The sequence below is a fragment of the Pseudopipra pipra genome, chromosome 5 (assembly GCF_036250125.1).
Source record: "Pseudopipra pipra isolate bDixPip1 chromosome 5, bDixPip1.hap1, whole genome shotgun sequence".
Taxonomy (NCBI): Eukaryota; Metazoa; Chordata; class Aves; order Passeriformes; family Pipridae; genus Pseudopipra; species Pseudopipra pipra.
The window spans coordinates 2421113-2543008 of record NC_087553.1 but is presented as its reverse complement, the minus strand read 5'-3'; the positions used below and the strand labels follow the sequence as shown (position 1 = coordinate 2543008).

General features: G+C 41.9%; 1 protein-coding gene across 3 annotated transcripts; it reads left to right on the top strand.

Moving 5' to 3' along the window:
• The first annotated feature begins 3213 nt into the window (after nucleotides 1–3213).
• MPPED1 (metallophosphoesterase domain containing 1) lies at nucleotides 3214–61248 on the top strand. Of its 3 annotated transcripts, none has more exons than XM_064654098.1 (7): nucleotides 3214–3289; nucleotides 17408–17670; nucleotides 22751–22936; nucleotides 35400–35621; nucleotides 51573–51688; nucleotides 56129–56242; nucleotides 59647–61248. In XM_064654098.1, the coding sequence occupies exons 2-7, from the start codon at nucleotides 17519–17521 to the stop codon at nucleotides 59763–59765; spliced, it is 909 nt and encodes a 302-aa protein (XP_064510168.1). In that variant the 5' UTR covers nucleotides 3214–3289; nucleotides 17408–17518; the 3' UTR covers nucleotides 59766–61248. The 3 variants fall into 3 exon arrangements, with proteins under 3 accessions (XP_064510168.1, XP_064510167.1, XP_064510169.1); XM_064654097.1 differs by lacking the exon at nucleotides 3214–3289 and adding an exon at nucleotides 3682–3772; XM_064654099.1 differs by lacking the exon at nucleotides 3214–3289 and adding an exon at nucleotides 3827–4163.
• The last annotated feature ends 60648 nt before the right edge of the window (nucleotides 61249–121896 follow it).

The window sequence follows — 121896 nt, the reverse complement described above, 5'->3', positions numbered from 1 at the left end:
AAGTCCTGAGTTTAGTGCCCAGACAAGCTCTGCAGTGCATGTGCAGGAAGTCTGACATGTCAGAGAAGCAGAGGATGGGGAATGGATAATGTAAGAGAGGATGGATTGCAGATTTCAGAGCTCTAGGCTGTCACTCAGCACTGGTCTGCTGCTCCTCTTCTGCGGTGACACTGTGCTGACAGGAGTCTCAAAACTCAAGAAACATAAAAACCCCAAAAGTAGACTAGATCTGTTCACTTAACGGGTGGTTTTGAAGCACAGATTTAAATCAAACTACACATAAATAATTGCCAACCACCAGAAAGCCAAAAATTCAGCAGAAATGAAGTGATACGCTGACACACAGGATTATATTTATTATACAGTTCTGCCTTCCCCAGTGATCTCCTGAACTTCATTTGCACACCTACCTTTCACCTTAGATAAGGGGATCATTTCCTCTCCTATCACTTGAAATTAATTTTTGCCAGTTGCTACATAAGTGAAGATTCACATAGATTACTTACTGTCTTCAAAACTAATCATTAAAAAAAATAAGATATATAAGCTCTTCCACCTCGAGGTAATAATCTCTTTGTACAACCCAGGGTAACTATTTAGGGGTTCCTTGCTTCATTGTGCCATGCTCTGATGAAAATCCCCACGAGCACCGTCCTAGCTGGACAACATTATTGCATAATACCACCCCTCAAAATTCATTGTTTAAAACAAAAACAAAACAAACATTGATGGTTAATTCTATAAAATTCCATAAAACTGGAATTTTATCTGCATCTCTTCAATTTACACTTGATGTTACAGCTTTACACTGGCTCTGGTGTACTGAGACAGTCAATCAAAAAGACCTTTGCTGCTCAAGTTTTGAAGGTGATGCCACTGGACTGACTGAAGTCCCTGGCTAAGCAGATGGAACAGGATGGAACCGATGCAGGGAAGCAATTTTTGAGAGCTGCAGTTTCTTCTGAATATCCTCTTTGTTTCAATCCATTCAAGTAGCTCAGTTAAGAAGTATTAAAGCTGAAAAATCAACCTAAGAGTAGGAAAAAAAAGGAAGATTACCTATTTTCCTCTGTCAATCTACAGCTAAACCTGAGCATGAGAGGATAAGATCTGCTTTCTCCAAGATTGTGAAAGCTGTGGCTACTAGAAGCTTCCAGTTTAATTCCCATTCTGCAGGCCATGATTTCAGTTGTTTCATAAAATATTTTAAAATGCAAACATACTTTTGAAATGCATCGAGCATATTTAAGGTGGTCCTAATGAACAATTTAACATGATCTCATGTAAATTTTAATTGAATGTCAGTTCTCGTACAAACAGAACTTGATGCAAATCATAAATAACCAATAATTTAAAGTGCTATTCACTATTTTGTAACAACAAAGGGTGAGAAATTAATATTCTGAATAAGATATTTTAAAGCTAAACCAGATTAATTCAATGTGTATATGTACAATGTCATCTCTCTGTTGTAAAATCAAAATAGCCAGATTTGTAAATACCGATCAGTTGCAAATTTATGCACGTTCATCAAAAAAAGGAAACTCGATTTCTCTTAAGAAAGACAACAGGGATTTAAAAAGTGAAAAGAAAATCTAAACTCCCAACATCAAATCTTTCTGTTTGTTTTTTTAAAGAATAGTTAAAATTAGGGATTTGCATCCAACCCTCCTTACCTTACCTGCAACATTTAATCAACAATTTTAATATTAAAGATAAAAATAAAGAAGGACAATGCTTAGCACGTTTGCCTTTTTTTTTTTTTTTTTTTTTTGGTAGGAATTTATTACTCATATTTCCCACGGGGAAACCACACAGCCTCAAGATTTTCCAAAAAAAAGGTGCCTGTAATTACTTTTCTAAGCTTCTATTCATGCATCTGAATAAGTGAATTGATTGTGAATATGTTCTGCAGTTTCTAACAGGTCCTAACCATTAGGCTGATCAAAAATTTTTCGAGCACATTTATATTGTTGTAAAAACGCTGACATGTCAAAACGCAAACTTTCAAGATAAATATGTGTTTTGCCAATAAAGGGAACCTTGTGGGAAGGTTCTCAGGGCCAATTTGGGGTTTCTGATGCCCAGCCCAGCCTCTGCCCACAGCACAAAGGAGTGCTCAGCGGGTGGTTGAGGTGTCCCCTCCCTGTGTGTGTGAGTTTGGCCTCTGCTTTGGCAACACACAGACCTTTATTTCCTCCGAAAAAATTTCCTAATGTCATCTATTCCATTCATTTTTCATAGGAGAAATGCCCAAGTTGCAATTTGCTTTCACAGAGCGGGTGTTTTCCAGCTCGGGATTTTTTTAAACGAGTGTTTGATCAGCACTAAGTCACCGTGTGCGTACTAAAAGCAGAAGTAACTCCCTTAATTGTTGCTGGATATCCAGCACTGCTCCCTTTGCCCCGCAGGTGACACGGGAAGAAGCGTGCGGGAATCACATTTGTTCCTGGGAGGATTTTAAAACCATTCCACTTCAGAACCGCTCGGCGTTGGTGCAGCAAAGCCCTTTCTACGTGTAATCTGCCTCTCCTCCATGTACGCACTCAACTCTCCTGCTCTCCACTCATAATATCATCGAGAGTGTAATGTTATATATTTATGACTCTACGATGGCCTGATTTCGAGGCAGAGAGAAGCTGTGCGTGCTCGGAGCCTCTGAGGCGCTGGAAGGGGCTTTCCCAGACCCCCCCCGTGTCCCCCGGTGCCCCAGCAGCCCCGGACCTCCGGAGCCCCCCAGCCACCGCCGAAGGGATGCGCGGCGGCTCCCCGGGAATTTGGAGCCCCGCTGCCAAACTTCCCTGCTGAGGGAAGAAGGGGATGACCGGGACACCCCTCACCCCCCCCAAACGGCGCGGAATTCCTGCCTCCCAAGCTCACACACACACCCGCTCCCCAAGGATGCCGCCTCAGCCCTGCCCCGGGCCGGGGGGAGCCGCGTCCCCTCCCGCCGGGGGCGGCCCCGCAACGCCCCCGCTGACCCGCACCCGCGGCGGGAGGGGACAGCCCGCGCTCCGCCGCAGCATCCCGGCCGCGGGCCAGGGAGCGACCGGGCCATGGAGCACCGGGGCCGGGGAGCATCGCAGCGCCCGCACATCCCCGCGCCCGCCCCGCACCCGGCCGGGCGGGGAGGAGGGAGGGCCGGCGGTGGGGGATTCTTGGCCCCCCAAAGGAGGTGGGGGAGGCGGGGGAGGGGAGGCGGGGGGGAGGGGAAGGCTGAGCTCCCGGAGAAGGAGACGATCGCTCGCACAAAATCCCGCGTCCTCCGAGCGAGCCCCCGGCGGGCAGGGTATGTACATTTTTTTGGCGGGGGGGTCGGGGCAGGGATGCGGCGCGGCTGCCCCGGGCGGGTCTGGCCGCGGGAGGATCAGCGCAGGGCCCGCTCCCGGTGCGGGATCGGGGGATGGCAGCGAGCTCGGAGCCTCGGCGCTGCCTCCCCCGGCTGGGGACCGCGGAGACGGGGGGATGGGTCTGCCTCTGTGTTGCCGTGCGAGGGTCTGAACCCCCCTTCCAGCCGCACCCCCCCCCACACACACACCTACCCACCCCCGAGCACGTCAGGGCTTTGCCTCTCCCAACCAACCTTCCCCTTGGCTTCTTAAAAAAAAATATATATGTAATATATATGCCCCAAAGCCGGAGAGAGTGAGGCGGGCGGGGGTGGCGGAGGGGAAGGGCTTTTCTGAGGCTCGGGGGAGAGGCGGCGGGAGCCTCGCAGCATCATCCCGTGCCCCGGCTCCGCGGCGCTGCCGCCGCCGGGGTGCGGAGCAAGGTAAGGGCTGTCACGGCGCTCCGGGGACCCTGCCACCCCCTCCCTCCGGCCGTGCTCCCTCCGGCTCGCTGGCGAGGGGCAGAGCAGCCCCTGCCCCGCCGTTCCCCGCCGGGAAGTTACTTTGTTCGCAGAGTTCCCTTGGATGCTGCGCTGGGACCCCCGGGCTCCCGGTGCCCCCCGCATCCCCCCCGCCCTGCTCAGGTGTCACCGGAGCCTTCCCGGCAAGGAAAGGAAGCCCCCCGTGGAAAATCCGGGTGCGCCTTCCCCGGTAGCTTCCCCTCGCGTAGCCGGGGGAAGGGGTGATGGAAGAGGAAGAACTTCCCTTTGTCGTAGGAGAGGATTGAGTGACCTCCAAAGTTTTGTTCCGGGAGGAAACCGCTGGATAAGTTTGGTAGGATTCACGCCGGTTTTCGTGTCATTTATCGCGCTGTTATCTGGTGTCCGGCACGCTCAGAGCAGCGGAGCAGTCAAAAAAGATCGGGGATGTTTAGGTAGGGATTTCATGGCTCTTAATGCATTGCTTTCTTAGGACCAGCGTCCTATGTTTTGCACTTGCAGATGGGGAGGGTGGAATACGTTTATAAATGAATACTTGTCCGTGGGTAACACAGAGGATGAGGATGGGAAACATGCAGGAACTAGACAGATTTTAAACGTTCCATTCTCTTTGGCAGAAGATCGGTAGCTGAAGGTTTCTGCTCACACAGTCTATACCTTGACAGTATCATAATTAAGAGATCTGCTGATAATGTATGGTATTGATCGCCATTTCAACCTCAGTTTGTTTAATTTCTTAGTTAATCTAGGCTAGTACAAAGGATCTTTGGATACTCTGGATAAATTGATAACTAGGCAAGATTATTGAACTTTGTGATTGGCTCGTGAGGAAGTGAGCTCTCAGTTTTTCTGAAGTAGAGGTTTAAAATATAAGACTGCATTTTTGAAGTGCACATCTGAAATCTGACTACCAAAAAAGCGTGCATCTTTTGAGAAGACCAGTTAAGGAGACATTGTAAATGCTAATTGTGTTGCACCCATTCGTAATAAAGTTTCATGATGCCAGGCACTGTAAATTTTGTGGTAGGGTACCAAAAAAACAGGGGTGGCTAATTTCTATTTTGTATATGGATTTCTTCGAAATTATTAAATGTAATAATTATCCCATGTATGATACACACATGAACATTAGTTATTGTCTATGAAATTTTAATGGTGTGTTTAACCAGTTTTTAGCCTGGCACTTGTGGTTTGTTTCATTGTCTCGAGCTATCTGAGACAGAAGAATGTTCAAATTTCTTGCTTGTTATCCCATCTATCTCTTCTCTTATCTCCTTTGGTCTAAATCAAAACAGTAACTGTATATGTTCACATGAAGTAAAATTCCCATTTTAAAGATACAGATCTTCTTGGTGGACAAGAGCCATCACCTCCTGCCCTGTGTGAAAACCTGCTGGGCTGGTATTAATAAGATACTTGTTTTAGTGTCAGTTTGTGATGCCAAACAACAAACATTAGAGAATGCAGAGATAAAGCTGGTGCTCTGATCTTTGTTTAAACAGGTCATGGTTTTTATTTAATGCTGCATGCTCATTATGAGAACTGTCAGCAGGAATGTAAAGCGGGCTGGAGTTCTGGTTTGGCAGGCAGGGATGATTCTGGTGTTGATGTTGCTGCTTCTTGAGTTAATGGCTCGTAGAATGTAGTGTTGTTTGTGATCATATTTATTTAGTTGAATGTGTTATATGAAATTAGGAAGAGATCTCCAGATTCTGCCCTTCCAGGAATCAAATGTGATCAGATCTGCTGCCTCAGGTGCAGTCCTCCTGACCTGCAGGGTTACACAGGAGTGGGCTCTTCTATTTAGGAGAATGTGCAGAAGTGTAGAGAAAGGTCACTATTATTTAAGTCAGCTGGAGTTCTGCCACTAAATTATAAGGAAGGAGACTCAAATCCCCTGAAACCAGGTAACTGCTTAATCAATCACCCAGGCAGTTTCTTTTTTTCAGACATATGAAAACAATATCAAATAGTAATTAGAAAGTGCATTTGCAGTTGAGAATTTTAATATTTTTTTGTCCATGAAAACAGTTTTCACTGTGGTTAATAGACATAGTGAAAATATGCAGTCCCTTTGGTTCTTGCTGAATCTTGCTTTGAAGAATTCAGAGGGGATGTGCAAGGTAAACTGAAGGAAGAACCTTTTCACATGTTCTGTTACCTTAAGATATATTAGAATATTGCAAGGTACAGTCTGAACTTTCAAAATAAGACTCAGTGTAGTGCTGGAAACTTTAATTTGGGTGTTCTGGATCATACACCAGTTGAGGTTCTGTGGTCATTGTCCGTGGGTAAATTCGGTCTGCGTGAGAGTGCCTGAGAACAAAGTGGTCTCTAATTGTTATTTCCAACTTAAAATAAATGCTTCATTTAAAATCCTGGGTATTCTAGGTTATGTTTTGAAATACAAGCAAAGTTAGTAATGTGAGAGAGTCCTTTAAGGTCACTGGATTGGTACCCTTTGACTTCTTCTCGGAAAAGCATTGTTTTAGTCAATGTTATTCCAAATAAAATAGCAGTAAGAGCGTGATGCGTGGGCAAGGCTGCAGATGACAGTCCAAGATCTATTGCAAAAAGGGGCAGAGCTGTCATGGGACTGGTTATTCCCCTGCTTCTGCAGTGACCACCCCTGGAGGGTGAAGCAGCTCGTTCTTTGGGGCTGCTTGACCTCATTGTTGACATGTCAACAAGTGAGACACTTCTGGTGGGATTTGATATGACAGTGGAAATTGTATGAGGATTAACAATTAACCAGTGTGGTATATGGGTAGTAACTTGCAGTCATAACTGATTTGGGATTCATAACACCAACCCAAATACAAAATGCTTGATGTTTTCTTTTCGGTCACAATTTAAGATGCTTTTATTTACCATGGGAGTAAGATTGAGTTCGTAATACCATTTAAATATGCTGTATTCTGTATGGCTATGGAGAGCCATACTAATATTACTGTAGTAGGGACTCATCTTCACTCAGATTGAGTATAATACATTTCAATTGCAAATATTAGCCCTTACTTGTTACGTATTTGTAATTCAGACTTTTCTGCTGAAAACAAGATTGCTCTATTTAGTGTACATCACTTTTTTGAGAGCTATTTTTTCGTGTGGCATGTCCTCTTAACCTTTTCCCTTCAGCTCCTCTGCCGTGCAGTCAGCCCGTCTTCCCTGATGGCAGGTGAGGGGCTTGTCACTTGCCCAAAGGCTGAAGCCAGCAGAGCAGCTGTACAAGTAGCATACGAAGGAGGTTGATGGTGACTGATATTTTTGATTGGGTTTTTTTCCCCCCTGCTTTTCCTAACTGGGTGTTTTGCACGAGCTCCCTTTCCCTGCTGGCTCCCGATCGCGTCACACACCCTGCACGCCACTTCATTTCTTACCACCTTTCTCCTGCTCTCGCCGGCTCTGTCATATCCCATCTTCTTGCTGCTTTTGCCTTTTGTGATGCTAATCTTGCTTATTTTTCTTTTTTTTCCCTTCTCCCTAAAAGAAAATGGAAGGAACACCCTGTGCTGCCGCCGCACCGATCGTTCCTCTGCGTTGCTGGGTTGTTTTTCTCCCATGTCCTTTGTTGAGTTTCTGGAGACTCTAAACTGTTTGAGGCAGAGACTCTCTGTTCCTGTAGGGCTGTCCAGTGTCCAGCATCCTTTGCTGTTGGATTTCATAATAAATAGCAATACTAGAATTATTTTGACTTGGTGGGACGGCCTTTCTTCTGGTTCTTTGGGAGAAAAGCAAAAAAATTTCTTGCTCAGAGCTTTCCTACACTGTGTTGCTGTTCTGAGGTAGATCTCAGTTTTGCCCCTCAACCCTTTGTCCCTAAAATGAGTAGCTTCTGGTAAAAGTTCAAGATACATTGCCTAATGTAGTGGGGATGGGGTGGATTAAAACTTAGCTACTGCCAGAGGTAAACAGTCTTGTAACTTGGTCAAGAATGACAATAAAATGTTGACTTCAACATGTTTTAGTGGAAACTTCAGATTTGTCAACTCTGAAAAAATGTTCAGATTTCACCATGTTGATCAAATAAGACAAAAGGGAAAAGAAAATCCAAAAATGTGTAGTGAGTTTGTTCCAGTACTTGGCTTTTTCCGTCCTAAATAGTTTTTCATTTTGATTTCCATTTCCTTTTCACCCCTAAACTGTATAGGCTTTATGTCATAAAGAGGGGTTCTTTGTGGGCATGACTTTACAGGAAGGACAAGTGAGTGGTTCAAACAACTGTTGACTGTTTTTTCTGTACACCAAGGAATACCTGGAAAAATAAAGGTAACAAACCCAGTGACTCCCTCCCAGAGCATTTGTCAGATGACATGAAGGATCTCAATGGGGTGGCTGCAGCTAAAGGAGGGAAAAGTGGAGACAACAAAATTAATATGGCAGTATACTTCGTTTCCAAAGTTTTGTCTCTAAGAGAAAAAAATGAAGCTGGTAAGGATTTGCTTGATAAAGTTTATAATTTAACTCCAGGCACTAATAGAAAAAGTTACACTGATCTTGGAAGTAGTATCATTCTAAATATATTTATATGTAAACTGTGTTCTACTTTCCACCTCTGACATATATTTGTGTGCATGTAGCATTCCATTAATCTTGAACTGTGGGAATATACTGGCCACTTTTGTTTTGTGGATGGGGCCAAAAGAGTGAAGAAAAAGCACTTTCTTCAGTTAAAAAATAAACCAAGCTCTTTCTTAAATAAGTCATGTTTCAGTACTTACGCAGTCTTCATCTCAGTAAATAATATTTGGAGAGATTCAGGAGTTGAATCAGCTGACATGCCCAAATTGCAAAGTGAAATGTAGAATCAAATCCCCACATCCCTAATTTATTCCTGTTGGAATGCCCGTTTTTTATAATTTCCCCACATAACCTGTATTTTTAGCTATTTGCCTTTAGAATGAGTAGCATGACTTTGGGGCTTCTGATTTGTCCTTTATGAATGTATATACACACATGGTTTTCAGGAATTCAGGTAGTAGATTTTGTTTTACTGCCAGACACGAAGGCACATTTTTTAGAATGAGGAAGGAATTTTGTGGCTCTTGGATATTTATTTAAAATTTCCTTCTCTAGAGGTAATTACTTAAATGGATTAGCTACTTCTGCAGGTATTTTTGGATAAATACAGGTAGTATGGGACCAAAATAGTATATTTTTCAGGGAAAAGATTGGGTTTTACTCAAGAAAAATGTATCCATTTAAATATTTCATGGAAATATGACAATGTTTTGTACATTCAGGCAATATCCTAAGTAGGATTACAGTAATGCATTTAGCCTTGACAAACATGAGGTCTATTTGTAAATCTTAAGAGCACTGCAGTGTTTAAAATATATTGGATATATGGTAAAGCAGAAGTTTAAGGTGAAAACAAAGCAGTACTGTTGGGTTGTGTTTCTTCTTTTAAATTGAATAAATCAGCAGTTTATTTGTATGGATGAGAATTTGATTCAGAAAATGCTACCACTAATGAGCCAAAATAAAATTAAATCTTCATAAATAGAATATTCGGTTACTGCAGTTTTGGGAACCAGGTAGGGAAATGAGAAAAGGTAATTTGAAATTATTCAAAATAAGACTAACTAAGCAGGTTTCTAAGTGGTAACTGCTTTAAATAAATACAGAATTAGATTTCTTAGGTAAACGTGCAGCTTTTGTATTTTCTGAACTCAATGTCCATCTCTTTCTGGACACCTGGTCAGAACTTTGTTGTACAGTAGGTACAGGATATTTTTGCAGGAAACTTCACAGAAGTGGATGTTAGGGCACCATTCCAAAAGGCAAATAATTCCTTTCATTTCCTACTTGCTGTGTCTATATAATCTTTCTATGACAGTTGAAGCCAACAATTATGTTGGTGTTCTTTATAAATAAAGCGATGAGGGCAACGTGTAATATTTGTGTTCGAGATCAGTGGAAGAAAACTAATTTGAAGCAAAAAAATCATTTCAGTGAAGAATTTTCTCATAGTGTGTTTGACAGGCCGTTAGGATCCAAAAAAGTAGAAACAATGATGTGTGTTTTAGCTTGGTGAGAAATATCTTGGGGCATTTTCTTGCCTTTTTTTTTTTCCTAATGAAGGTTAAGATAGTTGTAATTATAGAGAAATAAGAGGTTTTACTTAAGTCACTGATTTTTTTTTTTTTTGCATGTTACAAACCAGATTGCTCAGTGCCCTGTAGATCTGCAGTTAACAAATATGTGATATATATGAGACACATATATGTATGTATGTGTGTGTGTGTGTGTGTATGTGTATTGGTATGTGAAATAGGAGGTTCTAAACAGAAGAGGACAAAATGAGTAGGATTCTGAGGCTTACAAGTAACTCAGAATTATGTCCCCTGGTTTTGACTCTATAGGTGGGAATAGCTCTGACTTCCAGGGAAAAGATACAGTCACAAAACTGAGTATTATTTGACTGATAACAGATATCAAATTTAGATTTGCTGGCTCAGAAAACCATCTCAGACTTTTTTTTATAGAGGCAATCCAAAGAGTTCTCTTAATAAACGATAGCTTTGGTCTAACTTGGTTCAGCAGAAGCCATTGAACAGAGCAGAGACAGAAAACCAGGATGCTTCAGATCTCTTTCAATTAAAGAAACACCATAGGCAAAGGTTTTTGAAAATACCGTAGTGGGCCTTATGTGCTCAAGATGAGAGCCATGGTAAAGGGGCATTTGCAAAGGTTTTATTCCAATTTTTGACCTTAAGACAACTGTCCAGACTTACACAGCAGTGTTCTGACACACCGTGCCCTGAGGAGAAGGGGGACACAGTGCATGTTGTCCTCTCATGGTTCTCACAGAATGGATTCAATTTTTTGGCAACCAGCAAATGAAACTCACCCTCATCTGTACATTTTATTTGCTGCCTAAACTCAGGGATGTCTCAGCCTGTGTGGATACAGAGTCAGGGCAGCAGAGTCTGGAGGCACCCAGGAGGGCCAGGGAGGGGTCCCAGCCCCTCTGCCTGGGACTGGGATGGAGGGAAGGCCCCAAGACTCTCACCCTGGCACACTTCATGCCCCCTTCACTGGCATTTAGAAAAACCAGGGCCCCCAAATGCCATATTGCTTCTGTAGCTGAAGGAGGGTCAGAGTTCCAGCAGGATTTGAGGTTCATCGTGAAGGACTCTGTGAGGTTTTTTAGGGTGGCAAACACAGAACCACAGAATATCCTGAGTTGGAAGGGACCCACAAGGATCATCCAGTCCAACCCTTAGCTCTGCCCATCCCCTGTGCCCCAGAGGATCATCCAAACCCTCCTGCAGCTCTGACAGCTCTGACAACTCTGGGGCTGTGCCCACTGCCCTGGGGAGCCTGGTCAGTGCCCAGCCACCGTCTGGGAGAAAAACCTTTTCCTGAGATCCAACCTAAAGCTCCCCTGACACAACTTCAGACCTTAAAAGGCACCAGAGGTTGTGAGGTTGTAATTTGGATATCCAGGAGGAGCCTGTTCATTTTTTAATGCTGTTGTTTAGTTCTCATCGACACAAATTGCAGGTGCCTAAAGTGTTTGCTTTGGGAAAAGGGCTTAGAAGTGCATATTTCACGTCAACACGTGTTAGTTTTATTTGTTTATTTTTTTTAAATGCAAGGGGGAATGTTTCTATCTACAAGAAACCATGTTTATTTAGAAAGCCTAATGATTCCATCAGGAGAAGTGTGCATGATCAAACTTAAAATCCACAAGAGTCTCGATGACATTTGATTGTGCTGCCCTCACTTTAAAGTCCTCACTTGTCAAGTGAGCAGACCAGTCTGCCAAGGGGAGACTCAGTGGTTTTGGTTTCCCAGGACCTGTTTTCTGTTTCAGAAAATGAAGAGGAGGGAGAGGAGAGTGTATCTATCCCTTCGGAAAGGCTTTCATCTGCAGAGTGATTTGCCTGGCTCATCCTTTCCCAGAGAATAATGCCTTTTTAGGATTATTTCAGCATTCATTTCCCAGTGGCAGAACTGAAGATAGCAGACTAATTCCATTGATTGGCCTCTATCTGAGGTATCTAAAATGGGTATTTTAGACAGCAAAAACCCTTAGTATTTTCAGCCTATTTCTCATAGTGAGTGATTGCTTTACTAGTGATTGCTTTACTATTTTCAGCAGGTTCACTTAACTCATGGTCAGTCTTCTGGGGGTTAAAACAAAAATAGTAATTTGTGATGCTGAAGCCAATCACTGGTGGTTATAGAAATGTTACTATGACAATTAAGACCATTGCTGCAGAATACTCTAGTGCATTTTTTTGGGTTTAAATAAAGGCTCTATTTCCTGGTGTAAAGGATGATCTGACAGTTTATGAAGAGCACTGTAGTATAGGGAATATCTGAACCATTGTTAAAGCTCTTGGAAGGGTTTCTGGTTAACAGTGATTTGCACAAGAAGCATGTGGTCCATCAGAAACTCTCAGGCTCCTCTTTAAGGTATTTTACTGCTCTTGTCTTAGTTGCTTTCCCTGAAAAAAACCCAACAAAAAACATGGCTTTCATGTTTTATAGCTGCATGAAAATACCTTTTCTTCCACTTTTTTTTGATACTACATTTTGCTTCTTCATTGCCTCCCCAAACCCCAGCTTGTCAGATTGTGTGAGCAAAACTAGCACTGTTTCTGGAGTTACCACTTTGCCACTGATCTTGGTACTGCTGAGAGTCCCAGAGTTGTCTTCTTTCTTTGTGCTGTCTCACTGTTAGTGCAAAATCTGGCAAGTGCCCCTCTTCAGCTCTTGCTGGGATGTGCTACAGTCATGCTGTTCTTCTTGACCTCCAGATGTTTTGTAATGTACCAAAGTGCCTTTATAGTTTTCTCTCTTAACTTATGACTTTTTTTTTATTGTTATATGATCGTCATCAATATTTTATCTTGGTTTCTAATTATTATTTCAGCGACATCTGCCTGAGCAATGTTGTTTTCAAGCCCAGATTCATCCTGTGTGTTGCTGGAATTGTTTTCAAGAAGCCTCAGTGGTGTTTTTAGGCTTGAGACAAAGGGTAGATGATGAAAAGAACAGTGGGGACAATGGAATGAGATATAGTGAGAGTCAGTGGACATGGGACTGAACTGAGGGAAGAACCTAAAATAAAGCAAAATCTGTGAGTGGAGGAGAGAGATTAAAATAAAACATTGTCTTGAAATGCACAAAGCAAAAAAAGATAAATAGGATGCATAAAAAGGCTGGAAAATTCATGTAAAAGGGGGAAATATTTATGCTAGCTATACAAGAACAGTGTGAAATACAATACCAGAAATTTCAGGCTGAAAAAGTAGAAAAAAAATCTTACTACAAAGATTTACTGGAGGACCTCATGAAAGGAATTAAATATGTGTGGGTTCAAGCACCTTCCTAGTCCAGTAATTCTTCAGGAGAGGTGTTTCAATGCACATATTTTTCTGGCCTGATGTGAAGCCCCCTGAAGGCTGTGGAGCAGTGTCCATTGTACACAGTGGGCTTTGGGGCCCCTCTGAGCACGTGCTGGAGAAAGCAGCAGAAAAATAATGTATGGAGAACAGTCCTGCCATCAGTAAGAAGATGGCTTAGCTGATTTAATAGCTTTTTCTCAGTCTGTGATTCTAACAGCCAGGTTTGTGATATTTATTTTAGTATTCATGTTCTTGCAGTCCTTTTTACATTCCTCTGTTTTTCCCTGGCAGACATCCCGCAGCTCCATAAGTCTGGGGGAAGAGGATGGTTAGCATGTTGTTGCTGTGGGGATTTGAGTCTTAGCTCTCTGTGTTGGTAATGCTGGGCATATAATTTTAAAACTTGCATGCTGTAGAAGCAGATAATTATTTCCCTGCTGCATTTTATACCCTGGTTTGGGAAAGGAATAAATTTCAGAATATTAAAGGAAAGGAAAAGTTCCAGTTTGGGGGACTACTGGAAATGGAAGCAGAAAGAGGGGAGTAATGGGTGTCAGTCTGGTTATCAGTCAAGCTGCAAAGAGACAGCTTGTTCTGTCACACCAAGAGTGTCAGTAGTCAGCCAAGCACTTATGCAGGAGGAAAACCATAGACTGAAAGGTAAGGTTCAAAGACATCTGTGTGTGTTTCTGAAATGAGCTTGAATTAAGCTACTGAGTTCTGCTTACTGAGTCTGTGTGTCACATATCTGATTTCTGCTTAGCACAGCCTATTTGTGTGATTGCTACTTATTTTTATTGCAGGATCTATCCCCTTCCCTTCCCTTCCCTTCCCTTCCCTTCCCTTCCCTTCCCTTCCCTTCCCTTCCCTTCCCTTCCCTTCCCTTCCCTTCCCTTCCCTTCCCTTCCCTTCCCTTCCCTTCCCTTCCCTTCCCTTCCCTTCCCTTCCCTTCCCTTCCCTTCCCTTCCCTTCCCTTCCCTTCCCTTCCCTTCCCTTCCCTTCCCTTCCCCTTCCCTTCCCCTTCCCTTCCCCTTCCCTTCCCTTCCCTTCCCTTCCCTTCCCTTCCCTTCCCTTCCCTTCCCTTCCCTTCCCTTCCCTTCCCTTCCCTTCCCTTCCCTTCCCTTCCCTTCCCTTCCCTTCCCTTCCCTTCCCTTCCCTTCCCTTCCCTTCCCTTCCCTTCCCTTCCCTTCCCTTCCCTTCCCTTCCCTTCCCTTCCCTTCCCTTCCCTTCCCTTCCCTTCCCTTCCCTTCCCTTCCCTTCCCTTCCCTTCCCTTCCCTTCCCTTCCCTTCCCTTCCCTTCCCTTCCCTTCCCTTCCCTTCCCTTCCCTTCCCTTCCCTTCCCCTTCCCTTCCCCTTCCCTTCCCCTTCCCTTCCCCTTCCCTTCCCTTCCCCTTCCCCTTCCCTTCCCCTTCCGTTCCCCTTCCGTTCCCCTTCCCCTTCCCCTTCCCTTCCCCTTCCCCTTCCCTTCCCCTTCCCTTCCCCTTCCCTTCCCCTTCCCTTCCCTTCCCTTCCCTTCCCTTCCCTTCCCTTCCCTTCCCTTCCCTTCCCTTCCCTTCCCTTCCCTTCCCTTCCCTTCCCTTCCCAAACCTTCCCAAACCTTCCCAAACCTTCCCAAACCTTCCCAAACCTTCCCAAACCTTCCCAAACCTTCCCAAACCTTCCCAAACCTTCCCAAACCTTCCCTTCCCAAACCTTCCCTTCCCTTCCCCTTCCCCTTCCCCTTCCCCTTCCCCTTCCCCTTCCCCTTCCCCTTCCCCTTCCCCTTCCCCTTCCCCTTCCCCTTCCCCTTCCCCTTCCCCTTCCCTTCCCCTTCCCTCCCCTTCCCCTTCCCCTTCCCCTTCCCCTTCCCCTTCCCCTTCCCCTTCCCCTTCCCCTTCCCCTTCCCCTTCCCTTCCCTTCCTTTCCCCAGTCTTTAAGCTTTTTATATGTCTGGGGTTGGGTGACTGTCATCGAGTAGAAGGCTTACCAGTCCTATCACATACCTTTTTTTCTCCCTTTCCCCCCTTTTTTTCTTACCTCAGGTGGAATATGTTGTCTTCCCATTTCTTTAATGTATATAGGGTGAACTTCTGTTCAGCTCCTTTCTCAGCTGCTGTGAGCTCCTGAGAACTTCCTAAGGCCAAAGGGAGATCCCAGGTCCCTCAGGACCTTTGTAACCACAGTTCAGTCGTGTGTAAAGTGGGCATAATCCCTGAATTATAAAAGAAAGTCTGTGTTTTGCAGGTAGTTCAAACCCCTTATGTAGAGCTGTGGAATCATAAATCTTACTGGAGAATATTTCTAGAGGTCACCAGTTTCTGATAGTTTCCTTCAAACCAGAAGTAGGTTCACTTAGAACAGTTTGCCTCCCCTAAAATCTCTGACCTTGCCTATTCAAACTTCTTTGCGAGTGCATCATTTAATACAGGAAGCTCCTTGGGGAGGGTTCTTCACATCTGCTGTCATAATTTCTTATTTCCTAAATGCAGCAATTTGTACTTGAGTATTCTTACCAGGATTGTGCCTCCCTTCCCTCCCCCTTCTCTGGCACATTCCTTTGTGGTGCTTCTTGTGTTCGAAATCCCAAATCTTCCCCGTTGTTATTCCAGCGTTTCCTTACCCCTCGATTCTAGGGGAGGGCATGAAGGAATCTGCTCCTTTATTCTCAGGCTGTTTTCCTGCGGCTTGTTAGTGACAGCAAGTTGTCATCATTTTACAGCCATTCAGCCGGTAACAAAACCAGGCAGAATCTCTCATTTCAGCTCCCCGGGAACAAGATTTCCCCAAACAAAAACACGCCACCACTTCTTGGAGCACTCAGCCTCTGCAGTAGCTAAGCAGAGGACCGAAGCCCAGTTTTATAAAGATGTTTAGGTGCTTGACTGCCACTAAAACTGAATTGGACCTAAGTACCTGTAAATAGCTTTAAAACTTCGAGTGACTATGAAGGCCTCCCTCATCCATCACTCTTGGCAGTGGTCCCCTCAGAATGGAAGTGAGGCACATCAGCAAGGTCACAAAAAATACTTCCAGTCCTGCTTTCCAGAAACTGCACAGATTAAGTGAATTGCTGCATTCTAGCGTGGCTTTTTATGAAATACATCTTCTGAAGCAGATTGCTTGTATTCCCTAGAAGAAAAGAGCCCTTGCTTGCATGAAAGCAAATATTTAAGTCAGACAACTTTTAAAAAGGATGTAAAATTATACTATAAAAATACCCACCTTTATAGCTTATAATCCATTTTTTATTAAAGCTGGGAAATAAAAGTAAAATTCACATTCAAATTACTTTCTGCTGTTTCTAGGGGATACTCTTTGCATTCCAGTTGGTTTCACTTGGCTCTTTCTCTACCCATTTTCAGTGCTGCTGTTCTAGACTCGCATAACCCTCAGGGAAAAATTTATTCCCAAACATAAAACCTGTATGGATTTTACATTTTTAATATTTAGTAACATTTAACTGTGTGTTAGCCTTGGAATCACTTTGTTTTCCAGTGCACCCAGAACGCTGGGCTAGTGCTGACTGAAAAGTGTTTGAAGGGGGGAGACTTTCATATTTGTGCCAGGAGTTCCCTCAGTGACACTGTAAAACCAGGAGCAAGTGCAGAGAAGGCCATTTATTCTGTTTTTTTGGTGTAAAGAACAACCACTTGCAATGATTCCCTGCAATAAATGTCGCAGACTTTGGGAAGATTTGGTTCACAGAATCACAAAATCACAGGATATTCTGAGTTGGAAGGGATTTAAAGTCCAGCTCTTCAGTGAATGTCCCCCCCAGGGATCGAACCCACACCTTGGCAACATCAGCACTGAGCTAATCTCAGGGTTGAACTGGTTCTTGTTTAATTAACTTGCACCTTTGTTGTGCACAGTCACTTTCAGGTTCTGTGGGGGTTTTTTGAGGGAGGATGGGGAACAAAGATTCATCAGTGCAATAAATAAGGAAGTCAGTGGTCATGTTGGAGAAACACTCAATGCGCCTCTCTGAATGCCTGTCTTGTCTTTTAGGTTTGTATTAAATGTCTGAAGTATTTGAGCGAGTTCTTTAGCAAGTTTACTTTCAGTCCGTGGTCCCCAACTAAAGCATGTTCCTCCAGTTGCTGGGTTGGAAAGGTCTGTGATGAGTCCTTGGAGGAGTCTTTGTCCTTCCGTGTCTCCCCTTCACCTTGGTCGTGTTAAACAAAGCGAATCCCAGGCAGCCCAGCAGTTACTCTCCATCCCTCCCATCTGCTTTCAGGTGTTTCCAAGGGGGCTGTGCTGCTGAGGTGAGATGTCCTGGTGCTCTCCCATGGACGTAGGGAGATAGCAGACATGACCCCCTGAGGAGGCCGAGCCCCGCGCCGCAAGCATGGCCTTCGCGCAGTCGCACATCATGGCAGCCCGCAGGCACCAGCACAGCAGGCTCATCATCGAGGTGGACGAGTACAGCTCCAACCCCACGCAGGCTTTCACCTTCTACAACATCAACCAGGGACGTTTCCAGCCCCCACATGTGCAGATGTGAGTATTGCAGTTCTGTCCCTGCTCCAGCCCGGCCTCCCGGGGCGTTGTTGCCGTGTTGGACCAGTCAGGAGGAATTGGAGGAACTGCTGCCTTTCTAACAATAATTACTGTAGCGATACAAAACCAGCCCATCTGCAAGGCACTTTGTTAAAGGAGGGGAGAAAGATTGCTCCACTAGTGTAATCCATTATGCTTAGGTATTAAAAAGAGAAACGAACGGTGAGCAGTGGCAATAAAACACGAGATGCTACAAGGGTGATACTTTCTGCGATCTTAATAATGTTTGTTTGCTCTGTGCAGTTGCATATTGATGCACAGAGCTGTTGGAAATACCCCAGCCCCTGTCTGTCCAACACATACTGTTTGGTTGGTTATATTACAGCTACATACAAGGGAAAAATCATCTCAATAAATAAAATAGTGTGGGCACCCATCCGACAACTTACTCTCATTCCGATGTGCCGAAAATGCCAAGTGCTTAAAGAGTGATTAAAATACTGTGTTTGTTTCTGACTTCTTATATAATGACAACATCAGTGAAATTAACTGCTCTAGATGATTTACTTGTAACGTAAAGTGGAGAATTATAATTACAAAATGAAACCTGCCATAAAGTTTAGAGCCAGAAGGAAGAGCAAAACAGTAAAAGCTATTACAAATAAATTAAGTATAAAATTCTACTGTAAAATATTTTTATAGGGAATAAAAATGTCTGCACCATTTTATTGTGTTTGTTAAAGAGAGAAGCAGCCTTATCTTTAGATCAGAAGGCTGTTTTTTCGGTTTTTAAAGGGAACTCCTTTCCTTTAGGAAGACTGAACAAATAATCATCTTGTTCACATTTTTGGTGTTTAATATGATTTAATAATTTACAAAATAGGTTATGATTTCTGCAGCTAAAAAACTAAGCACTGAATGCTATGTGTCACTTTAGTGAATGCTTATGAACGTTATTTGGCATAAATTAGATTATGTAAAAAGAATCTGAAGACTAACGTGTGTATCAGGAAGGTGAGCAAACAGTCAGTTTTTGGGGGCAGTGTATTATGGTCTGTGATGGGGTTTTTTAGATCCCACTGAAATGCAAACAGTAAAGTGGGTTGAATGTTAGCACTGGTTAGTTATATTACAGCTACATACAAACATCTTTAGTTTATAGAGCTGGCAAATGGTAGCAAAAGTACAAGCAAACAAATGTAGGTTCAGAAATACTTTAACAAATGAAAATGCCAGATGCAGGTTGATTTGATGAGGCTTAGCTGTTTTCTGTGAATAGTCAGACAGCTCCTGGGCACTCAGAAATTTGTTTCCTGGTCTTAAAAGCCGAATGTTTTTTACTGGGCTGTAAGCAAGTTATTTATTTGTATCCACTTGGTACTCAACAATATGCTGTTTAAACTTCTAACCACTAAGAAATTATGGTACTGGAGGGCTTGGACAATCGACTACATGATAGAAATTCAGCACCTGAGCAAATAGTTGAAAATAAGCTGTCCTTAGAAAATGGTTCCTCAGAAGAGTTTAGCAGTCTCTCGTGAATGATTAATACTATTGGAGAAGCTTGTGCAAATAGGAAAACAGGCCAAATCAATTGGAACATGTACCACAATCTGACCTACTCTTCCTCCTCATACAGAAATTGTAAATAATGTTTCTTGAATACCAGCAGGATTGCCTTTGCCTCCTACCAATGAATAGAATAGTAACAAAGAAGGGAGAAGGAGACATAAAAAGGGTAACAAAAGCACCTTTTATTCCCATGATTGTCGTAGGTGAAAGCCCTGTTTCCAGGAACTCAGGTTTTGTCCTTAACTTCAGGGAGGTGAAGGCTTTGTGCATAGTTCCAAACACCTACATTAGTGATGTTGTAGGCAACCACAAAGAGATTTCACACAGACCTGTTAACATCTGAGCCCACAGTAAACTGTTTTAACCACGGGGGTCCTCCTTTTCTTCTGCATTCAGTCCTGCAGATCTTCCTTGGTCCTCTGTGAAGTTTGACATTTCTCCTTTCACGTTTTAGCTCCTTCAGGACTTTTCTAGACCTGTCATAGTCTGGCATCCCTGTGCTTATGAGATGGCTGGGTTGCCACTGATGAGAAGGGTGGTAAATTCTGCCAGTGTTTTCAAGCCCATCAGTCATTTCTGGAAAGTCCTTGTCTCGCCCCTTTGTGTAACCACTGAAATCCGGTGTACAAACCAACCTCTGGAAATGCTTTTTTCGCTCTGAGATTTTTCAGCTCAGCTTTTCAATTTCTCTCGCAAGTTTTCGTGCTGATTTAAAGAAAAAACAAAAGCATTTGCACAAAAAATAATCAGCAGATCTGTATTCCTCTGCTCACGCTGCAAGCTGTGCATTGGGTGTTGGTGTGACAGCTGCTGTGGGAACATGTTACACGAGAATATGGGGATTGAGCCTTCAGAAATTATTTCCAGTAATACAACTTAGATGTGTTTGTGAAACTTGACATATGTTTTTACCTATATACGGTTCTCAGTGTGTGCATATCACTTCAAGATGAAAAACCTGCATCTCATTTATTTGCCTTTTTTTATTTTTTTTATTTTTTTTTGCATTGATGTTGTTTTCCCATGAAAATTCTCTGGCCTATTGCACAGAATTTAAAAGTTGCAGGTAACCTCTGCTGTCCACATCTTCCCCGTACCCATCCAAACTATAGGAAAAAAGCACGTGCATTATGTGCTGCATGGGACTTCCATGGGATGTCTGTTGTTTTTAACATTCAGCTTCCATGTGAGGTGCCTGATACTCCCTAATACCCAACTTACTGCTGGGCTGAACTCTGAAAGGATTCTGAAGGAGAAGCAGTACCTGCTTTAAAGGCTGCTCTGCCATGAAAGGTCAAAAAGTAATATTTTAGACCAGTTCACGTGTTAGACCAGACCAACCCTTATGTCGTGCCAGGGTAATATGCATAATTTAGAGCTGGCTTACTAATACAACCTGTAACTCACTTTGGGAGGTCTTGGGCAGGGAGAGCAATAATTTGTGTTTGCTGAGCTGGTGTTTAATCCTTTCAGCTTGAACAGCTGCAGAGATAGGCAGAGTCAGCTCCTCATCCTTTGGCTCTTGGAGATGGTCCTGTGCAGGGACTTGGTGATTCTTGTGGGTCCTTTCCAGCTCAGCACATCCTGTGATTCTGTGGGTTTTACCCAGTTCATTTTGTGGCAGAATTGTGTGAAGTGAATGTATTACCCTTCACACAGCTCACACCTTATGGCAAAGCCTCCCCAGTCTAAACCCCACCATTCTCCACCCGTATTCCTTTGCACCCCTCTTACCTCCCCCCTCCACCCCTTGTGGCAGCTCTGTTCTTCTGTTCTTCTCCAAAACAGAGGCATTTTTACCATCAAACTCTTTTTCTTCACCTGGGCTCTGTGGTCCTCTTGCAGCACACACACTCCCTCAACCCTACAACAAGTGTTTTCAGGGTCCAAACATTCCAGACACTCTCTGTCAGCCAAGTTTTGCAGTTCCCACTAGGTCCTTGCTTACATATCTGGGTATTCATTAGGTAGGATTTGATCCCAGCTGGTTTTGCTCCTCACCTCACATTTCGTTACTTTTCTGCTCAAAAACTGGAACTTAAGAAAGACAACTACAAGGTGCTGGCACTAAAAGGCTGTTTCTCCAGTATTGTTGTAAAAAAACCTCAGCATTCCTTCTTCCTATAAAGGTATGGGTGCAAAATAATTTGTTCATGCTCTAGGTTTGTAGTTACAGCGTAGAAGATGCTAAGAGCTTTTTTTTTTTTTGTATTTAACAAGATTTGAATGTTTTAGATTTATTCCTCACTCTCTCACCAATCCCGTGTGGTTGTCAAAAACGCCTCTAAATTTCACAGAATTCTTTGACATAGGGAAAAGATGGAGTGATTAAAGATTATTGTCTTATGACTTTTAAGAAATAAAATACTTTTTAAAAATTTACTTAGGAACAGATGTAGTACTATTAATAGCAAAAATATCTTTTTTTTTTTTTCTGAGTTTGTTTATGTAAAAGTAAGCTCCTAAATTGAAGCACAACCAGCAAGGGATAGAAATGTGTATTATATACAGCAACAGTGAACAAAACTAATTTTATTTGTCCTTTCAAAATAAATGTTGCAAAAGTAAAATAGTTCACAACAACTCTGTATATCTCTCTGGTTTCTAGTGGCACAAATATAACTCTTGCACCTCTGGCTTTTGGATTTTATTCCACCAGAGTTCCCTAACTGGAATAGCAGATACAGTATAGCTGTATATGGATACATTTGCTTCTATGTAGTCCAACAAAATATGGATTGAGGTTAAAAAGATTGATTTGAAAATAAGGTGTTCTGTGCTTTCCTCTCCTAAATCATGAGTAAGTCTCATCAAACTGGGTCAGATCTTTTCGTTCCCTCAGTTTTGAATCTTGATTTTGGGCTCTGAACAATGCAGCCTCACCCCTCACAGCATTTGATTTCATTTAGTATAATTAAGCCCAGAAAGTCACCACATTTGTCCTGACAATAGTGAGGGTTTAATGTACATTTACAGCTGTTGGGAGAGTTCTCGTGTTGTTTTGCATTAACACACTCAAACATATCTCCAAAATGTGTTAATTAAATTTGCTGGAATTATGTAACTTGCAGGGGGGGAAAAAAAAGTTCTAATTAGAAAAAACACATTTAAATGTATTTATGTATCTCAAACAAATCTCTTCCCTGTGTACCGTGTAATCACGTTTAAACAATGAAATGGGATGGTGCTATTCCTTTGAAACTGGCAATGCCTTTGATTTATTTGTAGGTATTTGTGTCAGAGTTACTGCCATAGTCCAATCTCTTCTCCTTAATCTCTTGAAGTTAATCTATCTACCAAAAAACACTGAAAATGCTGTGCTGTGAACATCAAGAATTTTTACACCTCCCGTTAGTGTTAGGTTTGTTTTAATAAATCCTTCCATCAGGCAGATTCAGAGGTCTGTGTAATCTTTTGTAAAGGTAGGAAAAACAGCGTTGGAATAGCGAAGCAGACACTACAAAGTACGTAAATACTTCCTAACCTTGTTGTGATGCATTTCCTGCAGGGTTGATCCGGTGCCCCACGACGCTCCCAAACCTCCAGGATATACACGATTTGTCTGTATTTCTGATACTCACTCAAGAACTGATCCCATCCAAATGCCATATGGAGATGTGTTAATACATGCTGGTGATTTTACTGAGCTGGGACTTCCTAGTGAAGTAAAAAAATTCAACGAGTGGCTAGGTAGGTACTGCATTCTGTGAGCATCTGAAAGCACATTTGTTTACTGATTGTATCTGCCCCTTCTGCCTCCCAGTAAAAACCACCATGCACTCAGAAATCATGAATATTAATTTGACTTTTAAGTTGGAATGGCAACGAGCTGGAATCGTTGTTTTTCACAAATATTTTTGCATTTTTCCAACGGAGCAAATAGGATTTGTGAGACTATTCATCTGTTCTGCCTTCACACTCCCAAGTGTACATTAAGCAACTTCTGGGTGTTAGCAACAATTTAAGTCAGTAGGCCTTTAATGATTTACATAAAACCTCTTCCATACATTGTTATGGCTTTCCTTCTCCCCCATCCCCCCCCCCAAAAAAAAAAAAAAGTTGTTGTGACTGAAAACATTTGTCTGTTTAACCCTGGAGGCTCATAGTTGTGCTGTTTTTTTTTTAATCTGAGGCTCAGCTGCACCACAGTGATGAATTCCAAACAAAGCAAACCGTGTGCCCGTGGTTGCTGCCTTGGATGTAGCAGACCAGATGTAGATGCCTTCTGTAGGCAAGCCTTGGCATTGGGAGCTGAAATTCTGTTCCATTGGGCAAGAGAGTGGTGATTTACATGTGCTTCTGCAATGTTTTGTGTATGCTTTAAAAAAAAATGACAGTGAAAATTGGAAGGCAGGCACTGTATCCAGATAAAAACCCTGCTCGGTGCTGTTCCTGCAGCACTGCGGGTACCTTAATTTAGAATAAAAGTGGCTTCTGATACTTCATTAACAAAAAAAAACGGGTGAGAGGGAATGAAGGAGTTGGAGAGAGAAAGGACACAGTTTAAGGGGAACAGATTTCAAGTTTTCTGTGGATGTATTTGCATTTTTTCCCTGTCTCTTTTTTTTTTTTTTTTTGGTACATATTACAGCATTCCGCCCTGGGAAGGCACAAAGCAGACAGATGCATGTAGGCTGAAATGGAATATATAAAAAAAAAAAAAAAAAAGAAAAGTCAGGACTTCACAATTTAAACAAATATTTACTAGCAAATAATTATCAGCAGGGCTGATAAATATTTATTTGAGCTCAGCAACCCAATAATGTGTCCCACACGGAATAATTGCATTATTCTGCGAGTATTAAGGTAGGAACAGTGTGTGGAAGTGATATATTGATATAGTGCCATCACCTCTTGTCTCTGCACCCAAAAGGAGGAGGGTGGTTATAAAACAGAAAGCAAGTTTTGACCCTGTTGTGTAGGTCTGTACCATGTCTTATAATAATGTCCTGAAAATAGCATGTACAAGTTATACAAACCATATGGTTATCCTTCTAAATAATATCCATTTTATTCATCTGCTGGTGTGGGAAGAGAAGTGCTTGGGGATATTGCTGGCAAGGATGGGGGCTACACACAGTTTCTGTGCATGGTCTCTTCATCATTTTCATTCCCAAAAAAAAGGGCTTAATTTTCTGACTTTTCAGTCATGCTTCCAATTTCTTGGTAGCGTGCAGTTTGGGAAAAGGTGATCTTGGTGGTTTGAGCTAAATATTTGCAAGAGCATCTTTGAGATATAGAAATGTAGCAAGTTAAAGATTTTTTTAGCTCCTTGGCAATTTAAAAAAAAAAGAAAAAAGAAAAAAGGGAAGATCTAATTTGATTTTTAATAAATTTTTTTCATTTTAAATGGGCAATTTATCAACTCTTGAATATCTTGAGTGTTTGCAAAATCTATACTAAACAGCAGAATGGTTAAAAGTGTTCCTTTTGAGAAGGAATTTTAGAAGTTTTTGCTGGTTGTCCATTTTGTTGTGAAAGGGACTGGTCCCCAACAGTTTAGGTTTTTCTAGAGGGCTACTTCCAGTACCTTCCACTATTTTGCAGCTCCCTCAGCCTACCCAGCTTTCTCCTTCCTCCTTGTCTTAATATTTTACTCATTTCTAGAGAAAATAAGAGACAGATCTGGCATTGACTTTGACCTCCACTGTCGTTCTTGCTGCTGCTGCCAAACTTCCCTGTCCATTCTTTCATGTCCATGGCACAGGGCTCCCTTTCCACTTATTTTGTTCTCTGTCTTCTGCTGTCATTAGATTACAACTTGGGATAAACACCAGAATATTTTTATGGTCCAGCTTCCCTTCATCTCATCTCCCTCTCAAGCCTGAGATACATTCCCTGCTCCTGCTTTTGCTCCATGTTTTTGTGTGTAGCATTGATTCTTACCTCTTAATTTTCTGTTCTGTCATGCCCTATTAGGTCTGTGCCCCTCTGGTCTGTCTCTGTTTCATCTTTTCAGATCAACCTGCCCTTCAGCGAGTTCAGATTTTATCTTTCTGCTTTACATAAAATTCCCTGTGCCTGTCTGATGGAAAATTTATCTTACATTATAACATCATTAACTTCCATGGACCTTATGATTACACCAAGCACATGCTCAAGTGTTGTGCTAATAGAGGCACGTTGGCTTGCTGAGTCATCCCCTGAAATATGTTCTCTCCTTTTTTCTGACTCTATGTGGGCACACAGGAAGGCCTGGACCATCTCAGATGACACAGCTCATGGTCCTGGTGCTTTGTCTGCCCTTCACTCACCCACTTTCATATTTTTTGCTCTTCTGACCCTTAAATCCCTCTGCTTGATTTCCTTTCCATTCGTTCTTTTTGGTAATTAGTTGTTTCCTCTCATGTTTTGTTTCTGCTAAACCCCTCTCCCCTTCTCAGGGAGGGACTTTTACCAGGGCCAGGTTTAACCCTGTGGAAAAGATGAAATGCTGGTGATAACTGGATATGCTTATTTTCTCAGCTTTCTCTGGCAGGCACTCCAAGGGCTCCTGCAGCCACAGCATTACTTTGTATTAAATACACAGGGTTTTCATTTCTTAGTTCTTAAATTGCCTTTTGGATCTGTGCACATTTTGAGTGCAGACACAGAGTTCCACAATGTGACAGGGATGGTGGGGTGGACTGTGCTTATTTTGAACCTGCTCATTTCATTTGGTATTTCCTAATACTGGAAGAGGGAAGTGATTTTCATCTTTGTTCTGCTTAAGAATTTATAGGCTCGTCCCATATCTGCCCTTAAGATATTTTTAAGGCTGAAGACTGTTCAGAAGTCCTTAAATGCCTTTGATCACCTGTGTCACTCTTTGTACCTCTTTGTATCCTTTTAGAAATGATGAGACCAGACCTGCACGTGATCTGAGAACACCACAGATTTATTCCCCGGCAAATGAGATTTCCTAGTTCTCTTTTCCTTTCTGGTGTTGTGGATTATTCTGTTTTCATTTCTAACTGTGTGACTGAACAATGAGATGGCATTGTCATAAAATTTCCTAATATAATTCTATCAACTCTTTCCTGTATGGTAATACCTTGCTCAGAACCCATCACTGTGTCTACAGTTGGTGTGTTTTTTCCAGCACTTGAATTACTCTGCATAAATTTATGTTCAGTCTCATCTGTCCTCTTATTGCCCAGTCATGCAATATCATGAAGTGAGATTTCTATTTTGCTGAACTTTTTTAGGGTAACTTAGAAAATTAAGGGAAGAGGGGCCCAATAGTCAGTTTACAAAGCCTATGAATGTTGCCAACCCAGTCATTTCCCTCCCTTTTTTTTTTTCCTTAATTGACCTTTCTCCTCTTTTCATACTTCATATTTTCCTTTTCTTTCTTTTTTTTTTAATCTAGTTAGTTCTCTTACTGTATTTTTGAATTTGAAGATACAGTTTTGGAGAATCAGGAAAAAATGAAGTACAAAATCTGTATTATGGTAGGACTGAACAGAAGGCCACGAAGCCAGGGAAACTTGCTAATGACATTACAAGGATGACTTTGAACATATGCTAATTTTCCAGCATGCCCAGGAGATTTTAACAGATAACACTTTGAACAGCCAAAAAGGATTTGGGGGAATTGTTTCTAAATGCATTGACCTGTTAAAACTGGTCCAGAGGAGGGTCAAGAAAATGATCAGAGGGCTGGAGCATCTCTTCCAGATGACATCATAAGATATATCAGGCTCACTATGCACAGCAGCTTCTCTTTCTCCTCAGCTTTTTCATGATTTTAGTTTTGGTTATTTATTCCCTACCTGCACATAAATCAAATGTGTTGCAGGACAAACACAAAACCACGTGTCCTGCCTTAGTGCACTTATCAAATAATGACTCCAAAAATGTCTCTGCTTTTTAATCTCCAGTGTTGTTGGCACTGGAAATTGCCTGCTTGGCTGAGTTGCTCATGTAATTCCCTTTGCTCCAGCCTGGAATATCATTTCCAAGTTGTGCATGCTCCAGGACCCACTTTCACTTGGAGCATGTGGGTTACTTTCCTGGAAATTTAACTAAATAGCTGATCTGTGGTGTAAGTTGCAACACATAATTCCATACTTTCTCTGAGAAGTCTCTTCTGTGCATAGATTGGAAAGATTACTTAAACTAACACATTTTACAATATATATTATTTCAGTGTGTTTCCTTGAGATTTTCCAGTGTCAAAGACAGACTTCCTGTTTGAAATTCAAGTTCAAGCTAAATTGGGATTAAAAAAAAAAAAAACAAAAACAGAAGGTGGCTTTGAGTTGTGCTGGAAAACAATAATTAGCTCTTCAGAGTATTTTCATGAGGATGTTGTTCTTATGTGCTTATTGTACACACACACACACACACACACAAAAAAAAAAGATTACATTATTTGACATGCCCTTTAGGAATTGACCTGGGCAGATTCAGCTCAAAGGATAATATTTTTATTTCAGACTAAAAAAATACTTCAGAGTGAAGAGAGGAACTAGCACTACTAAAATTACCTCTTTCTAGTATTAGATTGTATTAGATCTAATCCTCTAGCATTAAATTCTGCAGACAGAATCAGCTAATTTTGGTCAATAAACATCATCCCTACTTTTAAGTTCTTGATAAAAGATTTTCAGAAAAGCCTGTGGTCAGTAGGCTTAGCTTTACTTCTGCTTTATTGCTCAGCTTTGCAAAATGATGGTAGTTATTTTTCTTCCTATCTTAACATTTTTATATTTTTAGTTCCAATAATAGTCACATTTAAAACAGATTAAAATCATGTTGAAGATGAAAAAAAATCAGCTTCAGAGCAGCAAAAGGAATTAAAATTTACAAATTGTAGTCATGCCATTTTGACCATCAGTAATTACACTATTTTTATGTTAATGTAGAAACCCCTTGAAAGAAGTATTTAAGCACTAATTATCTATTTACAAAAGAATGGCTTTGGAAATGCAGTGAGAAACATTGAGCTGTATAGGGATTTAGAACAGATGTCATTTTTAAAAGACTGGGCATACTAAAAAAAAATAGAAAAAGTTGGGTTTTATTGGATTTCTTCAGTGTAAGATGGCTTGGATCCATTTGTCCACCTAAGGCTCAGACAGTACAGCAGGGCACAGAAAAGTGCTCTGCAACACACCCTTCCAGTATTTCTCCAGTTTTGGGGAGTTACTCTGTCCTGAAAACTTCAGAATATTAAGTTGGTTGCTGTGAGTCTCAGGAATGTTTTAAGTTACATCCCTGTATAGGGAAGATGATCCAGACCAACTGTTTTCCACATCCTGGTGGTGAGAAGCTGTAGAAGTGGTAGGTGCTGAAGCATTTGTCCTTCATTTCCTCCTTCCAAACACAGGTTTGCTTTTGGGGGATTTCTCGCCCTTTGTACCAATCCTGAGGTGGCTTCTTTCCATGAACGGAGTGGAAAGTAGCCAAACTTCAGGATTCTGAGTCTCTGGTTTCATAAACACTGAGCTGTCTGACCCCTCCAGTGAGCACAACCCCCAGTGTTAGTCCAGACTAGCAGATAAGTCTGGCTTTAGGAAGGCAGCGTGGCCCGGGAGTGCAAAGAACAGCCATGGAAAGGTCTGGAATGTGATTCTGTGAACTGCCACTGCCTCTGGCAGAGAGGTTTGAAAGAGCCTGAGGAAGACAGGCAACCAAATTCTAGTTAGTCATCTTCAGGTTTGACAGCCTCTTTATTGTTCTTCCCCTTGTAAAATTGTGGAGATGATGCTTGATCCACCTACTATGTGGATTTGTTGGAGGATTAATTATTCCCAGTGCAGCACTTTGAACATCTCTGGTGGAGCACTGTACACAAACATTAAACCTTGTTATTAGTGCTGTGACATGACACACAGCTCTTTGTAGTCTTCCCTTCCACAAGGTGACAACTTGGGAGATGCTGAGAGCACCTTCGTGGGATCTGAAGATCTGCACAGGAATCTCTATCAGTGTGCACAAGGATCCATGTAGGAAGTGTAAAACATTTTTTAATTGCTACTTTTTAACTCAGTTCTCTGTCTCCTTTGCTTTCCTGGTCCCCAGATAGATGTTGTAATCAGAACTAGAATATTTTAAAGGCTGTGGTGGAAATTTATCTCCTCAGAAAAATATGTTATTTAAGACTGTAGCTATCCCAGAAAGTAAAAAGAAAAGAAAAAAACAACTTGTGGAAATGGACCCTGTGACTTGGTGGTTTTCAAGCCATCAAGTGCCACAACCTAAGGGGACACAGCAAAGGAAGGTTCAGTTGCAGCTGTGCAGTTTTGGAGGTGTTTGTTACTGACTGTTGTGGGACAGAAGGTACAGAGCTACTCAACCTTTTGTCTTGACTCGCTGCAACTGCTCCAATGGCCTAGTTTGCTGCTTGCATTGGGTTGGTTCTGCACAATTACAGGATAATTTAATAAGCCAGGTCGAAAGGAAGCCACTTTTCCACTAGAAGTGATTTTGGCCAGTCATTACAGGTGTGTGGGTGTGTATAAAACACAGTGTATCAACGAGCCTGGGTACGAGTATTATCAGGCATGTTTTAGTTTGATTTGCCTTTGTCTGTTTTAAGAAATCCTGTTTTCCAAATGAGAGCAGCACTGTGTGTGTTTGCTGGTTTAGTGTTTGGTGTAATTACTGGCTTCTTCAGTGCAAGAAAGGCTGGAGGTAGCAGGTTACAGATGACTTGGGGGGGGAGTGTTCATTTACAGTATTATTCCAGATTACACACTGTACAAAAAATATGTTAATGTGAATTTCCCAGACATCAGCCCCAGTGTTGAAACACAGAACTGTCAAAAAGATGCTAAAAAGCAATCTGAGACAGTTAATGCAGCCTTTCCACTATATCACTCACTGCTGCATTCTAAGAGGTTGGAATGAGAGGGAAGAAGCATTAAGTGGGCACTTACATGATTGTCAGTGCTTTTAATGAATACTAAAAATTCTGCTCAGTACCAGGAGAGAAGCAAAGCACACATCTGCCTGTACAAGTTTGCATTTATCTCAGCAGAGTTGGGAGCTGATAACAATTGCAGGCTGCAGAGGAGCTTTGCTGGTTGATAAAGATGCTGAACCTCTCAGTACAAGAGGAGCGGAGACACCACGAATTTGCTCTTGAGTTATTTGCAGCGTTGATCTCTCGTTTACTGCCTTGCTGATAGAGCAGGAGGAACCTCAAGCACTCAGAATTCTGCTGTGAACAAACCCAGACGCAGAGAAACAGCAAACAAAGGCGGGTTGTTGAGCCCTTCGCGTTGTGCAGCTCGTTGTTCAAGTTATGGCTCCCCAGCGCTTCAAGTTATTTTGGAAAAAAAAATTATGTTCGCCATAAAAAGGACCTACTGTAGTTTAGGAGTTAAAAATGGCCACAATCATTTTGTAATTGGTGCATAAACACCCAAAAATTAGATGTTCAGTTGATTTTCTTAATTAGCAATCTACGGTAATGAAAGGAATAAACAAAGATGTTACTAGCTAAACAATATATATAGAGATATATATTCTTATACATGTTATATTACCAGCACTCCTATCAGATTCTTAGACTGAGCAAATGAAGGCTAAGAAACTTTCTGAGGAGGGCTTGTAGTTAAGCTTGTAAGATGGTAATACCATCTGGCTATATATAAGGTAATTATGAGCTAAATATGATATCCCAGGCTTTTTGATAGTAAAATAACCTCAAATAATAAGGAATTCTATCAATGCAGGAAATTCAGGGCAGAATTTTTTGTGTGATGAATTGTCTTCTAAAGCATTGTACTTCTTCAAGTTGTTGTTTTTTTTTTTTCCCATAAGAAAAAGGTATCTTTTGCTAAAACTGCTAAATTAAGGGGAAGATGTGGGTCCAGTGTTTTATTGCATAAAAAGGGAGATTACAAAATGGGAAGGAGAGGGGAAAATGAGGCAGGAAAGATAAAGGACCATGTAGCAGAGAAGGAAAAGGATGGGGAAAATCCCTGATCCCATGCTGAGATAGAGGCTGAAAGAATGATGGTGTCTTGGAGCCCCATCCCAAACTGGCAGAAGGTAAAAGTTGGATGTGGCCTGAAAAAGGAACCTCTGAAACCCAGCACTGAATTTGAGCCAGTGTGTTCCTGACAGGATTTTAATTTATAAACATTTCTTTTGATTCCAAATTCCAAATAGGATGAAGTGGCTAGAAGTTGATTATGGAGGAAAATAAGTTTAGTTTCTTTCTAGTTAAACATTATGAGAGGAAAAAAAAACACAACCAAACCCTTACACTAGAATAAAAAGTGAAATTTTGCTTAGCAATGAAATTTTTATTCACCCGAAAATATTTTAAACTGACATTTTGCTTCATTTTGTTTCCTTGGTAATGTCAGAATCACTACATGAATTTCCAAATATATCCCATTCCATCCAAGTGGTATTTTAATAATTTTAATACGGAAAAATGTATAGGTAAAACTTTTCCAACCAATTCTAGTTGTAGTTTGTGTCCAGACTACAGGCATATTTTAACAGAATCTTCTCAGGCGATAAGAACAGGAGGATCCCTGGTCTTTGGGCAAAAACACTTAATCTTGTTTTGGCTGGTCAAAAGAAGAGATCAGGAAAAAAAATGCAACATACCCCCAAATTAATAATTTTTCCTTTTTTTTTTTTTTTTTTTTTTTGTTTGAAATCACATCTTTGACTCCCATAGCATATGTTCTTGCAAGTGTTTCTTGGCACTCCTGAAGGGCAGATCTGTTCCTTACGTGCTCGCTGCCTTAATTTTTCTGGGGAATTAATTTTGTCCTGGATATGTGTGCAGAATTCCTGTGACAGCCATAAATTTTCTGTAATGTCATTGTCTACACAGAGCTTCTGTATTAGCAGGTTTTGCTACCTGCCCACCAGCAAAGCCATATGTTGGCATCAAATGTTAATTGGCTATCAGTTGGGTGTTTAGTCCTACTCATCTGCTACATGAGAGTGAGGAACTTGCACCAAACTTAATGGAATGTGCTCTCCAGTCCTGGGAAAGTGCCACAGAACCACTCAGGATGGAGGGGAATTGAGTCCAGCCTCCTCTTCAAAGCAGGGCCAGTTAGAGAGGAGGCTGCTCAGAACCTTGTCCAGTTCAATTTCGAGTGTCTTCAAGGGTGGACACCTCCTAGCTGCTCTGGGCACTTCTTCTGCTCTTTCACCATCCTCATTCTTTCCTTGTACCATGTTCCCACTTGTGTTTGTCACCATTTTTGCACCTCTGAGAAGAGCTTGGCCTTCTCTTCCTCCTGAGCCCGGGCAGTTGCAGACAGGGCAGGGTCTGCCCTCCACCTTCTCCAGGCTGAGCAGACTCAGATCTCGGCCTCTCCCCATATCCCACATTCCCCAACCATCCTGACACTTCTCTGCTGGACTTGCCTCTGTTTGCAGCAGGTTTTTTTTTTCACTGAAAGACTCCCACACTCCAGAGGGGATCAAAAATCACAAAAACACACTGCAGAGTCTTCTTGGATGGAGCTACTCCATCCTAAGCACGGGTGTGGGAATAAACTGATCAACCTGGAAGTGTTTGAATAATCTAAGATCAAGATTGGCCTAAAAAAAATGGAGAAGTGGTTGTTCCAAAGGTATGGACTCGTGTACAAACACTGCCATGCAGCAGCTATTAGGCCATGTGCTCTTGGGCATGTCTTGGTTGTAACCAAGGACCAAGCCAAGGCTACAAATTGTGCAGTAGTCTGTGCCTGGGGATGGAAAAGTAGGGATTTGGGTTGGAAGGACATAATGGAATGAGAAAATACAGAGAAATTAATAATGCTTGAAAAGGAAAAGTAAGAAGTTGCAGGTCAGAAGCAGGAAGGAGTTGCTGCTTTAAGGTAGTTTTAAGGTAGGTGTTGATCAGATAGTGCTGGTGTTTGGTGGATCTTACTCCTGTGAAAGGCACTTGGAACATTCATTTCTCAGGACTGTGCTGACCTACCAGATTAGATTGTGGTGTTGGTCCCCCTGGGGACTGTGCTTTGCTGTAAAGAGATGTTCAGCACTCTGGAGTGAACATTGGTGAGTGTGGATCACACAGGAAGCAGGGAAGGTGGGAAATATGATAACTGAGGGTCTTCATCTGCAGCTGCTTTTACACATAACAGTTCATGAGAGCAGTGCCCAGCCAAGAACAAGGTTTCAAAGGTTTATACTAAGGCTGACTTTGTGCTTCAGCAGCACTCGGAGTAAAAAGCAAAGCATGTTCTAAAGTCTTCTAAGGAAAAAGGTTTGAACAAAATATCTTTTTTTTAAATAATTTTTTTATTTAAATAATATTTAAAGGGTGAAGAGGAAGAGTTGAGGAGACAAAGAGAGGGAATTAGTTTTACCACGGCCTGGTGTGGAATGAAAGAAAAAAAAACCCAGCAAACTGAGCTGCAAACTCATCAAAAACCACAGTTGTTAATTGAAAAGCTGACAGACCTGTAACTACAGCAGCACTTGTGGCCGCCACTATAATAAATGTAACTGTACATTTAGAGTAATTTGCTAATTTGCCTAAGTAACACCCACAGACAGCAACATGACATAAATACATTAGTGGAAGCAACAACTATAACCAGCTCACACAGGTTCTTGGCTGCTAGATGGATGGATCAGATGAGCTGGAAAAGACTTACAAAACAGAACAGAAATGGAATTGTTAGCAATATTGTGGGTTTCTTTCTTTTCCTGTTTCCCAAGAATTCTTTTAGGCCTGTAGATGCCCATGCATATGGCAGCACGTAAACAGCATTTTTCACTTGTGTGTATGTGTGCACACACCTGAGAAACTTGTGGGGGTAGAGGACACATCTGCAAAAGGCTGTTTCAGAAGCAAAAAGGAAAAGTCTTTCAGGTAAATGATTGAATCTTCAACATTTAAATAAATACATGAAAAGAGTTTCTGTTAAGTATTCTGAAGACACATATGTCTTGGGTCCACAGGAAAGACTGGAATCTGTACACTCAGTTTTCCTAATACAGGTGTTGCAAGTGTCTGAAACTTGTACTTAAGAATTACCCTCATCTTTTCATCTGGCAAAGTTCAACACCGTGTCTTCTGTTCCCTTGACTCTGAATCACACTGTTGCATTTTATTCTGAAGTCCTATCATATCAACTTTTGCCACTGCTAAAGATTTCTATGTTATCAGCAAGACACTTTTAGAATTAAAAAAACCCACGAGATTGCAGCTGTGCAAGGTGGGTTTGATTTTCAATAAAATACTTCTTTTCTGGTCCCAATCTCCTCTTCTGACTGTCCTCAAGTTCACAGTGCACAAACAAAGCTGGTGAATGCAGCTTTACACAGTTTCTGTCTTTGTTTCCTCTCAGATGTACTTAAAGGTTTCTGTTGAGCTTTTTGAGGCAGCTGATGCCGACTCCCAGGGGCAGAATCCAGGGAATAACCAAAGGCAGAGTCGGGTGGAAAGTTTCTGTTTCGGTGCTGCTCTCAGGAAGAACCCACGTGTGTGGGCATATGTATCCCTGCCTTCCTCAGGAGGTTGTGCTAAGGTTTTTCACTAAATACGGGTTGTAAAATATTCTCGAACATGAGTCACTTTAAATTATAGTCCGCAGATCCGAGGAAGTCACTGAGAAAATGGAGCAGGGGAAAAACACGGGATAGAGGCAGACTGTGAGATTTCTCTGTGGGATGTGGGTTTTTTTGACAGCTGAACCAAATCCCTGCCTTCCTTGAAGGCTTGATATTAATGTCAGGGCAAAGAGGGCAGCAGACCCCTCTGGCTGACCCGAGCTGTGAGGGTGTTAGAGCTCTTCAGCACGAGCTGACAAAGACCTGAGCTCTGGGAGAAGGGAGCTGACATGATTTTCCGAAGCTGATCTTCTTTGAACCCTAATTTCTGTCAAAGAGTTATCATCACTGTCACAGTAAATGATACTTGCAGCACAAATGGCAATTAACTAGAAGTAAATAGTAGAGCAGAAGTCTGCAGACTGGTTTTTAAGGTTGATGAGTTGAAAGTAATTTCAACACATTAATGCTAAGCGTGCTAAATCACAGTGTGCCGTGGAAGAGGCAGTAATGTCATTTACCTGGAATCACCAGGAATTACAATAACGTGGAGGAGGGACGTGCTCTATCGTTTCAAGTATGTGAGAATATTACAGGAATCAATAACAGTTTGTCTGTCTGTTTTCTTCCATCAGATCTTCCATCAAACAAGTAACTTGTTTGTTTTTCGCTGTTTTAGGTAGCCTGCCCTATGAATACAAGATTGTGATAGCAGGAAATCATGAATTGACCTTTGACCAGGAATTCATGGCTGACTTAATCAAGCAGGACTTTTACTATTTCCCCTCTGTTTCTAAGCTGAAGCCAGAGAGCTATGAAAATGTACAGTCTCTCCTAACAAACTGCATCTATCTTCAAGACTCTGAAGTGACGGTGAGGGGATTCAGAATATATGGCTCCCCTTGGTAAGCAGGTTTTTAAGCATACCTAAAAATACTGTTGTTGATTGCTGTCACATCAGGCCGTTTTGTGTGCATCAGCTATGTTTGGATTGCTGTGTTAGGAAGAAAAGTAACACTCAGTTTGATAAAGTTTGTGTAATTTTCTCCTAATGAATCATTCCTGTGACAAAATAATGTGCTTTACTGGGGGTATGGTTAACCAAATAATGATGGGGAAAAGACAAGTGTGCTCTTCAAACTCTCGCCAGGAGCATAGTCCATGTAGGGGGCTTTTGTGTCAGCAAGTATGTTTTCTATCCCTGGTGAGTTTATCTAATTACAGGTTAATTTTTATTGCAAGGGTACATCCTTTTAGCAATTTCTATCCTACAGATAATGTTGAATAGATAATTTGCAGGTGATAGATAATTTACAGGTAATATTTATGGTTAATTTACAGACAATATTTAAGGTTCATTAGTGTATACTAATGACTATAAGTCATTTAACTTATTTCAGCATTTGTGAAGGCCTTTTTTAAAAAAGAATCCCTCAGAATCTTTCCTTTATAGAGTAATAGATTTCTCCAGGGTATAGCTGAGTTTCTAAAGTCAAAAAATCAGTGTATTTCATGGGTTTTGCTCTACTGCACAGTGGACACTTAGAACTCCTTGACAGTATCAGACACTTGGATTTTGGCTTCCTGACTTCCACCTTGGACCTTGTATGTGCTGCTTCTGTGTCTCTTCCTGATGATACATTACTCTGTGTTATTTCTGCTAACAGGACTGTAAATTAGGTCTTTTTTGAGCATTTGGTATACGTTTAAAATAAGTCAAACTGCATTTTAAAAGGCAGGTTGTGAAGGGAATCTGTTATTCTTCCTTTTAAAATCACATCAGGCTGAAATGTAGCAAACAAGTTGTCAAACCTGATGCATGTACCCCAATGTGAAGTTTCAGTGTGAATAAACTGTGAAATCTCTTGGATATATTTTTTTTTTTTAATGAAAATTGGCGTTTTCCCATTTGGTTGCTCGAGATGGGTGTTAATTTTCTCTAAGCTTATTATTCTACATGAAATAGTTTCCCTCTTAAGTGCACCCTTCTCTCTCTCCCTCTCAGATCTCCAGATCCTTCTGGTTCTTCTTTTCAACCTCCCCACCTGCTGTGCTGTAGTTCATCTTCCTCTTGCATCTCCCGTGTATGCAGTCAGCGTGCACTTTACTTCATTTTCCAAATTATTTGGGAAGATATTAGATGGTATCAGTCCCAATATTAACTTCTGAGAAATGCCACTTGGCATCTCTTCCCATTTTGATGTTCAACTCTAAATAGTGTAATTATGCTCTGTTTACAATATGTCTGGCAACTTCATATCTTCATTGCAGTGTTCATAACCAAGGCACCATATTTCCAGTGTCAGGAATAATTTCCCAGGCACTAAAGTACCAAAAGTCTTATTAAAAGTCTAGAGAAATTAAATTAAGGCAAAACACTATCTATAAAGCAGCACTAAGTAGAGGCTAAAGGGAGCCATTTGAACTTTCTGTGTATGATTAGATCTGCAAAAATCTGTTGAGGAAACTTTTGTCCACCCACTAACCCATAAATAATGTTTCTGCAAAATCAGATCTGCCACGTTCCCTTTGTGCACAAATTCTGTCACGCTGCACAAGTTGTCTGAGCTGTCTGGCATGACCTGTTCTTCAAGGAAAAAAAAAAAGATTGCTTTCCTTTCCATCTTTTATGCAACTTCAGGTTATATCTCAACTTCCACACTACATGTTTCACAGCGTTGCTAACTCATCTCCCACCCCCTTATGGTCCTGGAAGATGAGTGTTGCAAGGTCTTTTGAAGATATTTGCTTACTCCATATGGGAGAGAAAGTCTTGATGAAAGTCTTCCAGCCAAACTGGGAGGTTTTTTTGCTTGCTGTAAGGCAGTGCTGAATGAAGTTGCCATGCCAGCTGGTGACATGTCCAGTGGAAACATCAACACTGACAATAATAGCAGTAATAAGTGGCTTGTCATTAATCCATCAGAGCAGCAGATGCAGAAGTAGCAAAGTCCCATCAGCCAACCCACCAGCCAGAAAACTTGGGGAGAGAAGCAGCTCTTTTGTGTGGGTTAAACTAGCTGTCTGCTAGATTTCAGGCTGTAGTACACGTCTGTGCCTGCTGATCACTACTGTTCTTCAGCAGCTCTTTCTGTCCCTGGGCTTCATTCACCCTAAAAAGAGAGCTTTGTCACAGCCTCTTTCTACACCCTGGTAATGTAAGCTCTAAAAAACCTCAGAAATTTGCTGAACTTTCTGTGGTGATTCTTTTTTTGCCCTCGCATCACAAAACCAGTCCTTTAGAAAGTGCTTATGGGCGTAGTGAAGACTTCAAAATTTAGAGTTCTTTAAGATCTCAGAACTCAAAGCTAAATTTCAAGCAGTTGCCTGTCTAGTATCCTACAGTAATTTTCCTGCCTTTGAAAAAATACACATCTAGCTTTTTGAGTGGTTTTGTTTAATTGAAGAACTCCAGATTACAGTTTAGGTGTGCTGTCCACACATGACATTTAGAAGGTGAGCTATCTGGAACCTAAAAGAGTGGGGGCCCAAATCCTGCCTTTCCGTTTCTGGTTACAGTGCTGACCTTCATCCTTTTTATAATTAATCAGTGTTACTTCATCCTTTTTATAAATAATTAGAAGCTTGAGATGCATAAAACAGGTTAATCAATAGTTGCAAAGGACTTTGAGAACACTGGAGTAGGGTCTGAGTGAGGGCCAGCCAGCACTAACTTACTGTCTTTTGCCTGTAGCCATCTGCATTTTTATATATAACCTACAACACAAACACACACACACATATATTTATAACCTATATACACATTAGATTGTACTAATGTACTAAAATGTTCATGTTTTAGTTGCAAATTAAACCATGAGAGCTCTACTGGTTTGCATAACATGTCAGTCTCTAAGGTCTTTTAAATATGTACCGTTTGTGTGTGGTTAAATATTTTTAATAGCACTGGGGTATTTTGTCCTCTGTTATTATCTAAAACTCAGTGGTTGTTTTTAATTGCACAGAAGAAATGGGACACTGTTTTGTCTCAGACACCAGTTCTTTGACTCTCCTGGGCTTCAAAGGCAAGATTTCAAGTGCCAGATCGAGCCTCTACTCACTCACAAAAATTTAACAGTCTTAAATGTTAATTATGCACATCTTGTCGTTGAGCAGTCATTTTGAAATGCAAGTTTGCAATGCACTAAAGCAGCTACTTAGGAATTAGTATTTGCTGCACTGGTATCTTGGACCACAAATTATCAGTATAGATGATAAGGAAAAGAAGTATAATAACTTAGAAGGTTGGAAGGGACCACAGTGGGTCATCTGGTCCAACCTTCCTGGAGGATCCTCTCCCTGACCTGCTGGGAATGCTCTTCCTAATGCATTCCCTTTTAGTGTAGCCCTGTTGGGTCTTTTCCAATCAGGACACCCTGATTTTTATATTTTTCTGTAGCAGGAAGATGCACTCTTGTTTCATCCCAGCAAAACTCAGCCCATATTCACAGACCTAGAACAAATCTTGTGTAGAAATTAGCTGTAGTTGCTGTGAATGTGAAACAGAAGACTTTAGTTCCTCAGGAGCACTTATTGTAAAATGGAAAAGCAGCTGGTTGGGAAGTACTTTTAAACACCCTTGTTTGTTCTGAACTGCTGTGAGAAAAGTCAGGCAGATAGAATAGCCAATATAATTATGTATATTAATTCAATATAGGGTTATTTTGGCTGCTGAGCCTTCCCGAAGATGAAGCCGTTTTCCAGAGGGGTTTCATTTGTTTTTCAGTAAGAGAAAAAAATGGTGACACAGAAGTACAAATAAAGCAAGCAGGAATACCAGAGAGGTGGCAGAGGATCCATCCTTTAGGTTTCTGTCCTATCTCTGTGATGTCATCATTCACAAAACCATATTAGTACATGATTAGTGAGTATTTCAGTCATAGATTTTCAGCCTTCTATTGTAGTTCATAACCCCCCAACGTGTTTTTATCTTGCAGGTAAGAGTTTTAGTGTTAGCTGCAGCTGGATTGGAGGCAGACTGCACCATCCACTTTTGTTTCTGCATTGCTAGAGATTTTAATTGCACAATTACACAGTGTTTTTGCACGAAAAACTCCTGATGCAATCAGTGCACAAGATCTGCTGTGCTTGCTGAATGAGTCAAGTGTATATTATTCCTTTTACAGCCAATGTTCAGAATTGCCATGTGAAAATAAACACCTAGAAAGATGCCTGTGCTTTTATGTATCAACATGAGAACACATCTCTGAGGTTCATACTCGGGTGTGGGATCCTGAGTGTTGCCACCTCTGCTGTAAAAGGCTCCAGTAATTCACTCTACCTTGCCATGTGTTTTTTTCCCATTGGGTTTTTTACAGCTCAGTGAGTAATTTGTCTCTCTGTTCACCTGTTTTGTGCAGTAACTAATGATAAGACCTAAACACTAATGAACTGCCCCCTGATCAATAATCAGAAGCTCTTTGTGTCTGGCAGAGCTTATAATGGCTGTTCCTCCAATGTCTGATGTTGCACCCCCGCCTCACATTTATGGAAAAGTTGTTCATTTGCTCTGATCTTGGGAAAAATGGCCAGAATTCCATGGGCATTTTCTATTAGGTGGATTGTTGTGCATTAGTGACTGGATAAGACACATTTTACTTGATAGAGCAAGAGAAATATGAGTGGCAGTAGCCACTGAATTTCCACAATCCTTCTAAGAACTGTACACAACTGCAGGAGAAACTTTGGTCCTCCTGCTTCCAAACAGCCGTACAAGGGGGCTGGAGAGCATTTTATCTTCTCCAGCACTTTTTTTCATTTTCCACCATGTGTGAAAGGAAAGGACAGTCAAAGCCCTCTTGCAAACATGTGACAATTTCATTATTCTAAATGACATATTGGCCTGGCTAGCTTAAAGAAGCCTTTTAGGATGAGATTGTCTCCAGACTCATTACCCAGATGGTGGATTTTTACTTGGCTTTGCTTATCTGGAGGGCTCTATCCCTGGGAAACAGAACCCCTCATTTTTCTTTTCGCAGAATTAGGATTTTTTTCCTAGTGTCTATGTATTCTCATTTCCTCCTTCATTCTTTTGTTAAAGGCCTTCTGGAGCTCCAGAAAGTTTCATTTCCCAGTCAGGGAAGATGGCAGAGCAAATATTAATATCAGCCCAGAGTGGCATTTGTGACCATTTTCCCTGCAGTGACAGGTGCCTGGGCTGGACTCTGGGGTTTTTGGAGCTTCTCCCCTTACTTTTGTCCCACACAGACTCCAGGCCACCCATTCCCAAGGTCTCCATTTCAGCCCTTTCCACCTCCATCTTCTCAAGAACAGCTGTAATAGCCTCTTTCATTCCTCACTGAACTCAGTTTCCATCAGTAAAATAATGTAGCAAAGATTTATAGATTCATTCCACAAGAGGGACACGCTTTGCTTTTGCCAGTGATGAATCACTTCATGTTTATTTTCCCAGACCTGGTAGAAATCTTTACACTCATTGAGGTGAACATCAATTAAAATGAAACTGTATTAAAATAAAATATCGATTTAATTTAATATAATATACCTCCCAAGTTGGGAGCAGGAGTGTTATACTTGTTCTACTGTGGGTTTCACTCCCTGTAAAATTCACAGAAAACAAGAACTTCTGCCTCAAAGGGACCACTCTGATCCTTTTTTTTCTGCCCCCTTTCAGATCTGCAAAAAAAACCCTATTCAGTGACTTGCACATGACTAAAATACATAGAGACTCAAAGTTTGTGTGACTGGACAAAACCATATTAGAAGTTTTTCTAAGTAAAATACCTGATCCTCTTATGTTCTCTTCTTTCTGCACCCTCGCCCTGTCAGAAGATAAAAACACAAATAACCAAGGTGCATTTGCTTCTGTACAGTCTTCTGAGGCAATTAAATACCCCTGTAAAATTCTTGCAAACTTCAGATACAGCAGATTTTAGGGCAGGTGACTTGTTTTGATATCTGGCTCTGTCAGTGCTACAGTTTTTTATGGACAGATGCAGAAATCCTGGATGTGGATGTATTGGAGAATGCTTGGGTTTGGTTGCTCATAAATGTGTTTTAAAAGTGGTGGGTGTTGCCTGATTGTTAAAGTTGGGAACTATTTGGAGCTTTTTTAATTAGTGGCTTTAAGGCAGGCAATAGAAGTGAGTAAATGACCACCTGAATTAGGTAGACTGAGGTGTTCCTTGAAGAAAATGAAAGTCATGAGTGGGAATAATAGACTCCTCTCGTTATTTGGAATTGAGGCATCTCGAGTTTCAGACATTTTTGAGGGAAATTTGGCATCTGAACCTGCCTGATGTGGCTGCATTACTAGGGTTAGAAAGCTGAGGGTGTTTTATTTCAGGCATTCAAAGGTAGGTGAGTTGTGACAGATGTGTAAGAAATGGCAGCATGCTTAGAAGAGAGAAAGCCAAGTTCATCATCCTGTAAAGATATATTAATTATCAGCCTGAGGCACATAGATACTGGTTTAATTGTATTTTAACAGAGTGCTGGAGTGGTGTTTTTATTTCCTCTTTCATACTTACAGGAAACCATTTTCCCTTCTGGAAGTGCTGCTTCTAAAAACACTTAAAAACCACAATGCACTGTAGTTTAGTTTGCAGCATATGGAAGATCATAAGCATGAGTTTTCCTGCAAAATGATTTTGATCTGTTAAGTTCAGCTGTTCAGGGAAAGTGGTGGGGAGAGCTGGATGATGCTGAACTCCTGAAGTGTGAAAGGTTTTCCAGTGGCAGAAAGTGAGATTTAAGGGTGCATCATTCTGGCATTTAAGGGTGCATCATTCTGGCTCTTTAACATCAGGAACAGATCACTGGATCATTTTTCTCCTTTTTTTAATTTTTTTTTTGCTAAAATTGGTGCATTTGATGTAATAAATTTGTCTGGGAAAGTGTTTTTGTTTGTTTTTTTTTTTATTGCATGACTTGGGAATACAGAAAATGTGAATCTCATTCAGCAGATATTGGGTATACAGGTGCTGTTGCTTTTGTGAGCAGTCATCCTGAATCCAGGAGAGGCCTCTTTAATGAATGTTTTCATACAAATTAAGTGACTGCAATGAATTGACAAGAGTCATTAACATTGCTTTAAAAATGTGTATGGAACAACATAAAAATATCTCAACTCCAGGTGAATTTTCTATGCCATGTTGAAAGAATATAGTTGTTATTAACTAAATAAACTAAACTGTTATTAACTATTATAAACTAAATAATTCTCCATGTGAATGGAGAATGTAGATTGAACTACACCTATTATAGTCCATAAATATCATCCCAGTCAAACCAAGGCAATAAATCCTACTTATTAGCCACTCCTGAGAAATTTGATTTTACCGTTTCCCAGGGGATTTTTTTTAAAGTCACAGCAGTTTAGAATATCCTTTTTTTTTTTTTCTTTTCCTGTTAACGAACGTTCCAGAAAATGTTTTCTCTCAGATAAAATTTCTTCCAAGCATTGCCTGGGGCTGAAGAGTCTGGAACAGCTCAGTCCTAGAGGAGTCACAATAGAGGAAAAATCAGTAAATTAGACACCTCCTGGTTACTTCTGTGTGTGAGGGATCTGGATCAGTTCTGTAACACATTTCACAGTGACCTCTTGCAGGGGGAGCTGAAGCAGTAAATGAATCCAGAAGTGCTTTGCATCCACTTTGCAGTTGTGTTCCTCCACTATGTCCTAGGAATACCTGCATAGACCACAAATTATGTTGATTTCAACGCAACATTTTTGGGCCAACCCAGTTTCTTGCAACATTCTGTGCCTTTACATTTCTGTATGTGAGTGGGGATTTGCATTTGTTTGCTTTGCAATGTTTCTCACTTTAATTCGAGAGCAGTTGAAAAATGCATTGCTTTAGTTTAATTAGCTTGCTAGGGAAAAAGTTCCTTTCTTGGGCAGTAATTATTAGTTGTGTATTATTAAAAGGAAGTAGTTCACATTCAGTTACTTAGCAGAAATAATTGAATCCTCTGATCCAGTAAACTAGCTCACTTTGGATTCGGCTGGTTTTTAATTTAAGACCTATAGAAGAGGAGACCTGTAATCTCACTACAGGGAATTGGCTTCACTTTCCTGCAGTTCATAAACCACAAGAGTGAAATTGCAATCCCCCCCAGCAGTTTTCTCTTTATTTTTCGCGTTTGCTCGAAAGTTTAATTTTATGAGACAGAGCCGATTTTAAAGTTTCAAGTGCTTTTTGTTGTTGTTGTTTTGGTGCTATTTCCCCTCCCCACCTTTTTTTTTCTTTCCCCCTTGAACAAAAGGACTCCCAGCTCTATCTGTAGTCTGGTGTGTAGTCTCAGACAGCGGCAATTTCGGGATGTTTCAAAGATGTAAACACAGTTGGGCACTTCCATGAGCCCTTTGGCCACGTTCCAAGAGAAACACAAATAGCTGGCTGGTTTGGAGCGGATCTACACCGAGCTCATTCTCAGCTGGAGTAACTTGGCAGGGCTCCACCAGCTTTTGAGCCGTTTACACCTGGTGAGAATCAGCCTCTCTGCTTCACAGCAGCTTGAATATCTGCATTTTACCCCGGGTTTTTACACAGCCACTACAGCAAGAAGGGGATGGTGGCTTTACATTGTGCTCCACTTGAAAAACTGTAAATAGAGCCACAATCACAGGAACTCACTGCAACACAGCTGCCTGAGCTCCTTCTCTTTTCCCTGACCAGATCTTAAGAGGAAAAAGTAATTTACCACTTGTTGGGAAACTGCTTAACATCAGAACACTTCCTTTGGAACTGCTGTTCATAAATTATTTTATTCGATAAATTAGCATTGTTTAAAAGGAATTAAAATGAGGATTTTCTTCACTGCTAGGAAAGTAAATTGGAGCCAATCATTGAGTTTTTTAGGTTGGAAAAGGCTTCTAAGATCCCTGTGCTCGTCTTTCAGCTCAGGGGGCTGAGGACAACTGGTCTGACTGTTTAGCACTGAGGCAAAGAAGTCATTGAGTACCTCAGCCTTTTCCAACCCTTCCTTGTTCTCACCCAGTAAAGGATGGAGATCCTCCTTGGCCATCCTTTTGTTGCTGATGTATTTATAGAAACGTTTTTTATTGTCTTTCAAAGCAGTAGTTAGAATAAGTTCTACCTGGGCTTTGGCCCTTCTAATTTTTTCCCTGCACAACCTCACAACATCCTTGTGGTCCTGAGGGGCTTCTTCCAAAGGCTGTAAACTCCCCTTTTTTCCTGAGTCCAGACAAAGCTTTCCCAATATTACAATTGTACGTGTCAAATATTTCTAATGATGTAATTTACATCAGATAAGTACATTTTTTTTAAGGTGTCTCAGATTCCTGGCTAGCTGAGGGAGGATCCAGGGTTAAACCTGTACCTTTTTGATATAGAAAGCTGTATGGAAGCAGCTGGTTTCCACCACTGTGGACTGAATTTAGGACTGCAGGAAAGCATGAATTTGGAACTTTGCTTGGATTTTGTTCACTTCAGGTAGAAGTGTCAGCGTGTGCTTTTTCAAACAAGAAGTGAGTTTGTCTGTTGCTAAATTGAAAACATTAAAAATAATACACTTCACGCATATATGCACACACGTCGTATTAATTTATTACTCTTGGAAGCATTTTCATGCTTGTTTAACTCAAAATGGCTAGGAATTTGCTAAGTAAAAAAAAAAAAAAAAAGGTAAAATAATAAAAAGGAAGGAAAATTGGAAAAGAACTGGCAGCCAGTTAGTCCATATGGCCTAATTACTCCTGGTATTTGGAGAAAAGAATGTAAACCTGCTAAGTTACTAAACTGAGAAGTGGCTACTGTGAGGGCCTTTTTTATTGATTCTCAGTGCACCTATTACATATCCTATATTTTAGTCATGTTTCATCTAGGAGAGTCCCTCCTTGTGAAAAAAAAAGACCCCACAAGTGTAGCATCTCCATTCCAAGGGATATTCCATCTCCTCAGGCAGCAAACCTCTTGTTCTTAGGGGACTCCAGGAAACACTGGAGTGGGAAGTGTGGGAGAACATTCTTTTTTCTTTAGCTGCCTGGTCACCTGACAGTGAATAACCACAAAGATGTCCTGCATAGATGGGCCTCAGATTATTTTTCCTTACAGGTTGGCCCATTCAAGGCAAGTTTTACATTTAAAATGAGACTGAAAGTCTGTACAGTTCTACATCTGTACCCTCAGCACTGAATCTTTTGACTGATTATTCCAAATTAGCTTTTACCTTTCTTTGTTTTGGTTATTTTATTATTTTTAAAAAAAAATAGATGGGATATTATGATGTGCCTTCCAGCAGAATGAGATAAACTATTTACATTTGGTGTTGGTGTGTTTTAAATTCAGTCTTTCATTAAATTTTCTCCTTACCTGGTACCTTCTTGTTTTCTTGTTACGAAGATAAAGGAGATTTCATTTCATTTTTCATTGTTTTATAACAGATTAATGTTTAGAAATATTGGTTCCTATTAGTCACAGCTCATTCTTTCTTCTTTCCAGTCAGAGATGTATGAAATCCCTTCCTAAACAAAAGAGGAATGATTTCATCAACTCAAATTGCAAAAGAAATAATTAATGACAAAAGGACCACACTCTTGATTTTTATCCTCCCTTCCTTTTGTGAAAACAATAATTTAATTTGATTCAGAGTTTCAAGAGTGACAACCTTGGATGCAAAGCAAGTAAGGCATAAACTCAGCAGACTTCCCTCCCCATGGAAGGAATGTTGCCTGTGATGGCCAGGAGAGTGATAGAGGATCTGAGTTAATGGAATGAGATGAGTTTGCATTTATTAGTTATAAGTATAAGGCCTTAGACTTCATTAAAAAAGAACTGGTTCCAATGTTATGAATGAGTGAATTTAAGTTTCTTTGTATTCTTTTTGTACACTGCTTCCATACTTGGTCTCTAAAACACACCACCCTTGTCTCTCTCACGTGGAAGTTAATCTTAGTATAAATCTCCTCATGCTCCTCAAAACCTCTGAAACCTGTTTTCCTTTAGGCCTCAGTTGTGCCCTTGGCTCAGATGCCAAGATGTTGAATAATATTTCAAAGCCCATAAGCAAACAATGCCCTCCTAATTATTCTTAGCACCTGTGACCTGAGAGCTGCTTTTGTCCCTGCCTGCTTTGGATGGTCCTCTTGTGCCAGGAAGAAAAGACAGAAAGATGAGTGTTATTTCACAACTACTTTAGATGTTGAAGTGGCCAATAACCCACTGAAAAAAAAGGAAAAAAAAAGGTTTTGTGAATCCTTACTTGGAGAGAAAGTAGAGGAGAAAAGCAACTCAGTAAACTAGTTAGTTACTTACTGAGGAAAGGCTAAAAAGGCAAATATGAGTAAATTCAGCTAAATTCACGTGATAGGGAATGTAAAATATGAACACCTGAAGAATGTGAACAGCAGGCAGATAAGGAAGGTATATATTGTATATAGTGCTGTATACCCATGTTCACAGGAGTGTAGCTAGTTATAACAGTAAGAAGAATGTAGGAAACTGTAGAAATTAGGATGTACAATGATCTGCACATTGTGGCTTAATCCTGCATTTTTTGCTACTAATCAAGGTAATGGAGAATCAAATTTCAGTCTCTCATTGCTTGTAACAGAAAAATCCATGTACGTTGATAGTTCCCCCCATCAAGTATCCTTTTTTTTGTGTGTGTGTCTTTGCTGAGCAGATTGAGGTGCTTTGAGGATGGAAAACCTTCAGTTTTCAGGTAAATGACAGGTGAGATATGTATGGTGCATCACCCTTTATGGCAGATCACATGTGAAACCAAGTTATGTCCCATTTAAATGACAAAAGAATTCTTGGACTGCGTGTTGGCTCTTTCCAGTAGTAGTTGAATAAAAGAAAAAAAAGAACCTAATAAGTAATTAAAGTGGTAATATGTTTGACCATTATTTTTTTGTGTGACTTTTTTCTGTTACAATAGTAACAGAATAGTGATCCTTTCAAAGACAACTAAAGTGCTAATGATAGCTAAGAAGGTCATTTCTAGGAGGTTAAGCTGGTTTAATTAGAATTTATGAGAAGGTTACTAGAAGAGTGCAGAGAGATGTTAAGGGGTTAACCTATAAGAGATTACATTGTAGTCAGTGTTCTGTTAAAGTTTGAATTAATTTTTCCCATGGGTTTTTCACATTCTAATTTTCAACTAAATGAGACATCTGTTTCAGAAAAGGAAAATTTGCTATGGTTGTCATAGCAACTATCATTCTGTAAGAAAATTATTCCAATGGTTACTTTAGAACAGAAAGATAGAAATTCAGTACATAAAGCAACATCCGATTGCTCCCACAAACTCGGATAATTCAGCCCTTTTTGTGTGGTAGGTTATTTTACCTGAAAAAACTTGTTCATATGTTTTTAACATAAGGTTAATTGTGCTGTAAACAGATTCACTTCTGATGTATTTCCCTCCAGAGTCTTATATGTAGACAAGCATTATTCTTATAAAAATAATAATACTATTGAATTTCAGTAGTGTGTGGAGGCACTCAGGCTGTTTGCTTTAAGAATGTAAGACCTAAATCAAAGTACATTTCTACAGGAGTGCTTCACTTCGGAGGTGAGAGACATTAATGATGTATGTCTTAAATTGCCAAATAAATTTTCTTGGTGGTTTGTTTTTCTTTTTTTTGAAAACAGCGGATTTTTCTCTTATAGAACATACATGACAGTATTTTCTTTGTTAAATGTAAAATACTATTGAAACATAAATTATGAAAATATTTTACTTTTCCTGAGTAAGCACTAAGCGGGAATGCAGAAATTCAGTGCTTGACATGAAGAATTTAACTTTGCTCTCAGGTTCCATCAGAAATGGAAATTCTAGACCAAGTTGTCTTCGTGTGATATCCAGGTCACAGACTTGTTAGTGGGTATTAGAGAAGATTGGGGTTTTTTTTTTCCCTACTCAGAAACTTTGATGGCTGTTTCGCAATAAATTTTCAGAAGAAGGGACTTGGGGATTTATAAAATCCCTGCGTGCTTATAAAGATGGTTTTGCTTTGGGGGCACTGAAGTGTGTGATTTGTCTTTCTTCTCTCAGCTGTGAAGCATGCCAGCATCCTCCGCTCAATCCTTTCTTGGACTTTGGGTGGATTTTTTTGCCAGAAATATTCCAGACATTTCTTTCCCATCTCGTGATTGTCACAAAAAGACAGCATAATGGCAAATCACACAAGTTGTAACATCTCCCCCTCACAAAAGAACAGCTCCAGCATGAATAACTTACCAGCCCCGCGCTCGGCTGCAGGCACCACAAAGGGAGCGAGGGAGGGAGGCACGGGGGAAAGTGCTGCTTGTCTTAATAAGCACATCATGCCTATTCATAAGGGGAAATGGGCTTTTCACAGAGTGGCCCTGTAGTGTGGCCCTGGTGGAGGAGGCAGAGCCTCCCCCAGCTGCGGCTGCTATTCGTGGTCCTTCGGGTTTCAGCGGGGTTGAGCTGACTCATGGGGAGACCTGTGTGACAGTCGTGGTGATTTCTCTTTAGAATGCTTCCTTGTGTTCTTCAAATAATTATTCTGTGGGGGGTTGACCTTTTCTTCTTGGGAAAAGTCTATCTTTTCCCTCGTTTTGCTTCTCGGGGCTGATTCTGCTGGGGGACGATCCTGTCACAGAGTCACAGAATATTCCAAGTTGGAAAGGGGGGGTCCAACTCTTAAGTGACTGGCCCACACAGGGATTGAACCCACCACCTTGGCATTATTAACACCCTTCTCTTACCAATTTATCTAATCTACCTAATCTAACCTATGTAATCTCTCCTAATCTAATAAATCTACCCATGCCCAGCAGCACCAGGGCGAGCAATGGGTGGGAGTAGGGCCGTGTATCCACTGACAGTGGCTTTAAAAACATAATATACTGTGCTGACACTCCTTTTGCCTCCTGTTTGCCCTTGCAAATATTTTCTGTCCGTGAGATTTTGCTCCTGGAAAACGTGCTCTGGGCCTCCAGACAATTTGCCAAACAGTGGAGTGTTTTCATCTGGGTGAGGAAAGATCCTTGGCGTGTAAGGTGTGGAATGCAATCCCAAGGCAGGAGAGGGTGGAGAGTTTAGAAAAAGCCTGACTACTGTGTATTTTTATAAAGCCTCCCACTTCTGTAACACCAAGCACCCCACAAACTTCAGTTTATTTATTCCCAGGGCGTTCCTGTGTGACAGAAATACTCCTGTCCTGCCGGTGGTGAGCTGAGTGTACAGAGGGGCTGTTCGAGCTCCACAGGCCGGGGTTTGGCTCCATGTGACAGTGTCACTGCAGAGTGAGCCAGGTGCTGGAATCCCAGGATTGTTTGGGTCGGAAAAGACCTTTAAGAGAACTGAGGCTAACACTGCTAAACCATGTCCCCAAGTGCCACATCTGCACAGCTTTTAAATAACTCCAGGGATGGTGCCTCACCCACTGCCTGTTCCAGGGCTTGACCCATCAGTGAGGAATTTTTCCCTAATACCCAACCTAAACCTCCCCTGGCACAACGTGAGGCGGTTTCCTCTTGTCCTGTCTATTGTTATGTGGGAGAAGAGGCTGATACCCACCTGGTTACAACCTCTCAGGAAATTTTAGAGGGATAAGGTCTCCCCTGAGCCTCCTGTCCAGACCACGCAGCAGCAGGAAGGTGAGAAGCCACGTCCCTGTGAGCCAGGTGCTGTTCCTCCTCTGAGGAAAGGCTGCCAGGAGTTGAACAGGTAACCAGAAAAGTGGGATTTTGTAGCCCTGATGTGTCTTTTTCTTAGGCAGGTGCCTTGGTCTGAGCAACATGACTCAGAACAAGATTTCTGCTTCATTGCTAGTGCTGTTAACATCTCTTCTTCACACACCTTCTTCACCTCCCTCCCTCCTCGCAGCTTCTGGAGGCTGGGATATATTTCTGGTCCCAGTGGCAGATGTTACAAGGTTTCACTTTTTTTTTTTCCTTGGACAGCTCTTTCTCCAGACCTTGGTTATCCAGGGCATGTGATGAAGAGCTAGATGAGCTGTGGACACAAAAAGCCTTTCAGTCATCAATAGTTGAGGCTCTTTTTGTCTGTGGAAGAAAAGCAGCCTGTTCATTGTTCTTCAAATATTGGCATGGTCAGAAGATATCTGTCAAAAGATTATAAAATCGCCAACCTAAAACTAACCCCTCAATTTTATGACCTAGAATGGGAGCCTAGTCAGCAAGACATAATTTGACATTGTGATATAATTGGTGTGAAATACAGTTTTTTTAATCAATGGCATAGCAAGATGTGGATAAATTGTGTTCTGACTGGCAGTGTTACAGTCCCGCTGCTCCACGATGAGCTGCTCCATAAATATGGTTTAAAAAATGTAAATGCCTGTCTGATAAGAAATCCTGAATATGGAAAGTCTTACTTAAAAGCAAGTCAACACACCAGAGGACAGAAGAAATTTATGTGTGAGAGGAGCAGCAGCATTCTTGTTCTGATGGGATGCATCCAATTAGGGAAACAAAGCAGCACAGAGGATGTCTCTGACTTTGGAGAGCGATCTGTCACTGTGCCAGGGGCTGTCCTTGCCCAGCTGGTCACAGGATAAGGGCCAAATGCTATGGGAGCCAATGTGAGACATATTCACATGTAGGTGTCTTGAGGCAGGTGTTCTAAATGTTGTGGGAGTCAGCAGGATGATCCACACATGGAGATCTTGGTATCCAGGTCTTGTAAGTAGTCAGAGGAATACTGTGAATATTTTACTGTCTGCTGAAAGTGGTAAGGACTGCACTGATTTGCCATCCAAGCTGAATAACGCTGGTGGTATGGAAAGAGGGGTTTGCTGTGCACACAAAGAAGAAAATGAATGCTGTTTGTGTCTTCAAATTCCACGCTAGTGGAGAGGCAATCTCAGTGTTTTAATTAGATAACCAGTACATGGAAGTAGCACTGAAGACATTCTCCTCCTCTCTTGGCAGGCAACCTTGGTTTTATGGCTGGGGCTTTAATCTTCCACGAGGCCAAGCACTATTAGAGAAATGGAACCTTATTCCAGATGGAATAGATATTCTTATAACACATGGACCACCTCTCGGTAAGAAAATACGAGTGCTCTTAGCTGTGTGTTTGGGATGATTGTGCAGTAACTGTTGGCTTTCCTTAGAAACAGAGTGCAGTCCTGACTGGCAGAAGTCAAAAGTAACATTCATACTGATTTCAGCAGCACCAGGACTTCAGCTCATGATTGTCTATGATACCTGTGCTCAATGGTAGGGAATTAAATAATGGCTTGAAAACTAAAACCTTAACACATAAAGCCTTAATGAGCTTTATAAATAAGCAGGGGCTCATTTACCTGTGCATCTGTCTAATCTGCCAGTGGTAAAACTAGTATATTGAAAGCATGGGGCCTGCTTGAAGAGAAATACAGGATTAGGATCTTATTTTTTATCACTTTAACAAGTACCTAGAATCTCTGTTTTTCCTCCCCATGCTGACTTGGTGAACCTTCTGCCTCACAAACCCCAATGCTGCCATAGTTTGCCTGTTCTTTGGACAGCATGGGTGAGTTGTTTACCTGTAGTACAATCTGGCAACATGAGCAGGTCAAAAAGAAATAGTTTTGCATGTGTGTTTTCCAGATATCAGTAGAGGTGATATAAAAACCACAAGAGATTTCTTGTATTCCTAGAAAATTGTGAAATTACCTTTGTAACAGAGATAATATCATCACATGAACTTGTCCAGTAAAGGCTTAAGGCTGTTTTTTGATGAATTTAACATCTAGCAATCTATATTTAATGTGACTGTGTGTTTAACTCTCACTAATTTAACAAATGGACACGAACATGGAGCATGTACTTAAGTGTTCTGCTGAGTGCTTTGTGTGAAATGAAGGCAGTTGGTTTCTTTAAACCTTTAGTCTCCCCAGTTTCCTGACCCTAAAACCCTCTTGTCTTCCACCCTTTCTTCCCTTTCAGAGCTTGGAGGAGAAAGTATCTTAAGGGTTTGTGTTTTGTTTTCTTTAGAAAGACATGTTTGCATTCCCCTGCTCACTAATCCTGAGGGAAGTACCTCTCTGTGAGTGTAGTTTCTCACAGTAGGGGTTGTGTTTTGATACTTCACTGAAGTGGAGTCTCATGCCATGGACTGATTTTAATATGGACCTATATCATGGATGTCAGAAATTAACTGTTTAGACCCAGAGGTGTCAGCTCCAAAGTTTGTCAGAAGCTTCTTCAGCACTTCCAGAATTGTTTTTTAAATTCTGTAAAAAAATGTAAAATTCTGTAAAAAAATCTCCAACCTTCAGCTGATCCAAAGATTCACTTGAAATCCAGTGCTGGAAAGTGGAGAGAGGGGTTCACACCACCCAGCTTCAACCACCTTGATAATTTAGCCACCAGGCCTCTCCAGTAGCCTCTGGGACCAGCAGAGGGAGGAGAACCTCTACAGAGATTCTCTTCCCTCACTCATCAGAAGTACTTTAATGATATATTTAATAATTGAAAAGTAATTTAATAATTATAGTAATTCTGAGGAAGAGCTGCCCATCTCCACTGATTGCAGTGGAATAATGTGAATTTCCCCCCATCTCCATGTCTCAGTACTTGTTCTTTTTTTTTTTTTAAATTTTTAATCTTCTACCATCCTCCAAGAATCTCCTTTTTTTTAAAAAAAAGTTCCTGTTTCTTTGTCTCTCTCTTACTGATGCATTAATAGATGGCTCAGGCACAGAACCCATCAGCTGTTGCTCTCCCTGACACCCAGGGCAACAAATATATGACACTTAAAAGAAATCAGAACTCTGCCTAACGTAGGGAACCTCCTCATTGTGTAGCTCTGTCCAGCTCTGTCCACAGACATTTTGGGAAACAGGATCCTCCTTGACCCTCCCAGCCAGTTATTTTAACCAGAAGGCTGATTATTGTTGTTCTGATCTTGGGCAGCATCACTAGAGCTGTTCCTATTGATCATAAATAGCAATCAGTCCTCTTGCAAATTCTGGTTTTTCCTCCAGCAGGGCTGCCTAAATTCTGTCCATCATCCATTTTCTGTGCTGCTTTCTCATTCCCTCACTTCAAGAGTGTGCATCCTCCTAAACTAATTAATACATTATTCCACAGATTTGAAATTGTGTGATTTAGGTGCAGAAGCATCAGTTAATGGACTTTGTTTCTCAATTAGTAACAAAAACCTGAGTAATTTTTTTTCTTCTGTTTTGGGATGAAACCCCCAGGATAAGAAAACAAAGGTTAAAACAGCTATTATTGACCATTTAATTAGTAACCCGTTGATTATTAATAAAGAGATGCCATATATTTCACAGCTTACGAAATACAGTGTTTATGATTATGGTATCAGTGCTAATGCTCATTTCCGTATTTGCATATTTTTGTCACTTTTATGTATAGTATAACTTTTAAAGTATTTTCCCTCATTCCTAAAGATCTGCATTTGTGTTTCTTTTCTTTCTCTTCCAAAAGTTCACTTTTCTTTTCTTTGTTTTTAATTTAATTTCACCTTTAAGTCTTCATTTGCAGCTGTCTGCTCGATTGTCTGTGACAAAGATTTATACTTTCCTGACAGCTGCAGAAACCTGTTTCAAGTAACCAAACATTAAAAAAACCCTAAGATGAACTCTAATTGTTAGCTAGGTGTAATCAATTATTCTTAGTTTGTGTAGTCAGGTGTACATAATAAGCTGCAAACATATGGGAAGGCTTCAGAAGGGTGATAATGCATGTAAACAAAAACATGTTCAACATAAATAATGCTTAATTTAATGGAGAAGTTAATTTTATGGATTTTTGTTTGTGAAGTTTTTGAAGTGGAAACACTTTTGGCTTTGTGTTCTCCACAGACGTTTTGACAATTAACTGTTTCAAATCACTGAAGGAACAAAACCTACGGTTATAAGATGTTTATGCTAAAAAAAAAAAAAAAAAAAGGAATGACTGGATTCCAGAGGAGTTGCTGGTTGCACTTTAACATCTTAAATACTTCTTGTTTCCTGCAGTGAATTTTGACCTGCTGTGAGTGACTGGTGAACTCAGCAGAACATTGCTCTGCTCTGCCTGTAATTCAGGGGGGCTTCCTCTTTGTCCACCCCCTCACAGGTGCCAAGCAGGGGAAGGTACCAGTCTGAATGAATTAGGAGTCTTTGACCACAAGCAGAACTTCCTCTTTTTGGCACTTAGGACTCTGCATTCCCAACTTCTTTCTGAAAACTGGACTTAGCTCTCTAACTATGACACAAGGGCAAACTCTGGCCGTTTTCATAAAACCCCACAGTGCACTTTGAGCCCGGTTTTTAAGGACTGGCAGCCAAAGAGATATTTCTCAATGTGTGAACCCACCCTGAAGCTCTAGCAAATGTGAGAGCTTTTCCAGGAGCTTGAATACCACAGTTCTGGGCTTTTAAGCCAGTTGGTTGCTGCTTAGCCATGCTTGAGTGGACATCAAAAGGAAACCTGTGAAAACCAGGTCCAGGCTCTGTAACTCTGGGCTAAAGGCACAATATATTCACAGGACTGCAGCAATGCAGGAGACACAAAGCTATGACAGGCACACAGGGAAAATGCCAGAAAGACAGAATAAAACCAGGAAGATTTTATCTTTTAGGTTTCCAAATTTGAGCCCAGTGACAGTGGCAGAACAATAGAAAGAAATCAGATTGGTTATTGCAAACCCTCTAATACAACAACATCCCTCTTATAGTACTACTTTGAAGGAAAACATGAGACTTCAGTTGGCAGTAAACATCCCCCTGCAGTATTTTTAGACAAAGAGGCAAGTTGGTGTAACATTTCTGTCTGTATTCATACGAAACACACATTTTTCACCCAGTCTTTGTGCAAGTAAATATAGCACTTAAATACATCTGCTGCAAAAGGCCTGAGTTTCTCTTCCTGTCCATAAGTTTAGGCAAGTGGGGCTTGCTGTGCCATGAATTGGTTAAAACAGTTTTGCCTGAGGGTGTTATTTTTTGGGCACACAGAAGGTTCCTCACCTGCATTCCACTACTCTGGGATTCCATGTGATGTAGTTTTATTAACACAGATTCCATTTTTAATTAACACAGATTCCATTACATCAGTCAAGGTGTTCCATTTAAAAAAAAGCGGATCCCAGGACTAGATTTAAACAGCTAAATGTTCATTTAGGTTGTCTGGAGACTCACTTTGGACTCACTGCTCTTTACACCTCACCCTCTTCGAGGAAGAAAAATGAGTAAAACATTGAGTAGTCCCGTTTGCAGCAGTGCAGAAAATGCTTGAATTGCAGTGATTTTTTTTTTAATTCCTTGAAAAACAACTTGTAAGGATTATCATAGTTCATTTTATCCAGATGAGCTTTTATGGTTTTCCTTGGGTATTTTTCCTTCCTTCCTCTTCTGTTTACCAACACAGTTTTTTCCACGTCGGTTCTTCTGGGGCTGCTTGTGAAAAGCCATGAAATCTCAGAAATGCTGTGGACCAGCACAACTGCAGATTACCTGTCTCCTTTTAAAGCTTTCCTTTCTTTTCCAAAGGTTTTCTAGACTGGGTTCCTAAGAAAATGCAACGGGTAGGATGTGTCGAGCTGCTGAACACGGTCCAGAGACGAATACAGCCAAGGCTTCATGTTTTTGGACATATCCATGAAGGTCAGAACACATTTCTTTCTATGTATGTTTAGAAACCACCAACACAGAAGGTTTAAGTAGCATTTTCAAACTCGAATGTCTGAACTTCTAGAGTTGGGATACATATTTAGCTGCATATTGGCTGATACCCACATTTCAATATTTGTACTTCAGCTTCTCTTTCAGTTTGTGCATCTATGAAGCAGGGTGATGCTTCCTTCACGGGGAGGATTACTGTGAATTTTAAAATAAGAATTCAAGCCCAGTAGTTACTAAATATTAGGACTGATGGATTGCATTTTCCTCAGCTGAATCTGTGATTTAAGATAATTCATGTAAGCTCTCTGGGTTGCAGTTTCTGTGTTTCTAAAATGGGTAGGAATGCTTTGAGAGGTGCTTGTAAGGCTTAAGCTTCAAGATTGTACAATAAAGTGCGTATATGAAGTTGGAATCAAGAGGGATGTCACCACTGCCTTGTGTAGGAGTTCCAATATATTTATTGATGCATTTAGCTGCTTTGGCAGGGGAAACATTTGGTGCCCAAATGAAACAAAGCAGTTCCCTTGACTGTTTGATATTTAGCTGGAAAAAAATGAGTTCCCTTCACATAAGTAGGTAAATGGTGCCAAAAATGCTCTGCTGAAGTTGGTGACAGCAGGAGTGCATCTCCATGCAAAGGGAGAGGTAGATGCTGTCTGCCCTGTTCACATATCAAGGATTTCAAGCAGTGCCCCCAGAAGAAACCACTGGGCTGTGCAAAAGGTAACCCGTTGGCATGTAAGTGTTTATCATCAGCTGCTCAGGCCTTGGCAATATTAACTTACTGGCAGGAGAAGGTACTGCCCTACTGCCAGATTTCTGCTCCTGGGCCTGCTCCAGCCTTGGATGTAGGATCTCTGTAGGTCTCACCAGGGCAGAAATGGAAAAACTGGAGTAGCTGGCATCCTGGTTTTGAGAAGAAACATTGCCCTTCCCAAGAAATGCCACCCTTTCCAAGAAATGCCATCCTGGCTTGCTGCTGGGGGCTTTCCCCCCACGTTAGAGGGGACATGGTTGAGAGGGTGTGCTGGTGTAAAATTGACGGAGAAGATGTTCAGATCATTGTTTTACAGCTCAGGGATTAGGTCCATTCTCCTCTGTGTGGTGTTCTGTTAATGCCTGGTTAATGTCCTAAGTGCTGTTAAATCACAGAGTAAACAAATGATGCTGTTAGAGCATCTTTGATATTCCAACCAGAAGAGCTGGTGAATACAGTTCAAACTCATCACTATTTCAGAAATTGTGAGCCAAGTGGGTTGCAGGGGATCCAAGCAAACAGCAAGCCATGAAGCTTCAGGCAGGTAAACAAAATCACATCTGCTAAAACCAAGCCCAACTTTGCTCTCAAGGGAAGAGAATGGCACCTCCCTAGAATGGGAAAACTCGTGAAATAATGCAGTTGGCACAGTAGATATTGAAGCACAGAAACAAGGTATTCTTCTTGTTAACCATCACAATTTAGAGAAAACAAGAACAGCATAGCCTGTTTTGCAGTGGGATGCTGAGTCTCTGCAGAGGAGAATTCCCTTTGCAGGCAGCCTGTACTTTGTAGAGAGAATTCATGATTTGAACAGATGAGTTCTTCCTCTGAGTGAGCAAAGCTACATCTGCAGCAGTCATTTACTGAACATCTGGGGGGAAGGGATGCTTAGAAGAGATGTTTCTTCTCTATTCCCCTCTCTGCACTGCTGTGTCTGCCAAGAAAATACCTCTGCACATGGGTTTCCTGCTGATGCACCCATGGAAGTGACAAGCAGGGACTAAAATCCTGGTTTTCCCATCACAGCCAATCCTTGGCTGAGGTCATGGCCAAGGAAACTCTGCTGGCAGTAGGACAGGAGTGAAAGCCACAGCATTAGGAATCTTCCAGCAAATCTTCAAATGAGTAGCCAAGAAGACACAAAGTCCCAACAGCAACGCTCAATCTGTGTTTTGCACAGACCAATTCTTCTGTGGCAAACAGAAACTGGCTTAAAGAAATGTCTGTGACAGGAACCTGACGGAGTTTTCTTCCCTCCCTAGTCCCTAATTATAGTGTGGTTTTTCCATGGAGAGTCTAGGAGGCCCTGCATTATTCAGGGTATTTTAAGGAACACACACACACACACAAAAAAGACTTTTGGCTACTGTTTCTTTGTTTGCAAATGATGCAACTGCCAATGGTTCTGTAAGACACAAAATTGCACTCAGGAAAAACCACAGGGTCCCAGGTACCTGGGATTTGAATAGCTGGATCTCAGTGTATGTAACAACAAATACATTTCCCTAGGAACTTCACCAACAATGAGATTGAATTTTAATGCAAACACTTTCTATCAAGTGATTCCTCCCAAATCCTATATTTCTGATTGTGAATTTTTCATATTGATCAAAATATTTTAATGGAAGTTTCCAACATCCAGCTTTTAGTTTTAGTGTAATCAAGCTTATGTTTCTTCCTGGTCATTCATTAAAAGATTTATTACAATGGAGAGCTTTTGCTTTCTCAAAACACCAGGGCTGTTGAAGGGCTTCTTCTTCACTTTCCAAAACAGCATTTCACAGTATTTCTGCAGGCATTAGGGCTGGAAGTTTGATTTTCTGCATATTTAGCTCTGGAATTGTTTGACTTGGGTGTCTGGCCAGACATGAGATGTGGTTGAAGCTTTTCCACCACTGGTGAGACACACAGTTGTGTGGAAATGTTATGGTGTCTTGGATTATGAATTCACCTTGTCTGTTAGAGAATGCATTAATAAAGCCATTTTTTTTCTCTCCCTGGGCAGGAATTTTAGTGTCTTTCCATAAGATTTGATGGAAAAAAGGTACTCTTTCCATCAAATTTGATGGAAATTGGTTAACAACTTCAAACACACAGGAAGAAGGAGTTGCTGCTGTAGACAAATCCTGCCCAGCTGCACATGCTCACACACTTCCCTTGAGCCAGGCAATGCTTTTTCTTCATTGTTTGCTTGAATTATGTTCAACACTGGGCAGAAATTGCCCAAAGTTTGCTGCACTGACGACTGGAAACCTAAATGATCAGAAGGACGTTTTTTTTTCAATGCCTAAGATCTATCTTCTTATCCTTCCCAAAACTAAAATGGTTTTGAGAAAGAAAGCTTTGCAGAGAAAAGTCTCTCTCTTTCTAAGGAGGTTTGGTGAGCTGGCTGCCAGAGATTATTGCCACTAGTTAGTGAGGGGCTGTTTTGTTTTTCTTACACAATTTAAAAGATGGCAAAAAGTTCTGTAGGACAAAGACGGGTTTTTTCAGGGGACCAAGAGAATTTTAAAATTCCTTCTGGGTGATAAATGTGGCACTTACCATTGTGTGGTAAAGGTGAATAGTTGAAAAATGAGGAAGATAATGAATAATGAGAGTAACCAGAGTTTTTCTTACTTTGTAGGTTATGGTGTCATGGCTGATGGAACCACTACCTATGTGAATGCATCTGTGTGCACTGTGAATTACCAGCCACTTAATCCACCTATAGTTATTGACTTACCTACTCCAAGGAACACATGATTATAACAAGGATTTAAAGTTGTACCCAACACATTAGCAACTTTATATTGCTGGCTGAGAATCCCAATAGGGAACCATTCAACAAAAACAAACAAAAAAAAAGCAAAATCCTTCTTTTTTTCCCTGCTAGCTCTTCACAGATAAATTTCGAGTAACAAAAGTGGATGAGGAACAAAGACATTTTGGTGCCAGAAACAGATTAAAGACTTAACATTTCACCATTAAAATATTTGTGAACACAGAAAAGTGAATGCATTCCACATATAAATATATATATATATACATACACATATATATATATCTAGTAGGGGCTTTTGTATATACCGTGTATTGGACTTATTAAAAGAACAATGTCTTTCAAAGGAGTGTTTCTTTAAGAAAGTTTGCAGTTTAAACTTCAGTGTTTAGACTAGGATTCCCTCATTTCAGATGTTTCCCAGTGAGCTCTTAGTAAAAGAAAAATTATGGTGAAGATGTTTTCCCTTAATTAACATGGCAAATATAAAAGATGCTGCACAAATGACCAGTCACTGGAGGAAAGCTATTACTCCAAGTCCTCCAGGTCTAAGTCTTTGCATCTATTCAAAACCAATGCAATAGAGGCCCTAATTCACTGTACTGAAATGGAAGTTTTACTACATCTGGCATTACAGATGGTAAGGGAAATGGTGCATATTGCCAGCATGCTGTAAACAGCTCAACATTCAAGAAGGGAGACTGTGTTAAGTGCAGTATAAACTCAGGAATTTGTAACCTGTAAAAAAAAAAGGATGACATTTCCCTAAAAAAAAAAAAAGGAAAAAAAACAAAGAAGAAAAATATATAACTGTGTTTTCATATGGTAAAGAGATACGTGACTGTATTTAAAAAAAAAAAGAAAACAAAAAAAGAGAAAAAACACAAAAAGCCCACCCAACGATCAGTAACGGTGTTTTAAATAAAACCCACTGGGACTGTGGGTTTAAAACCTGCTGATGGGACGTGCAGCCAATGCTGAGATGACTGGTTTGAGTCTGGCCCTGGTCAGGAGGGGTTAAATGTCATTGTGATCATTTTGTCCCTGGGGAACATCGTGGATGTTCTGGGGGAAGGCGCCATCCCAGGGTGGGGTTTGGGGATTCACTTCTGGAGAGCTGTAAGGAGTACACACTGATGGGCACAGAGCAGAGGGGTTGCTGTTTGCCCACTCATGGACACTGCTGAGAGAGGCCCAGGACAACCTGAAAGCCACTCGTGGTGCTGTAGGTGCCACCAGGCAGAGCAGGGGACGTGCCACAAGCTGTTTGGGGTGGCCCACAGTGGCACTGCCCGTGCAGCTCTTCTGCAGGCCAGCAGGGGTGTTGAAGCTGCTGGGATTTCACTCCTGTCCTAGGCAGAAGCTTAAGAATTGATTGGAAACCCACCAAAAGAAAGACATGGATTTCTGCCTTGGACTAACCAACATCTCCTTTTGCCTTGATGGAGGTTGTTCAGCTGCTGTATTCTGAACGTGGACATCCTCAGTTTGGGGCTGATGGCATCTAGATGTTAATCTTGTCCACAGAGGTTGGGCAGAGCTCAGCAGTGCCAGTTCAGAGCTGTCTGCAGGTCTGTGCCTGGCCCACCTCTGCACTCATGCACTGGATAATTGTGTGTGTGACTTTTTGCCCAATATGTGGATGTAAATGTGAGCTTCACGTGGCAGCTGCATGTACATGACACACATGCACAATTTAAAATACCTGTGTGGCAAAACCAGGCTGTGTCAGCTGCACCTCTGAGCCAGGTGGGCAGAAACACTGCTTTTTGCTGGTTCCCCGTGGGCAGCAGGTCTTCCATCAGCTGCTGGGAGCCACCAGAAGCCACCAGACCCCCAGAAAACATGACAAGTCACAGGTCTGTCATTCTTTGTAACCTGTTGGGTGACCTTGTGTCTAAACTGATGTGCTGCTTTTTCCTGAAAACAAAACCCAAAACAGTCTTTGACGCCTTGTCACACGCCTGCAAGTGGTTTTTGGGTGAGTGGTTCCCATGAGCAGCCTGCCGTGAATTCAGAGGGGGCCACTTTTGTCAGAGCTACTGGTGTAGAAATTGCAGATCAACTCCTAAATCAGCAAGAACTGAAATTCATAGTCGAATATGAACTCCTGCCATCACTGGGAAGATGAACAATAGCACTGTAGTTAGAATAAAAGTGTCTTAGCTAGTCACAATTCAAGCAGTTTGCAACAAATGTGGCAGGAAATTGGCTGTATGTTAAAGTCTGAAATGTTTACATTCGCTCATGGCACTTAAGAGAATAAAATGTTAAAGTGGGGGGAAGAGGTCCTTTTATTGGCCTCAGCAACATTTCTATGTGGACCATAAACTATTCTCTTAAAAATAATTTTTTCCTAAGGTATCTTCCAAATACTGTGTATTTTTATGTGGAAAGGATATGAAAGCAGCTGTTACTTCAAAATATCATTTAAAGTACTTGAGGTATGAAAGCTTAAAGGTTATTTAATCATTTTGGCATAACTTGAATGTTGTTGTAATTTTTGGTCAAGCATGTTAGACAAATAAAGTCTTAAAAAAAAAAAAAACAAACCAAAACAAGACCACACAACAAAAAACAAGGTCTCTTAATATCCAGCTCCGTGTCAGAAAGACTGCCATGTTCTCCAGGGGTGGGGATATTAAAGGCTGTGAGATATTAAAGGACAGTGGTGGTATTGAGGTATTGATGGTTTTGGCAGAGGGGGATCAGCTGGCAGAGGGGCTGGGGACGATGGGCAGAGGGTGCCCTGCTCTGTGCACCAGTTCCCTGCTACCACACCTCCTGCAGAGGGGAGCAAGGTGGAGTTGGGGGTTACAGAGGGAGGGGAAAGCAGCAACCACTGCCCGTAACTGCTGTGTTTTGGTGGGAGACCGTGGCAGATGTGCCTGGGATGCCATGAGGGAGTGCTGCAGAGGAGCTGTGCAGAGGCTGGGAAATGGGATGCCATCCTTTGGGCATGGATGGCAGCTGGGGGAAGAAGGATGGTTCATACTCTGAGTGTAAGGACAAAACCTCACGGAGGGGGAGATCAGGGCAAAGTGTCTGGTTTTATTTTAACTTTGTGGGCACAGAAAGACCTGGGCTTCTGATCTACCTCAGGTGAGGGAGGCCACGAAGAGGAAGGTTTCCACAAACTCGGTTTGGCAGTTGTGAGCTCTGTCTAAATTCTGGGGTGCTCTCCCAAGTAATTTCCTGTCCCACCTCCCTGTTGCTGACCTTCACTGGGATCTGTCTAGAATCACAGAACATGCTGGGTTGGAAGGGACTCTCAAGGATCATGGAGCTCCCAGAGGAAGGTGCTGAGGTGTGTCAGCAATAAGTGCATTCCCATCACCAGGCAGAATTGTTCCTGAGATTAATTTTGGTTCCTTTCAGCGATGAATAGGGGAGATATCACTGCACGTCAATGGGAAAAAAAAAAGAGAAGACAGGATTATTTATACCTCCCTCAGTCACATATGGCCAAGGATGTGAAATGTTCCTTGGCTAGAAGGAAGGAGCAGGCTGGGACTCAGCACCCACCCAGGCAGCTGCCTGTCCCCAGGCAGCCCCCACCCAGGGCAGCTGCACCCCAGCCTGGGGAACCAGCTTTAGGCTTTCACGTGGTGCTCTCTGGTAGCCCCTGAAGGCAGAGCCTTTGGTGAGGTCACTGCAGAGAATGGGGCTGGTGGGAGCAGCATGCTGGCCCAGCTCCTTCACTGGGGAGGTGGCTGCAGGGAGGAAGGGTGAAAAGACCCCCCTCAGAGTGACACATGGACACAGGGCAGATGGGAGGGTGCTCTGGTCTTGCTGCAGGAGGGAGACACAGGAGATGAGAAGCAGTTTGTCTTCTCCAAACACCAGTTGCTACCAATAGTCAACATAAAAGCTTCCGAGGAAGGAGGAACAAGACATCCCTCGGAAGGAAATTTTTGGAGTAATCTGCCATCGGGGATCTCTGCCCCCCTCCCATTTATTGCTGTTTGTATGTAATTTCTCTCTTAAAACCCATATTATTGCTTACTGCTCATGTAACTCACATACAGGGAGTTTAACTGCAAATGGTCTTTCCTTTCAGGTACATTCCTGTCCCTTTCTTGCAAGTCTCTCTGCATCTGTGATTTTAGTGCTGTGCTGGAACAGGGAGCTCCCTGGATGATTATGCACAGTGCATTAGAACAACAGCATTTTGCTTATCCTCGTACATGTGCTGCTGCTCAGCTTTATTGACTGTCCCTTTGTTCTCTTTTTATGTGAAAAGTGAAAATAGGAGTACTTATATGTACCTTCTTTGTGCTGTTTGTTATTTTGTATTCTGCCATTATGTTACTTTTTACTCACTTCACCTAGAAATTAAAATCATTTCAATTCTAGCTAGACTCTATTTCTAACTCTCTTACTTTCCCATCTCAGAAACTTTCCCCTTGTCTCTTTTTGATGTGTCATTTGGAAGCTGGTGAGAGGCAGCAATGCCAGAAGAGGACCTCCTCTTTCTTCCTGTTCGAGGAATTGGACAGTTCCCTGCTACTTTCTCCCCTGATGTTTTATCTAGTATCTTCATTTCCTTAAGAGTTTTTGGGATCATATGTATTTGCAGCCTGCAGTGAAGCACTGTGGTGAGCTGCCCGTGGCCTGAGCTGGGTTTTCTCTTCGAGAGGTGGCAGCTGACCTGGACTTACCTGGTTTTCACAACCATCATCCCCTTCCTCCCAAGGAGCCTTACCCAGGCTGTGTCCATGAGGGGGGGTGATCCTCCCCCACTCTGGCCTGTTCCCCTGGCTTTGATGGTGCCCCTGGCAATTCCTCATCAGCACCGGACAGGCTTTGCTGTTGGAGGGCACTGGGTGGGATACAGAGCTGTGTGACATTTCCTCAGCCCTCATCCTGCTGGGGGGGTTTTGGTTTCTTAGCTCCTGCCCAACCCATGACCCTTCTTTGCCTCCCATGAATAACTCTTTCACAGAGGTCTTTATCAAAACCTCTGCAATTGCCCACACCAATTATATCAGCGACATCTCTTCTCGCCAGGACTTTGATGTACCAAAAGCTTTCAGGCAGATTAAAGGAACAGGCTTTTCTTTCCCACAGACCGGCCTGCTTTGTTTCCCCACGCCCAGGAAAGTGAATTCCCTCTCTGGAGCAGGATGGACTAAAACTGGGCAGAGCAATTAACCTCACTACACGTCCCTGGGCCTGTGCACAACGTGCCCTCGTGCTGTTTGCTCCCATTCAGGGCCCCAGGCAGGTTTGCCATTTCGTGTACTCCCACTACATTTTCCTTGTCATTCTTTCTGTGTTCTGAATGGGATGAGCAGCTTGAGGAGGGCCAGATGGGAAAATGCTGGATGCTATAAACATGCTGCAACGGCTTATGGTGGCTTTAAATTTCAAAATCAGGGGAAGGAAACTGCTCTGCCCAAGCAGCTGAGCTGCCCAGCACCCAGGAAAGGCTGGGGAGAGTCGAAGGTGACACTGAAGAACCCTCCCAGCAGTGCAGCCCCAACTGCCCCTTCCCCACTGCACTTAGAGCCTGGCTGGGAGGGCCCTGTGGGGGACAGGCTCGGGGCTGCACCTCACCTCCAAGGTTCTGGGGAGAGCTTTGTGCAGAGGTACTCTCACCTGTGGGGTGTAATAACCCCACCTGGCAGGCTGCTGCTGCAGTGGGAAGTTTCCCACCTCACCTCCCACCATATGGCCTGGGCCAAATTTTCTAGAAATAATGAGGTTATGCAGGATAAAGCAGTTTCAGTGCAGTGGGCAATTAAACCTGTGTTTGTCTCCTCTCCTGTTTTGTAAGGCAGTTGCATAGTGCAGTCATTCTGGTTGTATCTGTTTACTGATATTTCAAAATGAACATAGAGCTGCTTCATGTGTGTCAGCTACTGATCACCTGCCCTTTGTCACCAGCTCCTCTGCTTCCCATGGTCAGTCCTGCTGGTCCCTGACACTTCATGGGACTCATGGTGGGGCCCCCTGGACATCCCCACTCTGGATACCTCTGTGGTCTCCCCAGGGGGACTTAACCCATCCTGGTCTTGCTTTTGAGCCTACAGATAAACCCCAACACCTTCCCCAGCAGCACCAGCTCCAAAGACCTGCAGAAGAAATAGAACAAGGAGGCAGGTCCTTCTGCTTGGGGTGAGCCTGGGGACAACTCATGGCATCACCCTGAGCCTCTCTGGGTGAGGAAGCACCTGCATATGGGATAGGTTGCCTCCACGGGGCAGGAAGAGCCCTGTTCCAGGGGGAACAAATGCCAGCACCAGACAGAGCAAAGGCAGAGCAGGGCAGCAAGGTGAAGCATGGCAGAGCAGGCCAAGCCTCCAGAGAAAAGTGCCCAGCAGGGTCCCCCAGCACTGGAGTCTGTTCCATCAGTTTGGGAAATGGAAAAACATTTGGCACCCTGTGATGCTTTGACTGGGGTTTCCACCCCTCATTCCCATGCGAGGTGATGCAGCACCTCTGCCCTTGCTTGCAGTCCTCTGTAGTGGCACACACACAGGAAAGGAAAAGCCCCTGAAGTCACCAAGTAGCCCAGAGAAGGAACTTCAAATCTGCCTCCCCATCATCTCCCCCTGTGCCCTCTGGACACCCCCCTCTGGGGAGCGGTGCTTTATCCCCACACCTTCAAGAGCACTTTCTTTCCCCACCTGTTCTCGTTGTAACACAGTGTGTACAATAATTATGTTTATTGCTTGTTCAGAAAGCAATCATAGCTCTGAAGTGTTACCTACCAGGTTCGTTTCTGCAGATGCCCTTAACAACAATTAATCACACGTATTAACGTGCGGTCAAGAGACTTGTCAAAACTGGAGCTCTCGAGCTGTAAACAGAGCTCGTGCAATTAGCAGTGCCTGCTCTGAAAACACTTGGATTGATTCATTGTTCCTCCCAACACCTAAGGAAGTCAGGGAAGTAATAAATCATGAAAATATAGACAAGGCACTCAGCAAACTATGATGAAGACACTTCATCAGCTGCCTGTAGCTCTGTGTCAGCGCCGCGCTGGAGTCGACGCCGTGTGAACTGGTTGTGTGACAGGTGTAACCACCAAGCACTCACCGACGCTGCAAAATAAACCCAGAAATGCTGCCTTCTAAGTTACAAGTAGGAGATTTCTTAATTGCTTTTAATCCAGCTGCTACCAAGCATATGCCCTCCCTTAAAATAAAGGAACAGGAGTTCTAGTGCACAGATCTTACTCAGGAGAGTAGGACTTCCTCTGCCAAGCCTACAAGGCTGGGTAAATGGGTGGGAAAAGGGTGCAACTGCATTTGCTGGTTAGGAAAGGGTCCTTCCATCTCTCCACGAGCTCAGGATGCCAGAGAGCAAGACATCTGGCTCTTCCTGGAATCCTGGAAGTGCTTTGTTAAAGCAGCTCCTTTTAACTTGCAAAAAAAAAGAAAAAAAATCAACATTTGCTAAAGGAATAAAAGGAAAAAGGACAACAGGAGAGGAACGGTTCCTCCAAACTTTGAAGCTGTTGTTATCTATTAGAAACAACAAAAAGAGCTCAAAGCTGGGAGATGGAAAGCAACAAAATGTATGAAAGCAAATGACTTGAATGGGGCTCTCAGAAGTGATGGTGACGTTTCATGCTCCCCATTGGCTTCTTTTCTGTGTCTGAGTGAAAAAGGAGAGCAGTGTTGTCTCAGTAGTCTCTGCATTTGGCATTATTAACAGCAGTTGTGTTCAGCAATTGTGGTGTTGGTCTGAAAGCCACCAGGAGCTCCCAGCCCACATGTTGAGTTGAAATAGGAAGGTGGTATGTGGCGGGGGTTTTTTTATTTATTAACAAAAAATAAAGACTGTTTGCATTCTTTAAAAGTTCTTTGCAGTTGTTATAGGCAGTTACTTCTCTTGACTCCTTGGTGGCTTCACAGAGGCTTTTCCTTTCCTGTGTTCGTGGCTACAGGGCACTGCAAAGCTGTTCCCTCAAGGAGGGGATGCTTATACCTGCTTTGAGCATCTCCAAAGATTTAAAGTTCTTTATCCCTTTGGGCATCTGTGCTGGTGAGCATCTAAATAAGTATGAGTCAAAAGCATCATATATTCCCTCATCCAAAGGCTTATGCAACTTTTCAAGATGTTCATCTTTGCACTGTGCCCTTTTCTAGCTGAGCTGAAGAAGCCAAGAGAGACACCCACGGTGCTGGACCTTCCCAGGGAAAAGGTTTAGCTGGGATATGAGACTTCAAATCCAGGAACTTGAGCTTAGCAAGCAGAAAGGTTCATTCTTTAGGGAAGGATTTTGCTTTAGGAGTTGTTCAGTCAGTGATTGATAAGAAAATATGATGCACAAGCTTTACCGTTTCCACAAGAGAAGTCTAAGAAATTTTGTGTACAGTAAAATGCAGAGAGCATTTGCCTCACTGGGTTCCTGGAAGAAGCAGGAAAAGGCAAAACCAGGGAGTCAGATCAGGTCCTGTTGCACAGAGGAGGAGAAAGTATTCTACAGGGGACAGGCTGGCACCAGAGTGATGAACTGACCTGAGGAACCACAGCACACAGGACACCACTTCATGGAAACAGAAGATGCTGCTGCACTGATTCATGATCCAACTTGGTAAAATTTATACTCCAAAAGGAACTGGGGTAGAGGGATGTCTGAGGTATCCTCCTGGAGGAAAATGAAGGAAATCAGGAGATGCAAGGACCTGGCAGTGAAAATGCTGTTTAGCTAGGAGGTGTAAGTTAAGAATTTGGGCTTTTAGGTGTGGAAGAGCTGCACTTCTGCAGAACACAGGGCTGTTTGAAGCTGCAAGGAGTGGTTTCAATTAACAGAAGTATCTGAAAAGAAGGGACCACCAAACCCCTCAGACTGTTCAAACTCTCTCTGTTGGTGACATATAACAGAGATAGACTATGCTGTGCAGAATTTCCTTAATTGTCTATGTATCAAGATTAAAAGCCCAGGTAATAAATGCAAGGAATAGAAATTGCTTGTTTTAGAACCATGCATTAGAACTAGCTGATATTAATGAAACCTAATAGGATGACACATGACAGGAATGTTGATTAAGTTGTTTGTAATCTCTTTAGGAAAGATCAGCTCTGCAAAAGGGAAATAAAACTGTCTCCCACTATAAAATGGGGATGCTGGCAACTAGGAAGTCAGTCAGCTGGAATATATATTCATCCACTAGACCTAAGAAGTAAAGCTTGTGGTGTCCCTGCAGGTGATATGCACTTTGTGACATTCAGTTGAATCATAGAATCATAAAATGAGTTGACTGGGCTGCTTTGTCACAAAAGGAGATTAAATTGATCTTTATGAGTCGTCCCACTACTTAAACACACGTTAATATTGTTTTCCACATCCCCCACACTTGTCCTTGTGAGGCAGCTCGTTGTGAATGGCATAAAGTGGAGATTTCAGCCAGCCAGGATTTCTGAAGTCCCCAGCTGGCAGTTTTCTGACAGAAAGGCTCCTTCCAGCAGGAACATCCACACCACGTCTCGTCTCGTCCAACAAGGAGGACTCGCTCACAGAACGAGGACGCTGAAGCAGCCTGAGGTATCAGCAGCCATGGCTTTGGTCACCTCCACTGTGTGAGCACAGAATAAGGAGATAAACCCCCTCAGATAAACTCTTTGTCTTTCAAAAGGGAAATTTCACAAAGCCAAATACTAACACATCAGTAAGAAGAAAAAAACAACAACAACAACAAAAAAATGTAAGCAAGAAAATATAGACAGTGTTTGCAAACTGTTTAATCAAGTTTGCCAAAGAACAGTCCCAGAATAAAGAAAGACCCAAAGCAGTTTCAAAAGGACACCCCATCCTGATTGTGAGGGTAAATAAAAGCAGACTGAGGGAAAAAAATGTATGAAGGGAGAAATTTGTGTTAAAAAGGGACTAGTAAAGCAAACACACACAGGGGCTATCAGTGGCTTGAAATGGTAATGATTAGAAAAGCAAGTAGAAAGGGGAGGTTCATCAGCAGTATTATGAGAATGGTGGAATTTTAAAATAAATACCTTTGCTGTTGCAGCCAAAATGGCCTGTAGTGGCAGTGGGACATTACCCACTGCTACTTTTAAGCCCTGCAGTCCTGAAAGAGGGCATTAAATGGCAATTACCAAATGTCTCAATTTAGAAGTTTGCATCTGGGAAGTTAGCTAAGGAGTCTTTTAAACTGCCGATAATAAATGAATTTTCAGACATGAGAGAAGTCTGAAAATCCAAAGAAAGCTGAAATGGTGCCAATATCTTAAAAAGGGGGAGAGGATGGCCAAAGGGAGAGAGCATTAGCCTGACTTTGATCCCTGGGGAAAAAAAAAAAAAGCAGTGATGGGATTGATTGTGCAAGGCTTTAGTAATAAAGAATGAAAAGGGGCTAATAAAATTAAATGCTAATCAAGGTGGGTTTAAGGTAAATGGATCTTCTCAAACTAATTTGATATCTTTTTATGAGATTACAAGTTTGGATGACAAATGACATAGTGGTAAGGTAATAGACTTTGATAATAGACTTCTGTAAGGCACATGACTTGGCACCACTGTCCAGTATTTTGAGGAGGAAACAGGAATGACATAATTTCAACATGGCATACAATAAATGAATTAAAACCCACTAAGCAATGTCATTAAGTAAGGAATCATCTTTAAGAGGCTGTTTTGCAGGGTTCTGCCCATGGTTCCTTGTCCTGACATGAATTGCATGCTAGATCTTGACCAGGAAACCTGCCTTCCCTCCCAGAAATGGTGTCACTGAAACTTCAAAGATGAACCAAGTGTTGAACTGCAGGGCATACTGAATAGGATGTCTCACAGGTAGAAAATGAGGTACAGCAAACTGATCTATGTTTCATTGTGGCCATGTACAAAGTTCTGTCCCTGAACACAAGGGACATGGACCAGAGTGACTGCCTCAGGGAGCAGAGCTTTGAAAAAAGGGGACTTGGATATGTGTCTGGCTGCCATAAAGTGCCTGGTGTGCCCAGAAGAACAAATGCAGTTGACTGGGCAAAGCTGGCAGGAGGAGGTTACACGTCCTCTGCCTTTGGCATTCCTACGGCTGAGATTTGAAAATGTCCCAGTTCAGACATCCCTGTCTTGAGCATGGTTTTGAGAAGTTGGCATTGGCACCAGGAGGACCTGTGGAAATGGGAAAAGGGCTGCAAAAGTTGCCCTGAGAGGTGAAAATCTGGGAAGTTCATTCTGTCTTGCTGGGAAAAAAAAAAGTTCAGTTTGATTTCACTGTGATCTTTATGTAACTGCAGAGTGAACCAGCTGGAAGCTGCACAGAGGCAAATTCATATCTGAAACAGCATCATCTTAAAAATATATGTCTTCATATGAATGAATGAGAGAGTAACAGCCACCAAAACAACCTTGGAAAGGTTGTGCTGATTCTTTGCAAGTGGCAGTTTTAAAATCAAGATCTGATGTGTATCTTCAGACAAAAATTAATTACAGGAGTCTCATTCACTAAAAATAAGTGATCAAATAAACAGCCACGTGAATCCTTTCAATCCAGCTTATGGAGCTTTGGGTCAGGCCATGCCTTAGTCGTGGGGAATGCTGCAAAATGACCAGTGGCCAGGGTTCTTCAGCCCCCACAACCTCACTGGGACTGTGCAAACCACTGGAACCAAGGAAAAACCTCCTTTACCTTGGCAGGAAATTTCACACCCTGGCAGGCAATTAAAATGCAAATTAAAAATGTTAATTAGAACTGTTTCAACATCTATTCTAATGCACAAGATGGGAATTCTGCAGAGTGCACACGGAGAAGGATGCATTGTTCCTCAGGCAAAACCTTCCCCACGCCTCGACTCCTGCTCCGGATTGAGCAGAAATAGCTGCTACTTTTTTGAAAACCTGGAGGAAAAGGAAAGGAGAAAAAAAAAAAAAGAAGAAAGAAGAAAACAAAGTGCTGAGGTCTGATCCTGACCTCAAATGCTGGCTTAAATCCACCAAAGCCAGAGGTCAGAATCAATCCCTGTAAAATTCTTAACTCTGCAAGAAGGTGTGAAAGGGTATCTACCTCACAATGAGACACCTGTGTTAAACTAGTTTTACTGTTCTCCCCCCTCTCCTTTTTTTTTAAATCACAGCCAATTTAAATGTGCTTACAAAGACAGACACCAGCTAACCTAAGGCTCTGGTTAACACTGGACAGCAGCCTGGGGATAACTTTGTTTCAATTCAGCACAAAAACAGGTTTTTACAACGCCAACAGCTCTGTAAATGCACACCAGCAGGTCTCCTTTCCATGTTAAATAGGTAGTTGCTCCATTAAGGCTCATCCCAATACACCCTGATGTTTAAGACAACTTTCTTCCCTTTCCTGCTTAAAATCTACCCACATAGATGAAATCTGGATGCTCCCAGAGCTGTGATGAGGTTGTTTTTACAGCTATTTGAGCAGCATGTTATACCTGCTTATTTGAAGATGATGATATTTGTATTGTTGCTAAGAATTCATGCCAAGCATAATTTTGGGGCGTTGTGAAGATATCATATTTGCATATTTTAAGTATTGATATAATACAAAATTCTCTTTATGACTCCTTTCACAGCATAATAATGCTCTTTCCACTGCATGACAGCCTTTAGCATAGAAAAATTCAAAAACAGAAGAAAATTATTTTTCAGAAAATGGATTTTTTTTTTTTTTTTTTTTTAAATCAGATTTTCTTTTTCCCGTGTTTGGAGCATCCCTTACTGCTCATGACCCACTGCATATCATTCCCATAAAAACAGTAATTGCACAGAGATACAGGCACTTCTCACTGCAATGTCTTAATCAAACAAATGACTGCATTCTGAAGAAGTTGGATTTATTTTTTTTCCTGAAGCACACTATTTCCAGCCTTGCAGGCTCTGTGCCAGTTGCCAGTGTGAAAGATGGCCCATATGAATCCCTTCTCCCCTTTCTCTCCTGTCCCTTTGCCTTGCCTCAGCCCTCTCTGCCCTTCCCTCCTCTTCTCCATCCTTTGAGCACAGAGACTCTATTTCTGCTCTTACAGGCTCTGTGCCAAGCCCTGGGATAGGAGTGGCTGGAACTGAGTCTGCAAACTTCTTCCTTCCCTCCTCTGACTGATTCCCTGCTTTCTCTTGTCTGGCTTCCTCGTGCTTCTAGCAAAGAGCTTTCATGCCATGCTTTTCTTCCCTGCTCCAAAAGGGGTCTCCCAGAGCTGCCCCCTCTCCCAAAGCACTGGCAAGCAGGACTGGCTTGGGGCAGGGGTTTGGATCCACACGTGTTCCTGGGGAGAGTCCTGTTTGCAGGGGCTTCAGAGAGAGAGAACCTGAGAGGAAAGATGGGGGAAGGAAGAAAATGTAGAGACAGACGCTGGCTTTTCTTTTATGGTCTGTTTCTGTGTGAAAATCACTTTCTATATGACATTTATATTGTATTTTAATCACCTGAAAGGCCCATGGTGCTTGGCTGATGCGAGCTGTCTTGCAGTGCAGGGTCGTAGGGGCTAGAGCTGGTGGTGACCTGGTCCCTCTGGACAGGCTGTGGCTCTGGGGGGGCTTCTCCCCATGCCAGTGCTGAGTGTCCTCCACCACTGAGCATTTCTTGGTGGCATTTTCTTTCTGTGAAAGGGTTTTTTGAACAGTCAGAGCGTGTAATTTAGCAGTGGTGAGCTGAAGGCACCGGGTCTCCAGGCTCTGTGAGAGGCATTGTGTGGCCCAGGGTGAGTGGCTGCTCTGCTGAGGGACACAGGAATGAGCAAACCATGGCTGTGACCTGGCAGGGACATGAGCCTCCTGTGCAGCCACAGGTTTGTTAGAGACTTCAACCTCTGCTCTGGGGGAGAAGGAAATTTAACTTACAATGCTGTTAAAGCACTGCTGAGGGACCTGTTTTCCTTTTGCCTGATGTCCCCAGCTCAGAAGAGTCACAGGCAGTCACAGGGGCTGCTGGTTTGGAAGCACTGAGGGTGGATGGAGAGGAAAGGAGCAGGTTGTTGTCTCTTGTTTTCCAGGCTTTGCTGGCCAAACACACCCTGAGGGACGACTGAGAGCATGGAGGGTGGTAGAGCACTGGAACAGCTGTCCATGGAGAGTCTCCCTCTCTGGAGACGTCCCAAACCCACCTGGACATGTTCCTGTGTCACCTGCTCCAGGTGACCCTGCCTTGGCAGGGGGGTTGGACTGGATGATCTCCAGAGGTTGTTTCCAACCCATGACCCTGCCTTGGCAGGGGGGTTGGACTGGATGATCTCCAGAGGTTGTTTCCAACCCAAACAATTGTGTGATTAGTCACAGTCAGCCCAGCCAGATGGCCACCCAGGGCACAGCCAGGAGTGTGCCCCATCTCCAGCGCTTGGGGCCAAGTCCTCCCATCCCAGAACCCTCAGGAGGAAGGGAAGAAGAGACTTTCCTTAAGGGCTCTCTCTACTGATCGCAGAAGAAGCACATCCGGAGGGAACAGCAAGCGATGGATCCTTGTGGCCTGAGGGCCAGTTTGGGGTAGGGAAGAAGCTGTCACCTGTCACTGCAGTTTGGTGCCAGCAGATGCCACCCTGCAGGGAGCACTGGAGGGGGCCTGTGCCACCAAAACCCCTCTGAGGTTTGGTGCTCCTCACCTCCCACCCAGACAGGGAGAGACTGAGAGAGGCGATCCTGCCAGGGCAGACACGGGGTTGCTGCCTCTGCTTGGCGATGAGATTCCCAAGCTTTGCACTGGTGTTATTTCCATAACCACCTTGCAGTGCTTACCCACAGCAGCAGGAGGCCATTCCCAGGGATAATGCTCCATTCCACTCACATTATCCCCCTCACAGCCCCTCCTGGCTGACCCTGGGATGGCAAGAGCAGCTGCCCAAAAAACCCCAACTCCTCCTCTGTTACAAAGCTTACCCACCCAGCAGTTTGCAACTTTAATATGAAAAATTGCCTTGGTTATTTCAAAATAAATTCAGTTTGTTGGTTTCTTTCAGGAGTTTTGTTTTTGGGTTTGTTTTTTTTTTTTTTTTGAGGTTGTATAAACAGTTGGTAAGTGCCATCCCTGCCTTTAAGAACTCACTAAAAAAACCCAGCGTGATTTGATTTGTTTGTACAGCGAAAAGATTGTTCTTTAGTCCCTTTGGAGTTGTTGGATCTGATACTCCTGCCAGTCGAACTAATGAAAAATCCTCTGGCAGGATGTGTTGGGAAACTCAGAGACATCCATCCCCTCCCTGCATTGCCTCTCCTGAAGGGGGGGCAGCTTGGAAATGGCACATCAAGGGAAAGAACCTCCTGCATCCCTTTGAGAAATGTGGTATCAGAGAATGTGCTGAGTTGGAAGAGACCCGCAAGGAACATCAAGTCCAACTCTTAGCCCTGCACAGGGCCATCCATGCCAGAAACCAGTACAGGGATGGGAATCTTACTGTATTTGATATAAAACTAAACCCAGTTATCAAACAGGAAGTATAGGAGATTTTGGGAAAACAAGAACAAACAAGAGACCCACCCAAGCAACACTACCCAATGATCTTAAGTAGTTCTTTTTTTTTTTTTCTCCTTGGTTAGATCCACTATTGTAAAAATAATTCATGTAGTATTTGTGTTAATCTCAGGTATTCCAAACAGCAATTAATTCTGTAATTAATACGAATTATTAACTCGCTACATAAACTGAATGAAATAAAAACAGAAATTAAATGGGACACATTGCACCTGACTGGGGAGGAGGAAAGAAGTTGCCATTAAAGAACAGAGCAGTTTGAGGCTCCACACCAGTTACAAGGATAAAATGAAATAAAAAATAGGCTAATTAGATCTGAAGTGGGGCTACACTGAACCCCCTCCATCACTGGAGACACCAGACCTGCCAGGGTGGGAGTAATGAACCCGTGTCTGTGTTCAAACAGGTAGACCAGGACCAGCTCTTTCTAGTCACTTGTTGATATATATGCATGGATATTCTTAAATCCACTGTTTTCTACTAATGGAACTAGGAAATTTTGCATTTAGTGTGGGAGAACATCTTTAAATAATGGAGTTTTACTTAAAATCTTCAAAGTATTTCCTGAAAATCCCAAATGCAGAGGAACATTTCCTCAGAAAAAAAAATCAAACCCAACAATTATATCAAATTGTTCTGCACTGAGAACCTTTCAGATTCATTGCAAGGGTTCATATATTCATTAGAAATAAAAAGGAAAACAAGATTACATTCCTCTACCCTTCCCCATTCCAAAAATTTCCCTATATATATATATATATATATATATAAATATTTATATATTAGGAATAGTCAAAGGGATTTGATGTATTTGCTGAATTTTTGATAGGTACCTTTGCACACACAGAAATAAGTGCACGCATCATTTCACCTGTGTGAGTGTGAACTGATTAGGAATGTTGCTATCTCAAATATCTAGTTAAGGCATTGTTATAATCATAGTAAACCCCATAGAATTGCTTTGTAGATGTTAAAGTGTTCATGATCAAGGGCTGCTAAACCCTTTTGCACCCTTATCTTTGCATCCATACCCTTTGCCTTACCAGCTTCTGTGCAAATCATTCCAAATTGCTTCTAATTTGATCTCCCTGTGTGTGCTTTAATCTGTGCACTAAGTAATAGAGTGACCCTTGCCATCTAACTGTGTAAAGCTGCATTTTCACAAATTCATATTAAACTCCTGCTTTTGCCAATACCTTTGGTGGTTTCTTAAAGCAGCCCAACCACTCACAACACAGAGGAAGGTGTGGTACCCACACACAGCTGGCATTGCTCAGATTTCAATGGCTTGGTTCATATGAAAATGTCCTTAAAAATACACATACAGCACTGCAAGTAGGGGGGAAAAGATACCCTGAGAAATAGGATTATTGTTTTGAATAATAAAGGCCCACGCACTAGAATTAGTACAATTGGAAAATGACAATTGAGGAAATTCAATAGTATGCCTTGCAAACCTTTTTACTGCAGTTAAGAGTGTGTCATTAATAAAATGCATAAAATTTTTAAAAGAATTTCCTTAAATGAGTTCCTTTTGGAATCGTCTTAGGAGGCATTATTTTGACAATGTTAATTGTTGTCTTTTTCTTTTTTGATAAATGGATTATGCAAAATTAATTCCCTCACTATGTAGATTTAATCCACAACACAGGACCACTGTCAGAATTTAAAAGTATTTTGAGTTTTCTAATGAATAGATACAAAAAAAGCCATACTCAATTAATTTATTAGTTTGAAATTATAAATCAGTCACTGTCTTTATCTACAGTTTCCTGCATTTGACCAAATCCTAGTGCGCAAGTGCCCAGAGAAGATATTTTTGAAGGCAAAGTTTTATCATAGGATTCTAAATTATTGAGTAACTTCCCTTCAGTTGATGTTGATTCTGTGCTGAGGAAGAACCTACAAAAGACTCAGACAACTTAAACATTTATTCCAGTTCTTTGAGTGAGCAAGAAGTAAAACCATTAGTTTATCTTGCTAAAATTTCTTTACAAAGTAACTGGATAATCCAGCTTCACTCTTAGGTTTCCCACAATATTAGAAAAAACAAACCTTCCTTTATTATCTCTCACTTTTTTCCATGCTAATAGTGTCTCCCTGGGATGTATATCCCAGGTGAAAACCTGCATGTACAAGGGTTTTGCCCAACTGGCTCTTGCCTGAGTCTTCCTAAGTGAGAACTCAGCTTGAACAGGGGTCATCTGGTTCAACTCATGCCAAAACACAGGTGCACCTTTCAAATATTTCACCTAGTACACTTCATAATATTATAAATCATTACCAATATTCCCAGTGCCCTAACATAAAAGAAAATATTGCATTAATTTTTGAAGGTTCCTTCTGGTTTTAAACACGGATTTAAACCCTAAAACTGACACAGCGTGTCCTTGTGTACTCTGCCAGTTGTCTTGAGTTTTCTGGCAAACAGATTAATCTGCCCCCTTTCCCTCTTCCCATCTCAGCATCAGAAATTGCTAATGACCCCTTGCAGATAGTACAGCCATAAATAGCAGTGTTAGGGCAAGAACTTAGTAGAAAGCTAATTTTCCTGTTTCAGTAACTGAAGTTACCTAGGAGATAAAGGGGTCCACAAATCGCTTGATATCTCTCCAAACAGCAGATTAATACCTGCCTGGTAGGATTTTGGAATCAGAGATTTCTTCTTGACCTAGATCCCTGAAGAGTTAGTTTTCTGGTTGTGGGTTTGTTGTTTTTTTGGGTGGATTTCTTTGCCTAGCTTGTGTTAGGAAGCTTGATTTGAAAGCTGCTGGCTTTGCTTTAACTACAAATGGTAGTCATCAAGTGTCCTAGAAGAAGAGATAGAAGGTACCTGAATATTTGCAGAGGACACAGATCCCTTGCCTGATGGACAATCGTGCTGCACACAGAGGAGCAAAGAGAGAAACTAGAAACTGAGGCTCTCAAATGAGGATTACCTGAGTTCTTCCATATTTTGAAGGGACCACTCCACTTGGAGGGTCACAGGATCCCACGGCTGTAGGGGGACCTGTCAGAAGATAAGCTTCAATTCCCCTGTGTTTGTGAAAGATATGCATTTAAACTCTGTAACAGGGATTAAGGCTTTTCCCTGGTTTTTGTTTTCTATTCAGGACTCCACCAAGACCTCAGACCTCAGGCAGTGTAACCACACATGGAGAATGGGTGAGCAACAGTCGGAACTAAAGTCTCAGAGAGGAGCCAGGACAAGTTTATGCACCATTTTTCAGAATATTTTCAATCAGGAAGCTTAAATAAGGCAGCTATAATTTTCTGACCATTTGCTGAATTCAACTTCTGCAATATTTAACAGTCCATACAACCTTATAATAGGATTTCAAAGTTCTCTTCGTTGGTGCCCAGCAATGCAGCATCTGGGGCTGGATTCTGAGCATTTCACTAAAGAATGATGTGGGTTGTGGTCCAGGATTGAGCCAACAAAGTTGGATGAGAATGACTGGCATTCACTGACAGCTTCCTGAACACAACTGGGCAGAACTGTAACAAGGAATGAAAAGATGCTGGACTGTAATCCTGCCTTAGTGTGTGACTGGCTGCTGAATACTTGTTTACAAATTACTGCAAGATTCTGTTTACACAAGATTGTTTTAACCTCTAACATTTTGATATTCCTGGGAAGTGCAGATGGTATATTTACTTAATCACTGTCAAAGCCCGAACTTTTTATTATTTGAAACTGATTCTCAAGTCAGTGTTACTTCTGCTCAGTGTTTTCACATGCCTTGTTTCAACTCTCTTTTCAGTCATTTTTAATTCTCCTCAGTGTTCATTTTTCAGAGTGAAGTTTTTTGCTTAAAAGTGGCTGAATGCAGAAGCCAATGGTGGGAGTGGTACAGTAGCTAAGAAAAAACAAACCCCTTCTGTACACTTTTTCCTGTGTAACCAGTTTCTGAACCTTTCTGTGGTTCCACTGCTGGACCATGGGCTGAATTTTCCTTGTGACCCGTTGTTTTAACCTGACTCTTCATCTGAACACAAGTTAACTGCAAAATTAGTTCCAGTGGTGCAAAACTTCAACACTGGAGGGATGTGCAAGGGATTTTTCCCAAAATCAGCATGCTCCAGTCCTCTGGCAGGCTTTGGGTCTGATCTGCTACCTTTTTCTTAAGAAAAGTGGATCTCCATCTCAGCTTCTCCCTGCACTATCCTGGTCTTTATTACTGTAATTGGGTGCCAGTTGCACATGTCACTGGAGTCTCCACAAGCTGTTTATTCTCTCAGGCTTTCGAGAAAGAGAAGGAATTGTGCCTTCCACCAAAAGAAAAGGGGTTTATTTGGGCTTTTTTATGATTCCTTTTGATGTGTCTCTCTATACTTACCAGGTGGAATGGACCAAGAAAGCTATGAGGAAATTTAACTCAGAAAGTTACCTCACACAAAGGTGCTCAGACATGGATTGAGCTCTTTGTTATTTTTTTCTGAACAGAATAAATTAAAGAAAAAAACCCCAATAATACTTGAAACAACTGCATAGGGACTTAAATATCATTGCTTTATCCACCCTAGAATACTGGGATGGAATTTTACAGCATCGAGTTTGTGTATAAAGGAACCTTGTGTAAGATAATGAGGCACTTTGATGCAAAACTTAATGGTTTTACCTTGCTCTTCCTACTGGTAGTGAATACTTGATAATTCCTAATGATGCTCTCTCCATACCTTGGTAGCAATATGTTCATTCCACATCTAAAAACAGTTCAGTAATGTAATTTCTCTATAAAATGCTGCTACTAACCATATCTAAACTAATTAGACACAGTCAGAAACAGCCTAAAAATGTAGCAGGCTCGCTGAATGAGCAGATTTGGAATCTGGCACCGCTCCTACTACATGACTTGATTGGGATGCTTTTACCAGCACCTTCCTTTCTGGGCCACAAGAGCCAGATTTCTGTGTCTCTCCTGATCTTTTCTGCCCTGGAGTGATGGAGCAGAGGGGAACAGCTTGTGTGTAGCTGTTTTCCTGGGACTCTTTTGCCTCTTTTGCCCTTTTTTTACCTCTTCCTCCCAATTTGGGGAGCAAATATACCCTGACCAGTCTTGGCTACTGGTTTTTAGTGACCAATAACAGCCTCCTCTGGGCTCTCCTTCCAGTGCTGGGTGTGGAGCAGGGGCACAGCTTGCTGACAAGTCAGGGCCATCCTAAGATACATCCCACTCTTTGTTTCTAGCTTGATTTTTATTTAGTTCAACAAAAGCTCTTAAACCATCAGGTCCTGTGTTTTCCCCAATTTTAGCGAATTTGGCCAATTTAGCACATAACCTCAACACACAGAGCATGATCCTAAGCAGTTAAATCCTCCATCTGAAGGATTTACCAATGAATATTAAGCAATTAGTGTCATGGATTAAATAAGAGGAAGGAAAGTCCTTGCATAAAGTGACTATAGAAACAGGCCATGAAATACCCTGTTAGCACAGCAGAAACATTTAAAAAAATTTGTTCTTTAGGTTTTTACAAGCTTTGTACCTTCCAGCTTTTGTGTCTCCTGAAGGAAGTCATAGCGTGCAAACCTTCCAATTTTCTCGAAATCATATTTTGTTGTTGTTTTGTTCATTTCTTCTTGGCTTAAATGTAAACTGTACTTCTCTGAAATGCAAACAAACAATATTCATGCTGTCGTTCTTAAAAATAGACAACATTGTCCTCTGTTCACAGGTTTTATCAGGGATATGGTGACAGGTCCTCGGTTGCAGTGTTTTTATGCAGATCTTGCTACATGCAGGTAAATGCATATCTCTGTACTCATGGGATGGTAGCTCACATTTTACGTGGTTTCAGGAGACTGATAACCTGTCATTTTGATTTTTAATGCACAAAAAAAAAGTAGTCCTTGGCATTATCTGAGGTGAAAGATCTAATAAATTAACACATTCGTATAACCAGGGCTTGACATTGGATAAAACAAGTGTCCTGACAAAGAAAATTCTCTCTCAAGAAGAGAATACAACCTGGCCCAGCTCTTCTGAGAGTCAAATTCAGGGTCCTTTCAAATCAGCCATGGAAACCAAAAAGCACACACAAGCTCACAAGGAAAACACTGGTGAATCTATTCACTGAAACATCCCCAGGCACAGAAAAGGCAGGGAATTGGGAAGGTAAGGAGAAATTAGTACCCACAAGCAAAGCCATGTTCTCCTTTTCCAAGGGTTGGCTAATTCTGGGTAGCAGTGAGAATGTTCTGCACACAAGGAGGTAATGATTTTGGTTTGGGTTTTTTTTGTTTGGTTGGTTTTCTTTTGGGTTTTAAGGGTTGTGTAGACAAAACATCAGCTGAAAAATCCAGTTTCTGGTCTTCCTGAGTTGAGATTAATCTACTATTTGAGTCACTTCTAAGCCTGATTTGAATTTGGCCTGCAAAGCTCTAGGTAAAAACTGTGAGAACCCTCTCAGTGTATTCAAAATTACATCATTCAATGGGCTGTGACCATTTTTTCTTATTTTGGCTTAATCTGCAAATCATTATGGCTTCTCCAAATTCTTTCTTATTAAACAACAGACACCATGTTCAAAAAAAAAAAAAAACCTCAAAGCACAAAGGCTGCATGTTCTTCAAGAAAGAACCTATAGTTACTGCAGTAATTGAGAGAGCAGTGGGCCAATGTTTAGATTTACCAGCCCTGACAAGTTGTTTGCATCTTTAATTTGCTCAATCTGTTATTTCTTTTTCAGTAGTTAAACATTTCCATGCAGAAGTAGTCAGAAAATCCAAGCATGTTCCAGGCACTGAAAAATTCTAAATATTTTATTTTTCTCTTGTAGGTTTGGTTATAGCTAAAAAAATGTGGAACAGATAGGTAGAGCTCCACAAGGGGGATATTTAGTTCTAATCCCTGGAATGATTTTCTGCTTTTCTGTGAATCCTAGCACTAGGCTAAGAGGCCAGTGGGGCAGTGGAGAGGACCAAAGTGCATTTTTGATGTAAGGTATGGGTATGGATGCCAAAATAAAGCAAAACTTATTCCTAAAGACCTACTGGAAAATCACAACTACCAGTCCTGCCCAGCTTTGCCAGGTGACCACAGCTAAGGTGTCTATATTTTTTTTTAATGTTGATTTTTTTATCTATTAAGCCTTAATAATTTGGGTTTGGTTTTTTTTTTTGTTCTCAGAAAGCTGATTGTGCTTAAATGCAGGAATTTTATTTGCTGTACAGCTCTGATGGATCTGTGCCTGGGAGCAGCAGGGAATGCCATTGGTATGTATCACATATATGCTTTGACTTTAGAGGAGTTTTTCTGGCCCTATTTTTGTCACTGTAACACAGTTTTGGGAATTCTCTCATTGTCTTATTGATGGGGGGGTTGTGCCTGGTTTTGGGGGCAGTCAGTAGGAACACCTTCACTGAGCTCCACAGGTGTTATTTTCAGTGCACAGAGAGGAAAATCCAGAAAATTCCTAAAATAACCACATTTCAACCTTTTTGTCCTGCTGGAGGAGATGGTGTCTTGGGATGAGAAGACACAGGTGGGTCCTGCATGGCTTGGTAGAAGTTCCAGAACGAGGTGCACTGGGAATGCTCGATGGCAACATGACAAGTTCCAAGCTGAACTTCCTCACAAAGTCCTGATCCTTCAACCTTCCTCTGCGTTCAGAGATTTCCAAACTAAGGAAGAAGCAAAAGAACTTTTGTAAACGCTAATTTGACAGCAACAGAACCCCCTTCATGTACTAAGGATATGACAAAACACATCAAACAGAAAGGGAGAGGATGCTTTGGAACAGAAGGAATCCTAGGGCCCATCTTATTAAAAAAAAAAAATAAAATCACAGCTTCTCTGCAGAAGCCTGCACAAGACAGGGAGAACAATGAAAAAAGGGAAATGCAGGATATTTTTTAATTGAATTGGGCCCTTAGTGTGCTGTTGAAACTACTAAAGCCTGTGATTAGACACAGTGATTGAGCTGCAGTGCAGAGGAATAACGTTTCAACATGAGATGTAAATCAAACACGTGCTGCACTTGTATCCTGGCTAAGCACCACTGTGGTGAATTCCTCATGCTATCAGGTGCACCTAAGAGACACCACCCCCTCAGGAGGCCACTAAGGTTCCTCAGTTATTGTATTTGCACCAACAAATTATTTCACCCCGAGGGCAAAAATAAATCAACAAAAAAAAAGAACACAGGAAACCTTTGCAGCCTTTACAATCACACGGTTACTGTAGAACCCCTATTTCTGCAGCACAGCCAACCTACAGAAGAGATGCTGGCTGCTCTGAAGGTCTGTGTGGCTGCTTGGCCTGACAGAGGGCAGGTATCCCACCCTCTGGAATCATAAGGCTGAGGTTGGGCTTTATTCCATAAGTAGCTGCACTGAATAAAATGAGACAACTCCTGATACAAGCTACTAATCAAAGCAAGGATTATCACAGCCTGCCCTTAAAACAAGCTGCACTCACTCTGTGAGCGTTTCAAGAGCCTTTCTAGGGCCTTCATTATTGATTTTCAGTATAAATCTAATTGGGAACCTCAGATTGCTTTTGATTTGATCTTTTTTTCGGCAGAGACTTAAACCCTAAAGGAAACTAGTCACCTCTTTGATGCATGTGCCAAGATGCAGTCAAACTTCAAAGGGCAAAGGATACATTTTGAATTTCCTTTCAACTTTCCCCCATTGGCCTGGCTGCTACCACATTATGAATTATAAACAATTCTATTTGGTGCTTGTGATTATGCTTCACACTTCACACAAGGATCTCAAAGTGTATTACAAACTTCAATTAAATAGAACAATACCCCGATGAACTGGGTTAGCTATAGTTAGAAACTGTTTCAACACCCAGGGAAGTTTAGCCTTTTGGGGGGTTGCAGATAGTTCAGGCAAGTCAAGGGAGTTCAAGCAAAGAGGAGAAAAGTGCCTGTGATAAAAAGGGGCATGCCATGAGGTGAGATGTTAATCAACACCTCACTTGCAGCGCGTTTACCATCCTCGGGTTTTCGTGGAAAAATTCACAGTAGCAGAAACTCAGAAGACCAAGAAGCCAAACTCCAGTGAGAAAAATTCTTCATGCAGTGCTTGAGACAGACTCCAGCTGAGCCTTGCTAACAGCAGGCAGCAAGTGGCCACCAGCCAGGAAAGGACACAGGACCTTTTGTGTGAAGTCACCCAGGCTGTGACCGTCAGTCCCAGCTCTGAGCAGCAACTGCAGGGGTGGGGATCAGCAGGGGCAAAACCTGAACCCAGGCTGGGAGGCTCTCCCGGGACATCTTCATATAGATGTACGTAGGCATGTCTTTGAGAGGCCTGTCAAAATCAAGATATCTCTGGAAATACTTGAATCTCACTCACACAGAGGCTGGTGCTTAATTTAAATGAGGCTCCTCAGGCCTGCCTCTCGTTGCTATTATGGATGACAGTTTCTACCAAGATTTTTTTTTTCCTTACTTGTCTGCGGTTCTTTTAAGTATAAAATAGCTTCTTTTTGAGTGTAAAGTAGACAGGATCTAGCCTGGAGGACTCTTCAGCTGGAGATGCTGCCTTACTGCTTCCAAAAAAAATGAAAAAAGAAAAAAAAACAACCTGAGATTTTTCGTAGCTCGGGAAGATTTGAGTTCTCCTAACTCAGCCAAGCTCAGCCTTGAGCCCAGCCTGGCTTGTCTGCTCAGGGCTTTACAGGGAAAGAGTATAAACACATTTTCACTTTTGTTTTCACCTGGTGTTGAGGCTTCAGCTCAGCACCTGCACTAGGGAGCTCACAAGAAGTGTGGCTACGAGGGAGAGAGCACACAGCCTATTTTAAGGGGGGTGTTTGGTGTTATTTTAAGGGGGAAAGTGGAAAATATTTCAATTTTGAGTGCTTTCATCTGCAGTTTGACACATCCATAGCACGACAACATGGCAGAGTGTGCCATCTCTTTGCTGTAATCACAAAGCAGGCCCCACCACTGTCACAAATTTGTAGTAAAACTGTTGGGACAAGAACTCAGGGGGTGTATCTGCAGTGATACAGTTTTCTGTGTACAGGTTTGGAGGTTCTGTGTCTTGTCTTTCAGTCTGCTGTCAAATATCATTAATGCAATCACGAGCAGGGAAGTGAGAGTGCTTTTAAGTAAAACCTGAAATCTTTTAGTCAAGGTTCCTCCTGTTTCAGCTCGTCTTTGGAGCAGGAAGAATCACACTGAGCCAACAGTAGGAAAGATTTGAAAAATGGCTCTTTTAATTTTAAGTTCAGCAGCAGCAGACTCTTATAGGTCCCCTGAGATCAGTACTGGGCTGTTTGTCCTGCCAGAGCCGTGCCATGACTTCAGTCACTCCTGCTAAATTCAAAGGTACATAAACTACTAATACTAATTTAGAGGAATCTTTAACCAAGGAAAGCAACTGAGAGGTGGCCAGGAAGTGTCAAATGCTCACCCCTTTCTTTGTCCAAGAAGGACAGGACAAAACAGCTGCTGAGATAAAGGAATTTGCATGAGCTTCCCACGGAAATACCTTTTTGCTGTGCTGTCGAGGCTTTTTTCCTCCATCAACTGGAAGCAGATTAATTTGAAGTTGAAAAAAAGGAAACTTCTAAAATAGAAAATATACAGATAAAGAGCTAGTGAAAGAGAACTACGCTTTAAATGCTTTAAATTCACACCTTCACTATTTGCAAGAGCATCTCCATGACTTTGCTTTCGAAAGCCTGTGATTATTATAGTTCATAACCATACCCAGAGATAAGGAAAAAAAAATAATCTCACACAAATGTAGCAACAAATGTTCATGGAATGATAGTCTGAAAACATTTTCATTTCATCCAAATTTTTAAACTGCTTGCCTATACACAGGAGTGTGCAAACACATGCCTCCAGCTATAGCCAATTTACCCAGTTTTACACTTAAATAAAATAATATAGTTTTCTTCCTCATTCTTCAGTCAGCCACTGTAAGTGTGAGTCACCTGTATGCAGAACTCCTCTTTTGATACTGTATTATCTTTTGCAAAGTAAATATCTTTAAAGCCTTGTGTTGCAACCAGCAGTCACTACTGGTATCTCTGAGAGGATGCCTCTCCCTGACAGCTCCCAAGCAGATTTAGGCAAAATGACTTTTTGCCCTTCCTCACTCTAGACAAGAAACATACACAGAGAATCATTATTGGGATCCACTGAATAAATTATAAATCGTGGTGTGGCATTTAGCCTGTTGAAGGGGGAAACATCCACGGAGAAGGCGGCCTTTGAGATCCCCCAGGCAGTAAAAACCTGCTTCCAGGAATTCTGGCTTGCACCACAAAAAAAAAAAGGGCTATGCGAGTAGTTAAGGGGAAAAAATAGACTATAAATGTGATCCAGCTGGTGACAGGCCAACAAAAGCACAGGATTCCAAGATTGACCTGAACTAAAAAAAAATCGGTGTAAAAAATGAGGTGATCTTACAAAGAGGGCTATTCTATTAATGCAGGAGAAAAGGGAAGTGAGAGCTAACTAGCCCAAATGTCCCAAACCATTCTTCCCATCTGAATAGTCTTTAGCAAGCAGTGGAAATGTCTTTGATTGCAAAGGCACTTCAGCCCTGAGATGAAAGAGAGGGCAATTATGTCCCTTTCTAAGTTCAGGTGTATTTAGGGCGGTACTTTTTAATCTGGTCATCCCCAGTGGCGTTACTGCAGCTCAGGGATGCAGTGGAGGGCTGCAAAGGTACCCAATTTGTGAGGGGAAAGCAAGAAGGGGGTGGGGAAACCAAGTATGTTAATGCTGGCACGAGATGTGCACAACCCCCTTTCTTCGATTCCAACACTGGTGTGCGGCTTTTAAAATCTCCTACTGGAGTTTATTACTGACTAAACACCCATTTTACATTCTGCAGGGTGGAAATCACACTTTGGGTAAATACAGTAGAAGGTCATGTGGCAAGCAGGAATAAAAAGGACAAAATACAGTTGGTTGTAATAAACTGCAGAGTAAAACACTGCCAGGCTCTGTTATGGACTTACCTGACAATGCCAAAAATCTATCTACATTTCATAAAGTTAATTATCAATGAAATCTATTCATTGATATGAATCTATTCATCAAAACATTCACATTTGACCTCCAGAATTAGCAGTAAACTTCAGTTTTTTAAAAATTCAACCAAGTTTTACTTCTAAAATTAGTCTCAGGAATGGCACAACATCTAATAGTAATAATAATAATAATAATAATAATAATTTTAAAAGGCTGTATCAGAATTTTGAAGAAGAAAATACTTATTTTCAGGGATGGAAGCTGACTTTACACCCACCACAACTGTCTAAACTAAATATGTAAAATATCTGGAAGGGAAAGTTTTCACAAACACAACTGGCAGCCTGTTTTACTTTAGCTGTGGTAAGAGGTCCTGGTAAAAACAGCAACAACAACAACAACAAAAAATCTCTTTTTGGTTCAAAGACATTTCTTTATGGCATGTGAAATGATATTATCATATTTCATACCCCTATGTTGAAGCATGTAAGCTTTGCCACCTTCTTGCTCCATGCAATATGAAAAATACCAAAAAAAAGAAACAGATGGCTCTTGGTCCTGTGTTCCTGTTTCCTTGTCACATCTCACATGATCATTATAACTGGATGGAAAAGAAAATATGTTTCTTACAGAACTGCAAGAAACCTGCCTCCTAATCAGAAAAACTCCACTACCTTGAGATGCAAATAGCACTGTTCAGGATTAACTGTGCTTTACATGAAACATGTGTGCAGGGTGGACATTACAGCTGAATTATCGTGGAGAGAGGGAATGTGAGAGGTGGAATTGTCCATGCACACACAGAAGCTGGGCTGTGCCATAGTCAGGAAGTGGAAATTGCTGTGCACCTTCTGCCTGCCTGACATTACTGCAGCTAAAAAGCACTGTACTGCTGCTTTTAATTATTCTAATGAAGCCAAAGGCTTAGGGAAAGTGTTACTCCCCTCCACCTTTTAAAGAAACAGTATTTTGTAAGTGCAAACTCCCCCTAATTTCTTTAATTTCAAGAGCTTTTTGTTTGTTTCAGGAGACCTAATGCACTTTGATCTTAAAATGGTTGGAGAGCCAATAAAGAAATAAATCACTTGTTCTTGCAAACCACAGATTGAACATTCCTCTACCACATGTTCATACATTCAGACTGTATCCCTGACTCTGTCAGCAGCAGCTAAAATAATCACATTTAGCTGAAATAGTGGAGCTGGAGCTGAAAATCTACGAGTCTGGACTGGGCACCTGGACATTTAAGAGGCATTTCTGCATTTGAAACTAACCTTAAACACAGACTGGGCTTACGAGGAGGTGGTGAAGTCCAGATTACCTGACTGCCCTGCTCAGCAATTCACAGTCTCTCCCATCCTTCCTGGCAGAATTTGAGAGCACCTTGGGTGAAGGTATAAATCCACTTTCACCTCCTGCTTTCACTGAGAGGGGAGGGATTATTATGAGGCTTTTCTCATGGCCACCTTATGTATCTCTCTCGCTGTTCAAAGCAGGGCTCTATTTTTCTTCTTGAGAAAGTTCCTTGCACAGCCTCATGTCCTTTTCTATAAATGGCATAACTGTGCTGATTAGTAATAAAAGAAGGCTCCACCACCCACACCTGCTCCATTCCTGCAGCTCCTTCCTGTTTCTGGAAGAGGAATTCTTAATTAGAAAGTAAATCAGTACATCAAGATAAATCACAGTTTCTCTGGTGCTGTTCACTGCCCTGTCACAAGTCTGACCTTCCCTCTCTGGGGAAGCTCAGAAAGCAAAAGGGAACAGCCTACACTGGGAGACCCTTGTGGCCACCCCTGAAATAGGAGGCATTTTCTTCTTGGTACATGAGAATTATCTCGGCCAGAAGCAATCACCCTTTTGACACAGTTTCAGAGGCTTCTGTACTCAGCCCAGCGACCCTCCTGTACCCTAACAACACATATCTTCAAGCTGTTTTCCATAAATGCTCTTCCCTAAAGATGTGGAAGCAGCAAGCTTAATTGCCTGAGTGTGGATTGGGGTGGAAATGCATTTTCTTCTCATGTTCAGATAACTAGGAATTCACCAGCCAGCCTGTCCTGGCTCTCAGGGCCTCAGCACTGCAGAGAAGGTGGTGTTCTATCCCTGAGTTATAAGCAGAGCTGTGTCCTCATCTGGCAGTGATCAGTCTTGCTCCATTAACCTGAGTGCTGACTTACACCTCTCGAGGATTTGATGGCTGGTGTACAACAGGAGCCTGCAATAATAAACCCAATTATAAATAAAAGATGAAAACTCCAGCGAGGGTCATTTTGTGTTGTACCACTTTCCTTTTGACCAACTGCTTGCAACAGACACAGTCACGTTTTGAGGTCACATTTGCAGGATAAAATACTCCTGGGAGTGTTTGGAGCATTTAATTGTATATGATGGTTCGACAAAATGATTTGACACAATGAGTCAAAGGTGGCCCACATGCCTCTGTCTTATCTGGAAAAAACCCCCCCACCCACATTCTTCTAAATACAATAAAATTGTGTTTAATTTTTTTGTATTAAATAGCTGTGAAATATTAAGCCTAGGTAGAACTGGGCAAAGAAGCAGAAGCCACTGCCCCTGTTTCCCCAGCAGTGTCTAACCCATCAGCAGCACATCTGATGGTCTTTTACTATGTTCCTTATTTTCACCTTTTCCTCTACTCTCAGTAAATAGAGAGTGAAAGGCTCCCATCCCACAGAACAACTTGACATGCTGAAATTCCATTAGACCCTTTTCTCCATCACTCAGAACAGGGAAGGAAAGGAAAGTGCAGCTTTGGCAGACTCATAAATGGGGAAAGATTCCAAAACAGATCTCCTGACACAATGAGGGACAGCACAGGGCAGTGATGGGGAGGGCAGTGCACAGGAGAACAGGGGCAAGGAAGGGGAATTCCAGTTTTGTATGGATAAATAGAAACATGGAGGTAGATCATGACCTTAGGAAAGCTTTGACATGTCTCAGCCTGAAGATGTTGAAGAGTTGAATTCTGTGCAGGCAGATTGGTGTTTGGGGAGTCACAGCACAGCCACCCTCCATCTGTGGAGCTGGTAACTTATGTCAGTGCTGTCCCCTCTGGTGATTTAGGAATAGTTTCCAAGACCACAAGGAAGCTGCTTGGTTTGCATTTTACAGGGAAGGGTTGTAGCAGCCACTGCTGAGAGCAACGTGGTGTCAGAGCACCAAGGACTTCAGTCCTTGGACATGCAGGTACAGTACCAGACTTCAAAAAGGGATGCAAACTCACTGTGTGGGGGGAATCCTCTCACAGGTCCTGTCCAAGGAGAAGCAGGATGTTCTCTCTGGCAGGAAGAGCATCCCAGATGAACAAAGAAGCCCTCAGTTCCGCAGGCAGGTTGGTTGGATGGCACTGGCTGGAAACAAAAGGCACTCAGCTGGTGAAGAAGGCACTTGGCAGCGTGAGACAGGCTGCAGGGAGGCTGCAGTCTGCACAACAGGGAGCTGAACAATGGAGACTTTGGTGAGGAAACAGAAAGTTCAGGACAAAGCTGAACCAAATGCCTGATTTGATACTGAAATGCTCTGCAAAGTTTTCTGCAAAGAAGTCCTGGACTTCAATCTGATTTCCAAACACCATCATTTTAGATGAAATACAAACAAACAAACAAACAAACATTGCTTGATGTGTTTGTACTCATTTTAGTAATTCCCTTTGTCAGCTGAAAGGCACAGACCCCAGACCCCTGGTTAGCTCGGTCCCAGCCCTTGAGCAGGCAGGTAATCTGTCACTTCTCTCTGTCATCTCCCCAGCCTGACCTGCCCTCTTCCATCCTCACTGCTGGACTTGACATCCCAGGTAAGAGTTATTACCATGGTTCTTTCCTATTAGAATATTAAGCTGCACCCATACTTCTTAAGCAACTTTACATCTCTTTAATTCTATTTTTGCACAGTACAGCCCTGCAGCTCTTCAGTGCTCAGATACAGATGCCACAGTGTCTATTCTAGAGAGTTAATCAGAATGTAAAGCTCATCAACATATGTCAAAGCCATCAAAAGATCCACGTGACACATGAAACATCTAGAAATCATTTCCACGTGGGTTTTTTTTCCATCTCTCCTTGTTCAGCTGTTTTCTAGGAAAAACCCCACAACTTAAACCAGTATGGCTTTTGGGCTTGTGAATGTTTGCCTTTGTGGTTGTGGGTTTTATTTATGAGGTGCCATTTGAGACAAAAGTCATCCCAGGCTCATACTTTACTAGTTCAGTAAATTTTCCATACTTTAATGATCAAGCTGCATACTTTACTTGTTACTTTTTAATATACTTCAGTGATCAAATTGTATAGTGTAATGATCAGTTTTCCTAACGTGCCTGAATGAGTTGCATACCTCATTAATTTAGATACACACTTCACAGGCCAAAACTCTAGTGTGTTTGGATGAAGTGAATAATTTAACAACCAGCCTTCCCTCCCAAACTGTGCAGGAGCCCGGGAATATGTATGAACCAGGGTGGGGTGGAATTGTAAAGGTGTGGGAAATCTTGGGCTGAACCCCAAACGAAAACAAAAGGTTTGAGAGCATCTGGAAAGCTGAACCAGCACTGCAAGCCTGGTTTGTATTTGCTTTGTCTTCTCAAAAATGTTCCCTTGAGGGTTAATTTTGATTTTAACGATGGATTTATCCTTTCTACCCCTAACACACCACAACAAACTGTTCAAGGTGAACCCTCAGTATTTTAACAACCAGCACAGCTCCAGACCTGTCATGGACTTTGAAAGATGTGGAGGCACCTTATTTTTTTCTAAGGTGAGGTAGAAAGTATTCGGGGGTTAAAGAGACCTCAGGCTAAAACAGACACTGTTGTAGAGCTTGACCCCGGGAATTGTGCAGCTTGGCAGGTTCTTAAGGATGCTTAGCACCCACTTGGAGGAGGAGAAGACATTACAGCAAACCCTTCCCTAACAAAAGCAGCCACCTATTCTAAAGGTAGCTGGTGGGTCAATATTACAGCACACAAATACATTCTTCAAATAATTATACAGCTATTTTATAGCTCAGACAACTGGTCTTTGTGTTGATATGACTGAATTTATAGCAGCATAAAAGCAAGAAAGAGAGAAATGTGGCAATTTCTAACCTATACAAAGTATTCCACTGTTTCACACATGAGAAACGAACGTGATCTATTATAGCTGTTAAGACTGAATTTTAATTTCAATAAGCTGAAAATATGAACTTTTTAAAGTCCCCAACTATTTTTTAAATAGCTATTATTAAATGTAGTCTTGCCACTAAGGACAAAGTAACAGTTGCACTACTATAAATATTAATGCTAAATTTACAGAGAATAAAATGCGTTGAAGCAACCTCATAAAATTTTTAAGAAAGCTACATTTACAATGAGCACTTTGGTAAAACTTTCCTGCTGCTGCCTGACACGCACAGACAAAGCCTTTAACCAGCTACAAAAGCCTGTAACACATTATAAACGTTTGGAAACACATTACAAACGTTTGGAGCTGTTTATGGGTCCTCCTTCCTTCAAAACCTGTGGTCCCTCCTCCTCCTCCTTCTCCTCCTCCTCCAGCCCTGCAATTATTTGATGCCTGACAGACTTTGACTCGGGACTTGAAGAGCCTGAGACAGATCTCACTGGTTTTCCAGCTCCTACTTTATGACAGAAGACTTAATCACTGTACAGCTTTATACAGGTTTGTTTAGCACAACATCCTGTCATTGCCATGGCAATAGACCAGAAGGCTTTTTATACAGTTTGCCACTGGATGATGATTATTAGTTGTCTCATTTTATTTGTGCTTCAAGCACACATTTTTGAAAATGAAACATGGTTCCTTCTTAGAACATAAGCTGCAAGGAACATAAGCTGCAAGTTAATACTTACCTTTTTTATTTTCCTAGATCTTCTTTTTAACCGACTTCCACATCCTTACCCAAGTTCAGAAATGAGCTGTAAGGTGATGTCCTTTGGACTCCTGAACGCTCAGATCTCCTGATTCCTGCTGGGCAAGGCGGGCTAAGAGGGGAGAAGCCAGAGGAAAGGACTGTGAAAAGAAATAGGACAGAGACTTCTTTTATTTACACCTTTTGATAATGTTCCTGTCATTTGCAAACGTGGCAAGGCTTCCCACCCCCTTGTGAGAGGATAAGGGCTCCGTGGAGTTAAACAGAAGTCAACAGAAATCCATGTGAATTTTGCATGTTTGGTCAGTCAGTCATTGCTAGCACGTCAGAACTTTTAAAGAAATACGTTATAGCTTGGGAGCTCTTCTGATGTCTATGAGGTGGTTTATATTTTCCAGGAAAACTTTCCAGTGTCCTGGGAAGTACTCACAAAGATTAAGGTTCTTGAGGAGGTGCCTGAACTCCTTGTCTGGTAATTTCCAGGAGAAACGGTCAAAATTCCAGTGCTTTATTTACTTCAGTGTCTTCTGTATCAAAGAGAGAAACCGCCTGAGAAGCAGGAATTGGAATTTTTTAAGCAAACCTAGACATTCCAAAGGAGAAGTCTTTTTTAGCAGCCATTTAGCGGTTCACATGGAAATACCTGAGAGCCACGTGCCTTTTAATTGTAGGTATTTCATACATGAAGAAACAAAACTCATTTCTCAGAACCATACTTAGCTGAAATCTTTCCTTTCCTTTAAAAATGAGATGCAGTTGTTAAAATGAGCCAAAAATAGCCTGTAGTTGTGTGCAACATGTAAATATAAGTATGGAAATAAACAACAACCTACAGTAAAAGCAAAAGGCATTTTAACAAGTATCCAAACACTCCAGAAAAAGTAGTGGTTAAGACAAGAAAGAAAACAAAAATATTAGAGGGCTGTCTTAAATGATTTACATTAAAATATTTTTAACCAAACTCACCTGCACATATTTAATTTGCCTTTTGCCCCCTCCACCATCATTCTTGGTGGGGCAAGTTCATTTTCTACTCTGTAAAGGACTCGATACTCCTTCACCCTCATTACTTTCAGCTCATCCTGAAAGTCTACTTGCTCTCTTCTTCTCCTCCCTTGCACAAAATTCCCAGCCTAAGCCTTGGAGTTTTCCACAGGTTTCCCAGGGGAAAGGGTCAGGAGACAGTTGCAGCAGCAGACCTGTGAGAGAACAGTTCAAACCAGTGGCAGAAATCCCAAAGCCTAGAGAAGCTGTGGGGCAATTTGTTGAGGATCAGAGTTGTGCCAACGTGATGCCAGTAAGTTTGAAACATCCCAGGAGTCTCCAAAGACTGTCTCCAGACTGAGGAGGCTTTTGTGAGGTTGATGTTCTTGACCAGGTCACTGGGCTGGAAGACAAGTACTGGCTAAACACAAGGCAGGAGGGAGGGACACTGCTGGGGATCCAGGGACAGTGAGAGCACTCCTGCAGGGATAATCCTGCCTCCAAAGCCACCAGCTTCCACTGGGCCTGAAACTGCAGGTGCAGATGACATGGCTCTAGACTTCTTTCCAACAGCAGTGTTTCCTTCCAGGTCTTTTTGATTATTCTTCCCCGTGCCTGAAAACTATCTTACTGTGGCAGGCAGGATTATTTACTCCAGAGGCTGCTGCATTTCAGCAGACTCTGACACAACAGCCTGAGACTACTTAACATACAGCTTTTTTTTTTTCATTCAGAGCTTTAAAATTCTAGAGAGAAGTGGGGTTTTTTTATTTTATTTTATTTATTTATTGTTCCCATTTTACAGCTGGGAAAACCAGGACACTTGCTGCTTGACAGCTAATGCACCTTATCTGCCTGTGTCAGAATCAGAAGCTGCCAAGAGCATAAATGCAGATACTTGCAGAGCCCCAGGTGACAGGAGTTAACTTCTGCAGCCACTATAACCTGCTCACATCAGATCAGATGTCTTTCCCCTCAGTTGCTACATGCTCCTTTCATCTGATAAAACCATAATGTCTGCCTGCAGTAGAGCATTATATCCAGTTATAACAAGTCTCAGGAAAATCAGAGCTATTGGAAAGACAAGATATTTACATGCTTGGGACACAATTTACAGACAATTGGAGGAGGAAAAGGGGTTTGGGGGAGAGAGGAAGGTCCTGATAATTTGCTATTTGCTTTTTCCTTTCCAAATCTTACCTTCACAAAACCTCCAGGCTTGAGCTGATATGCCTGTTTTGTGGAATTCCTAGAATACAAGCAATTGGCAGAAGATGCTATTTCTGCATAGGCCAAGGTTGTTGCTAGCAGAAAAGTTTTGAAGGCTTTGGGGTAATCCCCAGCCAGGCAGAAAAAAAATAGACACTAAGATGTGGTGACCACATGAAACTTGCCTTGTACAACAGATCACAAGGTGATGTAACTATTTCCTTTATCATTGCTAGGGGTTGCTCTAGGCTGAGCACTGCAAAGCTTGCAGGTGGTGCAGACTGCTTTTGTTTCTGCTGGTATTCAGATGCTCTGCCATCCTCAATTGCTCTCAGGAAATCAGAATAAGAGAGCTTGCTCTCATGAATGCTGATTCCCAAGCTAAGGGAAAAACACAGAATGAGATATCAATGATTTTAAATCGTTATCTCACTGTTGTCTGAGCTGATTAATTATGATGATGTATTATTTGTACTGCAGCAGCACTTCAGGATAAGCTTGTGGTGTCAGTATATGGAGCTTAGGCTGGAACCAACAAGACCTTTGTCAGGTCTAAGCTGCCCATCCTGTCATTTAAATGCAACCACACTCTCAAATGCAGATCCAGGCCAGTCTCAGGAGGAGACCTGCTTTGGCCTGGGCCCAAGTGCACAACCTTTGAGCCCATCAGCATTAACTCTGCTTTTTAAACACAGCCCGGTGTTTTGATCACCATCAACATGGCCAGAGGACAAGGAGGCTCCCAACCTTTTCCTTGAAGCTCTTTTCCACACCACAGTGCAAACACAACCTTCTGCACTCTGTTGAGGAAGAGGAGTTCATTGTCCTAAGTGCTGGTGCTTTCCCTTGACTTTCAGCTTTACAAAAACACCTTTGACTCACAGAGGCTGAAGTGCTGCTTTAATCCTCCTGGTGTGGTGCCCAGGAGGGGTTTTTATTCTGTTCATTTTTGGGCAGCCTGTACCTGGGACCCCAGTCCATACCTGTGATCCCAGACCACACCTGGGAGCCCACGGGCTCTGCGAGCTGCACTCACAACTTCCTAAATTTCTGCCAGCTGAAACATCTGCTGCATCACAGACCCTGGAGAATTCTGTGTTCTGTCACACTGGAAATGGAGTGGGTTACAGAGCTGACTACAGATAGCTCCAGGTAACAACAGTGAATATACTTTTGCATCAAATATCAGCGTGGGGAATCCGAGCTCCCGCATGTGATTTGGGAATGTTTTGTTTTGTTGGGTTCTTTTTATTTTTTTTTTGCAGAGGACTTTGTTACCAAACTAAATTAATTTTTATTCAAAGATATTTTACTGTAGAAAGAGTGGGATTAAGGCAAGCACACAGAAAACATATGACTATTAAGGTTCTTTAGCATGAAAAATTAAGATGAATAGCACTAACCATTACATGAAAAGCTGCTTTCCTCCAATGTCCTGTGACTTGTGATGACCATGTAGTGAAAAGACACCTGATGTGTTTTGAGCAAGGACTCCAAACAAGTCTAAGGAGCTTGCTGAGTTCATCCCCACAAAGGACACAGCAGCAGGGCCTGGCTCTGCCCTCACTTACCCAGTGCAGTGAGTCTGTGGGATTTCCCACTGCTGAAAGACCACCAGAGTCTCCAAATTACAACATACACCAGGTGTTTTTGACACAGATCCATTGGCTCCCATGGAACTATTCCAGACTGACCTCAGAGTTACCATCTATTAAGAGGCTTTAATAATTTCATAGCTAATTACCAGACTACAGATTCTTTACACACAGGTATTGAGTAGACAATTCCTATGCTGCAGGGGACTTTTTTTTTCCAGTCTTGCATGTAAGTTTTTTTGTTAGAATCATGGTCCTGGCATGTCCTGGAGAGCCAAGACTTGACAGAGGGAGATGGCCCCACCACACAACCCTGATTTTCTTGTTTAAAACTGAATTACTGTAACATACTTTTATCATCTGTTTCCACAGTAAATCACTGGGGGCCAATGCCGCAGCTACCAATCACCAGAATATCCAGTTACAAGAATGTCTAATTAATGGGGAGAGCCAGTAAAACAAAGAGGAAGCTTTATAAAACAGGCTGGAAAAGAAATTAACTATAGACCCCATATCTGCTAGTAAGAAAAAAACCCCATTCAAGAGCCCTGATTTTGCATCTTGCAGCTGCACAGCACTCCCACATCCTACCCGTGTCAAGCTGGCTCCAATATTGGAGACAGTGTGTGGAAAAGGAAATAATCAACACCATTTCAGTGGAGAAATAAATTGCCAAGTGGGCATTAAAATTTTAGTAATAAAACTAAATGCATATGCTAATCTACTCTGTATTATTTAGAAAAGACTGTTTTGGATCAAGAAAGGAATAATCTGCACAAAATTACAATGAATGGAGGTGTTTATCATCAAGAGGTCTTTGAGAAAGAAACAAGCAGCAGATTCCTTATTAAGGTTTCAATTCATAAAAAGTTGATCACCCAATTAAAGGTGAACTGTGAAAAGAGTTTGTTAATTTTATTTCAAAAAGGGGTCTGGTCTGGCAGGCTCTGGAGAACAAAACCCAGTGCTGCCAGGCACATGACCTTTAGGGGACTGTTTGGTGCAGAGAACTGCAGTACCTAATGCTGGAGCAGGTCCTTTGTGTTCTTCAGCCTCTGCAAGACAGATTTTTCTTCTTACTCATATTAAGACAATGAATTAAAAGCAGAGCTTGTCATGGCAGTAGCTCTGGATAATTTGAAAGCTAATGCTATTTTATAACCTGATTTAGTTGTGTTTCTCTTTTGAACAAGATCTGTTTCACACACTTGCTCTATTAAACTGAAATTAAATAAATAAAGCCCCCTAGCAAACAAATACACATGAAGCACGTTTTCTTTAATGTAAGAGCCATTGCACTCTTGTCGCCTGCAAAATCAATTCATTATGTAAAAATATTTTTCACTCATATGCAATTTCAAGCATGTGGGCATCTCCGTTAATTTTAACTAATAATTTAAGAGTTTCTTGTGTATGTAACACTCAGTAGAAGCTTATAGGCTGTGGTGGGTGGAACCAAAAATGTCCTTGGGGAATAATCATACAAACCTGTTCAGAAGACTGTTGAACTGATGGTCATCCAGGTAATGCTTGAATTCCTGTAGTGTCCTGTGCAGGCCACGTATTTTTACATAGCCATCTCTATTTTTATCCACTTTATGAAAGGCATTATTGAAATCTTGGAAGTAATCCCTAAATTTATCCCTAAAAGACAGCAGATGTTTATTTTAGCTCCTTTGTTAAATCAGCTAAAAGAATACAAACAAATATACAAAACAGGGGTGGAGGGGCAGGGAAAGATTTTGAGCTTATTTGTGGCTGGTATGTTCATAAAATTAATGCAAATACAGCCAAATTGTTCACAAATACACCTCAAACCCAACATGCTTCATACATTTAATTTGTACATGGAATTGCATGGCTGAAGTCCATTGTTGTAAAGAAATGCCACTTGGGAGATTCACTGGTTTCTCTCTCCATTCAGAACTGATGCAAAACATAGTTCTCTCTTTTCAAGTCTGTCCTGAGCAGAGTTGCAAGAGGTTGAATGCAGCCATTGAAATGATAAAGGTTTGGCAGTGGAACTCTCTGCAGTTCGAGGCTCCTGAAACTTTGACATGGTAAGACAATTACTGAACAAAAACAGCTAGACCTGACCAAGACCTGGAGTAGTGCAAGGCCTGATCTACCCCCAGGAGAAGATGTGCAGAGCTTCTCCTGAGTCAGAGCAGCACCTTAAAACCTCTGTGAGATTTCTTTTCTTACACAGGATCGAATTCAGGCCTCAAAGCCTTGACTTTTCCTCCCACTTGGTTTTGGCACTTATATTTCACTCCCATCAAGGACTTTGATCAAACTGTGGAAACCCCAAGCAATGTGATTCTCTGCATCAGTCAAAAGCCTCCCCACAATTTGGTTCAAGAGGACAAGGCAGGCACAAACTCACTGTAAGTTCAGAACAGCTTTTGCAAGGACAACACATTTCCTTGCCAATCCCTTCTCCCAAGAACCCATCCTTTTGGAATTTGCAATTTATATGAACAAAGAGTAATTTCCCCATAGCCCTCAGGGTCCAGGAAACACCCTGAGGTCAACAGCATCACCCACCTTAAAAAAAAATCTGAGTTATGATAGGACTTATGTGTTAGCAATTTATCACGTGCTTCAGATGTACCTTCCACTGTTATATGGGCTAACTGTGCTTAACCACGGTTCAGCTGGCAAGAAACCATTTTTGGATATTTTTCTCAAGTGTGAGGTCACTTCTCAGCTTCAGGTCTTAAGGCATTGTGCCATCTTCACCAAGCCTAGCCCACTTTCTTCTGAAAGAGGATAATGTTTTTTTAAAATTGTACTTCCAGGTGTTATTATACCATTCTCTTTCAAGAGCAGACTCCTTGAATGCTCTTGAAAGTATATCTTTCTTTGATCAGTAATTATTTCTCCAACTTAATTATCAAACTTAATGATTTTACCTAAAAAAAAACCCCAAACAAACAAACAAAAAACCAAAACACTAAGTCACTATCTTTATATTCTGGAAACTGGTCTTCTTTTTTGCCACAAAGTGGGTTTGTCTCAGCCCTGACCATACAGATCCATAAACAAATATGTGACATTTGTTACCATCAGCTGATTATAGAAATGTCACATATTTGGGACATAAACATGGCAGGAGTTGTCTTTATTAATGCCCTCAATCTGAGAATTCTTTTCCCAGATCTCCAGCTGGGTGTGTCCATTTTGTGTAGTAACTCAAAAGCTACTTGCACTAATTTCCTCGTGTGAAATGAAGTCTCATGTAACATTCACATGGACACCCTTGTTACTCATGTGGATGAAATATTTGTAGTGACTCAGTTTTATCTTGCTGACAGTTCATCTTTTATGATATTTCTCTGCCCTTCCATCTGCATTTCTGTCTAATCCTACTTCTCAGGCCCTCAGACCCTTTTTTCAGATTCCCCACTGGTTTTCTCTCCACTTGACATCTTCAGTTTAAGGAGCCAGAGGTGCTTCAAGTGAATGGCTTTTCCTTTAGTGAATGCTCAAGGACTCAAGGAAACCTCTGAAAGCAGAATCTCTGGTGCAGTGGTCTAAAAATGCACAGTATTAAACACCTGTCACACAAGGAAGTTTGCTGAGATCCAGCAGAACAATCGGAATTTGTAATTTTTGTAAAAAATTACTAAGATTTGTAAAAATGTAGGCAGCCCTTTTACCTGAAATTATCATTTACAGGAGGACAGTGGCTGCCCTGAAACATAAACTTGGTCCCACAGGATGCAAGAACAGTCTCAGTGACTTGTCTTTTGATCTTGCTGTTGCTAATTGGCTCTTTTTTAAAATTCCCACCATTACTCCTACATAATCCAGCTCCTTTTCCAGCTTCTCTCTCCCAACTAGAGGAATGCTCCTGGCAGCACACATTGCTCTGGAAACACAGCTCTATATTCTGTGTCTACTTCATCTCTGACACTAAACATTCTGGGTACTGACCTCCTGTGTTTATGGATCCTTCATCAGACTCAATGCTTCAACCACGTGTATTTTAAACAAAACATTAGCTCTTTCTGCCTATAAATTTAAACTACCCTGTTTAGCTTCAATTTTCATTTGAACATCATACAGTCCTTTAGTACAAATCATATTCTCAGCAGACACCCTCAGTTTCAATAGTCTGTCTTCATGGGGAGAGATTCCTGAGCCAGATATTTTACAGTGGGTTTGGGGGTAACACTGGCTGAGCATCAGCTTTTAATTTAGAGGTTTTCATTCTTAGCCTTCAGCCCAGTTGTGCAGCTTTTGCACAGCATCTCTCTGTGATGTCTTGTTGTGTTGCATTTTTGGGCACCATCACACAGATCTGGGTGTATGGAAGATATTCTCTCTTGCTTCTGCTTTTCCAGTTGCAAGGTCTTGCAAAACAACTGTATTTCCTACAGCTGCTGCAGCATTTCCAAACTCCTGAACATAATGTGAACCTACAAATCTTCACATATTTCACACTGGCTACTTGCAGAGAGCTCTGAAGAGTCTCTTTAAAACTTTCTTCTTTCCTAGTTTCCTTTCTTGACAGCACATCCTTCCCCCTTCTGTAATTCCATATTGTCCCTTATGACTGTCCTAGCTTGACTAAACAGATTTTTCTATCTTATCTTCCTGGGATCTTTTCTGTATCTTTGGATCTTTGATCTGATCCCTTAAAATGGAATCTCTGAAATGTCGTAGTTACTTGACTGATCCGGTATTTTAAGATCAGCTAAAAATTCTTCAAAGGATTCCTCCTTCAGCATTCTTATATGAAACCCGTGTCTTTCAAAAGTTCAAGGTTCCTTGGGAGTGCAATATTCCTTCAAACTTACTTTCTGTAGCTGCATGGATTGCCCTCTCACCCTGGCTTGGTTTCATGCCATTAAAAACTTTGATAGCTCCTACTCCTGCAATATTCCAGAAAATACTTGTGAGCTTCCTTATGATTAATCCAGGCACTGTATATATGTTTCAAAGCACGGTGTGAGTCCTTTCAAGGGAACTGCAATATTGCCAGTGTGTTTTAGAGTCTCTAAAAGCCCCTGAAGGGCTATCACTTTTTCCTCTCACTTTCAAATCTCTTTTTTTCCCCCACTTAATTCCTTCCCCTCTTTCATATTCTACTCCTGTTACCATGTGGCACTTGGTTTACACTCACAGCAAGACTTGTGTTGGAATTATGGTGCAGAGGGTGTGAGCAGCCAGAGAGCACTTGCATTGCACTCAATCTGGCTTTACTCTCTTCAATCTCCATGTATCTAATTACTGACTAACCAGCTTAGACTCCTTCAGCCTCCTCTTAGATATGAGGCCCTAGAGATCCAACATCTGCTAATTACATCTCTGAGTTTTAACTTTTATTATGTTCAGAGGCCCATAGACTTTCCAGCAGAGACACAAATCTAAAATCTCCTGTCAGAGGGTTTGGGGTTTTTTTCTTCTTTTTTTTTTTTTTTTTTTTTTTGAGTTAAGGTACCACAGCTCAAACCCCACAGCTTTACAGCAAAGGGGCAGCGGGGGAGGAAGATGGGGATGAAGCCCAGCAAGAGACCAAGAGAGTCACTCCTAAGAACTGGACACAGCAACCTAAAAGCCAAAACCAGATGACAACCCTAAGGGCAATCTGTGATTTCAGTGAGAGGTTGGTCTGCAATCCTCCGAAGAATCCTTAGGGTTCTCCCTCAAGAAGAACAAGGATTGGTTTGACGAAAACAACCAAGAAATCCAAGACTTGTTGAGGAAGAAGAGAACCGCCCACCAAGCACACCTTGCACTGCCATCCTGTCACGCAAGAAAAGCAGCCTTTCGTCTCGCATGCAGTAAGCTCCAACAGAAACTCCGTGACATCCAGAACAAATGGTGGATTGACCTAGCTGAAAAAACTCAATTATGCGCAGATACAGGTGATCACAAAGGCTTCTATGAGGCCTTGAAAACAGCATACGGGCCTACATACCAGGTACAAAGCCCTCTACTCAGCGCTGATGGTCAAACACTTCTGACAGATAAAACCTCCATTCTGAATCGATGGTCTGAACACTTTCAGACTCTTTTCAGTGCCAACCGCACAGTCCAAGACTCAGCAATTCAGTCCATCACACAACAACCAGTAAAGTATGAATTGGATACTGCCCCCACTTTAGGAGAAACCCTCAAGGCCATACAGCAGGTGAAAATTGGCAAGGCAGCTGGGATTGATGGAATTCCACCTGAAATCTGGAAACATGGGGGCCCTGCACTCCACACCAAATTCCATGAGTTCGTGGTGCGCTGTTGGGAACTCGGCGAACTACCATCTGACCTTCGTGATGCAGTCATCATCACCTTGTATAAGAAGAAAGGAATTAAATCTGACTGCTCAAACTATCGTGGTATTACTCTGCTCTCCATTGCTGGCAAAATCCTGGCAAGAATACTCTTGAACAGACTAATACCCACTATAGCAGAAGGTATCCTTCCTGAAAGTCAGTGTGGTTTCAGAGCCAACAGGAGCACCACAGACATGGTATTTGTCCTCAGACAACTGCAAGAGAAGTGTAGGGAACAGAACAAAGGTCTTTATGTAACCTTTGTCGACCTCACTAAGGCTTTTGACACTGTGAGCAGAAAAGGTCTGTGGCAGATTTTGGAACGTTTAGGTTGTCCCCCTAAATTCCTCAAAATGATCATCTCACTCCATGAGGATCAGCATGGCCAAGTCAGATATGGCAACACACTTTCTGAGCCCTTTTTAATTAAGAATGGTGTGAAACAAGGCTGCGTTCTCGCTCCTACCCTATTCACCGTCTTCTTTAGCATGATGCTCCAAAGGGCCACGGCAGACCTCAATGATCAGGACGGTATCTACATTCGATACCGTACTGATGGAAGTCTATTCAATCTAAGGCGACTGAAGGCCCACACTAAGACCTTAAACCATCTTGTCCGGGAGCTGCTTTATGCTGATGACGCCGCCCTTGTTGCCCACACAGAAGCAGCTCTGCAGCGTTTAACATCCTGCTTTGCAGATGCTGCTGAGCTCTTTGGGCTGGAAGTCAGCTTAAAGAAGACAGAGGTCCTCCATCAGCCTGCACCTCAGGATGTCCCCCATCATCCCCACATCACCATTGGTCAATCAGAGCTCAAATCAGTCCAACAGTTTAATTACCTCGGTAGCCTCATCTCCTCAGACGGTAAGATTGACGGAGAGATAGACAACAGATTAGCAAAGGCATATAGTGCTTTTGGAAAACTCCATAAAAGAGTATGGCGTAATAAACACTTGAAGAAAAGCACCAAGATCAGTGTTTACAAAGCCATAGTGTTGTCTACTCTCTTATATGGATCTGAATCATGGGTCATCTACCGCCACCACCTGCGTCTCTTAGAACGCTTCCATCAACGCTGCCTCCGTACAATTCTAAACATCCACTGGTCAGACTATGTCACCAACACATCTGTTCTAGAGCAAGCAGCTATCACAAGTATTGAGGCCATGCTGATGAGAACACAGCTGCGTTGGGCAGGTCATGTCTCCAGGATGAAGGACCACCGCCTCCCTAAGATCTTGCTTTACGGTGAACTTGCCACTGGCTGCCGCATGAGAGGAGCCCCGAAGAAAAGATACAAGGACTCCCTGAAACAACATCTCAGCCTTGGCCATATTGATCACCATAACTGGTCTACTCTGGCCTCAAATCGGGAGGCCTGGAGACACACCATCTATAACGCAGCTGATGCCTTTGAGAAAGCACGCAGGATCACCCTCGAGGAAAAAAGGCAACGCAGAAAGAACCGTGTATTGCAGAATACACCATCTAAGGAGTCTTTCTGCTGTGCCTTTTGCAATCGGATATGTCTGTCACGGATTGGCCTCATAAGCCACCAGCGCGCCTGTAGCAAATGTGGATAGAGCCTTCCCAAATCTTCGTTCGCGAAGCCCAGCCATGATGATGATGATGATGGGTCTCTGCCAGCCCTGCAAATCTATTTAGAACTGCTCATTCCATCTTGCAAAGGTGGGATGATGTGGTCAGTGTTGTACCCTCATTGCAGAAAAATTCTGGAGCCCTTTTCAACTTTCAGTGCCACTCTTCATCACTTCTGTCATCTCCCACTTAAATCTTCCCAATAAAAGTAAAGGCTGAGATTTTGAGAGCCATATTTTTGGAAAAATTGGAGCATTCAACATTTTTCAGTCTCATAAAAGATTCCCAGGTGGTAATTATTCCACTCACAGCAGTAAATATGTGCATGGAGAAAATGAGGATTAAAACCATAGATAAAGCTGCAATGCCAAAAAAAAAAAAAATATAAATTTTCTTGCAAATGTTTTGTATTTTTCTTGAAGAGCTGCAGAGCCACTGTTCAATGCCTGTTTCTAATTTGGGCGATTTGTTCCTGTGAGTTATAACAAAAGCAAAAGGGGGAGAAAAAAAAATGTGCACAGCAGTATGTTTTGAATTGTAAGATGTCCAGAAGCTTTTGTCTGCCTCACAGAGTGTAATCACAGGGCACTGAAACAGCTCCAAAGCTGGTAGGGTGAGGATCACAGCCCTGGCAGAAGTAAGGACACGGCTGGATGCAACCTCTGGGCAAGGAAAAAGGAGAGGGCTCACACAGGATCACAGGAGGGGGAGTGGGTGTTGCTCCCGGTGCTGCTGAAGTGGGCCCTATAAACAGCAAATTCACACCTCCTCCCAGTCCCAATTTGACAGGTGAAAGGAATCAGTTTTCCAGCTCTTTGAGAAGGAAGTGTGGGCTGAGGGCCGCGTGGAACACCATGGGGAGGTTTGGCATCCCTGTTCCTGACCAAGAGCTGATCTCCTGTACAGCAGGAGGGCATGGTCCACCCGTGCTCCTCGTGTCTCAGCTGCCTGAGGTGGCCCTGGAGCAGAAGGATGACAGCCAGCTGGATCTGTGCCTTCACAGCCACCACGCAGGTGGATTCCATCCCTCGGACAGCGGCTCCGGCTGAGGAGTCATTTACGGCTTTCCAGGGCCTTCCGAGGAACCTGAGCAGTTCAGAGGTCTGGGCTCAACTCCTCGTGCACATCCAGCTTTCTGAGAGAGAAAACCAGCTAGGAACTGCTAGCACAGGACTGCTCCCACTATGCAGGAGGTGGGTGAGGAGATGTGGGAGGCAAAAGGAGAACAGTCAGCGGAACAGAAAGGTGGCAATAATCAATAACAAGAAGTGCTTTTGCAGACCACGAGCAGCTAAGCTGTGAACTCATTCCCAGATGAAGCTGCAGATGCCAGAAATATCAAAAGATTAAAATCAGAACTGGGTGTCCTATACATATAAATCAAGAAAACCAGAATCTAACAAATAATTAGAACATAATTTTGGGAATAGGAATTGTGAAAGTCTCTTCTGCGGGTTTAAACCAAACTCTGTCATTGCTCAGGATGAGAGAGCCCCAGTGCAGGAGGGCAGAATATTCCACATCTACCTATTAGAAGGCTGCTCTACCTCAACCAGAAGCATCTGGCTCCAGTTTGTAGCAGGTAACTGCATTCAGTTGTATGTGACCCAGTCTCCAATTTTTTTCCTCCAAATTACAGTTAAGCAATCACTATGCACTCATATATATGTATTTGTGTGTACCATTGCCATATGCATAGTTCTATACATAGCTGTTGTTACAGTAGGCTCTCGAAAGTAAATAATTCTGAAGGATGTGGACCTGCCAGCATGTCACATCATGACTATTTTATTTTTATCTGTCTTCTCCATTGATTTAATTACTCTCCAGCTGCTTCAGGACGAGTATTTGCATCTTTGAGACACACTGCATAATTTCTGCTTGCAGCACAGCATCCTCCTGACTTGCAGAGCTGCTTCTTATTTATAGCATTGGAGGCAGGGCTGCCTTGCACTTAGCATTGTACTAACAGGAAAAGAAATAGAAGGTTCCTGACCAAAAGAGTTCTTCATCCAAGTAAGGCAATGGGTTGGTACAAAAATCAGAGTGGAAAAGCCCGGTTTGAGGCAATCAGGGCCTAAGTTTCACATCAGGCAGTTACAAATCCAGTGATAAGCAATGCCTACAATACAGTGGCTGCCTCACCATCTTTGCCTTATATTATACAATTTTTTACAGGTGGAACACTTTGTGATACCTGTGGGTGTCATAAGTGCAATTTATGCCAGAGAGCTGCAATGCAGGTGGGAGAGATGTGATGCTGAAAAGAAAGGGCACTTTTGCTCTTATTCCTTCAGCCTGTTTGGGATACTGAAAAAAAAAACCCCAGAATTTAAAAAAGCAGGGTAAAAAGGCAAAAGCCTGAGCTTACAGGCTTCTCTCTCTGTTTTGTGGGGGTTTTTGTCTGTTGATTTCCCAAGCTGCCCCTTCAGCTGCAAGACAAGGCTGCTCCTCTCTGTTTATGAGTGTATCAACTTTCCCAACAATGTCATGGGGAGTTATGATTCTTATCAATAATAATTTATCAGTTTCTACAACTTCCAGACACTTTCCAGGCACAAAAGAAAGCAAATCTGTGCTCTTGGGGGTGTATTTTTACACGGGTTTTGCTCCTGAGGGTTTACACTCCTAAATAAATATAAAAAATATGAAACATTGCAGGAGAAGAGTGAAAGCACAAGACATAATAAGCATCCAGCTGGTGTGTATCCACAACCTGGAGATCTTAGCAGAGCTGTACTGGGGCAGAGGATACTCCTGCTGCCTCAATCTGCTGGCAGGTGCAGGAATCTTGTACAGCAGCAAGAGCAGCAGGCTAATCACTGCTGACTCACTAGGGCAGGCACAGATCATTAGACTCCACTCTGAGCAGGACATCATTTTGTCATTTGTTTGTCAAACACTCTTCTCAGGAGCAGTGACCTGTTAACTCTGTGTGTGGATTTGGTTTCAGACAGGTTTTGGAGGCAGGATGCTTGTTCCTGTCATGTGGAGCCAGGGTCCATCCTTGTCAGGGCTGGTTTTGCTGCATCTACAGAGCCCTTGACCAGCAGTTTAACTTGCTGCTAGAGGGATATGAAGCCGACTGGGATTGCTGCCAGGGGACAGGATATGATACAGGACCACAGTGTCCTACATGCACACCCAGTCCAGCTGCAGGAAAAGCCCCTGTCCAGTGTAATCCCAAAACACGCCAAGTTGGAAGGAACCCACAAGGATCATCCAGTCCAACCCTCAGCCCTGCACAGGACCATCCCCCAGAGTCACCCCCTGTGCCCCAGAGGATCATCCAAACCCTCCCTGAGCTCTGGCAGCCTTGGTGCTGTGCCCACTGCCCTGGGGAGCCTGGGCAGTGCCCAACCACCCTCTGGGGGAAGAACCTTTCCCTGATACCCAACCTGAGCCTGCCCTGACACAGCTCCAGCCATTCCCTGGCTGCTGTCCCTGGTCCCCCCAGAGCAGAGCTCAGTCCCTGCCCCTCCTCTGCCCCTGCCCAGGCAGTTGGAACTGCACTGAGGTCTCCCCTCAGTCTCCTCTTCTCCAGCTGAGCACACCAAGTGCCCTCAGTGTCCTCACACAGCTTCAAATCAAGGCCCTTCACCACCTTTTTTGCCTCCTTTCGATGGTCTCTAATGGCTTCACATCTTTCTTCCTTATATTGTGGTGCCCCAAACTCCCCCAATATTGCAGGTGAGGTCACACCAGGTCAGAGCAGAGCGGGACAATCCCCTCTCTCACCCAGGGGTGCTTTTCCTGATGCCCCCCCGGACACAGTTGGCCCTCCTGGCTGCCAGGGCACTGCTGACTCGTGTCCAAGGACCAGGATGGATCAGATGGGTCTAATTCAAAGTTGCCTGAAGCAGAGGAGATGCCTGCAGGGTGATGAAACTGCACTTGCTCTTCTCCCTCAGTCTGAGCTGATACCAATAACCAGGGCAGGGAGTGCTCTGGGCACAGGGCCCAGCTGGCACATCTGTGCCAGCAAACCTTCTTAGCCCCCAGAGGGGAGCAGCTGCCTGCAAACTGCCTGTTAGGAACTGCCCTTGAAGGATTCTTGCTCCCAAACAGTGCTGGGAGTGATCAGGGGAAACATTAGCTGACACAGGCTGAAGCAAGGCAATGACAGTTTTGGCAGCTCAGCAGCAGAGGTGACATTCTGGGAATGGCTCTGGACATTCTGGTTTGTCAGCATAGGTGCTGCCACAAGGCCTGTAAGGTAAGAAATGTGAGCTATGGAGAATATCTGTAAGAGGAGTCTCACTGTGCACACTGAGCTAGACTTATCTCCAGCAAATCAAGGGAATAACAGGATCATGGAATCAGCTAGGCTGGAAAAGACCTCTGAGCTTGAGTCCAGCCTTAACACTATGGACAAGTTTGGTCTGGTACCTTCCAAGACTCCTTTTCAGTGTCTTTTTTTGGTAAAATTATATTTGTATTGCACACAGTGTCATCTTAACCTAAGCACAAACACTGGAAGTTATATGCTAAGCTCATAAATAACTTACTCAATCTGATTTTTCATTTCTTCCACATGCAGAGCTTTAGTTTGCTGTTTCTGCTGCTCTTCCGCTTTGAATGCTTCTTTTGTTGATTATTGTAATATGCTTGTAAATGTGTAGAGCTGCCTTCTGCCATGTATTGGCTGAGCCTGTGGCAGTGGATGCAAACTCCACCCCCAGTTCCTTAACAATTCTTGGTGAGTAAGATATCCTTTTTCATCTGCATCATACCTTGAAACAGAAATGCTCTCTTTAAATATTCATGTGTTCCCCAAAGAAAGGCAGTACAGATGTCCTTAAGTGACTTAACAGCTTAAATCTCACTGACTTCCCTTCCTTACAGAGGTGCCACAGCACAGTGCAAATGAATGAGTGGCTTTATATGAGGCTCAAAAGATAGGGCTTACACATTGTAATCACAGAGTCAATTCTAAAAATATTACCCTGAGGACCAAATTGTCAGGAGTGTTCCCCAGCTCTCAGTACTGCAGCCTTTCAGTGTCTGGATGGAGGGGCAGAGCACTGGCCTCCTAAAAATCCAGTCTCGAGTGTCTCAGACTGGTCGCACAAGTCTGAGATGCTCAGAATCATAATCACCCTTCAGAAACACAGGCTTAGCTTCATAGTTTTCATATTTTCTTAGGTATAAATCCTTCCATGGGCTTTTTCCTCTGCAGTTTCTTCCCCTGCTAGTGCTCTGATGCATGGTAATGCCTAATTTAGCCTCAGCTTCACTCTAATTCCTTTATTCAAGTTACAGACATATCAGGCACGTAAGAGATTTCAGCTATTCTGTGAAAGGAGTGGCTGATGGGAGTGAAGTTATGCAGCACATAACTACATGAAAAGGACACTCTCCTGTGTGCCATGGCATCCATAAGGAAAAAGAACAGAAAGTAAAATCTAATGGAGTAGAAAATAACTCAGAGATGAATCAGTGCTAAGAAAAATCTATACAGTCAATGCAGTTTGAAACCAAAATGCAATACAATCAGATTCTATGTATTAGTGTGGGTTTTTTTTTAAATAGACCTGTAATGAAGGTAGCTTTTTTATATAATGTCACACACAGCTGACATCTATGCCACTGCAAACTCAGATGATAGCACAGCTCCTCTTTGTTGAAGGCAGACAAGTTTTCCCCACTTCACAACAAATTACTCGTCTATAAAAACGCTTCATGGTATTACTTGAAATCTTTACACAGCATGAAATTGCCTTGCTTTCTTTTGTTATGTATTTGGGATGCAGCATTTTTCTTTTGACTGAATCCCATTTGTTTAGGCTGCAAATACTGTAAGTAAATTCGGTTCCCAGAGAAGGAGAGGCTGGCAGCTCTGCCTTCAGCCAGCTGTGCAGTGTGGACTGTCCACAGACCTCCTCCACAGAAGATCTGTCTGCAGTTCCCACCTGACCTGAGACATCTGGAAATGACAAATTGAGGTGGGGCATTTGTGTGTATTAAAAAAAAAAAAAAAAAAGATGAAAAAGAAGATAATTTGACCGGTGAAGTGCTGCCCAAGACAAAAATGCATGTTAAATTAAAGGGATCAGTAATACTGAAGCCAGGAGAAAGTCCTGTCTTCTAATTCATTGGAGCCTGGTGGATCTAATTGAGCTTAGCACGATAAGACACATCTTCCTGTAACACAGTGTCATGATCTGAGGTCACAATCATAACAAAATACAAGATTTCTTGAGCAGTGCAATCTATTGCCATTCACTGCAGCACCAAAGGTTCTGTAATCCCATAAAAGATGCATTACTGCAAGAACTAATCATTTAGAGTTGTCATACCTTGCCCAAAGCTGCTCGGATTCTTCCAGGGTGATTGGAATGCCAAATGTGAACTAGAATTTCTTCAAGTCCCTTGGCTGTATAATGCCATTTCCCTCACTGTCAAATCCTTGGAAACTCTGGAATGTAGAAGAAATCATCACTAACAAGAACCAACAAGTCTGACAAAGTGTTTGCTCTCTCTATAAGCTTAATAAATAACGGGAATTGAGAAAGAGACTGGAAATGATAGAATCACAGAATGGTTTGGGTTGGAAGGGACCTTTAAAGGTCATGTAGTCCAGTCCCCTGCAACGAGCAGGGACATCTCCACTGCATCAGGACCTGCAGATTTTCTCCCCAATTCATGCTATATCTAACAGGAATTAGATTTTGGGTTGGGTTTTGGCTTTTCGGTTTGTTGGTGTTTTTACCACTCCTCTGGTAAACTGAGATGACCAGCACTACTGCCTGATGTGCACAGTTAATGAAAAAATTACATTCATTTTTTGTCCCGTGCTAATTTGCTGCCCAAATATTGCAACTATTGAGGAAGTTTAAAAAGGTGGGAATGTTCTTATTGGACAGTTTTGTGAGGATCTTTTTGCATGTCAATGTTTCACTGTGCTGGGCAACACTCAGTGCCAGCATAGGAGAAGGTCTTTGTGTACAGCACATGGTCAAACAGGCCTCAGATGGAGCCCATTTACAACAAAAACATTAAATAAAACTAACAATATTAAAATATGGAGAAAGTTTTAGAAATAACCAACATGTAATCAACATTGCAAAAATTGTATATTACTCAAAGGGTGGAATTTTTTTTAATCACGCAGTAAATTTTTATCATTAATGAGCTATTTTGCAAGGGTCTCTTTGAATATTTATGGATCTGAAGATCAACACTGCACGATGTTCTGAGATCTATTAGTGCTGCTTATTTATTTAAAGAAAACATTCTTCTTACCCTTCCTAGGTCGTGCCATCTGGTTCTTGCTTTGATAACAAGATAGTAATGAGCGTGATCACAAGCTAGCTCTGCATCCCTTATCATCTGGGGGTTTTTCACAGAAAAGGAAAAAAAATAAAATAACTAACTATGTATTACCTTAGTGGGAGCTTTAATCTCCACAAGTTTCCTTCCCTTTTGTTGTTCTTCATGGGAGCAGTGGTTTTGTTTTCTAGTTTCTAAGATACCCGTTAAAGATTGTTACTTTGCATCTGTGTAAACTTAATTCCTTAAATATTGCCTTATTTCCCTAGCTGCAGGTTAGCAATGATGCTTTAAATTCTGTAATTCCCTATTTATTTTCAAATCAATGCTGTTCAATTCTCCCTCAAACTCAAGAGCCAGCAAGGATCATTTACACACATAGAAGGAAATGTTAATTATCTTAGAAACAATTATATCCTGGAGTGACTCCAGGAAGATTATCCTTGATTTACATCAACAGCAAAGAGCAAAACTAACTTTGTGAGTCACCAAGGCATGGCTAGAAATGGGGAGCAAGACTCACATTTGAAAATTTAGCCACCATTTTGCGGCTGAATTTTTTTGCCTAAATTTTAGCACATTCATCTACTTTAGGTGCTTGAGAACATTCCAAATTTTCCCCACTCCCATTTCTTGAGAGAAGATTCCATAAGCAAGCAATTGGCCCACAAAATAGTCTAAAACCTTAAATGTGAAAATGCAAGTGCTCTTAAGGCTTTCAATCACTGTGTTTTCTTTGTTGAACAGCAAGAAGTACTTGAAATGAGGAAATTCTGGAGCAAAATTCAACGTGTTTCAACTTCTAGCTCAGTCCAACCTGAAACAGAAGTGAGAGCACAGCTGATCTCAGATTTCAACTGGTAGCAAGACCCAATCTTCATTTGGGAGGTTGAGGTTGGATATTGGGAAAGATTTCTTAACTGAAAAAGTGGTTAAGCACTGGGACAGGCTATCCAGGGAAGTGGTGGAGTCACCATCCCCAGGAATGCTCAAAAAATGAGTAGATGTGGCACTCTGTGACACAGTTTTAGTGGTGTTTGGTCAAAGGTTGGGCTCAGTGACCGTGGAAGCCTTTTCCAGCCTCAGTGATTCTGTGATCAACACTTTCCCTTCTTGCTTTAGACTGTTGTCCTCGATTCACTCAGGGGAAAAAAGGAAAACAAACCAGGCAGACAAATATTACTACCAGCAATGCTGTAAGAGACAAATAAAAACTGGGAAATAAGCCTATGTGTACATATCACATCGGCCCTGCCACAGCAGAGAGGAGCTGCTGATCAGGAGCTTTTTCAGTCCTGGTGTATCTTGTCATTATTTTTATGAATTTGTCTCTGTTTGCATAGTTAAACAGAGTTCCACACTGAGCGTTTAGGATGAATTTTCTATCGCTTAGATGTCGTTTATCATTAAATTTGAGCTCAGAGTTTAAAATTCCAGGCATTTTGAGCTGCATCACTTCTCCCAGGATGGGAAACTGCAGCGTTTTTCTCTCTGTCCTCCACTGTGCCTCAGTTCTTCTGCACATCTCACCTGCCCTTGCCTGCCCTGTGTTTGACCTCAGAGATTCTGGTAGTTCTGGCATTTTAACCTAGATTCAGTGGATTCAAGGTCTAATTTAATGGAGTCTTAAACCACTGGGAACTTGGTAAAGCCATCTAGATTCAGCTTGATAGAGACTTATGTTAATACTGTATTTTTTAATTTATCCCCAATACAAATGTTCACAGAGTATATTCATTTAGGTTACTGTAGGTGCTGTACAACCTTTTCTTTCTCACCTGTGAGGTGCCATAAGCCAAGGAAGAACCTCCTTAATTTCTTGAGTGTGGAACAGTAGACAGAATTCCTGCTAACTTTTCATGTAAGTCAGGTTCCTTCCCAACAAACCAAGTCTGTGCAGGAATTCCTCAGATGGAGCAGAAAGCTGTCCAAGAACTGCCAAATTCAAGCACGTTGATGCCTTCACAGAAGGCAGAATAGGTGTCCTAACGAGGAATATTTAACTTAATTTTACAGGAATCTAAATTTAAATAAGAACATTTAAATTAATTTTAACTTAATTATTTAACTTTATATATTTAACATGCCAGCTGCGTATTTTCTAAAGATAAATAACAAAGGTTTGCTCTGGGCTTGTTTTGGCAACAGGCAAATATTTTAATGCAGTTTAAGGACATAAGGCATTTGCAGCACTTGGGAGAGTAAAGTGCAGCCTCATTGCTTTCATCCCAAGCTTGTATAGAACTGAGCAAAAGTAGGGAGCATAAAAAAGCCACTCCCATATAAATTTACAGATTAACCTCCACTTCCCAACAGTATGAAGAGGTACCTCATTTCTACCCATGAACCCTTAGAAACTCTGTAATGAGGAGAGAATTTACATTCAAACAGACACAAAATATTCAAACAATTTAAAATGGTGCAATTCTTCAGAAAACTTCAGTGCTGATCAGCTTTAATAGGGGTGTCCAAGCTGCTTTGAAAGAGGACTCCCTTCCTGAATTCTCCCAGGGAACAGGGATGGGATGAAGTGAGCAAAAGGGTGACAACTGCACCTTCCCTCCTCTGTAAAATGTGATTTTTTTTTTTCCTCTGTGCATATCCAAGGTGAGAATTCAAGGAGCACATTCTAACAGTAATTACAGAAAATAATAAACAAATGTAGGAAAGCTGGAAAAACCTTGATTAAGATCACTGTGGCGCAAACTTTAGGGACTAAGAACATCTTTTGAAAGATCATTCTCATGAATAGGTGGACTGTTCCATGAATGAGTAGCACAGAGATATTCTTTTCTAATTGCAGAATCTTTAATAGCTACGCTCACAAAAGGAGGGGAAAAAATAACTCAGAGCTTATTTTCCTGCCAGAGGCTGCAGAGGAGGCAATTAAGACGAAACCCCCACGTTTTTGCCTTGAGAACTGAATGTATTTCAACTGGGAGTTTCTGAGAACACAGAAGACTTGAAATCCAGCAGGATTTTTAGAGTCACTTCCCCACCAGCTCCTCCAGACCAACTTTTAAAGCAAATGTTTGTATCAAGATAACTCCTAACTTCAGAGCCCAAAGCAAACCATGGCTCCATATCTTTATCCCACAGACCCCCACCAGCTCCCTGTTGACTGGGATATTCCCCAGCAGTCATGGAGTGATATTCAGCATCACTGACTCCGTGCTTTGGGCTGTTCCACAGTGTAGCTCCTGTCCCATTCAATCTCCCACCTGCAAGAAGGACATCAGAGTGTAGCAAATATCAAAAATATATTAAATATATCTAATAGATAGCACAGTCATATGGCCCAACCAAACCAAGAAACCCTGTACTCATTACAACAGCAATCCCACCCTGGCTAAGCCTGAGCTATTCCAGGAGATCTGCCATCAGAAGATCCCTGATTAACGGAGAATCACCCCTGAAACTCTTTTGCCTGATGTTGTGTTTTGGAAAGACTCGTTCTCACACAGACAGCAGCTTCCTACTGTCACAAGTTTATTATCCCCCAGCCCAGCAGGATCAGCAGCTTCCCAGCGGGGCACCCGTTCCCTTCCAGTCCTGAAGGGCTGAGGCACTTTTTAGGCCATAGAAAAGCTATTTTGGGCTCTGTTAGAGATCTGATTCCTCCTGCTCATTGTGCAGGGATACTTTAAGAACCTATTTTGCCTTCCTTCCGGGGAAAAAGAGAAAAAGCACCTTGTGTAGCCCCTGGAGCGTTTTAGAACTCTCCTACAACACATGAGTCATGTGGAGGAGTGAAGTAATTCATGACAGATTTTAAAATGGGAAAAACTTGCAAGGAAAAATGTACACACTGACAATCCACTACACCCTCCTCCTGATTGATAAGAAAAACACCAAGGTAATGGTCTGTTTCTTTCCAGAAACATTCCTGTAAAGGAATATTTCTTTTATTTCTACGAGATTTGCATACACGAGCCTGTACAACTGCTGCAAAGCACCACAAAAAAGTTCTCTCTGCATCATTTTAACTTCTAATTTTACCCTTTAAATCCTATTCCCCATTACAGACATCCAATATCCTCCCCTTTTTTCAATTCCAGTTTCTATTGAAGTATAGTCAAGAACATTTGTACTCATATTATCTCCCCACTAAAGGTTATAGGAAGAAAATCAGGTCTCTTTTTCTGTAACTACAGACTCTAACCCAGTGAATGACAAATCACTGAGAAATAAAAGTTAGGAGGGTTTTTTTCTTTGCCTTTTGGTTTCTGAGACTTACTTTATGTTAAATGTGGGTCACACTTCCTTTTACAACTCTGAGATATAGTAACATATGGAAAGAAAAGCTGTGATTCTCAAAATTGGCAAAAGCTTTAAATACAGACAAAACACTGTTTTGATTCTTGATTTAAATGAAAGAGCTGACACACTCATTTTCCCTGAGATTAACCTGTTTCAAACATCTTTTGTGAGGCTACTGGATGTAAAGGTGCACTTATTTTGGTGGATACATGATTAGCTGGCTATACTCACAAACTTCTAAACTTCTAGACCTGAGTGAAGGAAAACCTGAATAATATGACAGCCAGCCACAAATCATCTCTTCTCCTTGTCTGACTTCTAAAAGAAATAAAGGCAGCAGAAAATAGTAGTAACATAATGAATAAAGTACCTCTGAGAAAAATTAGAGGCACAACACAGAAGTTAAAACAGGCCTTGAAACCAGTGGTAAAACTGCTGTTGATTTCAGGGGCATCAGAATTTTACTCCCAAAAAATCTAAATTTAAATCATAAATATAAAAGAAATGAGAAATGAATAATTACTTACTAGCTTTAGTCTGCACTCAGGCTTCCACCCTGAGCAATTGGCTCAGATTCCACGAGCTTAATTTTTTAAGAGCTGAAAATTAAAACCTTTACTTGCAGTGCCTTGAAATCAGGGAAAATGACTTAGGGGGTAAGGCAAGTAGCTGAGGGGCAAAAATGTGCTCCCAAATTATGAATATATTCCTCTGGTATTCATTCCTGAGCAACAGTAAACCAGTGAAGACCAGATCCTCATTATATGGGTGGACAATACATCTATATCTACACCCTTGCTATCTCACTGGGATTCTTGATGCTCTAATAAAATCAGCAATTACATTATAGGCAATAGCCTTTCAGCATTCTCCAGTAGCAGCATTCCACAAAAACTTGTCACTAATGTCCTTTTTTCCCTGAAAGGACTGGTTGCTGTCTGCTGGCTTTCTACACAGAATAGAAGAAGCTGCTGGACATCACTACTATAAAATCATCCACTATAATTTAGGATCCAATATAATTCCAAGACTGTAAGGATTTGGAAGTGCTGAGGACAAGGGTAAACTCAAGGGGGAGAAATCAGTCAGCTGCTTTTTGCAATCCACAGCAACTACCTTTGGATCCCTAGTTAGTTCACATCCCACGTTTCATTTTCCCTCTTGGCTTAGCTGGGTCTGGAGCCAAGGAGCTACAGATAGGAAGGTCATCCATGTGCTAAAAACCATATCACTGATCTCCTCCTCTTTTCACCAGTAGCATTTACTTGAAATAGCAAAGTTCTGGGTCTCCCAGGAAAGATTTTTTTATGCTTTATTGCTGTAAATTTTATTTTTTTTTTACCTTCCAGTATTGCCACAAAACCCAGGTAACTCAACCCTCTACCTGGTAACCCTAACTTAATCTACCAACAGTAGATCAAATTGAGTGTCATCCATTGACATGCCATGACCTTCCAACACATGTTAGATAATAAAATAAGTTACATAATGGCCTTTTTTTAATTTTTTTTTTTTGTTTTGTTTAACATGCCATTTTGAATACTAAATATCTGGGTGTTTTATCCTATGGCTGAACCTGAAATTACACTGAAAATTATCTCTCTTCCTTACACTGACAGTAAGCCATTTAAATATAGTTCTATTCTGTACATCTTCAGTTCTGTACAGAAAGAGCCAGAGAGCAAAATTTGACTGTATTTTCTGAGACTATTTAAGCAAAACCACAGGCTAAGATTAAACTTCACCTGGAAAGTAAAACGTGCCAGAAGAAATGACAGCAGCTCATTCAGCAAACTGGAGGCAAAGTGCCATTTGTAGAATTTGCTGCTTCCACCTTTCCCCACAAGCCTCCTGGACAAGGGAGGATGGATTTAGGATGGATTCTGAGCCCTGAACCCCACATAGCTGCAGGGAGGTGGAAGGCACCATTCCTTCTGCTTGCTGTTCTCCAGAGCAAGTCTGGGCATCTGTTTTAGGGAATCTATTTTGTCAAGGAGCATTTTGATCCTCCTCCCATGTCTCTTTCTTTTTTTTTTTTTTATTTGCAGCCCCTCTACCTTTCCCATTTTGTCTCTCTTAGTGTTACCTGAGTTGACTGTGGAGGAGTCCCTGCTTTTCTTGTACTTTTCCACCTCCTGCTTCCCTGAAAAGTTGAGGTTGCAGCCCTTGCTGTTGCTGAGGGTTTTCTCCAAAGCTTTTCATTTCCTTCAACTGCTTTGGAAGTCCTGATTTGGATGTATTTCTTTACAACTATCCTGGACTTTCCAAGTGTTCCTACAGCAATTGCTCTTGCCATTATGCTTGAGTTAATTGTACAGATTAAAAGAAAAAATTCATTAAATAACTGAACAGCATAAGGAGTGCTAAAAATTTGAGAATAATTAGCAAATTATCATTCCTTTCTATGAATGTAAAGCTTCTGGATAAGCAGGCACATTTTATGTTCTGTTGAACAAGTATTTACCATCAGATCAAATGCTTAATAGTAGAGATAAGGAAATCTGGCTGCACAAATCCAATCAAAGCTGGAAAGAATCAGTCACAATAGTAATGTTGGTGACTACAGCCTCAACTATTAGCACTTTTATCTAGAGAGAAAAAAAAAAGTGATAAAACTCCGCCAAAACTGCGTAGCAGATTAAGTCATATTAAATTGTATGACTAGGTTGTTGTCCTGTGCTGAGTGGCTCACAAAAGGCAAAGTGTCTGTCTCATTTAAAGGCAAAGGATTGTTGAGAGCCTTGCAGGGAGGGGGTGTTGTAATTCTGCACCAAAGTGGAGTCACACACACAAACTGTGATCCCTGACACAGCTGCAGGTACCATCCTCCTGAGCTTGAACCAGATCAAACATCAGAGGAGTTCCAAGGTGCAAAGGTCTGTGTTACCTGCCCAGTTCCTTGAAGAGCCAGGACAGTGAAGCCAGAGGTCCTGCTGTGCTCTTTGGTAAAGGAGGTGGAGTTTGGCATCCTCCTTCACTGACATGCCTCACACCTTTGGTGCTCCACAGGCAAGCAGCTAAGAGGTGTCCTCGTGCTGTCAGCTGTAAAGAAAAATCCCACAGAATCACAGACTGGGTGAGGCTGGGAGGGACCACAGAGCTCATCTGTTCCAACCTCTCTGCTTGAGCAGGGTCATCCCAGAGCACATGGCACAGGAATGTGTCCAGCACCCCCAAGTCCTTCTCCATCAGTTCATCCCCACCCTGGCTTGACACCAGGGATTGCCCCAACCCTGGTGCAGCACCTTGCACTTATTAAACCTCACGAGTCTTCCACCAGACTCTGCTGAGCTCAAGGGTCCGAGAACATCCTAGCCCAGTGATGCACAAACCTGGCTGCATGTACATCATGGGCTTTTTTATCCTCAGTGCACTGCCAAAACCCAAGGAATGCATCATCTGCAGAGTAATAAAAGAACAATGAAATCACAAGGACTAACTGTTCAATAGCTTCTGGTGCTGTACAAATGCCTCAGATGTGAGTTGTACACAGACAGCCAACGCAGGAGAAAAAGCAGCAGGTAGAATGAGTTTGTTCTGCCTAACAGTGACAAAACACACTTTGCTGCATTAGCTCCCAGCAACATTTCAGCCCTCTAGATTATCACACTGCAGTGCAAATAGCAGCAACCAAAGCTGAGGTCCCAAAGGTGTGTGCCACAGGTGTCAGATCTGGATGGGAGGAGGGCTTGCAGCCCACATGCTCTTAGTGAGTGTATTGTTAACAAGAAATATTAAGAAAAATATGTGTTTTGTGCCCCCTCTTTTCCTCTCCCTCATTTCAAAGCAATTTCCCTTCCTGCATAAAACTACAGAAAGATATTCACCTGAGGGTCTTTAGACAACTGGGAAGAGTTGGAGGTTTCATTATGTCTTTACAGACAAGTTGAGATTCTCTCTCCTACAATAACCTGCATGAGATCTGTTTAACTCCTCAGCAACTGGAACAGTTCTGGAGGGTTTAACTCTGTGAACAGGCACATCACTAAGACAACAAGAATCTTTCTGGGAAAAGTATATGAGAGGGAAAAATAACTAAAATTTTTCCTACCCCCTTCATTGATTTTCCCATGAGATTCCTTGTTGTAGGAAAAAAAAGCTGTCTTTAATAGTTGCTGCCTGCTGTATCACTCTGTCCTTCAGCTTTTTAATTACCTCATCAACAGTTCTATTCTGGGCATATTTGTTAGCTTGATCTTCAATCTGTTTGATTCTAAAATTGAAAGATTGTGCTTGAAGACAAGTCACTTATTTCGTAGTTTCAAACATTTGATTCAGCAATAATGAGCAGGACTGCTTTAATGACATGCCAGACATGGAAGAAACTTCTTAGATGCAAAACAAAATGATAGGTTGGTCCAGTTAGAGCACGTATTGATTTCCAAGGCCTATGTTGTGCAAACATTTCCTTTAGAGAATATAAATAAATAAATAAAAATTGACTGATACTGTTCTGAATTATTTCTTTTGCAAATGGAGATCCCAGACCTCCAAATCACAGGATTAGTTTCTAACGAGCCCCAGTTTCTAGATCAGCTATGGAGCCACCTTGATCCTTTAATACCTCCTCAGTTAACATGAGATGGCTAAGCTAACATGAAAGAAGTTAATGAAAGTATTACCATTGAATTTATAAGGAAAAAATCTATCTTATGACATTTTCTCTCTTCCTGGATCCTGAGTAAATCAACTTCCATGCTTTTTCTTTTTAGAGGAATGGCCATAACACCTTTCTTTCTCAAACTCTATAAAGAAGTCCATAGATATAGACCACATACCCTCCTGACTGAAATACCACAAGCTTCATCAATAAGCCATTAAAATAAATAACAATTAAATATTTAATAATTTTAAAGACAGAAAGAAATTAAATTAAATCATATGTAATATGTCCCACTTGTATCTATTTTACATCTGTTATGGATTTACTACAGCCCATGAAAAGGGAAGTTAGAACAATTATTCCTGTTAAATTTTAGAGCACGCATTTCCAGATAAGCAAAATGCAGAAATATTCAGCCAGCCTGGTTTTATAGATTTATGAAGTGTGTTTTATACTATTCCCTAAACTTGGAGATAATCTTAACATTTTAACTCTTACTCTAAAAATATGCTAAGGAGAAGAGTGTTGCTTTGATCAGAGCAGCACACAGCAGATTAACTCTGAGCCTCCCAAAGGGATCAGGAGATGACAGTGGCTGGTGACTCCCTCCCCAGGGTCTCAGATGGACTCCTCTGCTGAAGGTACCTGCTCTTCTCAGATATTTGCTACCACTGTGGAATGCAAGGGATTGCCAAAACATTACCAGCTGTTATATTCTCCTGCCTATCAGCACAGGCCTTGCCAGGGATGTCCCTGAGAAAGGGAACAAAGGAATTACAGGAGACGTGAGGCAGGAAAACCCAAGTGTTCTTTATACACTGACTGAGGCAAAGGCTGGATGTGCCCTGGAATTAAATGAAGGATTACATGCAGAGTGTTATCTAAAATACCATCTTCCCTGTCAGGAATTCACACAAAAACTCTCTTTATCTACTGGCTTTGTAACCTAGAAGCCTCAGATTAGACTGAAGAAAGGAGCTGCCATAAAAGCTCACAGGAAGGTATTAACCACTGAGTTGAGGACCTAAAATTACTTCGAATAGAGCTATACATTACAGGGCCATAGAAGAGAGAAA

Coding starts and splice junctions, on each gene's coding strand:
- MPPED1 (XM_064654098.1), top strand. CDS start 17,519: ATGGCCTTCGCGCAGTCGCACATCATGGCAGCCCGCAGGCACCAGCAC. Junction 17,671..22,750: donor CAGCCCCCACATGTGCAGAT/GTGAGTATTGCA, acceptor CATTTCCTGCAG/GGTTGATCCGGTGCCCCACG. Junction 56,243..59,646: donor TTTTGGACATATCCATGAAG/GTCAGAACACAT, acceptor CTTACTTTGTAG/GTTATGGTGTCATGGCTGAT.